The sequence below is a fragment of the Dermochelys coriacea genome, chromosome 8, assembly GCF_009764565.3.
Source record: "Dermochelys coriacea isolate rDerCor1 chromosome 8, rDerCor1.pri.v4, whole genome shotgun sequence".
Classification (NCBI taxonomy): Eukaryota; Metazoa; Chordata; order Testudines; family Dermochelyidae; genus Dermochelys; species Dermochelys coriacea.
In genome coordinates this window covers 95,256,342-95,400,520 of record NC_050075.1, presented here as the reverse complement: position 1 = coordinate 95,400,520, position 144,179 = coordinate 95,256,342, and the positions used below count along the sequence as shown (strand labels likewise).

Genomic DNA, 144,179 nt, shown 5'->3' with positions numbered 1-144,179 from the left:
ATTGGAACACGACAATGTCATATCAGCTCAATTCAGAATAATTCAAGGATCTTTAAGTTTCTGTTCAAGATCTCACACAGATTATGGGCAGACAACTCAATGTGTTGCAATTTGGCCTCCATATAATGCTAGCCAGATTTTTGGGCACAGTCATTCACAGTCATGAAAATGGAGTAATTGTGCACACAAGGTAGCATGAGCCGAAACCCACTGAAAATTTGACCCATATGATGCTAGTTAAGGGCCTGATCAAAAGTCCAGGAAAGTCAATGGGAGCCTTCTACAGCCTTTAGTGGCCTTTACAAAAGGGCCAAAGTGCACAATCCATCCTTTACAACTGACTCAGTTGCTTCTTTCTACTAATTTAGAGCCAGATTTTGCAACCCTGACACCTGCTGAGCAGCACAAACTCCTATACTAATAAAATGGTGATGAATTCCAGAACTAGTCCTTGAGCAAGAGAAACCAAAAAGAATCTGGATGCATTTCAGCAACAAAGAGTTCTTATCTGGCACCCATGGAAATAGATAAGAACTCTCCTCCCTGAACCCCATGTTTCATTACAGTGATAGGAGCTTTCAGGATCACAAAAACATTTAACCCAGGAGTTACAATTATACCAAAGTTCTCTGAATAATAGGAAAGCCAGAAGATCTACAGTCCCTCCCACCAAAGACAATCTCTCCATGTCGGGGCTTGCCTGCCCACTGTGATCACATAGAACAGGCTTTTAGGGATGGGGGTGGGGTCAGTGAAACATCCCCACTGCACCCCAAATATAATGTATACATAGGATGCAGGTGTCTTTGGGTCATCACCATTCTCGTCTGCTATTGAGTACTCTAAAGCCCATTTGTGCTGGGGTCTATGCATAGCAGCCACCATTAAATATGATGTGTCTCAAGGGCTGCTCCTCTGTGCTGTGAGGTAGAGACAGTGGGGAACCCATGACTCATGGAGGAAATCACAGTGACAAACTGTCCACCTCACCTGATAGGTTCATATTTATGCAAAGAAAAAGGTCAGAAACTTATTTTTTTTAAAGAGAGGATGCGAGGTGAGATTGACCATTACCTTCAGAGCACCCCTATGAGCAGCAGGCCATTTACCATCAGGTCCCTGGGCTCTGCAGGTCTTGAATCACTGTTTTCGACTTTTTGGGCCAGTTCTGAGGCCTACTAAGTGAAAGACTCCTACTGACATCAGTGGGCTTTGAATCTGCCCCTCTGTACCCTGCATAAGAATAACGGAGACTTGGTGGGGTAACTCACATGACTGGAGCACTGTCATAGATGGGTATAAACTGTTCAGGAAGGACAGGTGGGGGAGGAAAGGTGGAGGAGTTGCACTGAGAGAGGGGTATGATTGCTCAGAGCTCCAATATGAAATGGGAGAAAAGCCTGTTGAGTGTCTTTGGATTAAGTTTAGAGGTGAGAGCAACAAGGGTGATGTAATGGGGGGTGTCTGCTATAGACCACCAAAACCAGGAGGATGAGGTAGACAAGGCTTTCTTCAGACAACTAGCAGAAGTTTCCAGATTGCATGCCCTGGTTCTCATGGGGGACTTTAATCACCCTGACAACTTCCTGGTACAAGTGCTGGAGGAACCAACTAGGGGCCATGCTCCTCTTGACCTGCTGCTCACAAACAAGGAAGAATTGGTAGGGGAAGTAGAAGTGAGTGGCAACCTGGGCAGCAGTGACTATGAGATGGTCGAGTTCAGGATCCTGAGAAAAGGAAGAAAGGAGAGCAGCAGAATACAGACCCTGGACTTCAGAAAAGCAGACTGAATCCCTCAGGTAACTGATGGGCAGGATCCCCTGGGGCTAATATCAGAGGCAAAAAAGTCCAGGAGAACTGGCTGTATTTTAAAGAAGCCTTATTGAGAATATGCAGAAAGAATAGCAAATATGGCAGGTGACCAGCTTGGTTTAACAGAGAAATCTTCTGTGAGCTTAAACACAAAAAGGAAACTTACAAGAGTGAAAACTTGGACAGATGGCATGGGAGGATATAAATATATTGCTTAAGCATGCAGGGGTGTAATCAGGAAGGCCACTGCACAATTGGAGTTGCAGCGAGCAAAAGATGTGAAGGGTAACAAGAAGGGTTTCTACAGGTATGTTAGCAACAAGAAGAAGGTCAGGGATGTGTACAGATGTGGTCATGAATACTGCATACAGATGTGGTCCCCTCATCTCAAAAAAGATATACTGGCATTAGGAAAGGTTCAGAAAAGGGCAACTAAAATGATTAGTGGTTTGGAATGGGTCGTGTATGAGAAGAGATTAAAGAGGGTAGGAATTTTCAGCTTGGAAAAGAGGAGACTAAAGGGGGATATGATAGAAGTTGTGACAAAGTTCCTCCTCAGCCTTCGTGGGTCCTGCGCTTATTGGCGGATTTTCTCGTCTCAGAGGTTCACGGCAGCCCTCAGTTTGGCCACTTTCATGGCTCAGATCCCCTGTTCACTCAGTTAGCCTCATCACTGGCCAGCATGGGGATAGGAAGAAGAGCAATCTCCGCAGTCTCTGCTGATCTATCTACTGGATCGGGGAACAGGCCAGAGACCTTCCCCTCTGGTGGAACCCACAGTCCAGTTCAACTCCTCCAGTATTATGTAGGGAGTTGGGAGGTTTGGGGGAAACCTGGGCCCGCCCTCTACTCCGGGTTCCAGCCCAGGGCCTTGTGGATTGCAGCTGTCTACAGTGGCTTCTGTAACAGCTGCATGACAGCTACAACTCCCTGGGCTACTTCCCCATGGCCTCCTCCCAACACCTTCTTTATTCTGACCACAGGACCTTCCTCCTGATGTCTGATAATGCTTGTACTTCTCACTCTCAGCTTCTTGTGCCTCTTGCTCCCAGCTCCTCGCACGCACACCCCTAACTGATGGGAGGTCCTTTTTAAACCAGGTGTCCTGATTAGTCTGCCTGCCATAATTGATTCTAGTATGTTCTTAATTGGCTCCAGGTGTCTTAATTGGTTCTAGCAGGTTCTTGATTGCTCTAGTGCAGCTCCTGCTCTGGTCACTCAGGAAACAGAAAACTGTTCATCCAGTGGCCAGTATATTTGCCTTCTACCAGACTCCTGTACCCTGCTAGCCTGGGTCTGTCACAAGATATATAAAATCATGAGTGGTGTGGAGAAAGTGAATAAGGAAAAGTTATTTATTTGTTCCCATAATATAAGAACTAGGGGCCACCAAATGAAATTAATGGGTAGCAGGTTTAAAACAAATAAAAGGAAGTTCTTCTTCACTCCGCGCACAGTCAACCTGTGGAACTCCTTGCCTATGGAGGTTGTGAAGGCTAGGACTATAACAGGGTTTAAAAGAGAACTGGATAAATTTATGGAGGTTAAGTCCATTAATGGCTATTAGCCAGGATGGGTAAGGAATGGTGTCCCTAGCCTCTGTTTGTCAGAGGGTGGAGATGGATGGCAGGAGAGAGATCATTAGATCATTACCTGTTAAGTTCACTCCCTCTGGGGCACCTGGCATTGGCCACTGTCAGCAGACAGGATACTGGGCTGGATGGACCTTTCGTCTGACCCAGTATGACCATTCTTATGTTCTTAAAGTGTGGAACCCTAACTGAATGGGGGAGGCAACCTAGTGACAGATGATTTGGAAAAAGCTGAAGTGCTCAATGGTTTTTTTGCCTCTGTCTTCACAGACAAGGTCAGCTCCCAGACCGCTACATTTGGCAGCACAGCATGGGGAGGAGGTGAGCAGCCCTCAGTGGTGAAAGAACAGGTTAAGGACTATTTAGAAAAGCTGGACATGCACAAATCCATAGGGCCGATGGAATGCATCCGAGGGTGCTGAGGGAGTTGGCTGATGTGATTGCAGAGCCATGGGGCCATTATCTTTGAAAACTCGTGGCGATCAGGGGAGGTCCCAGACGCCTGGAAAAAAAGCAAATATAGCGCCCATCTTTAAAAAAGGGAAGGAGGAGAATCTGGAGAACTACAGATCGGTCAGCCTCACCTCAGCCCCTGGAAAAATCATGGAGCAGGTCCTCAAGGAATCCATTTTGAAACACTTGGAGTAGAGGAAGGTGATCAGGAACAGTTAACATAGATTCACCAAGAACAAGTCATGCCTGACCAACCTAAATGCCTTCTATGATGAGATAACTTTGTGGATATGGGGAAAGCAGTGAAGATGATATACCTTGATTTTAGCAAAGCTTTTGATATGGTCTCCCACAGTATTCTTGCCAGCAAGTTAAAGAAGTATGGACTGGATGAATGGACTATAAGGTGGATAGAAATCTGGCTAGATTGTCTGGCTTAATGGGTAGTGATCAATGGCTGCATTTCTAGTTGGCAGCGGTATCAAGTGGGGTGCCCCAAGAGTCTGTCCTGGGGCTGGTTTTGTTCAACATCTTCATTAATGATCTGGATGGATAGCACTCTCAGCAAGTTCGTGGATGACACTAAGCTAAGGGAAGAGGTAAATATGCTGGAGGGTAAGGATAGGGTCCAGAGTGACCTAGACAAATTGGAGGATTGGGCCAAAAGAAATCTGATGAGGTTCAACAAGGACAAGTGCAGAGTCTTGCACTTAGGACAAAAGAATCCCATGCACTGCTCTAAGCTTCTCCTTTATCTCCTTTGTCTCCTCCAGGCCTTGTGCCTTCTCTTATGCCATCCCTTCTGCTTACAGCAGCATCCTCACTCCTAAACACTGCTCAGCATCCACCGTCCCATGGAGCGCTCAGTCTCTAAACACCACACTCTCCTCTTAGATTGTTGAGGGTGGTTCAGGTTTGAGCTGTATCATTTCCTGCCCGCCAGAACAGGGACTCTCCTATGTGCCAGATTTAACCTAAGAAACAGTACCACATAAATCTATATTATTATATACATTGTCATCATCATCATACTGTAAACTACCATGTCAAGTCTGTGAAATTTGCACTGAGTTAATATAGCCAGATGGCAGGCTCTGCAATGGGATTTTGAGTGCCAGAATGATAAAGCAAGAGCTCAGAAATCAAAGATCCCTTGGCATCCCGCAGCCCTCTGAAGAGGGAAATTATCTTTAATCTGTGTACAAAGCATGGAGTGGGGTGGGATGAACAGTCCTTTATTTGTTGACAAAAGTCAAGGACACTTTGTGGGGCTCAGTTGTTTCTTTGGCAAGGAAGCCACTCAGAGCAGCAGGGGGCTTGTTCTATTTCTGATCGGAAGTGAAGAATACAAATGCGTTTAAAAAAATTAATTACCAGCGCTTTTAATTAATGTTGCTGGGAGAGGTTTGCATTACAGTGCAAAGAGGAAGAAGAATATAACCTTTCTGTGAACTTCTCAGCCCTGCTAAAAGCATAAATTTAAAACCTCTTAGCAAAGACTTTTTTGGCTTGAGCTGAGGTCTACAATCAGGATTCTGTCTGAGGGTATCAATGCGCAAAATCTCTGCCTCGTGGAACTCTGAACCCTGAGAGATTTCTTATGTTTTGCCTTCATTCACTATAGTCTGTGTCAGAAGGTTTCAGTGGTCTGCATCAGCTCTGGCTGCTTTTTGTCCTCTGAGCCTTGTGCACTTCCTGTCTACCCATGGAGAAAAACTTTTGGAAGGGTGACAAAAAGGCCAGGGTAACTGGAGTAGATCAGAAAGCTCTGTACGTGAGTAACATTCTCTAATGATATATCACTTTTGTCTGCTACCAATTGTCACAAATAATTAAGGCAAACAATTTATGGCCCTGTACCTCACACTTACCCTAGTAGAGTTTCATCTCTGACTTATACCTGGTGTGTTCCATCGGTGCTGTCTGCCTTCTAAGGGCAGGGCAAAAAGAACATTCTGAAATACAGCTACTCCCGTGCCTTAAAAAAAAAATTCCAAAAGCGCTGGCTTTTTTGGCTTCCTCTTTATTATGCAAACATATTTTCTGAATGACAGCTGTTTCTGCTCAGGAGTGGGACAGAAAATTTGGCTTCATTTTGCTCTTAGATGTTGATTATGTGGCTTTGAAGAATACCCCCTTCACTTTACCCTTCACTGTCTGTCCATAGCTTTTGGGGCTGGGAAGGAGCTGGAAGAGGAAGAGATTTCAAAGTGATGTTTTGCTGTTAAAGGTTCAATTTTGGTTTCATATGTGATTTTCCTAGATGGCAGTTTTATGGCTAAGACCTCTGTGAAAAACTGGAGCATGCTGGCAACCTCATGAACATGCCACATAGTGTATGATGACCTCTAGTGATGGCAGATTTATAGCTTTTTCTCCTCATAAAAATCAGATATCTTGCCAAAAGCAGTCCAGCTGGAGTTATGAACTCAGTAAACATGAAGAGACCACAATGCAATGGCCTTTTCGGTTATATTAATTTGCAGCATGCTTAGTACATAATCTTAGGTGCCTCAGATGATGCAGCACAAACATGGTATATTTGGAAAGGTGCCATTGTTCATTTAAAGGCATGTAATTTTATAATTTCATTAGCTCCTGATATGCCCCTTTTCAATCAATAAAAAGGTCATCTTGTTGAATCACAGATATGTTCCAGGTACAGCATCCAGTTTTATGTTTATGTATCAGTACTTGTTATTATTGTTCTCATAGTGCAGAGCATCATTAAAGTCATACCACTGTGAACAGTAAATACAACACACGGGAGTCATTGGCCAGCAATCTTCCTCCATGTTTCACAGCCTTGATAAGCATGCCATCCTGCATCCCATCAATCGGCCACATCATCGAACCACACTCACTACGGGTGCCCCCAGGCACCTGGCACCAGTCCCTTCCAAACTTGCTTTGCCGATATTCCTCCACTCATCCCACCCACATGTCCTGCAAACTCAAGCTTTCATAATCTGATCATCTTGATGATATCATGTATCACTTCAGTTATGCTATATATTCGGGCAATTACCTCTTCTTTAGGCATGTGCATGGTACAGCTAGGATGCAGCAATCACATGTAGCATTTCAATTTGAAGGCAGAAGGCCTCGTAATGTCCATGTCTTGCATGCATGTAGCAAGATGCTGAAGACATGAAACCACAGCAATTTCATTGCACCCTTCTGTGACCCTAGGCATCCCTGTATTCACACACTGCTTCAATCATATTTGTACAAAATTTGCCTTCTGAGGTATGATATGAAAGCTAATCACCCACTGGTTATTAGTATAATTGTAAAATGCATGTGCTAACCTTATATGTGAAGTTATGAATTCCCTCTCTATGAAGTTACTAGTATATGCAAGAAAACATAGCCTAGGTAAAGGTGATAACCAGGGCTGTCCTAGACAGTGGAATTTGGTTTTACCTCAATTTACATATTAGTCATAAACAAAGCTATCAGGCTAACCTATCAGGGGTTCTCCTGAGCCTGAACTCAAGTGATTTATTTTATTTAGTGTGTGCATAGTCATCTAGCCAAGCAATGGCATCTTCAGTGGTACGATGCAGTTCTTCTAGGCCACCACCGAACCTAGTCAGTAGGCATTCATTGACAATATGCGTCATTGTCTGTGTTGCGCTGGAGCTGCACAAAGTGCTGTTGCAAAGGCCCCAGCGATACTGGTTGGCTGCACAGGGACCTTGCCTGGTCCGGAACCTGTTCAACAGGGACCACTGGCGACGGGACAGGACAAAACCAGACAGACAAATTGTGGGGTTGGCGACGAGGGACTAGTTGGGGATTATAACAGATATCCATTCCTCTCGCCAGAGCGTTTCAGCCCTAGCATCCTGGTGTGGCGGATGAGATCATAATGGGAGACGTGATGGCAAATGTGCAGCTGGTGGTTTTAAAAGGTCATTGTGCAGCGGCAGGCTTGAGCTGGTGCATACTTTCTCCAGTAACTTGCCAGTGGCAACCTCTCATCTGATACGAAGAGGAGCAATATTGCTCAGAGCTGGAAGCCATGGGAGTGAAGTCGGCGCAGGGTGCCAGAGCCGATACGCATGGCGGCATGTAACTGCATATCTACCAGTTTGGTGTGTGACAATCGACTCCAAACTGGCACGCAGCACTCTGCCTCTGAATACAAGGTAGCAAGAGCTGACATCCACAGATTTAGAGCACGAGCACCCCGGGACGAACCTGCCAGTTTGCTAAGAAGATAATTGTGCATCTTAACTTTAGCTGCTGTTTTCTTCAAGTGGGCATAGTAACTCAGTGTTCAGTCTAAGGTCACACCTAGACAACCGGTTCTACTTCATGCTTTACCTTCTGACCATTCACATAAACATTCAGTACTTGGGTTGCACTGACATGATGAAGATGGAACAAACTGGAGACTGTTTTTATGATGCTTGGCTGGAGGCGCCAAGTCTTACAGTAGTCAGCTAACTTTGTCATGTCCCAGTTTAAGGTGGCATCAAGCTCGCAAAACATCCGGGCCTGGGTACCGCAACAGATTCTGGAGATATGTTGTCATAGCCCACAGCTGTTCCACACTTAATGCTACCCAGTGTCTGTTCCACCTCTGTTACAGTGAATGGTTCTGGGCAGCTTCTGTTCTGGTGTACACATTTAAACATACGCCATTCATTCCTCACTTCTCTTCGTACCTGTTCCTCCAAAGGTGCTCTGGCCACTTTAAGTAAGTGTCCGGCTACCTGCTTGGGTGTCACTGATGGTTGGCGAGTGCAGGTGGCTGCTGTGCTGCTCCAAGGCAACAGAGCAGAGTCCATCATGTGTGGCTGGAGCAGATAAAGCTCATCCTGTTGCTCCTCTCTGTTGTCCCCTCCCATCTGGGTCGGCGAGCAGTGTCCAGTGATTTGGTCAGATGCGTCATACTGCTCGAGCAAGACAGCACTCTCCTTGTCAAGAAAGGGGATGTAGACTGGGCAGCAACTGCGTGGGATGGCTCTGCAGGCTGCTTTGTAGATAGCACCACAGAAGTGATGGTAGGTCTCATTTACCAAGATATGCTGGGCTGGTATTGTTACCACACTCTTCTCCAGCACTTCCCTGTATTTTTCCAGTTGGCCTTTTGGAAGTTCCACCACTTCTTTTTGGAACTCTTGACCACTGGGAGCTGTAGCCCAATATGGATCAGCGACGGTCTGTGTTGGCTGCGTGGAAAGTTATCCAAGACTTGGCATGTTGCTGGCTGAGGATGGCCATGAACTGAACTGACCTAGCACAAGTCAGGAGAGTAGTCACGATCCCATCTAGAAGAATGGAATGTGCCTTGCTGCTTAGCATCATAGATAAGGGTGAGATTGTTTCAAGATACCCAGTCTGCAAGTTGTTCATAGTCGGTGTCAACCTCCTTATACCCCAGTCTGTGTGATGGCTGTTGAATTCTCCGACATAGACTGCTGGGTGTAGTTCCATCTGACACTTGGAGGCTTGTAAACATTTGCCAGCCAGAAACCGCCAACCTGGATGGTGTTACAGAATTCAGTAGACAGCAGCTGAATGGCATCTGCAATATTGGACTGAATATATGTGGCTCAGCTGTGCTTCAGGTGTGCCACATGGCACAACAGGTCGAAGCCGTCCATACTGTAACACCCGGCTTCAGCAGTTGCCACATGTGTCTCTTGCAAACAAATGATGTTGATAGTATGTTGATGAGCAAGAACGCTGAGTAAATCATGCTGGGAAACCGACAAACCCTCCACATTAAGATGTAACACACGTAGAGCTGGACCAATAACATAGAAGTCACTGGGCTGCATACTGGGGTTCTCAGTGATGACAGTGCCAGAATTTGTTGAGCTGGTGCTCGTAGAATTCAGTTCACTGGTTGGATCATTAGCTTTCCTGACTGCTGTCAGGTACTGGTGGGTGGCGCGACGAGGATGCTGATCTATTGCCCATTACTCAAGCAATAGAGAATGAACATGGCTCCTGGTGGACCCCAGAGAGACACAGAAGACTGAATCTCCAAGAGGTCTTCCTGACTTGTAATACAAAGACATCTCTTTGTGAATCTAAGGAACAGAGAGAGACTCCATCTTTATTCTTCACCTTAAGGAGACAAAGAAATGAAGCGATTTGATCTCTGTAATAGGCTTTGGCCAGGTTAGCCAGTAAAAAGCTGGAAAGGAGATTGGGAGTGAGAGAAACATCTTGAACAAAGATTGTATCTTGCTACACTATGTTTTCACTTGGTTTTCACTTGTAACCATCTCTAATTTTATCTGTGTTCCTTGGTATTACTTAGTCCATGCTTCTTTTTATTAATAAACTTGTTTTACTTTTTCTATTAACCAATTCAGTGCTCTATTTGAAGGGAAGAGTGTATTTATCACAGTTAAATTGATAAGCTGTGATGTACTGACTTTAACAGAGCAGCAAACTTAATATTTTCTGAGAATGCATTGTGGTTGGGGCTGTGCATTGCAGAGACGCATCTTTGAGAAGCTCAGGGCCTGGAGTTCACTGATTGTTACCTGTTTGGTGAGGTCGGGGCTGGGGGAGCCTTGATGAGTTTGCTGGTGAGGGAGACCAACTGGTGTGGCAGGGAGCTGACACACAATCAAATTGCCAGCAAAACTCACTCTTGCTGAGGCAGGACTCATTGGGAAATATTACAGTAATCTACAGTTCCTTGGATTGTGAGTTCCTTGGAACAGGGACCGTTCCTTCCTGAATATTTAGAAAGTACCTGCTACATCTTGGGTGTCACCATAAACAAATATTAAACAATAATTTAAAAAACTGAAAATTTTCTAAGCAGCCCCTGGTCTCTCAACTCAAGTCCATTTCATCCTGCTCTCTTAGTTTCATATTGATGGCTATGAGGGCAGGGTAGGAACAAACTTCTCCAGTTTCCTAATATCCTAAAAAATTATCTTTGAAATTGTTTAAAAAACAAATGACCCAAATTGGAATCCCTCAATGCATGAATGCAAAGGATGGTACATACTTAGGCTGTATGTAATAAGATTGTAATTATAGACTGTATATTGTAAGGATTTCAAGGTCATGGGGCCTTCACTTTTCTCAGCAAGGAAACAAAAGTTATGTCTACACTGCAATAAAGCACCTGTGGTTGGCACATAGATGTCAGGGCTAGGGCTGGAGCCCACAAAGGGGGAGGGTCCCAGAGCCTCAGCTCCAGCCCAATCCTGGATGTCTGCACTGCAATTTTACAGCCCTGCAGCCCAAGCCCCATGAGCCTGAGTCAGCTGATATAGACCAGCCAGGTGTGTTTTATTGCAGTCTTGACATACCCAAAAGGAGAACCTGTTAATTGCAGTAGTGCTAGGGTTTATATCTTCATGAGCTTCAGCCACTGGAGGGTAATCTGAAGCACACTTGCTGTTCCACCTGTTAGAGAGGTGGTTTACGTATGCTAGTCAGACTCAGAATCCTTGCAGCTATTTCTTTTATTTTGGTTTTATCTGTGTGATCTTGGTGTGTACTTGTGAAATGTCTGTCCCACCAGTCTAACCTGGGCTACAGAACTTTAATCCAGGGGATAAACTCTCTCTCTGTTGGCCAGCTTCTGAGAAACATTGTTATAACGCCCCTTTGCGAGTGATATAAGAAACTGAAGAAGCAGCAGAGAAGGAATGAGGTCAGGTCCATTATTACCAGATACACAGCCTCTTGCAATCACAAGAAAATTTTCACCAAATGTTATCCTGATCATCTGCTGAATGCTCCAGCAAGGAAAGAAATCTGGTCACTACCTTAACCACATGGTCTTGATTCTGATTCAATTTACTTAACTGTAAATCAGAAGTAACTCCACCAATGTCAACTCCATGGAAGTCAATGGAGTTATTCCAGGGTAAAACAGGTGTGAGATCAGAATCAGGACCAATGTGCCTTTCTTTCTTTCCTTCTTGGAAGGACAATACTGATTGGAAGGCTGGAACTTAAAAGGCATTTATAAAAGCTACATAGTGGTACTGAAACTGACACCATGGCTCTGAGTCAAAGTACTGAAAAAAAGAACAGTGAAGAAATAAACAGCTTGGAACATATGAGATAAAAGGCTAAAGAAACCCAGAACAATTGCTGTGCCTTGCAGGCCTGAAAAGCAGGTCTAGGATCAGTGGTTTTTGTTATGACTTTACCAAAATATTAGAAAAACGGAAAATGAGGATCGTTTTAATTGGCTTTGTTTCTGTGCGAATGCATCACACCTGGCTCTGTGCTATTTGTGCTCAACTATATCAACTTTTTAAAAGGGGGATTTAGGAGCAAGTTCTAAAAAAATAAGCAAGTTTTCAGCTGTGATTCCTGCAGCACTGAGTGAAAGCCTCTGGGGGATTCCATTTAAGATGCACCTACAGAAGTGAGCTGTAGCTCACGAAAGCTTATGCTCTAATAAATTTGTTAGTCTCTAAGGTGCCACAAGTACTCCTTTTCTTTTTGCGAATACAGACTAACACGGCTGCTACTCTGAAAAATGAACATTGTGTGGCTTTCCATTCTCGTTACAATTTTACTTATGCACGTATTTTTATTTTAGAGAATTGAATGCTCTGCCTGGGGCAATGGATTTCTCCACTTATCCATAGTTACTCACACTGACACACTAATGTGCTGTAGCCCTGATGTGGAAAAACCACCTGTAGGTCTGCAAAAATACTTCACTCTCCATTCGTCCATTCAGTCATCGTACTCTCTATGAGACTGCCAATGACTCTGTGATGTGGATAGTTGTCCACTAAGAACAATATTGACACCACTAGCTCATTTCCCATGAGCCATCAAACCCTTGGGGTTCAATTCTCCCTTCTGCTCCAGCCGCTTTATCCCCACTCCATGGTTTCAAGTGTCAGTTAGCGGGTGGAACTGTCCCCTGGAATATTTCCCTAGAATAAGGAATTTCCCAAGCGATGTAGAGCTGGTGGAATGTCCACACTCTAGTGTAGTCCTTTGGATATTCTCCCCTGCAGAATGGTTCCTGTGCAGCAGAAGCAGCCAAGAGAGCCCTGTGGCTGCTCTAACTTCTGCTGTAGATGGGATAGGGCTGTGTCTACACTGGGTGCTGGGGGTGGGATTCCCAGCCTGAGTAGACATACTCATGCTAGATCTCATTGAGCTAGCGCACCAAAAAATATTGTAGCCAGGGTAGTGCAGGCAGTAGCAAGTGGCAGCATGGGTTAGCCACCCCAAGTATGTACACCTGTGGTCCAGGTGGGATTGTCCTTGGGGTGGCTAGCCTGTGCTGCTGGTTATCACCACCTGTGTTCCTGTTGCTACACTTCTATTTTTAAAGTGTTAGCTTGATGAGATCTAGCGCAAGTATGTCAGTACGAGTTGGGAATCACACCCCTAACTCCAAGTGTAGACATAGCCTTAAAGAATAGTGACCACAAAAGACAGTGTTTATAATCATGTGTTGCACAAGATCTAGATACACTCTTTAGAGCTGGTGGAAAAGTAAATATATATATTTATATAATTTATATATTGTGAAAAGTTTCAAAATTTTGAAGTTGTTTCCATTTCACAAAATTTGAAATGGGACCATATTTTGGTTTGTGTTTTTTCAAAAAGTATTGAATTTTCAAAATTTTTGAATTTCTAAATTTCAGAATTTTGTTTTTCCCCTTTCTCCTCTCCTTCCCCTTTTTAAAATAAAAAGAATTATTTCCAGGCTTTGCTTTTCACTTTTTCATTTTTTCTTTTCTTCGATTTTTCTTTTGCTACTTTATAACTTTTCAAAACTTCTTCAACTTTTGAAAAGTCAAAGGGTGACAAATTTACAGAGTTTGTTTTCTGTTTGCTATCCTTTTAACTTTTCCTAACCTGGAGAAGTTTTGAAAAGTTACAAAGTGGTCAAAGAAAAAAAAAAGAAAAGGTAAAAGAGAAAAAAGCAAATAAAATTCTCCAAACTCAGACGTAATTCATTCTAGTGCATTTAGTGGTGAAAAAGGAGAAAAAATGGCAAAAAGAGGGAAAAACACATTCCAAAATAACAAAAATGATAAATAGTGATAATTTTTCATTTTGGAAAGCTACAAAAGAAATGAAAACTTGAATTCTAAACAAAAAATTTAGTTTTGCTTTGAAATCTCCTGTTCAAAAAATAAAAATTCATTGAAAATGACAGTTTCCCATGAAATATTTTATTCTTGATAACACCCTGTTTTTCAGTAGGAAAATTTTTCAGTTGAAACATTTCAAACAGTTCTTGTTATTTTATTTGCTAAGGTTTAAATAATAATAATAAAAAGACTCCGATAAAAGAAATGTAAGTGCCCAGACACTATAAATGTTGCAGCATTATACCTCTAGCAGCATCAAACCACAAACATTTAAACAGGAACTAATTACTCAGTTTGCTCAGCCATCCAGCTAAAACCGCTAAATCAAATAAAAAATCAATCACTCCCCACTTTCCACCCTCTATTGTTCTGGGAATATATGTGCATCCCTCTCTAGACCAATCAAATAAATTGCTTTTGCTGAATACCTTGATGGCCAAAATCTGTCCTATTTTGCACTAAGGAGGGGAACAATAGCAGGAGATAATCAAATTAATTATATATAATGAAATCAGTATCACCTAATCTGCAGAAAGGGCTGGTTAGTGTTTTGAGCAAAAAACTGGAAGGCCAGGCAAGGCTGTTCTGTTTAGTTCTCGGGCCTGCCACAAACTTCATTGTGCGATTTTGGGCCACATAATGACTTGCTTTCCATCTCAGTTACCCATCTATCTCCCTGGCAGACTAACAGAGAAGTGGCTGGTAGCTGGGGACACTTTGGCTGTGAAAAAAAGCTTGGTCCAAACTAGTCATGGATTGTTGATATTCAGAACATGTTATAAGGCCCATCTTCTTTGGCTTCACTGGGATTACTTATGTGCTTAACGGGATTCGTGTACTTAAGTGCTTTGCTGGACCGGCGGGTACATTTGCAAAGACAGTAGTGATCTGTTTGTAGCTTACTGTTATGGGGTTTACAGAGACTAAGGGAGGGAAGGAGATGTAGCGAGCCAAGAGGGCCCTGCCCCTCCGCAGCTGCGGAACATACCCTAAATGGAAGATCTGCTGGAAAGGAGACTCCGACTCCCTCCCCTACTCCCTGCTGAGGGAGTATAAGTGAGCAGTGGGAATACTTATTTGACTGCTCAGATGGATTGGAAATCCCTGCTGGGAGGTAGGAAGCAGCTCAGGGGAGGTTGGTCGGGTGCAAGTGAGACACTCCAGGCCTCTTTCCTCTTGCTTCCTAGGCTGGAACCCGGTAGAGACGGAGGATCTGGGTCCTCCTACCAAATCTCCCTCATCACCCATCCAGCTGGGAGAACTCTGAAGCACTAGGAAACAATATCCCACAGCTAGACTTCTAGGCCCGCTGACTGTCAAGCAAGCCCATCTCAGGACTTTGGGGATGGAAGGACTGTCAAGCCAGGGCCTGCTAGCCTTTGAGTGAAACCCGCTACACTTCCTCTGCATGCCGTTTGGATTGGCTGCAGAAACGATCAGTAAAGAGACCCATTCACAATGCCATGAAAAACATCACTTTAATTTACTGCATTCCTTTCGCATCTTATTCTTTTTGATCCAGATGCTACTTCTGCCACAGCTAGTAGACAGCCTGCTATTTCTAACATGAACTGATCCTTTTGGATGTGAATTTTGGTTCTAGGCAAGTTAGCACGGGGGAGGGGGGGTAAGTACTTGTTTGTTTTGACTTTCTTCCCCCATTAAGTCTGGTTTATTTTAGTAGATGGTCTTTTGATTTCTTTAATTAAATTATGGCTGGACCAGGGATGGGAATGAATGCAGTGTGCTTATGATTCCTTTGAAATAGCCTTTGAATCCTTACCAGCACAAAGAAAGTAGTACGTGATCAAGCATAAGGTGATCGTCATCTCCTGATTCTGCAGTCAGGGGGGGTGGGGTTGGCAGTATTTATCCTCCCTGTTGCCTAATGTAGTTCCCGTTTGATATTCAGTGTCTTTGACAGAGCTGGTCAAAGTTGTTGTTGCTCTGACCCCACAAAAAATAATCATTTGTATGTCGTCCTTTTTTTTTTCTTTTTGATTAGCGAATCAAACCTGATTTTTTTGGTGAATGTAGTTCTGTTTGGCTTTTCAGATCCTGGGTTGTTTGCAGACTAGTTTCTCTGACTTTTTTTGGCTATTCTTTTGTCCCTATTGAGTGGTTGATCTCAGAATGAGTTGTCTTTACTCCAAGTTAGCTCGAATTAGTGCACTTGAGTTAGCCTTGCTTGGGTGAAAGTGACCCCATTATGAAACAACACTTCAGCTACTCAGAGAGACTGGATTAGCAGCTGTTGAGGTCTTGTAACTTGGGTTGTTGTATCTCCCGCTGTACTATTAGCTCCAGCATCAGTAGCACCCAAGCTTCAACCCACCCCACTGATGGACCAGCTAGCTCAAGCTTGAAGCACCACTTGAAGCAAGCAAGTGATTTTTTGCCTGTGGACTGGAGTTGAGTGAAGGGTGAAACTTGAGTTATACCTCAAGCTAACAGTGCAGTGAAGACAAGCCCTTTGTCACATCAATTGTTTCTGCTCCCTGATTGGATGTCAGAAACTTTTAAAAATCAGACATGGCTCAGAATTAAACGCGTGTAAGTGCAATCCTGAATAGGGATGGTCTTAAGCACTTATGTGTACTCTTCTGAACTGGGGCCTTTAAGTGGAAACTATGGCTTAGTGCTTACACGTTATATAGTTCACAGTAGATAGTTCACTGTTAAGGTCTATCACTAAGGAGGAAGGGAACACTATGAGCTAATCCAAATTTGGAAGCAAAGTGACTTTGCAAATCTTTTCACAAGATGAGATAGCTAGCCATGCAGGTTTTTCAAGCATTTCTCCAACTCAGGATTTCCTATGCTTGACCCTACTGGGTGTCATCAAAACAGAGGTGAAATTTGATGCTTTGCTGAGCAATTCACAATGCAATATTTTGTTTGCTACCTCAGTGTGATAATTTATGGTTTGTTAGAAAATTGCATGGAACCCTTATGTAAGTCAGTGGTTTGAAATGTGTCATAAATCGCTTGAAAGTGAGAGGAAGTTGAATTTTTCTTACAGGGAAAAAGAAAAAAGATTGTAATTTACTACTGCAAACAAGAATGAGAAGATAAAAAAAATAATTAAAAAAGAAAATGTCAAACTCTCTTTATTTGCAATCCAAAAGGACTTCAAGCCAATTGTTTCCTCTCTTGGAAGGTCTGGTTTCTATCAACCAAGCAGAAAGCTTTTTGTTTCTCGCATCCAAACCAACAGGCCAGAGCAAGCAGCTTTGAACTGCAATTTGTCTTTATATATTTTTAAAATGTTATTTGTATGTGTTTACATGTTGGCTGGGGAGCTCTCACCAGTGCCAGCTCTTTCTGGGACGATTAATCAAATGATCAAATTGCTGATTAATCAAAGTCCCTCTTGACAGCACGGTCCTTCCTTTCAGTCACCTGCTGAGTCTCTTAAAAACCAAACAAGCAAACGATTAAACATCAAAAAAGCTGCATGTACCACAAATTTGGCCCTTTTCAAGGTACATACCTCAAGTCGAGAGAGCATTTGGGCTACATTTGTGATGCAAACTGGAACCTTTGGCTACCAAATGCAGGATGTGGTGTATCCTGTTCAAAGAAGCGCATACTTCATGTGTTTATCTTGGCTCCTCTCAATCAAAGCATGCTGTGATTCAACTACACATAAAATTAACAATCTATGTTATAGTTGCAGATTACATTACACTCCATATTTTTAAAAATCTTTTCCAGAGAGACATCTTCTAAAGAGAAGAGGAGGAAGGGAACGAAACCCTCACGATGTTTATCATAATAATTATTGAATGGCAATCAAATCGTACAGCATTAAAAGATCAGCTGAAACATCTGTAAATATTTTCTTATCCTGTCAGTGTGGTACCAAAGCCTGATAAAAGGTGTGTGTTTCCATTCCTACATTAAATGGGAGGTGTACTCTTTCATGTCAGTGTCTTCTTGACGACATCCCAAATGGCAAAGATGAAAAAGATGGAAATGGGTTTCATAGGGAGGGATGGAAGAACCCAGAACCATTTGATAAAGCAGGTGGCCCAAAATCAGTTGATTCTATTACAATTTGTGGAATTAAAAATTAAGACGAGAAATCACAGACAACCAATCCCCTTTGGCTAGCTGCATCTCTGGGGCTGGTTGACTCTCAAATTTTCTTTTCCCTTCTCCTTGTCTTTCTCCTTTGGGGATTCCTTTTATCTCCTTACATGCCTTCAGTCTCTGTATTATTATTAATAATAATAATAACTCTTTGCCTTCTCTAGCACCTTGCATCCAAAGAACTCAAAGCCCTTTACAAACTAATTAATAAAGCCTTACAAGAGAGGTAGGTAGGTAATTATCACCACCACCATTTTACGTATGGGTAAACTGAGACAGAGAGACATTAAGTGATTCAACCAGGGTCGCACACTGCGTCTTTGGTAAAGTTGGGAATAGAATCCAGGTGCTTTGCCTCCAACATCACTCACTTCACAACTCTGCTTCTTTCGCTAATGAGCCCATTTTCCTTTCTTCCAGTCAGTCCTACCTGCTTTCCAAAAATGGAGAAAAGGGCTGCAGATATGCACATACAAACCAAAGTATTAAATGAGCTAGCACATGCTGGCCATTTCTACATGCACTGCCATAAGAGTGCAGGTTGACCACCAATCACCCATGTTGTCTCTTTAAATTTCCTGTGTTACTCCATACCCTTGATACGCTAATCCTTCTGTTAGTCACGATCAGCTAGCATGAGCTACTCCACCATCTTGATCCCCTGTTCCACATACATATTCCTAAGCCACCAATCTGCCCCACTCGCTACATTATGATTAGCTGGCTGGAGCTGGTCCTTTCACTCAAACATCTTTCCCTTTCCTAGCCAGCTATTAAGGGACAATAGGTCAGATCCTCAGCTGCTGTAAACTATTGGCCTAATTGAATTGATTTCAGTGAAACTAGGCTGATTTACAGGATCTGGCCCAACATGTCTAATGACTACTTCTAAGTATTTGGTTTTCAGCAGATGTTGCCAGAGAGTGGTCCTCCCTTTCCTAATGGACACCCTTATTTTGGAATATCTGGTTTGTGAAAGCTTCACAAAATGCATAAGCCACGTTCCTTTCCACGTGGCCTTTATAACAATGATTTTACCTGGTTGCCAGTTGCAAAGACAAAAGTTCCATGTCCTTTTTTTCTGCTAAAAGTCAGCCCATTTTGTTTCAGTGCCCTCTTACAGCCATTTCAACCATTTGCCACTCTAGACAGCTGTGAGGACTAAAACAATGGACCAAAAAGAGTTTAAGAGCAATAGTCCTCTGGTGGGAAAAAGCATCAAAGCATCACACCAATATACTTTGGTTGCTCTCGGAAAGGAAACAATCGCATGGATAGCCCAGAGACAAAAAAAAATGGAGCAAAGTGCCTCATACATTTTTGGAGTTATATAGTACATGCCTTAAAATAATAAGTCTCTTCTGAACCTTGGCTATGGATTATACTTCTAAACAGCTGGAGATTTCTAAAAGTTGGAACTATTCATTAAATCAATTGAAACTGTTGTCAGACTTGGAGCTCTGATACTGGACACCTGAATCCATATTTAAGCCCCCAAATAAGTGACCTGATTTTCACAGAGAAGTATCCAATCCCCCATTAACTTAAATTCAGGTGCCTAAGTTTAGATGTGGGTACCTAACTTTTAACTCCCACATTGGGAAATATTGACTTAAGCTATTTTATTCTATATATTTCAAATATTTTAAACAACAGGGAAAAAACCCACTGTACATTCAATACAGCACTTATAAATAATATGACTAATCATCTCTAATCAGACTGAAAGGCCAGAGTAATTTTCAGTTTCTATCTAGCTTCTGGATGTGACTTTGGGGTATATTTTCAGAGATGCACAGAGCTTTTGAAGCTTAACTGCCATTGGCTCTCATATTCCTCTTTCAGAACCTTTAGATTGAAATTCATTCTGAACTGGTAATACTATATGGTATTTCTAAGAATTTGAGTTTAAAAAATACATAATGAAACATAAGTCTTAGATGCAGGCGGCTTCATGATTCAAATGTAACATTTAGTTCTACGAGAGCTGAGCTGTGTTTTTTTCCTCCATGCCTCCATGTTTTTTACTTCATCCTTGGTGAACCATAGACTGCCTCATAAAACAATCACAAACAGTCATGGCAAGCATGGATGGTGAATTGTCTCCTCTCTCATGAGGCTAATTCTTCCAGGTCAGGGTGGAGATGCTTGTATTAGAACAGCACAGAAATCTTTGATTATGACCTACACCTAGATAGGCTTTCCCAGCAGCTGCCTGGGTCATACCTAAGGAGAAACCAATAAGGAAACTATTTCTGATGCCCTCAGTCTCTAGGTGATAGACATTAATTTAAAAAAAAAGACATAAAGAATATCCAAGCCTTTAATGAACTTTCATAAGATTCTCTCTTTATTTAGGGAATGTGCAAGTCAAATGCTCCAAGCAATTCTGTGTTTGTTCTAACATGCCTGTATTCAAACAACTCTAAATGTTTTTAATTTGAAGTACTGGTATTGTTCCATTGTTCTTTATGAGCAGAGTACAAAGTGATGCGTTCCCTTCATTTATTTACAATGTGTCACATATTGTAATATTTTTCAAGATGTAAAATGGACTATTTGCCTGAGCCTCAAGCTTGTGTTTTCAAGTTCAGGCTCATTCAGTCACCAAATTTACCAACCCCTGGTGAATGCACCAAGTACAACCTAATATTCCATATCCTGGATAACTGGAGAAGAGCAGGTATAGGGAAGCAGTGTAAGGGCTGAGACTTACCGTACACTTGTACCCTCTAACCCCTGCTCTGTCTTGGAGAATGAATGCAGAGGAACATCATGTCAGTACTTGAGAACTATTACAGGTTGCAGAATTTGAACCAACTTATGACCATGTGCATCCACTTTTTTGTTAAAATGAATCAATAAAATAGGAATTGGAAAAAACCAGTAGTGCTGTAATATGGAATGGCAGCTAAGTAACAGCTGTACGTTTATTTTTTCTGTGCTGCACCTTTAAATTTGTAATGGGTCTGCTTGTCAGCAGAGAGAGTCTACATTTAGAGGCTGAGTTTATGCAGCATGCTACAGTGGAGACTTGCACTGTGCTGTGCTAGGGAGAGTACACTTTTGCTTTTAACCTTAATCTAAAATAAAAATCACACAGACTACAAGGCTAAGCATGCTCTTTGTGTATGGGAAAACATAATAGCAATCTGTCACCTACAGTGGTCAATCTTGGACAATGCTGAGGCTTCAAATGCTTCAATATTATAGAATGGGAAACGGGATGGGAATTTCGGCCAGACTCAACAGGTGATCAACCTAGCAACATAACTGACAATTCTTATAAATGTATTGTGAAGCATGACTTGAATTTCACAGAAACAAGGGTTCAAATTGAGCCAATAAATAGCAAAATTCTGAAGGCTTTTCAGTATTCATGGACATTTGGGTCCAAATGAGGATGTGATGTCATTTATGGCAGACCGTCAGCTTCACATTATAAGCGGTGTGTATATTGGTGTCAAAAGGATTTACCTTATACCTCCTTGTTAGCTGCTTTTCATTCTGGAGCTGCATCTTTCTGTCCTTTGGGATGTGACACCCCGTTTACATGCAGACCCACTTACTGATGTGTAACTTAAACCACCAGCTCTGCCACCTCTTTAGTTGATCCATTTATATTTAACTTTCACACCAGACAAGAAAAGAGCATGTGTGTGTGCGAGGATTTTGTGAGGTTAGAACAAAAATTAAAACAATGGAACTTTTAAGAGCTGTTTCCTTAGATATAAAATCAAACTAAGTATTTCTTCAAACAGCACAGCAGGTAACCACCTAGCAACCCATCTATCAGGAACCGCATTGGAACACCATGCACTGGGAAGAAATGTTTAATTCCATCCATCACCCACAACTTTCTGCATGGATTCCAAAAATCACACAATCTTGTTGTCCACTCACATCCCTCACGGCAAGATCCTTTTGTTTATTTATTGTGTGCGCATGCGTAGCAGCTGTCTTGGTTGCAGGCTTTGCCACTCAGCCCCTCTGTGGGAATCCCTCTTGGAGGGTGGATGCTGTTATCTAATCTAATATGTCACCTTTTCACTGCTAGTGTTACCTTCTGAGACTGGAAGTAGTAGGAGGTAGCAGACACCTCCTTCCCTCACCCCTGCACTTGCTCCTTCGGGGTCCTAGAATTTGCCTTCTACTGAGTAGGCCGAATTATTTTTTGGAAGTGGGGAGGATAGCCCCAGTAGCTGCTCCCTCATGATCAATTCCAGTAGTGTCCCACCAGTTGATAAGCGCTGATCTAGTCACATCAGGAAGGGGTTTCATTTCATAAAATCACTCAGCTTGGTGGCAGTGCTCACATGCATATTTTCACACTGAGCTGTGCTTGGGGTTAACGACTAATGTAAACATCTGGTTTGGAATAACTTCCATAGTCTCCTTAGAATAACAGGTTCAAATCTCAGTGGGGCACGCTCAGCTTTCTAACCTTTTTTCAGACCTAGGTCTTTGTGTACCATATGGTTTTAATGTGTGGGGTCTTTCAGATTGGACCATAAAAACCAAGGTCCAGTGTGCTGTGTGTGACAATAAAAGACCCCACGGCAGTTTGCAGAAGTTTGTCCTGGCATCTTTGACCATTGTATGCTGTGTGTTGGCTGCTCCCCTCCCCACCAATGGTGGCTGCATTTCAATGGTTGTGTGTGTATGTATTTTGTACAGCATGGGGATGGTGCAGTATATGGGTCTGATCCAACTCTTATTGAAGTAATTGAAAAGACTCTTTAAATGTACACTAAATATAATAATAACTATTGGTAAATTCCTTTGAAATCTCATCTCTTTCTGCTTTCTGGAGCAAAGAGCTTAAATAAAGTCAATGAGTTACATTTAAAGTGATGGAACTTTAAAGGAGCAAGAAAGTGAATGTTGTTTCTTAATTATGTAGTGGACTTTGTGTTTCATGGATCTTTGTCCCACGTTCCCTACATAAAGCATCTGGCATTTAGCACTGGCAAATATACAGTGGAATGTATCTTGTATTTTTTTAGCTAGCCATGCCAGGTGACATATTTGTGTTTATTGCCAAGGCTGGAAGTCGTCTGCCAGTACTAATTAGTGAATATTCCTTCTCCACAATGGAGCCAGTATTTGAACTGCCTTTCACCCCAGACTTCGAGTCACTATCACATTCCCTACCCTTCTCCACAGCTGGAAGTTAGATTGTTTCAGTTGGAATTTTGTGGGCCCAGAGGATGCCACATGCTGCATGTTCCTTAGGACTCCTTGCCTTTACAACACCTGTTGATTTTGGTTCACGCCCCTTCCCAGGATTGCACACCATCCCTCTGTTTCTCTGTCCGGTCTGCAGCCCCTTTCTCACTCCAGGAACCACTGCTGCTTTTTTGTGATTTGGCCCTCGGGCCAGGTTACCAAATAGTTTCCCCTTCCAGGGTTGGAAAACCTTTCCTTGCCAGCAATCCTAGGCAGTCTTCCCATTCAATGCCCCACTGGTGCCACTTCTGTGGCTGGCTGGGGAACCCGGGCTCATCTTCTACTCCAGACTCTGGCTCAGTGACCGTCTAGTAGGCAGCCAAGGTTTGTTTTACCCTGGATCTTGCTGCATTTCCCTGAGCCCTTTCCTAACCTTCACCATTCCCTCCTTCCAGGGAGCAACTGCAGGCGACTTGTCCCTGTGGCCTCCAAACACTCCTACCTTCTCCCAGGAAGTGACTGCAGATTTTCCCAGCAGCTCCTTTGGCTTCCAATTTCCTGTCTTGTTCCTCCTCGGCTGGGCTTCCTCATTCAATCAAGGGATTGCTTGGCCACCTGATTCCCCTCAGCTGTGGCCTATTGGGTTTGTTAGCCCCCTTCTCAGTCTGCTTTAACCCTCTCAAGGCAAGTGAGGGGTGAACACCCCATCACAAGCTGGGTACTAAAGGAACATTGGGCACTTCTTGTAATCATTAGTCTCCCTTGTTTTCTTATGCTGACAAATGCGGATGTGCTGCAGTTGGTGGCTCCAACATGTTGCCTTAGGCCCTCTGATCTTGCAACATACTGAACATGTCCTACAAGGTGTGGAGCACCCTCAACTCCCTTTTGAGTTCACTGGGAAATGCACAACTAGGCCATTATTGAAGATGCAGCTGGCTTTACAAGGCTCATCCTCAGGTTGCCTGCACAACAGATAGCATCACAGGTCACAAAGTCTCAGGAACCACATAGCAATATTAAGGGGGCTGCCTCCACACCTGGGTTCTTTTATTGCTTTCATGGTGGTATTGAATGCAGCATCCCAGGTGACAGCAGGTGGATGTTACAGAACACACAGAGCCGCAAAAATGATAAAATCCAGCATATAGGCTGTGATTTTTCCCTCCTCCTAATTGATGTCAGATTTAATAAAACAAACAGCTTCTTACTCCTTTCTGTTTGCTCTGCTCCCACACAAGAATAATTTGATATACCGTTTTAATTTAAGATTTAGGCTCGCGTAGTAAAATTTTGACTTTTCTCTCAGTCGAAAATACAGCAAAGTAAACTTACTGAAAAGAAAAACATGGCCTGATTGATGTACTATTTTTTTTTTATTTTGCTCTTTCATGATATCCAATAAAATAAAATAATAGAATATAAATCACCAAGAAATAAAGTCTCAGGACTTGATTCGCCAGTCAGCTCATATAATATAAGGAGACAGATTTGAAGAGATTCCCATGGCGTCGCTAAATTTGTCAATTTTTAAGCTTGTCATGTTTATGTGAAACAGCAAGTCTAAGATGTTTTTGACCTGAAACAATAAACTGGCCCATATTTACTTGAAACTTAGCCAAGCCATGCTTGAAACTTGGCCCACTTTTGGGAATGTGACCTGCGTTTGAGCAAGAAGACTATAGTGGAGGCAAACTCACCTAGTTTCAGGAATGGCTGTGAAAGTTTCACACTGCTCTGGTCATAGCCATGAACAAATGATGCATTTCCTTGTGGTTGCATGTGCTATTTTCTTTGTCACGTGGCCTTTTCCATTGCATCCAAGGAAATAGTCTTTGAGGCATGGATCTTCATTTACTGTATATTTGTTCAGTAGCAAAATGGGGCATGACCGGGTTGAGGCCTCTAGGTGCTACCACAATATCAATAATTAAAAAATAATATTAATAAAAATAGTGTTTCTATCTAGGATTTTGGTTTGGGCCCCCTCTCTACTTCTCAGAATGTGTCAGGAGGAACAGACATGTTGCTATTCCTATAGGTTTATATAGTTTGTGCTTTGAGTGCACTGCTTGAGGAAAAATCACACCCTTCACTTGCTTGTTCTATAAGGGACCAGGCATAGGAGATCAGGCCTAGCAGTGACAGCTGGGCTGGTGTCCCAAATCAAGGTCGGCCATGAGGCAGTAGTCAGTGAGCAGGGATCAGAGTAATTGCTAGAGCTGAGATTGATAGGGAAGAGTCAGAGTCAAGGTGGGACTGGAGACCAGAGGTTAGAGGTAGTTACCAGGCTGAAATCAGGAAGCAAGAGTCAGGGTCAGAATCAGGCTAGGGTCAGAGACTGGATATCAGAAGGTTGCCAAGACAACTTCCTGGGTCACTTTCCATGGTTAAATAGTGAGCATAGGCCAATCAGAAAGGCTGCAGGGTTCTGTCACTCTGGACCCTTTGTGTGGTACTTCCTGCATTGCCTAATGTCCACAGTGCTTCTTGAATGTGGCTCCGCATGAGCTCCTGCTGCCAATGTGGAAATGTCAGCTGTTGCAGGCCTGGGTCCAAGTCCCAAGGATCCTTACACTTTCTTGGTCAGTGAAGTCATTTCCAGGCCTTCAGGAATCTTTTATTCAGTTGTTAATATTTTCAATATCAAGCTGGTTGAAATGTTTTGACAAAAAAATTAGTATTTCTGTCGAAAAATGTCATTTTGGCCAACGTTTTCTAATTTTGGGAACAAAAATGAGAAACTGAAGGTATATCTGTAAAAATTCTTGGGTTTTTTGGTTTAAAAATTGAGGGGGTGGGTTTAACATGAAAAACAGAAAAATGTTTAAGGGAAATTTTGAGGCGGATTTTTTCTCCTAATTTAACATGACAAATAATTGGCACATTTTGCACCAACTACAATCACTGTTAAGACAGATTTATGCCCCACTAACATGTGAAACAGAGCTTTAAACCTTAAATGATGTAAACTCTCTCTCTCCCTCTCTCTCTCTCACACACACACACACTTTTTATGTCTATATATACAGTCTTTGCATCTACTATAGAAAATAATAGCTATGTGTTTCTTTAACTCACTTGTACTGAACAAATCTGCAACATACTGAGAGTTGCCTCACACCAAGCCCTTTGATAGAAAGCAACGCTACAAGGGGCTTTGCTTCGTTTGTTACTTACTATGACTGTTTTCCTCCTGTGTTTCATGACACTCAGAAACTTCATTCTGGCATAGACCTTCATGGCCCTGTTAAAGGATGGCAGGATTACAGAATAACATTATTATGCAGGAATTCGAAACATCCTTGCACTGGCATGTAAAAACCCTAAAAATTGTGAATAGAACATGGGCAGAAGTTCTCAATTCCACCTTTCTATCTGATTTGACTAACTGTCAGGTGGGTTCTAGTATTCATATATTTTTTTAAGTAGCTGGGGGTCTCATGTTCACTCTGTTGTCTTCAGTGATGCTGCACCCCCTTACATCAGAACTGAATTGCTGTGTATGGGTGTTTTTATGTAAATGGATATATTTAATGGTATGGGGAGACATCTATAGGGCTGATCAAATGAAATCTAGTAGTCTTGTGTCATTTCAGGTGGAGATAGCTTGAGAAGATGGGATTTCCCCTTACGGAGAAGTCCTATAGAATTTAACAGAGAATTATTTACATCCTAGCAATTCTACAGAACAGCTCAACAATCCTTTATAAATGGGAGCATTCTCTATCAGATTCTATGGACTTGTAGAGTAATTTCTATAGACCCCTATTAGATTTCTAGACAACACTACTGGTGTCATCCCTTGTTCAAAAGGTTCATGTTATTTTGGCCATAAAATGTTCCCTGAGGCTAAACAGCCCATGAAAGATAGAGCATTAAATTCAGCCTAATGAAGTGGCACTTGCCTACACCAGGACTAAATCTGATTTATGCATTTATGATTGGTACACCAGTAGCACCGAGGGGCTCCAGTCACTGAGTTGTGCTGGATGCTGTACAGACATGTAAAGACAGCCCCTGGCTCCAAGAGCATAGGGTCATGGTTAATAACACAAAGCCAGTACTGGGATAATCCTTGCAAAGCCCATGTAGGTGTTTGTCTGGAGCTGGTTAAAGGTGTGATCAAGTCATTTTATCTTATTCTTTTTAGCTTTTCTTGCTGAACTACTCATTCCTTAGTGTCACATTCTTCCAAGTTTTTGTCTCTCACCTCTAACCATAGCCAGTAGCTACTGAGCCACCGAAAGCTTCCTCCCAGTTGATGTCAGTCAGTGCAGCTGCATTTAGTGTGAGGTGCATGGCTGGGCTAGTCACCCTTTCACCTCCTTTGAGTTTTCCCTTGTGCCCATTGAATTGCTCATGCATGTTTTGTAGCCCTGTGGCTGGAGCTCCTCATCCAGCTAGTAGTGCATTTTGGAATTAAATGAGGTTGATTAGCATCATTTGACTATTAGCCCTAACCTGAATTGGTCTGATTCAGGTTACTTCCACACTGTAATCTCCAAAGAGACATATCAGAAATTAAAGCCGAGATGCTAACCCCTACCAGTTCATATATCTTTCCTTGGTCTACAGGATGCTTGCTTGCTGCTGTTCCACATGCAATTGGGTAGGTGGGAAGGATAGCGTTTTATTTTCACCTTACTATGGAACTTCTGATTTATTTTGTTTGACCTAAACCTGCTGAATTCTAACCCTTCTAGTACAGCATAACATGACCTGCAATGTAACCTTACACCTAATTAAGTAATCACACTGTAAGTCTTGGCTTATGCTGGTTTTTCAGTGATTTATTTTTCTTCTTATACGCTTATGAAAGTGGAGACCACTAGCCCATGTTGGGGTCACCCTTAAACCCCTCTTTCTTTAGCTTATGTAAGCAAATGTCCTCTGTGAAACTTCAAAGAGGGGGAGAGCTAAGGGGCACTCTTTTAGCACTGTAATTAATAGTCTGGATCAGCCTTGCACATTGCTGAATGAGAGGGCCACTTGGATATCCTCACATTTAATGTTAGTTCAGAGGGAAAAAATAGGGTATAAATCAGCAAAGCTGCAATGGAGTGATGTTGATTTACGCCACCTAAGGATCTGCTCTTTAATTTATAGTTATTCTGAGACCAAAAAAGTGACAGCTTTTGGAGGCTAAAATGCAATAAATAGTAGCAAGTTCTTTAGCTAGTAACATTTGTCATAGGGCTAGCTGCTTAAGTAGTGTAAGCTCCATTGGTTCTGATGGGGCGATGCCGGTTGCCTTCAGCTGAGGATCTGCCCTCCTGCATAGTTCTTTGCAGCACTGTTAAAAGAAGTATGCACAGATAGGCCTGGCTTAACAGTAGAAACCCACTTTTATAACAGTACAAGTAATTTATTACCAGGATCCTACCCTTATTATTCTATTGCCTTTATTCAACATGCAACATTCTTTTTCATCCCATATTTTCCCATGCCCTTTTTCCATTTACACATTCTGTCTAAACTCGTCACTTAACAGCATTTGTTGACAAGCTTAGAGCATTTTGATAAGTCTTCTGCCAAAGTGTCTCTAATAAAAATAAAAAGAATGACAAGTGGAGCAGAATAAAGAGGATTCCAACAGCAACAACTGAAGGTTAAAGCAGCAGAGAACAGGGGGTGGGAAACGTAATGAGAATACAATGTAAAGATCTCAGTTTGCCTTTCTTAGGACCTTTGAAATGGTTGGTTGGTTGGTTGGTTGGTTGGTTTTTGCACTGGCTCACTAGTTATCTGTGTATCCTGCTCCCATTCAAATTCTCGAGTAAACTGTGACTGTCCATTGATTTCTATGGGAGCAGGGGTAGATCTATCTATTGTACACCTTTTATACTAGGGGCTTCTTTAAAATAGCCCATGGCTTAATCCACTCCTGGTCTTCCATGAACAAGAGCCAGGCAGTATCTCCACAGTCTACAATTCCACTGCAGAGGTTGGTCATTGGCAGCAGATGGCACCTATAATCCTCATTTTGCCAGGGGGCCAGATTCAGGCAGGCACAGAAAATGTGTGGTGAGGAGAGGGTGTGGCCAGATACCTAAAAACTTCACACATTCAGCCCATCTCTTAGGCAGCCTGTGTCAAGGGATCTCCTATAGACACCACACTGTGACTGGAAGTCAAAGCTGCCCATTCTTGGCACATGCCTCAAGGGACAGTGGCAGTGAAAACACCCCAAAAGTGAATTTGCCAAGCCCAGAACAGTGGTGCAGAGGTTACACATTGCATCCACCATCTGTGTCAGTGGGGGCAAATACAACCCTCAATCTTTAAGTGGAAATCCATTTACCTTTTTTTAACCACCTTTGCTCATTATTATTTGAAGATCCTTGAGTTTTCCCAGTTCATCTGCTCTCTCTATAGTTAGGGCCCTACCAAATTTATGGTCCATTTTAGTCAATTTCATGGTCATAGGATTTTAAAAATTGTAAATTTCAAGATTTCAGCAATTTAAATCTGAAATTCCATCGTGTTGTAATTGTAGGGGTCCTGACTCAAAAAGTAGTTGTGTGTGTGTGTGTGTCATGGGGTCACAGTGTTACGGTATTGCTACCCTTACTTCTGCACTATCTTCAGAGCTGGGCAGCTGGACAGTAGTGGCGGCTGCTGGCCAGGAGCCCAGCTCTGATGGCAGAGCTGACGCCAGGAGCAGCGCAGAAGTAAGGATGGCCCGGTATGGTATTGCCACCCTTGCTTCTGCGCTGCTGCCTGCAGAGCTGGGCCCTCAGTCAGCAGACGCCACTCTCCAGCCGCCCAGCTTTAACGGCAGCAGCGCTGAAGTAAGGGTGACATGGTACGGTTTTGCCACCCTTACTTCTGCGCTGCTGCTGGTGGGGTGCTGCCGTCAGAGCTGGGCGCCCAGCCAATAGCCGCCACTCTCCAGCCACCCAGCTCTGAAGGCAGCACAGAAGTAAGGGTGGCAATGCCGCAGCACTCCTAAAATAACCTTGCGACTCCTCTGCAACTCCCTTTTGGGTCAGGACCCCCAATTTGAGAAACACTGGTCTCCTCCATGAAATCTGTATAGCATAGGGTAAAAGCACACAGAAGACCAGATTTCAGGATCCGTGATGTGTTTTTCATGGATGTGAATTTGGTAGGGCCCTATCTATAGTGCAGGCACAATACTGAGTTTATGACATAACATCCATTCTATGGCACCAGACCACGATGTCACAAGCACTGGATTATGATCTCATTTAAGAATCAAGCAGCAGGAGATGGGACTTGAGCCAGCTACATCCCATTGTACATTAGAGTGTTAAAGATTTTATTCTCCAATGGGAAAGTCACTCTTTAAAACAATGCCCCTGCTCACAGAAGTGGAGCTCAGACAATTGGAGTCCTGGAAACTGTAAGCATAAGGAATGTATCATAGGTTTCAGAGTAGCAGCCATGTTAGTCTGTATTTGCAAAAAGGAAAGGAGTACTTGTGGCACCTTAAAGACTAACAAATTTATTTGAGCATAAGCTTTCATGAGCAGTGAGCTGTAGCTCACGAAAGCTTATGCTCAAATAAATTTGTTAGTCTTGAATGTATCATAGTACAGCAACAGCTGTAGCAGAAGTTGGAAGACTCTGACATTGCATCCGTAACATTGCTTTTGTTATCTACAGATCTATATTAATGCCATTATCCAATTCAATTGTAGCAGTTTAAGGGGGAATTAACATTTGAAATTAATGCTATGCTTGTAGGTGGTAGAGGAGGATGTCGGGATTTCTCTTTCCAAACCACAAGAGATGTGTCAGTTCCATTTAAGGCAATAAGAGTTGTGTGTCCTGCTGTTGGAGAATCTGTTCTACTTTGTCCTATTTAGGTTCTTCTTCTGTGCTCATAATTGTGGCATCTTGAATGCGTTCCAATTGTGCAATAAGCTATGGCTCAGATTTTCAAACTGGCCTAAGGGAGTTAGCTACCAAATTCCTATTGAAAGTCAACAGGAGTTGGGTGCCTAAATTCCCTAGACCCCTTTGAATGCTCAACCTAGAAGTGTAGCAGCTGTACCCTGTAGTTCTTTCCTTCCTTTCTTTCTTTGTCTCCCCAGGGGACGGTGGAATTGCATGTGGAATTTTTCTTTTTGGAAGTGCAATGCACTATGTGTTTATGTCAGTGAAGGCCAGGCTGACAAAGTGCGCTTTGCACTTGGAACAAACGCTGCTGATTTTTATGGTGGTTCTTAAATCCCATGAGATTTCTTTCCAGAGCTTTGGGCCTCCCCAGGAAAGGTCTGTCTCCATCAGGCTTTACCTTTGTTCTATCAGGCCAGAGGAATGTCAGCCACTCTTCTTGTTCTGGAGTTTTAGGCAACATTTTAGTGCCCCTCAGAGCAAATGGCGATGTGATCACCCCCAGAAAATTCAGTGCTTGGTTTACCCTGGGTCCAGGACATGCTGGGCTGGTCTTCAGGAGTTTAGTTCCAATTGAGATGATATCCATATTAGTACAGGCAAGTTCCATAAAGCTGACAGTTACTTCAGCAGCTAATCATAGCGCTTTAATTTGGGATGCTTCCAACAGCTTGGGGACACTACAAATCCAAGGACAAAAGGGAAAAAAAAGGAAAAAAAAGCTTTTTTATAATCCCATCTATTCCTCATTTCAGTAGCGACACAGTACAGAGAACGTTTTAAATAATATTATGTAGCAATGACACCCCTTTGCTCTGCGTTACATACTATATTCTCTCTCTCTCTCACACACACATGCTATAGATGAGGTGCTCAGTTCTCCCACCACAGGATACGAAGAAGTCAAAGGGATTTGCACTTATCCTGTGGGGAGAGAATCAAGCCTCGTTCCATTGAAGTCAATGGCAAATCTTTCATTGACTCAGGGAACTCAAAGATTGGCATTATGACTGGTTTATGTGCAAGGGAGGAAAGTTCCTTAAACCTTTTCCCAGCCTTGTGCATCCACGGCAGGGCTAGTATTGGTCTACACCTAAACGTTGAAAGCTGTGTGAAAGACATTACCCCTAGCAGGTCTCTATCCTGCCAACCCCCCTGTTTACACTGAACAATGGGCTCTATATTATCCATCTGTTGATATAGAAAAGAAATATTTTCCCGCTCAGTGATATCTTTAAGACATCCTCTCCCACAAATCTGAAATTCCTAGTGTATAGGATGCCAATAATGGAAAGATATAGCACATCCCAAACCTCTCTAGAGTAACACCCTTGGAAGCTATATGGTCTGGAAGGATTTTACAGCCTAAATATCATAAATGAGATTCTGAAACTAGAGAGTATGTATCCAGCAGCTTGGCAGGTAACAAATTCTCATGCTTCTGCAGAGGATGTCGTCATTGTTTGGCTTTGTGGTACTAACACCTGGCCTTTTGGAGGAGTTTGATGTCTGTCTCTCTTTCTCTGGCTCTCTGGAAAGATTAGATGACTGTTTCAGATCACTCTCCCCTCCCCATCCAGTGGGCTCTGCCTCACTGTTCACCTGCAGAACCATACATTTGTTTTTGCTGTGTCTCAGACCCTTGGAGGTGTGAGCCAGGCAGGACTGTGTGACTGAATCCTATCCCCATTTATTGTCTTATTGCCTCTCTGATTCCACGCTGAAGCAAGACGCATTGCTAGCAGTGGGAGTGGAGATGTCAGACTGCATCAGCTTGCTGGTTGCCTGCTTACCAGCTGGAACAGTATCCCAAAGGAGAAGAAATGGAAAACACACGTGTGAAGCGACCATCCTTGCCAGTCTTAATGACTGGGCAGCATATGGGACAAATCAGCTGTTTATCGAGCCTTTGGAGGCAAATGCAAGGCACCTGATTAATTGGGTAGTTCTTTTTTTTTTCTTGCCACCCTACAGGCCAAGGTAGCACAGTTAGTGAGTGCAATACTTAAGATAAAGTTGTCAGCCTAGTACACGTTCAGTGTACTGTGTACAGATTACTAATTGCTCACAATGTCTGTGTCAGCTGGAGAAATAGAAAGTACCAGTGATTGGCCCTTGTTCAAGTGCAAATTCTAACATACTCAGGCTATAAGCTCCTTGGGGCTTCAAGGTGCTACCACAATACAAATAATAAATATCAGTATCCTTAATTGTCACTTTTGGTTTCCACTAGCCTCTCTTGGAGAATCAGTATCCCCAGGAATCAGTGGCTTAATTGACTCATTGCTTTTTTTCCAAAACCTAGCTGTCAACAGAAATCAGTAGGACTAGCTGAAAATTTTAGCCAGAATTTCCACTCTTTTTGTTTGGGACTTATCTACAAATTGTATTTGATTCTGATTAATTTGTTTGTCACTCGAATTATCTGACATTTGATATTCCCCTAGACTAGAGTGACTAGATAGCAACTGTGAAAAAACGGGACAGTGGGTGGGGGCACCTATATAATATTGGTACCTATATAAGAAAAAGTCCCCAAAAATGGGACTGTCCCTTTAAAAATGGGACATTTGGTCATGCTACTGTAGACTGAGGTTCATTCACATAATCATTTGACTATTTGTTGTTCCTGGTAAGTTTCTGTATCACCTGCCATTCTTTCTGCTCCCAGATTGGGTATTTGAAATTGTAATATGCAGGTGAAAGGAAACCAATGAGATTGCAAGACAGCGATGTGAACTCTTTGGGCATGAAACTTCTTGTGAACAGGGAGTTGCATGACTATGCACAAGACCTTCACTTTTTGCAAATATGCTTGAGAAAATGAAGTGTTCATCAAAGAAGAGTGCACATTCAGAGTGAATTCCTGGTATTTATTCAAACAAATGTTCACAGATACTTTCTTCAGGTATCTACCAATCTGTATTCACAACAGAAAGAGAGTCATATTACGGAAGCATTTTAATGTGCTAGCTGTCCACAGTATATTGCAACATATTACATGTGATGTAATTAGGGCCCTACCAAATTCATGGTCCATTTTGGTCAATTTCATGGTCATAGGACTTTTATAAATGGTAAATTTCATGATTTCAGCTATTTAAATCTGAAATTTCATGGAGTTATAATTGTAGGGGTCCTGACCCAAAAAGGAGTTGTGGGGGGTTGCAAGGTTATTGCAGGGGGAGTTGCGGCATTGCTACCCTTACTTCCGTGCTGCTGCTGGTGGCCGTGCTGCCTTCAGAGCTGGGCTGCTGGAGAACAGGGGCTGTTGGCTGGGAGCCCAGTTGTGAAGGCAGAGCCACCACCACCAGCAGTGCAGAAGTAAGGATGGCCCAGTATGGTATTGCCACCCTTACTTCTGTGCCGCTGCCTGCAGAGCTGGGCCCTCAGTCAGCAGCCGCCGCTCTCTGGCAATACCATGACCCCTCTAAAATAACCTTGTAACCCCCCTGCAACTCCCTTTTGGGTCAGGTCCCCCAATTTGAGAAACGCTGGTCTCCTCTGTGAAATCTGTATAGTATAGGACAGTGGTTCTCAATCTTCAGCAACCTGAGCACCCTCATTTTGATTTAAAACATTTCTGGGACCCCCAAGTCCCCCCGTTCAGCCTCAGGCCCCACCCCCCACTCCAACCCTTCCCCCAAGACCCCACCCCAACCCCACCTCTTCCTGCGTCCTTGCTCGCTGTCACCCTCACTCATTTTCACCAGGTTGGGACAGGGGGTTGGAGTGCAGGAGGGGGTGCAGGCTCTCGGAGGGAGTTTGGGTGCAGGGTGCAGGCTCTGGGCTGGGGTAGGGGTGCGGGAGAGGGTGAGGGTGCGATGCTTACCTTGGGCAGCTTCTGAAAGCAACTGGCACATCTCTCTGGCAGTGGCTCCTAGGCAGGGGGACCAGGGGGTCTCCACGTGCTGCCCCCGCTTGCAAGCACACCCCACAGCTCCCAGCCAATGGGAGCTGCGGAGTCAGAGCTTGGGGTGGGGGCAGAGCGTGGAGACCCCCTGGGTCACCCCCCATTCAGGGGCTGCAGGTAAATGCCGCCGCTTCTGGGAGCGGAGCAGAGCCAGGGCAGGTTTAGCCCTGCTGCGCCTCTGAAGAGGGAGGAGTTGATCAGCGGGGCCCGTGGACCCCCAGAAGTACCCTTGGGGACCCACAGGGGTCCATGGACTCCAGTTTGAGAAATGCTGGTATAGGGTAAAAGCACAGAAAACACCAGATTTCATGGGGGGGGGATCAGCTTTCATGGCCGTGAATTTGGTAGAGCCCTAGATATAATAAGTAAACAATTATAATGGCACTTTTGTCTTTTTGGGAACTCAAACTCACTGGCGTTAATAAGTAAACAGTAGAAACTGGTAATGCTCGTAAACTTCTAGACTGGCCTGGAAGTCAACAGGGCAAGTCACCCGCTTAAGTTAAGCACAGGATTAAGTGTTTTATTGGTTCAGAATCTAACTGAGCACTAAAGCTAAGAGAAGAAATTAAGGAAGAACTTACATTTCTTTAGTGGACAAATAATAGGAGGGGGTGGGGGGAGAAGAAACGTCCTCATGCATTTAACCACAGTGAAATTAATACAAGCTAAAATACATTGAAAGATTTTGTTCCCATTTGCCTGAAAATCTTTTGTCTCTCTTAGTTTCTGGGCTTTGATAAAGTGGAAAAAACAAACACAAAAAATACCCATTTTAATTGCTTGCAATGCTGCGGAACTTTTCTCTGACGTGTCTCAAAAATTCTGCTGCAAAGGAGAATAAGCCAAGAACCTTCAGCTGTTTTCACTTTAAAACAATGTAAGAGACTCAGGGCGAATGCATTTGTTATACATTTGCTAACCCATATCAGACTGAGGCTGTATCTCATACCAACATCTAAATCAGCCCAATTTTGCTCTGAATGTTCTCTTTTACGAAACCAGTAAACTTCCCTCCACAACCAGAATATGAGACTATACACACTTCAAGCTGCTGATTGTCCTTTGCTACCATTCCTTTATGTTTATAAATTTAGCAGGGGGTCCAAAAACTCAAATGAAAAGCACATGGTTTTGTGACTTTAAAACTGAAATAGAAGACATCTAATATGACAGAACATGTTGTTTATGGAGCCATGGATTTCACTGAAGGACATCCTTACTGAATCATAATTAAACTACCATAATGAACTCCAAGTTTCATCTGCTGGGCTCAGAAGGGGGAAAAAAGATACTTTCAGTAGGTTCTGCTGAAGTCGTTTGTCCAGACCCACAGCTGTTTTTAATGTGCTGATGAGTGGGAAAACTGTCAAAATTATGCCCTAGAAATTTCATGCAAATGGCTGTGTAATATCTGATAGAAACAAACTGAAATCTGTCACTTTAGTCAATCTAATAAGCTGTGTTTTGTAATTGAAAAATATAATTGCCCTGCACACACATAATGTGCACACTTCACTTATAAAAGCTGCAGTGCCACCAGTGAAACAAATGAAAACACTTTATAGCCCAGCCTGATTTATTTCACTTTAAACATTTCTTTGGGACAAAACAAGTATTTGGCAAGAGCTCTTCAACAACATTTATATAGGCTATAAAGAGGAAATCTGCATTCCTTGAAATAAAAATAATATTCTTTTGCAAAGAAACATTTTTAAAATGATTTTCTACTTTTTAGAAAATCCTAGATTATTCACCTTTGAAGTTCAAGACACAAAAACGATCAACTTTAAAATTAGCACATAAAATTAATGATTGCTGGAGTTGGCAGGCTCCCTGGAAAACCTGGGTGCTTCTGGCATTTTCATTTGGAAAGGCTTCAAAGCTATTGCCTGTATTAAACATTAGAATGGGGAGCTGGAAAGTAAGAGAGACGAAGGAGAGGAAAATGTCTCCTGAATATCAGGTGAAGAGCAAATTTCAAGGGAGAGCTGGGCCTATGGTTCCAATTCAGTGACGTAACTTCCAAAACCCTTTCCCGAAAGATTTTGCTTATGAGATTCAGTAGTGTTTTCTTTTGTGTTTTTCTTCTTTAACATTACATTGGAAATAAAAGTGTGTGTGTGGAGGGGGAAAATGGAGGGGGAAGGAAGCCGCCCACATGATCATTATATAACTAACCGAGCTGCCAAGCTGAACATAGCAGAAATACAAACACTGATGAATGACCGAACTGTGTTAAGAAGACGCAGTTGCCTTTGGCCAAACTTGACTTAAAAATGGAAAGCTGTTACTTCCTTGAAGAGACACATATTCAGTTTCATACTGTAAGACAAAACCTTAAAGCCTGAGCTTTCCTTGTATTATTTCATCCTGCGCCCTCTTTGAACTGTATGCTCCATATGCTATATTCCTCCATGTGCAAAGGAAACTAAATGACCCAATTTAGGCTCTCAGAAGTGAAAAATTAACTTTTACTCTTGACATTACAAGCACTCTTGACCTGGGGCTCATGTAAAAAATGAGTGATCATGGAATACAGCTGCAAACAAATTTGTGCTTTGCTGAGCAAATTAGATCACAATGTGATGGGGTAGAGGAAGTACAGCTATAATAATACCAGATCCATAGCTCTCAAAGACTTTTAACAAAGGAGGCCAAGTATCATTATTCTCATTTTACAGAGGGAAACTGAGGCACTAGGCAGCAAGTGACTGCCTCAGACGAGTGATAGAGCTAGGAATTGAACCTAGGTTTCCTGAATGCTAGCCTACTGCCCTAGTCACTAGACTATGCTGCTAAGGGAGGCTGTAGAGATACCACCAACCCTCATCACATTGTGGAGGAAGAATGATGTGACATGGAATTTATGGAAGTCCAGTTGAAAATTGTCATTTTGGTGGAGTGGCGAGAAGGAAATTTTGTTTCATTAGCAGTAAAGAAGGAGAAAATTGAGCTGTACAGAGTTAGATTTTTTTCCCCCTCTGATTGAGTTTGTCTTTAAAATAAATTAGCTTCCTGTGACACATTCGATCTGTTGATCCAAGCTACTTCACAACAAGTTTTGGTTCACATTAATTTTGCCACTGCACAAATGGTGATCATTTACACCTGGCATCCTGCTTCTACTCATGGCTCTAGCCTTGTAGATCTAGGCCCAAAGACCGTGGAAAGATGATACCCTTCTCTGAGGTCCTCATGCCACGTGTTTCTGATGTACTTGTGGTAACAACATTTACTGAGGTCTCAGCATCAGGAAAAATGAGAGCTCAGACTTTGCCCTTGGTTGCTGAAAAGCCTCTCCCTTAGCTACAGTTGGGTTGTTTGAGTATTCCTGGGGGAAGGATTTGGCCAAACAAATAGCTATCTCTTTATTTCCTCATCTGCAAAAGACTTCTCCAATTTTCTAGAACCTTCAGGAAAAGGAGCAGGGAATTCAAGCCACCTTAGAATCCCTGTATATGCCAGATTCCCATTAAGAACCACCATGGCTTATTTGTATTGATAGCTATGTGTTGTAGTACCTCAGACATCTGTTCCATCCCAAGCAGAAGAGTGGTTGGATGCTTGCTGTGTGTCATCCCACTAGCCCACAAGGGAGTTAGGGATCTAACATGTGAATAAAGTAGGCCTAGAAGTTTGGCAAATGCTACCATGCCACTAAGAGAATTTCTGTTTGGTTTTAAGAACATAAGCATGGCCATATTGTTTCAGACCAATGGTCCAGTTAGCCCAGAATCCTATCTCTGACAGTGGCCAGTACCAGAACTTCAAGGGGAGTGTACAGAACAGGGCAATTTTGGAAAGATCCATCCCTTCTTCCCTTTTTAATATTTAGTAAGCTAAGGAACCATTTTGACTGGTGTAAACATCCACAGGTTTCTTTTTACCAAATCTGGTGAAAATGCGGTTTTGGACTTATTTATCCAAGTCAACAGCTTTCTTGTGGAAAGACCATTAAAGGAGAGAATGCTAACAAGGAACAGAAGAGTGAGGCATGAGGAAAAAACAAGGATGGCTCATCATAAGTAACCAGAGAGCACTTTGGTGGATGTACATATAAATGGAAGCAGCTTTCATAAAGGCTAACAGGTTTCTCTTCTTCCTTCCCTGACTATGAATACCCAGGTGGGTATTTTAGTCTTGGCCTTTTTAACAGTAAAAAAAAATATGAATAAGTTAAGCTTTGAAATGTCTAGTCAACTCACTGGCTGCAGATGTAGTTTAACTTGACACAACGTTTGCTTTAAATAGCACAGAATATGGCAGTCTGTGGGGGTGACTCATTTACTAGCTAATTAACAAGTATCTAATATAAATTTAACATTCACTTCAAACTTACTTTCCTTCAAACCTAACTTTTTTTTTAATTGGGGTAGTTGCAAATAGAAGCCAAATATTTTAGTTGGTTGGGCTGAATGGAGGGATATGCTATGTGTTTAGATTTCCAATTCCTTTGCATCCTTTAAAGAGCTAAATTTAAGAAACTAACGTTTCTTAATACAAAGTCATTTTTGTGTGAAACAGCCCCTCAAGACTATCTAGTATTTCAAAATCTCAGAATTAAAGTTTTTTCATTTGCTTTTAAAGAATAGCACCTGAGGTTATTTTTTCCCTATCAAACCATCCAATGAATGTAAAAACCCTCGTTTTTTTTAAAAGGCTCCTATGTAGTTCCTGTGTCAGATATCTATCTATTCATTAAAAGGAAAAGGAGTACTTGTGGCACCTTAGAGACTAACACATTTATTTGAGCATAAGCTTTCGTGAGCTACAGCTCACTTCATCGGATGCATTCAAGAACCAAGAATCAAGCCAAGATAATTGCTCCATTGAAGTGCATCAGAAAGCATTTACAGTATCATTGCTTTTCTCATACCATTGTGTTCACATCATTTGTACCACTGGAGCAGGAGGCGCTTGGGAAGAGGAAAGGCAGAGGCATGACAAGGACACTGCACCGCTATGACTGCACGATCCCATCATGGCTGCTGACAGAAGCCTGGTGCGGGAAGGCAAAGGCCATCCAGTGCCAGATAGCAGAAGTGAAAGCCCCAGCATCAGAGGAATAAGGCAAAACATGGTCATTACGTGGTCAACTGAAAGGTTGAGGTACTTTGGCATGCCTAGCACCTGCACCTCTCTGAGTGAAGTACTGTCACCACTCTTCCAGACAGCTCTTTGCGCTTGGTGTCTGGTACCATGTTACTGGAAGAGGGCGAAGTTTGGCCTGACATAAGCAGTATATAGGTTTCCCAATGGTTTAAGTAAGAGGATAAACAACTTAATCCAGCAAACAGACAGCAGGATATTGTAACTGAGCAGGCATATACTCACCAGTGGCTTCATTGCTGGGAATTGCTACGTAAACAACAACAGAGATGAAAGGAAAGAAGCATTCAAATGCTTTAAAGAGGGGGATGAGTTCTGTGACTCACATGACATGACTGAGGAATATTTAGAGCTCAAATGACTTAACTTCTTTCTTCTGTGCATGGTGTTATCAGCAGGGGAGTGTAGCAAATCACAGGGATTTTCACTGTGAGCTCCGCATAGTATCTTTTTTATATACTGGAAACTCGACAGGCCCCCCACTGCTCCCTCCCCCATAGAAGTTTGTGATGGAAATTCAGTACTTTTAAGCTAATGGCATTGTAGAGTGGACCAACAAGCAACACTAATTCATTCCTATCTTAGAGCCATTAAGATGCTGCAGCTCCATTAGTGCCTGAGAAAGGCTGATCTGCACGGGACCGAGCAACTAAAAAGTGTTCAGCTTCACGCTCCCCTCAAAGTGAGCAAACTCAGATTATCACTTCCCTCCTGTCATGGAGTAAAGGGGACGGGGTCCTTCTGAGCTGGCTCCTTCTTACCAGGATGGGGTCTGAAGTCACATGTGTGGGATGCAAACACCTAGAAAATAGAGGGGGGGATTTCCATTAACACAAATAGGCCAACACTAATGAGAGTTGGGGGCCCAATTCCTAACTCTCTGTTGTGCCTTTGATAATCTCCCTTTAGATCTTTAGACTGTATTTGACAGACTTGAGTGAAATTGGTTGGAGTGGGCTCAGATTTCATCTAAACCATTCACCCTTTTCATTGTTGAGGCTGGTTGCTTCTCTAAGTTATTCTCTTGTGTACTGTACAGGGTTGTGATTTTATGGCACTCAAATAATATCTTAAATGAAAAAATAATCTCGTACTATAACTGTCCTTCCACTCTCAAACCAGTTTGCTTTTTGGTAAACTTATGGTTTTTAGGGAAACACTTCTAGACGAAGCTGTGTCTAGACCAGTGATACTCAGACTGAGGTCTGTGAGCCGCAAGCAGCTCTTTAATGTGTCTCCTGTGGCACTTTGCAGCACGTGATATTAAAACACTGGGTGATTTCACTAGTAACCATTCTAACTTGTTAATCAATCAGGATGCTTTTACTATATTATTAATCAATTGTAGTTGATAAAATAATAATGCTTGGTTAGTCATTTTGCTGTGAGAATAATATATATATACATAGTAAATGAAACAATGAATTCACGCTACTGTGACTTTAATATTGATTGCTAATTTGGCTCCTGAACCACTGAGGTCTGAGTATCACTGGTCTAGAGAGTGTGTATGGTCCCATGGTGAGAGCCTGGGGCAGGCTACAATGAAGTTCTCTGTTTGATTGCTGTAAATGCTGCTGATTTGCTTTGTAAGTTTGGGCAAGCGAGTTGTAAGTTTGGGCAATGCCTGCCTCCATTTCCATGTTTGTAGAAGGGGGATGCTAATACTTTAAACCAGGGGTTCTCAAACTTTTTTTTTCTGAGGCCCCCCCCAACATGCCATAAAGACTCCACGGCCCACCTGTGCCATAACAACTGTTTTTCTGCATATAAAACCCAGGGTTGGGGTTAGTGGATAGCAAGTAGGGCAATTGCCTGAGGCCCCACACCACAGGGGGTCCTGCAAAGATAAATTGTTTAGGCTTTGGCTTCAGCCCTGGGTAGCCGGGCTTCAGCTTTCTGCCCTGAGCCCCAGTGAGTCTAATGCTGGTCCTGCTTGGCTGACCCCCTGTAATCTGCTTGTTCTTGGACCCCTGGTTGAGAACTGCTGCTTTAAATCACTTCACAGCTCTTTTGAGGCTTAATTAATGTTGGTAAAGTGCCTGAAGATGCTCCAATGAAAGGCATATGTCATTATTATACCCATTTTAATACAATTGAAATGACCCAGTTGAGAAAGGGGGTTGTGGTTCAAAATGAGAGCGCCATCAAAGAATCGGCACTCTGCACATTTATCAGCACTCTGTACATTTATCTGGTACATTGACACCAATCCAGACATACACAAAGAGATTTACTTTAGAAATCAGGCTAGAAATCTCACTGTAGCAGGCCGGCAAAGGAGATTCCCAGTACTTCCGAGTTACTGCTGAGGCCCCCCGTGAGATCTAGAAACACTGTGAGAACCGAGTTTTTCATGGTGGTTTGCAATCTCCTCCCCCTGTGCCAGTGATACACACACACACTTTACGTTGGGGTTTGTTTTCAGTTCTGGGCAAAGGTCTGGGCCATTCCATCTGCTGTTAGAACTCTGTGGGGTAGAGTCGGGTGCTCACAACCAAATGTTTCATTGCCTCAGAGTGTGGCCACCGACTTTTGCGGACAAAATTTCCTAAAATATGTAATTAACTTTAGGAAAAACAAATAAATATGCACATATACACATCCAAATCATTGTAATTTATTTATGTAGGGTTTGTTTTTTTTGCAGACTTGATAATAAAAATAATGTACAGTTGTATGTTGGTGCTCCTGGCCTCCACTGCCTCCTCCTGGTCCCTCCATTGCCCCCCAGACCCTGCTGCTTCCTCCCTCCCCCATTGCCCTGAGCTCCCTTCCGTGGCCTTGCACTCCAGGCTCACCCCACTCCTTGACTCTTGACCACTGTGGCGGGTAAGGTTGGCACTGCTGAAGTCCTGCCGTCCTGGGCTGAAACCCAGATCCCACGGCTGGAGCCGGGAGGGGGAGCTGAAGCCCGGAGTCCACTGCCAGAGCCCCAAGGCTGAAGGGGGGGGGGGTTTAAGCCTGCCCCCAGAGCCCCTGGACCCTGCAGGGAAAGGCTACTGCTTTGCCCCCTATTCTGCCCAAGATGTCATAGCTGCAGGAAAGCCCCCTAGTGGCTGCATGTGCCCACGGTGGCTGCATTTGAGAAACACTACTCTTCCATGGGTACTCAGGAGGGGCTGGAGCACTGCAAAGAGCCCCTCCCACATTGCACTGTCCACGTGAAGGCAGAGCCCAACAGCAGTTCCTGTCAGCAGGGACCACTCAATCTTTGATCTCTTAAGGGAGCCAGGACACTGGGGCAGGGAGGGGGGAATCGGACACTCTAATGCAGTGGTTCTCAGCCTTTCCAGATGACTGACCCCCTTTCAGAATCTGACTTGTCTTGCATACCCCAAGTTTCACCTCACTTAAAAACTACTTGCTTACAAAATCAGATATGGAAATACGAAAGTATCACTGCACACTAATACTGGAAAACTGCTGACTTTCTCCTTTATACCATATAGTTATAATATACATCAATTGGAATATAAATATTGTACTTACCTTTCAGACTGATATTTGAACCTGTTTTTCACTTGTGAGCCTTGTCTGAAGCCAGGGCCCTGGGCAGTGGGGCTGAAGCCCGAGCCCCACCACCCAGGGCTGAAGCCTGAGCACTGCTGCCAAGGGCTGAAGCATGTTACTTCGTTTTGTGGGGCCCCCTGTGGCACAGTGCCCCAGGCAATTGCCCTGCTTGGCATCCCCTAAGGCCAGCCCTGCACTTGTGCCCCCCTAAACTCGTCTTCTGCCCCCCCCAGGGGTTGCAACCCACAAGTTGAGAAACACTGATCTAGATGAGTTGAGTAACCCTGGAAGACCTCTGCCTATCCCCAGGGGTACATGTACCCCTGCTTGAGAACTGCTGTTCCAATGGATAGCATACAATGTTCACACTGAGCAACCCCAGCAGCGATCAGGCACAATCTCCCTGATGCTCCTATTGGAGTAGTACAGCTCTCCAATGGTGCGTACAGGCTGTCTGTGTGTATGTCATACTATCTAGTCCTTTATGTTATCTGCATTGCTTTGCTTAGCCCTAAAGGAAAGACAAAAGGTGACAGAGCAGTGGATTTCCCTCCAGCCTCATGTTGCCGTCCTATTAGAAATGCACTCCAACCAAAACCCCGAATCCCAAACTTTGGGGGGGGGTCAGGATTTGGCTCTGAATATTGCAGCTCAGCCCCATTTCTAAACCTCATTAGGAATAACAGCAGATGCATCTGTGGGAGCTTTCACTCCTATTAGATGCTGGAGCTGTGAAGCATAAACTGCTGATGACTTTGCCATGAAATACCACTTTATTTTGTTAGACCAAAGTTCCCATGGCCAGCTATCTGTGTGTATTTATATTTGTGCTGTACATATATATCAGATATTTCTGCCACGCTTGTACATTCAGCCAGTTTGGTGAGACTGGGGCTGAACAAACGTGAGTGGAAATTTCTTTGCCGCTTCCAACACTTTAGAAAACCGAGTGCCCTTTTAATATGAACAATTTAGATCAGAGTTGGGAAGGAAGACTGTCTTCTTGACTCTTTCTCTGTCATGGCACTGGGGAACCTATATAAAGAAACTTGGCAGGCTCTTGCAAAGCATAAATTAGAGGAACTCGCTGAGAGGAGGAGGAGATTTTTGAGTCCCATTAGGGCCAGAGCAGAAGGAGTTCAAACGCTTAGCTCTTCAGCTGTTGGAGATAAAAGTTCTAGTACATTCAATTCCTGCTTTCTGCCGCTGCCAATAAGCAGGGGGGCTTCTTCCTTGCCCTCTGACCACTGAAGAAATAACAGAGATAAAGCAAGCAAAATAAATAAATGCTTTGTGGATGGAATAGATAATAATTTCACTGGCTGAATATTAAAATATCAAAGCTCAAGGAAAGGATATATAATTATGGGCTTTTGAAGTTCAATAAAGGCCCATTTCATCAGCATTGGTAGCTAGTATTTCAGTGAAAAGATAGAATGAGAATAGTACGCTGTCATTTCAGATCCATAAAGTATAGTTCAGAAGAAGGAAGTTCTCTAAGGTAGAAATATTTTTAGCATGGCAGGTTAATTACCACAATCCTTAAATACCCTTCCATTTCTTGATTTTTTTTAATAATCACCATTTTATTAATTTTTTTAAAGCAAAGTGTTTATATGTAGCACAATTAAAAACTAGTTATTTAGAAAGATTTTGAAAAAAAGGGATTGAAAATAGGGTCATAGAACTAGATGGGACCTCCTGTGTGATTGAGTCCAGTCCCCTGCACTCAGGATAGGACTACATAATAACTAGACCACCCTTGACAGGTGTTTGTCTAACCTGTTCTTAAAAACATTAAATGACAGAGATTCCACAACCTCCCTAGGCAATTTATTTCAGTGCTTAACCACCCTGCCAGTTAGGAAGTTTTTTCTATTGCTCAGCCTAAACTGCCCTTGCTGCAATTCACGTCCTTTCCTTCTTGTCCTATCCTCAGAGGTTAAGGAGAACAATTTTTCACCCTCCTGCTTGTAGCAACCTTTTATGTACTTGAAAATGGTTACCATGTCTCCCCTCAGTCTTCTCTTCCCCAGACTAAACAAACTGATTTTTTTCACTCTTTCCTCATAGGTCATGTTTTCTAGTCCCTTAATCGTTTTTGTTGCTCTCTCTGGATTTTCTCCAATTTGTCCACATCTGTCCTGAAATGTGGCACCCAGAACTGGACACAGTATTCCAGTTGAGGCCTTATCAGAGCAGAGTGGAATAATTACTTTTCATGTCTTGCTTACAACACTCCTGCTAATACATCCCAGAAAGATGTTCACTTTTTTTTTGCAACAGTGTTACACTGTTGACTCATATTTAGCTTGTGAGATTTAACATGAACAAGATAGATGTAGACCATGCTCAGCAAAAGTAATGGCGTACTTACCATCAGAGTTGATGGAGTTTAGACAAATTTGCATAGGACTTGAATCCAACCTGTTTGCCTAACTTTTGATAAGCAGGAAACATTAAGCCTTCAGATTAGTGCAGTTTTTCATTTTCCTTTTGATCTCAACATAAAGTATTGTCTCAGCACAAAGAATGAGGCTTGAGTAAAGACATAAAATGGGTTCCAGTCACAGGGTGACTAGCCCTTTAAGAGCATATGGGTCCAGCCGCATACCTTCCAGATGCAGAATATAAGCAATATCTCATGACAGGTAGGTCGTGTGGCTAAAATAAGGCCTTCTGGGGTGGAGATAAGAAAGAAGCCTGTGGAGAATCAAAGTGAAGAGAGGGAAAACTCCAGATAGGAAGCCTTGGGAGCTGCTGCTAGACAGAGAGCAGGGAGGGATTCCAAGGCGCAGGAGAGCAGGATAAGCTGCTCTACCTGGAGAGACTCTCCCTAGTGCCTGGGCAGAAGGTGCAAGACAGCAAGGAGCAGCAGTCAGTGAGGAAGGCAAGTCTGCTAGAGGAAAACCTCAGGTGGGACTAGACTAAGATGCCTGCCCTGAGGCTTAGGAGTCAGCTAGGAAGGTGGGCAGGAGTTCTTGTGTATCTTTGAGAATTGTTGTTAATGACCCAAGACCCCAAGAAGGGGTGTGCCAGGACACAGGAAAGCCTATGTTGAAGTTACTGAGGAGTCCCAAGAGTTGGCAGTGGCTAGTTCAAAGCCAGACAGGGTAGGTGGTGCTGTGATAGTTTCCCTTCTCATCTGCTTGCTTCATATTATCTTTATACATTGTTTATTGTATTTTCTTTTACAGTGATAGCATTTGCACGTCTACACCATCTCTCTGTGGTATTTTTTTCTGGGTTACTGTTATGCCTTTGTTTTCTGTGGGCTGCCCCTTGAAATCGCCATTCCTATGTTGAAAAGTAAACATCTCTGTTTACGCTTGCCCCACATGATATAAAATTTAATGAGTGCTACTAGGTATGAAGTAGGGATGAAGGGTAACCCAGTGCCAGGGGTACTGGCCAGGGACATGGGAGCCCTAAATTCAAATCCCTATTGTACCACAGACTTCTTGGGTGATCTTGGGCAAGTTACTAAGGTCCAGATTTAAAAAGGTATTTAGGAGTTGCAGCATTGTGTTAAAATATCTGGCTGATTTAGGAGCCCAAGTCTCATCTTCTAAAGGCATTTAGGCACTTGGAGCCAAAGGCCAATTGAAGGTCAAAGGGATTTAATCTCTTAAGTGCCTAAATCACTTTTGCAAATCACTTGACTCTCTTAAATCAGTTAGGTGGTGCAATGCAGAGCGCCACAATGCTGAAATGCCTTTTAAAGTCTGGGCTTTAGCCTCTCTGTGCCTCAGGGTCCCAGAGAGGAGATGGGCACGGCCAGGATAAAACCTTATCCTGAGATGTCATGAAAATGATACCCCTACAACTGAGTCAGTCTGGGGAGACACACACACACACATATTATGAAGTGCGACCACCAATGATATCATAGGAACTATGCAAAAAAGTGTATTTCTTGTCATTTTTGCAAGCCAAATGGCAAAAAATTAGCTTATAGAGAAAAGTTATAAGATCTTCATCTGTATCTGTTTTGCAAATGGGAGAGCAATGTTAGCCTAGACACAGGCGCTAATCTCTCCCCTTCACACCACAATAGCAAAACACACATTGGTTCATAGAGACTACCTAAGAGCATCTGGAGAGAATTTTACTGCTGAAGCAGGAGATGGGGACTTGTTAAATGATGCAGGAAGAATATACATGAGTGAAAAAGTTGCAAAGGTACAAACATCTTGGAAAAGCAGTTGTCAGTAATGGATCTTCTTCCATCCCTATAATAATACAAAAGCTTTCAGAAGCTTCACACAGTGAAAAATGAAGTTCAGTCCAAATGTGGGTGAAATTCTGACCTTACTTAGAAATTAATGGGAGTTTTGTCACTGACGTCAATGGGACCATGATTTCCCTCTCTGTGTATATGGGCTCAAAGTGGTGCTAAGCTTAAGTGGTACTGAGAACTTTGCAAGAGCCACCTGTGTGGGGTGAACTCACCCTATGAGAACATTTTACTGTTACGTGTATTACAGTAGTACCTTGAAGCCCCAACAGAGGTTGGGGCTCCATTGTTCTAGATGCTATACATACAAATAGTAAAAGAGTCCCTACCCCAAAGCACTTTACATTCCAAATAGGTAAGACAGGCAGAAGGCTGAAGGGAGGAAGAATACAATAACCTGTATTGAAGAGAACAGATGGGAAGCAGGGACCTTGCTGCCTCTCATGGAGAAGGTTTTCTAGCACACTATTCCAGGAATAATTCCCACAGTGTTTTGAATCAATGCCGTTAACTAAAGTGTCAAGCTGAGCTCATATGTTTGCTTTTTGCCGCCTGGATTTCTAGACCAAAGAGGCCTGGATAAATCTGAAACAGCAACTGCCATATTCTGGATGCTCATCTGTACTGCATTGCTGAAGGTTTGCCCAGTGCTAGTCTTGTTCTTTTGGTTAAGATATATTGTCCTGTGAAGGTCAATACAATATTATCATTCATGCCATTCTTATTACTTCACCATGTGTTTCACATTGGCATTTGCCATCAGCATAATTTAAAAATAAATACAGAATTCAAAACATAAATCATTTGAGAACTTCTCTGAACAATGCAGCCAGAGTCTGCCAACCTGCAGCTAATTTAGGGTGGTAAATTTGACATCCAGGCCTTCACCCATGGGGGAGAGAGGCAGTGCCATGTATTTTCAGAATGTAAATCACACTGCCACCACTGCTGATTGACTAGCATTGCACAACCATTCCCAGATGCACATGTGCTGCCCCCCAGAGCTCAGGCATCCAGGAATCCCAAACAGAGGCTGGTATATAAGTGCTCCTTGGTGTTTTTCTTGCTTCTATTGCACAGTAATAGAAAAGGATATCAATCTTTATTTAAAATGTTATGCCTTATGTCCTCCAACTTGACCCTGTTAGCCCCTTCCATCCAAACACCGGAGAACATGTACAAGCTGCTTTATGGGCCTCTTTGCTTTTAAATAAAATAAGAGGCATTACATTAAATAAAATTAGACATTGCTTAAATAAGAAGTAACAATGCTACACTTGCATTCTGACTGGCCTGGGACTGCCCTCACAACCCCTTCCAACCAACTCACCTCCTATCTCACTCATCTCTGCCCCCTATGGGTGCATGTGCAGGCCTCCGAGGAGAGTACCAAGAGAGCAGTGAGACAGCAACAGTGAGTGGTCCTTATGCAGGGAATCCAAGATCCTTGCACTCTGCTCCTCTCCTTCTCCTAACCCAGGGAAGAGCCAGCCACTGTCTGACCGTGACTGTAGATGCACCTAGAGCTTAGGATAGGTGCGTTTATAGAAGGAATGAGTAAAAGTTACATGCAAAACCGAAAAAAACCCAAACAAATCATTCCTCAAGATTTGGATGGAATTGGTTATTGAAATTAAAAAAGAGAATAAAAGCAAGTTTTAAAAGTGATAAAATATATGATAGAGTGCCAGCATGCATTGGCTTTATTGTTCAGCCCTGCATACATTTGGCTTTTTCTTGGCTGGTGTGTGTGTGCGTGGGGTTTTTTTTGTTTTTTTTTTCCCCACTCTGATGCCTCTATTAATCCTCTTTAAATTAAGTGTTGGTCTGACCTGTTTTGTAAGGGACTTGTTTGTGGAAAAGCATCAAAATACCTGCCTTGTCAGTTATGACTATATCCTCACCAGACTTTCAAAGCCCTAAACCTCATGCTGAGGACTTTGAACATCATTTAGGAGCTTAAACCATGTACTTGGAATGAGTTTATGAGAAAAACCCAGAAGGACTCAGCAGTAGGTACTGGCAACTGGATATCTTCTTCTTTTATTCTAGCTGGGTGGAATGAATCCCCTACTGATAGTAACTGGACAGCCTTTTCCAGACACAATGCCATTTATTTCAGAGCAAAGCTCCGAGAATATTAGAAATCCAAATATTATTTCAGGCTTAGATCAAAATAATGAAGAATGTATGGAGGGAGAAAGGGGAGGATGGGAGAGGCACATTGCTTTATGCAAAATAACTCTTGAAAAACAAATTAACTGATTGCCCTGCAAATGATCTAACAGCCGGTCATCTTCTCCTCAGCGAGCTCCGTTCCCTTTCTGACACTGCTGATGAGAGTAACCCATGGAACTCTAGTTTTGAAATGTCAACATTGTTTAGGTTAGGGTGTGTTTATAACAATTATGAATTGAGTTTATGGTTTGTTTGCTTTCCAGAGAAATCTCCAGAAGACAGCAGTTGACATCTGTGGAAATTTCTAATGTAATTTTGTCAGTAAACCCCCCCCCGGTCTAATGACCATGTAGAGACAGCACTGTACTATTAAATTAATAATTATTATAATGATTTATTTACATCTACACTATGCAATACTGTATTAATCCAAGGATCCCAACACATTTCAATTCATTAAGTTTCATGGTGCTTCCATTTTATAATTATACTTGTTTCACAGATGGGTAAACTGAGGCACAGTAAGGATAAGTGACTTGCCCAAAGTCACATAGTTAGTCACTGAAGGTGCTAATTTGCTCCTGTGCAGAGGGCATCACTTAAGCCCATGGCCCTATGCACTCAACTGGAAATAGATTCCTAGTCCCGTGGTTTAACCCCTTAATAATCACACACTGGACTATATATCTGATGTCATTGTGTTAAATGAATTTATGTAAATTCTGCTTTCAAAAACAGCACTTTGGTTATGTTTGGAATAATGTCTGTGATAACTGTAGAATTATGATAATATAAGTAAGTGAAAAAGCAAGCATTTCAATGGCAGTAGCTATTCTGGAATAGCTCCTCGTGTGAATGTTGTATTCCAGAATAAAAATAATTTTATTTCAGAATAATTAGAGTGTTTACATGGGGAGCTATTCCAGAATAGCTACTGTAGAATAGTTTATTCTATAATAGCTATTCCAGTCAATTTCTCAACATAGCCAAGACCTAAGGCAATTCCTCCCTGGACAAATGGTCTCTCATGTCCATCATTTTAGAATATATTTTGCTAAGGAGCTAAAATTGGGCTTCATAAAGTTCTTCCATACTAAATATCTTGTGCTGTAGAATGAAGGTAGTGGATTGCAGATTATCCACATTGTATTTCCGTGCACTACACCAAGATTGTTAATATCTTCCATTTGTTTCTCCAAATCTTACAAGTGTCTGAATTTCCTTCTGATGTAACTTTTTGCTTAGCTGTTGGGAAACAGCAAGAAAGGTATTTCATTTTCACACGTGCTTTGTAACAGATATCACAATTCTACTCAAGCACCACCAAATGACTGCATGTTAAGATGTTAGATGGTATTTTTATCACAGCTTATGGTATTTGCAGTGATACCCGATCATTATTTAAGGTTAGGCCAAAATAGCGGAGAACATCTGGCGATTGTTAACTGAGCCCTTTGAATCCCTTCTTCCCCTCCTCCCTCTCCCATGGTATGAAGATGGGAGGAAATTAGGATTTTAGAATAGTTATTTATTCTTGGTAAACTCCCTTTGCGTGAACAAATGTGCTTTATTACAAAGACAATGAAGTATCTTCCTGCTGCTATCAAAGGGCCAAATTCTGCATTCAGGTGAGTGTATGGGCAAAAGGTAATAAAAGTTCTACACATGCTTCTGATATCACCGTTTCTCCTAAGTATAGGGAACCAGGCCCTCAGCTGGTGTAAAGGGATGGAGATCCATTGACTTCTAGGCAGGTTTACATCAGCCGAGGATCTGGCCCTTAGTATTCATTTATAGCTGTTGTTTAATTTTAATCTCAGTCGTTCATTTGCTTTCTGATTCTAATAGAATCACGATATATTAAACAGGAGCTAATGACAACAGATATAAAAGATTTATGCTGTTAGGAAATGTCAATGGAACAAATACAACAAATGCCTCACTAACACAAGCATTCTTTCCATAAATCCTTCCATCAGCCAAAATGTTGACTTTAACCTTTTCCATTTTCTGCAAGGAAAGCATTGTATTCCCTTGTTACAGAAACGAATACCTCAGAGTGTGGATGATGCTTTGAACGGGGCAAATAATTACAACATTATGTCATGTTATTAATTAAATGGCAGGATCAGCTTTTACAATCGTAAGGCACACCCAGAGATGGAAAATGTAGACACAGCAAATGGAGTAATGTGTTATTGTGGAAATCTCAAATTGTTTAAACCAACAATTTGGATCCATTAAACAAAAGATTAACCCAAAAATGTTTTCTGTGAATAATATTAGTCGTCATGATTATCATGTCTTCTCCCAATTTTCATTGAAATCAGATTAAAATATTGTATATTTTCCTCCTTTTCCACCTTTATTCAGCATCACTAAGGATAACTGAGGATATTTTAATCCAATCAAATAGTTGTATTAAAGAATAATACTGCTGTAGAGTGAAATCTTGGTCCCACAGAAGTCCATGAGAGTTTTGCATTTGACTTCAGTGGGGCCTGAATTTCAGTCATGGAATTTTCACTTATTGTTTGCAGCCATTGAACATTGGGCTTCAGCTCTCATAAGTAAACAGGGTCAGGCCTGTTAAAGATGTGGATGGAAGAGTTCTCAGAAAGTCCCATAGAATGCTGCTGGTGAACAAATAGGCTGCATTTTGTCCTTTGAGTCAGTGCCAAATTAATGCCCAGTCAGGGACTTGGGTGTGTACCTTTCAGATGGGATATAGAATTAAGATCTTGACAACTTGCAGTCATCATCAAATATCCCATGAAGCACCTAATAAGAATAAGGATGTGTTTATTCTGCTCAGTTTCTAATTTATGTGATTTACTTTGCCTACCTAAATCCCAACTGCAGTTTCAATTGGAAACAGTAGTCTCTAACTTCTCTAACTACAGCAGATACTGTAAGTTCTTGTAAAGGAACTTATAAAGCATAAATTAAAGGAGAACATTACAGGAGCTGTGTAATGAATGCCCAGAACTACCCTCTGGGACCTCTCTAAAAAGGTGTGAAGCCGCCGGAAGTGTCAAATCAACAATTCCTCATGCTTTTGGGCAGAGCTTGATGAACTGTTTGTTGTAGATAATGTATTAAATGAATTAGCTAAATAACGTCAATGAGATTGAAGAACATGCTTAAAGTTAAGCGCGTGCCTAAGTGCTGCCATGGATTTGTGGCGTCCATGAACACCTGCAGGCCACAATGGACCAAGAGAGTTCACACCTTTGTGCTATTATTGTTAAACTTTTGTATTGTCTTACATTCAGCTACCTGCAAATTGTTTCACTCAGCTATAAGATCAAGACACCTTTAGATAGCGTTCACATTTCCATTTGTCATTTGGATACATCTCCTTAGAGTAAAATCTAAAACAATTTGAACACTGTGTATAATTGGATAATACTAAGCTGGGCCAAAATAAAATCTATTACCTTTTCAAGTGATCAGAGCCCCAACATACAGGTCAGCCAGCAGCTAGCATTAAATATTTTGAAAGGAGTTTTCATCAAAGCTGTACATCACTTTAATAATCTAGGATTATGGCTGAACCTTAATATGAAATCTGAGATGTGCACTGACATAGTGCTAAGAGACTAGCACTTCTGTAATAATTCTAATTTAAGCACTGCCTGGAAAGATGCAGGAAGAAAAACATCTCCTTTTGACTCAGCAGCAATGGTTCTTAACAAGAACAATGTATACTGCATATAGTGCAATCAGCATAATGTTTTTAAACTCATTTAATTTTACAGTCTGGTACATAGCTTTAAACATTTACTAAGACGAGTATACCAGTGGTATAGAGGGTAGCTAGTATATTACAGCAGTTTATTTGTAAATTTGAGTCCAACATATATATCTTTCATGTTTTACTGTATCTTTAGCACTAATCCATAACAATTGTCTAATAATTGGATCATGAGTAGGGCCCTACCATATTCACAGTCCATTTTGGTGAATTTCACGGTAATATAATTTTAAAAATTGTAAATTTCATGATTTCAGCTATTTAAATCTGAAATTTCATGGAGTTGTAATTGTAGGGGTCCTGACCCAAAAAGGAGCTGGGGAGAGGTGGGGGGTTTCGGAAAGTTATTGTTTGGGGGGGTTGCGGTATTGGTACCTTTACTTCTGCGCTGCTGCTGGTGGCGGCGTTGCCTACAGAGCTGGGCAGCTGGAGAGTGGCAGCTGCTGGTTGGGAGCCCAGCTCCAAAGGCAGCGCAGCAGCCAGCAGCAGGATGGCAGGGTATAGTATTGCCACCCTTACTTCTGCACTGCTGCCTGCAGAGCTGGGCTCTCAGTCAGCAGCTGCCGCTCTCCGGCCGCCCAGCTCTGAAGGCAGCGCAGAAGTAAGGGCGGCAATACCACGGCCCTCCTAAAATAACCTTGAGACTCCCCTCCTCCCTGTAATTCCCCTTTGGGTCAGGACCCCCGATTTGAGAAACACTTATCTCCCCTGTGAAATCTGTATAGTATAGGATAAAGGCACACAAAAGGCCAGATTTTATGGTGGGAGACCAGATTTCACAGTCCGTGATGCATTTTTCATGGCCATGAATTTGGTAGGGCCCTAATCCTGAGAGAACTTACGAAGTTTTTCTCTTTGAATGAACATAATTGTTATAAAAGGAGCTACAATGTAGCCATGTAAACACAGACAGTCCATTCTATTCTATTCTATCTAGGTTGTTATACTGTACTCATCACTGTTAGTATCTGAGTGCCTTGTTGTCATGCATTAAGTGACATGACTGTACATCTGTCACATGTGGTTTGTTCTCCCATCCTCTCCCCAGGGGGAAATGACATGTGAAATGGAGTGGTTTTGTTTTGGTAGGGTTTTTATTATTATCTACACTCTGCTATATATTTATATATCTAAGAAGGCCAGGATGAAGAAGTGCACCTTGACCTGCAGTCGAAGGTGGTGAGGTTTATAGTGGGAATTTTTATAACTTGTGTGAGAAATTAGCCAGGATTCAAATCTGTGATCATTTGCACACAAAGTAGGAGGCCTTCCTCGATACCGTCCTGGTCCTTTACAGTGTCTCTTCTCCTACTGGGGGTTCCCTGCCTTGCAAAGTACATTCCATGGAATAACACTGAGGTCTTCCTTTTAAACAGAGAGAGTGAGACTCTCTTCCTGGAAGAATTTTAAAGGGCCAGGGCTGTATAGGATAGGTGGTGATAATACAAACTTCCCCACATGATTACACTAATGTGCCTCAACGTTAATCAGGGGGCATGATCTCGAAAATGTTCTTGGTCAGAGTTCACTCTCCATGGCCAGTTCAGTCCTGGGGCTCTTGTTTCTGAGATTGCCAACAAGATTGTGCAAATTGGTGCTGATGTTGATATGTGATGCTTTTTGAGATATGGTTACCCTGTCCACTGAGAACTGCAAAATCCAGATGGGAATTCTTAACCTCACAACCCCCTCCCCAAAAATGTTCATGGTGCAGTTTGGAACCTGAAGTGGTTTGTTCCCATCTCTCCTTTGCACTACAATATAACAGGCCAAGGCCTAATTCAGCATCCAGCTGAAATCAATGGCAAAACTCCAGTTGGGCCTCTCACTCTGCCAAGGACCAAATGAGGACACAACGTGTAAGAAGTCCCCCTATAGCTGACACATAAATTATTCATGCCAAAAAACTTAAATCTTATGGCACTCCTTCCTTTATAACGTGAAGGAGAACAATGTGGGTCCTCCCTTTTCAGGGTGGGCAGATAAATATGCGAAAAATGCTGTAGGTCATTTGCGAGATAAAATTCCATCACGTGACGTCCTTCCATCACTTCCCATGGTCAGTCGGCAGAAAATATTTTTTCTCCAAAAACTCACCATGAAAACAGGGCCATGAAACGCCACAAAGGTTGAGCCACAGTGCATTCTGTCATAACTGTTTTACACACCTCTACTGAAACCTCACAGCTCTGTCTTCCGAGGGGGAGAGCTCTGGAGTGAAGTCTGTCTAGCCAAAATGTGAATAGAGAGTCACTGAGAAATTCAGAATCCCTGTTGAAATCTGAAACCTCGGAGGATTTAATCACATGCAAACCCAGAACCAAAGGATTAGCCCATAAAGCCAGATATTTGATTTATTTGAATGCTGTACTTACAGGGCATTGCATCTTTAAGAAACTGTGACAGTTTGTTATTTTGACTGAATTTTCTTTTGATCATGTGTAGCCTGTGGCTCTTGGGGTTAAATCGTTTCATACTAAAAGGTGCTTCTAATCGTGTTAATTACCAGAGAGAAACCAGAATCAGCTACTCCTCTTATTTTCTGTTTGACTAATCTGGCATCGATATCACCATTGAATTGTTTTGATTGAAATGTTTTTAAAGTTGAGGTCACTGCAGGCCTTGCTTTAAATATCCCCCTCAGCTGCACTCCCTGTAACGTGATTATTTCTAAGGTATCTCGAGGGCAGTTTGGCTTTTCCCAGACAAAAAAGGAAAAGGCCCCAGCTGAGCTTGGAAACAGCCTTGCTACTTGGAGCTTGGTTAAGAACAGGTTATTTATTGTTGTTCTTGGCCCGGGAGGCCATTCGGGGCAGGCACTTCAGTTTGGCTGCACTGCAACACAGAAACAGCTGAGGATCCTGCCTTTGCAGCATGGGGTGCCTGACAGGCCATGCAACTTATAGACCTCCCTTGCTGGGACAAGCAGATCCCTCTAAGCTGATTTCTGGTTAAATCAACAACAGGCTGAGGAACTGAGAGCCACTTGGCCAGACTTGATAAATAATTTAGTTGTTGCTGTTAATTAAGAAACCACCCAGATATATGCCTCTCATAATAGAATAATAAGGATCTGTTGTTCCTTATTCAGGCAAAACTCCAATTGATTTCAATGGCAATGGTGCCTAAGTAAGGATGAAGGACCTGTTTCGGCTCTTCTTGAAGTCAATGACTCTAACAGGAACAGGATCAAGCCTTAAGGAATGTAGGATTTGTCCCCAGATGGCTTAACCCTGAGGGACTTGGTCCAGTGTATAGGGCTCAAGTGTGGGTATCAGGAGATACCAGCTGTTTGACCTTGGGCAGCGCTCTGTGCCTCAGTTTACCCACATGTAAAATGGGGATACCCCTTTTATAAAGCACTTTCAGATCTATGGATACAAATTATAAGTATTTTTATTATTATCATTATGCTACAAACTCTTATGCAAACAGTCTCACTAACTGCAAGGAGTACAGTACATACATGAGTATAGGCATGTTGGACAAGACCACTTGTCATCCTCAAAGTGCTTTACAGACATTATTTAACTGACAGAACTGCCCTAGAAACTTGTATTAAAACTGTGGGCAAAATACTGCCTTTATTTCTTTCCTTCTAGTCAGTACATTTCATTTTCATCTTCATTTTAGATGGATTACTCTAGTTTATATAAAACGCCTTACAGCATCATGCCTCTATGAAATAGTTCATTGTGTGCCATAACATGCATATTACAAGAGTTTTGTCTTCATTTTAAGTTTTAACCTCAAAGTTTTCAGCTGTCTTGTAGACTTCGCTTGGCACTCACCATAGGACAATCAGTCAGTGCCCCGGTAAAACTGTAGACAAAGGTTTCATTACAACAAACAGTCTCTGAATTCTAGCTAACATTATAAAGTTAGACCTGACCTAGGGACATGGTGGATTCACTTGCAGCTTTTAGGTCAAGACTGGGTGTCTTTTGAAAAGAGATGCCCTAGCTTGGACAAAAGTTATGGGCTTGATGCAGAAATCATCAGGTGAGGTTCTTTGGCCCATGTGATGCAGGAGGTCAGACTAAGTGATCAAAATGGTCTCTTATGGCCTTAAAAATCTATAAATCTACAAATGTACATTTTAGGGTGAACATCTACAGTACTTGTAAGGAAAGACTCCCATTGACTTCAGTTGACTTTGAACCAGGCCCCAAATAAATCTTATTCACAGACATCCAAAGGAAGAGGCTTTCGGTTCCATAATTAATTTTACTTTCTGCCATTTGGTTTGCTCATGCTTTGGAGAACCCTGGATGAGTACTTATAGAAGAAGAATGTGTGAATCCCTTGCCATTAAAACATGTGCTCACAGCCTTAAGTGGCATAATGATTCATATCCTCTTTTAATCACCATTGATTCTATGTGGAAAACTTGGAGAAATCTTCTGAGAGGCTTTAAATCCAACGTATATTTAGGTTCCAAGATGACCATATGGGTTGTGACTCATTTCTTAAGATAAGTATATAAAAATCAATTATATGGTCATTCGGGTTACCAGAAGGAATCTGTTCCATTGGTCATTTGTTTCCTAATATCTTGTCTTATTACTTTTTTTAAAAAAATCATAAAACACTTACAAATTATATACTATTTCTGGCAGCAGATCCCTTCCATTGAGACAGATGCATGACCGTTTATTTAAAACTAGGCTGGGATAATATCCTAGCACAGTCTGAAACCTCTGAGTTCAAAGATATGCTAAAAACACCTGGCAGAGAAAAGGGAAGGGTAAAACATCTGCAGGGGAAAGAAGAGTGTGGTCTAATAGTTAGAGAAGGGGGGCTGTTAGTCAGGACTTTTGGCCTCAGTTTCTTGCTCCATCTCTTGACTTTGTGTTCCTTGCATACATCACATAAACCAACATTTTCAAACTTGGATGTCTAAAATTAGGAACTTAAATCAATACCAGGCACCTAAATAAACAGCTAGATTTTCAGAGGTGCTGAGCATCCAGAGCTTCATTGATTTCTCATTTAAACATTTTTGGCCTTAACTCCTCTATTCTTTAGTTTGCAAAATCTGTGCAATAAATCACAGTGATTATTTGCTTTGTATTTTCTGTGCACTGGTCAATATAAGTGTTATTACCTACAGCATAAAGATTTAGGGTCTTATTCATGTTGAGTAGCACCTTCCACCAGGTGGTATGGTCCTGTTGATTTCAACTTGACTACCCATGGAATAAGTTACTACTATTTAATATGAATAAAGCCAGTGTTCTATGACAGAATATAGGAAAGTGTCTGAACTTGCTACTGAAGGCCTCTTACACAAAAAAACACAATATGTTGTAGCCATTTAGGACTTTTCTACTTCCATGATTAGTATTCTGTGAATTATAATGTGATTCAAGGAAAACATCCAGAAATGGTATTAATCTCAAATACTTCTCCTCTCTCTTCTTGTGTTGATAAGGGCAAGGGTCTCAGACTGCCCAGGGAGACTGGGTATTATTACATGCTCACAATACTACAATTCAGCCACAAGATATGGGCTCAATGCAGAAATCAATGGGAGAAATTCTAAGGCCTGCATTATGCATGGAGGTTAGTTAGACTAGATGATCATAATAAACTCTTCCATGGGCATTTGCCAGTGTGTGTTTGTGATAATATAGTAGCTCCTATTCTAAGTACAGAAAGATGCCATAGCTTCTGCAGGGCATCAAGGTTGAGGTCCAATGGTGCCCACTTTACTGCATCCTCAGCTAGCCTGTGAGGAACCTGAATCTTTTCTCTCTCTAAGGGTCTGATCCTGCAAGGCGTTGAGCATCATCTACTCCTATAGGAATCAGTGGCAGGTGAGAATGCCTCTTGCAGCAGGACAGACTTGATTCACTGCAAGATCAGACTCCAGAATTGCACTCCAAAAAATCAAATCTCCTCTCTGATTTGCACACTTCCCATCTCTCTGGTCTCTTCTGCTTTCACCTTAGGTGGCTCTCTTATCTGCAGTGTGCATCTCCATTGCATTTCCTGTGCCCGTTTCCAGGAGCAGAACCTCCATTGGTCGAGAATTTTGCCCTCAGTAATCACCTGTCTATATTGATTTTATCCATTTTCTTAAGCATTTGACATAACTGGCTTGTTGGCCAAGCTCAGCCCTTTGAAATATTGCTCTGCTGCTCCCTGATCTTATCATATAAAAATATGTATCCACATTCGCGCTTCATCAAAAGTGATTTAAATTGCGTATGTCTGAGTGAGATGGTGCCTTTCTGATACAGCCCTGAGTTACGGGGTTGTGAGGAGGCCACATTGCCCTAGATTCCCCATGAAGAATTCCTGTTGACTCAGCCACAATTCCACCAGGAGCTCCCAGGAAGGACAGATTGCTGCAGTCTCTTTGCCACCCTCTGGAAAAGGGCAGCACGTGTTCCCTCTGTGAAAAGACTGCTCTGCTGGCTGGTGAAGAGATGAGGAACTAATCCCACCCCTTCGTGCCTGTTTAGAGGAGGCTGCAGCACATATGGAGCAGAGGATCCATTGACAAGCCACACTGTCCCTAGCACATATACAGGGAGCTGAAAGGGAAGAAAGGTGTCTTGAACCTTCCCTCCCTTACACATAGGGCCAGTCATAGTCTGGTCCTATGTGTCTCAGACTCTTTATATTACTTGCAAAATGGTGATTTTGCAGCATTTCTGGCACAAAATACCTGTAGTAACAAAAAATATAATTTGAAATATTCCATTGCAATATTATTTTTATGCTATAGCTCAAACAGAAGTTAGGGCCTTGATGCTGAGTTTGTATGGCCTGAGTTATGCAGGAGGTCAGACTGAAGGTTCACGATACTTCCTTCTGGCCTTAAAATCTATGCATCTATTATTTATTTATGTATTCATTGTTGTTAGCAGAAAGCACTGGATGACATATTAAGTGAATCACCTCTTAGATGAAAGATATTCACTCTTTGTACACTGGTGAATGAGAACGGACTGTCAGTCAAACACCATATGGGATTTTTTAGTTAGTAGTTAAGGGTTCTTCACATTTAACTCTTTGACTGTTGAAGGTCCTGCTTAGACATCAGCACTGGTATTCTAATAAAATCATTTAGAATTAGCTGCACTATGTTATGATTAGGTCACTTCCAAATCCATGAAAAATGCATCACAGACTGTGAAATCTATTCTCCCACCACGAAATCTGGTCTTTTGTGTGCTTTTACCCTATACTATACAGATTTTATGAAGAAGACCAGTGTTTCTCAAACTGGGGGCTCTGACCAAAAAGTGAGTTGTGGAGGGGGGGTGTCATAAGGTTATTTTTTGGGGGGGGCTGCGATATTGCCACCCTTACTTCTGCGATGCCTTCAGAGCTGGGTGGCCAGAGAGCGGCAGCTGCTGACTGAGAGTCCAGCTCTGCAGGCAGCAGCACAGAAGTAAGGGTGGCAATACCATACTGGGCCATCCTTACTTCTGCACTGCTGGTGGTGGTGGCTCTGCCTTCAGAACTGGGCTCCCAGCCAACAGCTGCCATTCTCCAGCTGCGCAGCTCTGAAGGCAACGCCACCACCAGCAACAGTGCAGAGGTAAGGGTAGCAGTACCACAACTCCCCCTACAATAACTGTTGTGGTCCCTCCACAACTTCTTTTTGGGTCAGGACTACTACAATGACAACACCGTGAAATTTCAGATTTAAATAGCTGAAATCATGACATTTACAATTTTTAAAATCCTGTGACCGTGAAATTGACCAAAATGGACCGTGAATTCGGTAGGGCCCTAGTTATGATTTACTCCGTGCCACACTTTTAAAATTCTGATACATAAAAGGAGCAGAAGGGGAAAGGAGTGGGAGCAAAATGGATTCCATTGATGGTAAAAGCAGCTCGAAGTGAGGCCAGTGATTGGTGGTACTACTTTAATAGAAATCAACAAAATTCAAATATGACCTGATCCAAAGCCCATTGGACTCAACCGGAGTCTTTTCATTGACTTAGATGAGGTTTGCATCAGGCCCTTCACCATGATCCCTGCGAGGCAAACTGTGCATCTAATGCACTTTTAATGAAAATGTTATCCTCTGAAATGCTGCCAAGTGTGACAGGCACAGAGGCAAAGACCGAGGAGGGCAATCATGGGGAAAGATCTTACAGCTCTTTCATAAGCCTTCATATTGTAAAAGTCTGAGGAAGCCAGCCCACATCAACAGCAGAATGAGCCGACTTCTACAGGGACACGTCATGTGATCACAGTTTAATAAAGCTCCTGTATCATGCTTTGTTAATGAAATTTTTGGATAGAAGTTAACAAAGAGGTCACTGTGGTGGAAAAGAATGCAGCCTTTGATTTTCTTTATTTTTTTTTTTTTTTAGGGTTCATGATGTGTCATTTTCAGTGAGTTGCTGGCTGAATGAAATGCTCTCCCAATGCCAACTGTTACCTCATAAATGTTTCTTATGAAAAATAATTCATATTCTGGAGGTGATCAGCAGCATTCTCAGCTGAGCCCCTGTTAAAAACATGGATTCTTCTTTTCTGTAAGAAATCTCCTATTACCCATCCCTTCAATAAGTGCTGAAGGATGAGTTCAGGGCTGCATGGCAAAGTGGGGTATTTTACTCAGAGAGTTTGCCTCTGGGACTCAGTTGAAGCCTTGCCCAGCATGTGCTAAGGGAAGAATCAGTTTGTCACAATGATTCCATAAGTTCCTATACAAGTTCCAATAGCTTCAATCTTGTTTACAGTACCCGGGAGGGCAATCCACAAAATGAATGATCATGCATTTGAAGTAAATATGCAGACAATGAAATATGTAAAAAGAAAAGGAATACTTGTGGCACCTTAGAGACTAACAAATTTATTAGAGCATAAGCTTTTGTGAGCTACAGCTCACTATGCATCCGATGAAGTGAGCTGTAGCTCACGAAAGCTTATGCTTTAATAAATTTGTTAGTTTCTAAGGTGCCACAAGTACTCCTTTTCTTTTTGCGAATACAGACTAACACGGCTGCTACTCTGAAACCTGTCATAATGAAATATGTGTCAAGTTTGAACTTTTGAAGCATAGCCACTATCTGTAAACTAGGAGATACTGTGTGTTTGTGTGAAGGGGATGAAATGGAAAATCCAAAACCCATGGAAGAGGGTCAACAGGGAGGAAAAAGGTGTGTTTATAGTATATTCTGCCTGCTCGCATTGCTGCTTCACTCTCTCACCGCAGCTGTGATGGAGCTTTCAGAGGCGGGGATAGAACCAGAGGAGGAGTCAGAAGAACGGCTTCTCTATGTATCACGATTTGTTTGCAGACAGTTGATGTTTACGATTCATTTAAGAATGCAGATTTATGTTTCTGAAAGCAGCCATATCTCTACCACTGTGTTTTTTCTACACCATGAAGGTGCAAAGGGCCTAGGTATGTCTGGAGTCGATGCAGTGGAATTGGGGAAGGAGCTGAGAGAAGTGAGGAGATGCTGGGTCCATTATGCAGAAGCCCAGAAGACTTTTGACCTGCAGATCCCAGCATTCATTACTTTGTCTGGAACTCACCCTCTCAGTGTTACCCCACCACAGGGCCTACATCTCAGAGGCAACGCCACACAAAGGAGGAGGCAAAAGGGGCAGTTTGCCCCAGGCCTCCCCTGTTTGGGAGGGCCCAAACCCATGGAATTTGAATGAATTGCACTGCAATTTGGCAAATGGGGTTGTCACTCAAATTTGGCTTGGCTGCACCCCCGTCATGAGAGAGGAGTGGCCAGATCAAATCTGAGTGGTGCTGCGACCCTGAATGCCTGGGTAGCTGTGCCCAGACCCGTCTAACAGGAGTTGCTCCTGCGGGGTGGGGGTGGGATGGGCACACTCTCCTTTCCATTATTCTGGAGCATCAGTTTCCAGATGGGAAGAGTTGGAGCCCTTAGCTTCAGATTTTGCCACTGGCTTTCCAAAACCCTGTGTGCCCTGCTCAGAGAGGATGGCGCAGTGGGGAGTCCAGGAAGAGGGGATTTGACCCTCAATCAATTGCTTATCTGATCATTAAAAGTGCTTAGGCAATTTTACTCCAAAAAAGTGTAGATGAAAAATGGAAACATTTAGTTTTTGGCCACAATTTTTGTGGAAACCTCCCCCCCACCACGCCCCTGCATATTTTCAACCAACTCACCTACTAATTCTCAGTTAAGTACCTCAGAGGACCAATTACTTGTTTGTAAAGTGCTTTGAAGATCCAAACTGTGGCTTGATAGTAGCTTGATACTGTGATAACTTAGGGAGGTGTAGATGTTAAACCGGTAAAAGTTAGCTGAACACACTTTATCATAGTCTGACCTTTTACAGTGCGTATGTGGTAAGTGGAATGACAACAAGCTCAGATTTTGGGTTTTTTTACTTTTATTTTGTCCACCACTGGGTCTTTTACAACAAAACCAAACCAATGTAAACCCCCACACCCCTTGAAAGGGACAGCGTGGGATCTAGTTGTCTGGAAAGTAAATGAATCTTGTTCTTTCCCTTTAAGAAAAAAAACAACTGACAATAAAACAGTAAAATGGCCATTTTTCTGCAGCACCCGTAGTCTGGGGGCTCCCTTGGCTTTGAACTCTTCTCGATGGTGTACTTTATCATCTGTAATAATAAACGCAGAGCTGATGGAACTAAAATAGTCAGACTTCCAGGGCCGGTGCCTTGGTATTTTCTTTTTTTTGTTTTGTTTTGTTAGCAAACTTCTCCTATTGTTATCTCCCCACTCCAAAAACAAGAATGGTTAAAAAGTCATTGGTGCATGCCAGGCAAAGAATGCTCTCAACTTCTCACTGAAGTTTTTAAAGCAAAAAATGGCAAATACAGCCAAATTACTCCTGGTGTTGGTGGTTACTGTTACAAAATGTGGGCTGTAAGAATACTGATACTCTGGGGCCTTCCAGCTGTTTAGAAGGAGAGACAGAGAGAATGGTAGTGCGTAATTTATTATTTTCTGGACATAATAACTTACAACTCCAACGGCATTATGTATATGTTGTACAGATCATCAAATAGCACATAATCTAATAATGAGAAACGGACAAACACCAGATGCCTGGTATTTGGCAGAATCGCCAATATTGCGAGGTGTCAGATAACAGAATTTATATTCTGTGTTTACCAGCCACCAATAAAATCTATTATATTGTAGAGCCCTCCCCTCCATCTTTCAGTATCCTCGTTTCTAACTATTGCTTCACTTGTTATCTTTGGCCACCTGGAGGCAGGCTATTATATTCTTGGCCACTTTGTATCCTAATAAAATGTTGCTCAAACAAAATTGGCAATGAAGGTTGGGTTGAGAAACTAGTTTGGCAAATAAAAAGAATTAGCAGCAGGGTGGTAACCTATCAATGGCTGCAGTCAGCTAGTTTTACAAATACTGTGGCTTTAAGATGGCTACTTAAAGGTGTTGGCATAAACACTGACTGCTACTCCTCATCATTGTTCCCCTTGCACTTGGAATTTCCCTGCTTTCTCAGGTACCAAATGACCTCCCACACCTCATTCAAATTCCATTTGTCTTCTGTGAAGCTTTTTCAAAATTGCCCTCTGAAAGACTTGGACAGCTCCCTAAGCATCATGGCCTACATTTACACTGGTGACTAGTGATCTGGGGTGGCTCATTTTTGGGGTGCCCAACCTTAGATGCCTCGTAAAAGAGCCTTGATTTTCTGAGGGAGAATGCTCGGTAGTTTCTGAAAGGTCCTATAAAGGAGTACTGGCTTTTTAAGTCCAGAAGAAGTAGTTTGAGAGGCCAGTTTCTTCATTCCAGGTGTCTGGAATAACCCAGCTGGATGTAGGGTGAAAGGAAAATGGTCCTGGGTATTAATTAGTGTCTGGGATGAGGAGGGTATAGGAAAAAACAGGACTATTTTTCCTTTAAGGGCTCGAGACAGTGGGCAGTGCAAGGCTCTCTTTTTGTTCATCCAGGTGTCTGGGGTTATTAGACCCACCTAGGAAGGATTAAGGGAGTGATCAGATGCCTGGGTGGGTGAATAAAAAAGGATGCTCCAAACACAGCCAGAGAGAGCTCATTGAGAGAAGGGCTATGGAAACCCTGATCTAAAGGGGAAAGTTTGCAGGCTTGAGAGACCAGGATTTGAACCACTCAATCCCAGGAAGAAGGGCTGTGGAAACCGTAGACCTTGAGGTGGGCACACTAGGGGCTCTCTGAAAGTTGGACAGTGTTGAATAAATTAGACCCCAAGAGAAGGTGACAATTGTTTTAAAGACTTTTGGCTGTGAGTGAGTTATTCCCAGGAATTTGAAGGGGAACTGAGGCAGGCGACTGTAGTGTCAAGCCACGCTGCAAGGGGGTGCACTTGGAGACCGCAGCCCACCTGTAGGCCCTTTCAAGATGCCTCAGGCTCTACTGCCAAAATTAATACATCCAAAATCACTACTCACTTGTGAAGGCCCTTAAGTGTCCCTTGGCAAGCTAAGTGTGGGCCTGAATTTCTGAATGACTGAACATCACCAACTCCCGTTGGAGTCCAACGGAAATGCATGTGATCAGGAGCTGAGCAGCATGTATGAAAAGCAAGTACCATATGTGTCTGATCTGTCGGTTCCAGGTTGTAAGTACCTTGGGGCCCGGCTTGTGTCTCAACCTATTTTGAAAGGCTGAGGACACTGTTGGCTCAATTAAAAAGAATAATAATCTGCATGTATAGTGTGAATGCCCTAAGATAACAGTTTTCTGGAGGAAAATAAATGGAATTTTCAAGATAACTGTAGTTAGGCTGCTCATAGATCCCATAATAGGTCTATGAGGTTACAGTGCAAAGGAGGTTATTGTCTCGGGGAAGGACTCATTGATAACACAATTGCTAGTAGCAGCCAGATGTAATATGTGACAAGTTGTTTTTAGAAAAGGAGTATCAGGCAACATTAATGACGTAGAGAAATGAGAAAGTTTCAATGGAAAAAAAAATGACAGACATCCTTATATTAGGAATGAGTAGATTTTATAAGATAGGGTTACCATTTGGGAAATTTGAACAAAATAAATACACAGTTAATAAGAGGTTGACCAAGCACAAATGGGTCTTTTAAAGGTACTAAATACAGGTTATGAATAAGATATATTAATGCTTGTATGTAAAGTTCATATATGCTATTAATGACAACATAAAAAGTAAAAAACAAATAAAAAAGAATAACAACACACAAAACTGTGGGAACATCCAATGTCTTTCCCCATCAGTATTACAGTTATCAGTTAAGGAAGAAAGAAAAGGAGTACTTGTGGCACCTTAGAGACTAACAAATTTATTGGAGCATAAGCTTTCGTGAGCTGCATCCAATGAAGTGAGATGTAGCTCATGAAAGCTTATACTCCAATAAATTTGTTAGTCTCTAAGGTGCCACGAGTCCTCCTTTTCTTTTTGCGGATACAAACTAACATGGTTGCTACTCTGAAACCAGTTAAGGAAGAGGTTCCCTATGACCTGAACACAACTTGCCTCTTCACATTATGAAATGTTTTCTTCCAAATGGATTCCATTTCTCGTTCAAAATGTTCAACAAGATTTAAAGTAGCTTGACATCTTTATTCCAGTGTGGTTTGTTACATTCTGCCATTGCTTCAAATGGGAAAGGGATGTGTTGAGCCTCTTCCCAGAGATTGCTGTGTAGCTTTGCAGGTGCCGAATAGTTCCATTCCACCCAGAGCTTGTCTTTATTTTAGTGGTGGGCGGATCTATACATACACAGCAGTACACCTCAAATTTTCAAAGGGGGTAGGAGAAGGAGGCCAGGCTTATGCACATTCCCCTTCCCCATCCCTGCCAAACAGCCGTGAATCTTCTGAAAAAAGCCTGAGTCTGTGCTAACTTACCAGGAAAGCCCATGTGCCCCAGTGGGCTTGATCCAATGCATGTACATCCATTGGCTTCAGTGGGTTTTTGATCAGGCTTTGAGGGAGCTCTCTTTGGAAAGGAGGCATGCCGAGGACAGCTGTATATATCAGGAGTCTCTGACAAGCAACCCATGGAAGCTCTGTTAACAGGTACCCAGTTGGAAACAGGGAATTCCAGAGCCTGCATGGAAGCACAGACCTTCTGGAGGGATGTCCTTGGCACTACAGCAGATCTCTGCAGAGATGTCAAGGACCCATGATTTCTAGGTTCTGAACTCCCACTTTTCCTATAGGTGGGAGGAGACTGAATTCCTCCTTCTACAGACTGTTGTCCAGTAATCTCTTAGAATTTCTTTTCCCCTGGTTTCCTCTATGGATAAAGCAGCTCTGGCCCAGTATTAGTGAGAAGTTGTGTTTGCATAATGCCACATACATTGCCCTTGCAGACCAAGCAGAGGACTAATGCAGGCTGTAAGTGCTCATTGCTTAGCAGGTGGGAAAAAATGTAGAAAGCATGCTGAGATTCTGGAGGCTGAGGCCAGCTCTAGGCCTATGTATCAACTGAGAGTCTGTCAGGTTTCATGCTGATGGAACATTATTCAAAGTCAGTTGTTAAAATTGCACTAAAGTATGTAGAGTTTGGACTTCCATAAATGCTAGTGATTGGAGGACTGTAATACTCATATGCTAAGCCCTGTATTTCTCATGTTAAGAGTAATAGCTGTACATGTGTGTTACATAGCTCTCACATGGCTGGGACAGACTCCATGATAACTCAAGCTATTAATCATTGCTGAGTTTTGCCCATAGAAATGATTACACCCCTTAGGGGAGAGAGTGGTCAGTGGATAACCATTAAAAAGCAAAGTTTCAGAGTGGTAGCCATGTTAGTCTATATCAGCAAAAAGAACGAGGAGTACTTGTGGTACCTTAGAGACTAACAAATTTATTTGAGCATAAGCTTTTGTGGGCTAAAACCCACTTCATCGGATGCATGCAGTGGAAAATACAGTAGAAATATATATATTTCTATATATATATACACACACACACACACACACACACAGAGAACATGAAAAAATGGGTATTGCCATACTCACTATAATGAGAGTGATCAGTTAAGGTGAGCTATTATGAGCAGGAGAAAAAAAAAACCTTTTGTAGTGATAATCAGGATGGTCCATTTCCAACAGTTGACAAATTAATTCCAATTCAGCAGTTTCTCATTGGAGACTGTTTTTGAAGTTTTTTTGAACACCATTAAATTAGGCTTGAATAAAGGCTGGGAGTGGATGTGTCATTACACAAGGTAAAACTATTTCCCCATGTTTATTTTTCCCCCTACTGTTACTCATACCTTCTTGTTAACTGTTGGAAATGAGCCATCCTAATTATCACTACAAAAGGTTTTTTTCTTCTGCTGATAATAGCTCATCTTAAGTGATCACTCTTGTTATAGTGGGTATGGCAACACCCATTGTTTCATGTTCTCTGTGTATATATATATATCTTCCTACTGTATTTTCCACTGCATGCATCCGATGAAGTGGATTTTAGCCCATGAAAGCTTATGCTCAAATAAATTTGTTAGTCTCTAGGTGCCACAAGTACTCCTCGTTCTTTTCATTAAAAAGCAAAGCGTCCAAAGAAAACGCCTAGATTCTCAATACAGTGGTAGAAACCAGTTTATATGACAATGAAGAAGGGAAACTCTCAAACAGGGATGCGTCACACTGGGCGACTTCGTGGAAGAATTACCTCATGGACTTCCCCCTTCACCTTTTGCATCTGTGAGCCCCGGGAGTCAGAATAGTCACCTGGCAGGCTTTTCAGATAAAAGCTGCCTAGTGGAAGGAAACAGGGGTCTTTTTACCAGAGTGTATCCTCAGAGGTAAGAACTTTGTCTGTGAGGTAAAGCACCACTAGCTGACACAGAAGCAGAAGCTAAACCTATAGGACTTTGTTAATATGAACAGAAGTTTTATAAGATGATAACCTAGGCTTGTCTTTGTCTTTCTGTGTCTTTAGAATTCTTAGCATTGTGCAGATCTCTCTTGCTTCATTTTCATTTAATTTGTAAAGCCGAAATAAGTTTTTACAGGATCAGACTGAGCATTGGTTTATTGGGTAAAGGAGGGAGATCTACTGAGGAACTGACTTGTGGTATGTGTCTGGTCCTTTGGGAACCGAGAAACTTGGGTTTTAGTATTACAGTGAATATCACAGGAGTCCGCTTACTTGAGGTCAAGAGGGACTGGGATTTCCAAGGGGACTTTTTAAATTCTATATTAAGGCTGGCAAATGCCAAGGGAGTTAATAAACAGTGTGGTTAGCTGGTGTGTCTAAGGAGGTAGAGTCACAACAGTCAGTGGGTTAACTTCCCTGTTAATAAGCAGTCCGCCCTGAAGTGCAATTCAGGGTCTTGAGATCCAAGGGGCATGAAACATGCCAATCCCAAAACAAGGAAGGGTTGTTTTTTCATTTATTGTGGAAATCATCAAAGATAGGGAAACACAGAGGCAGTTCTGGAGAAGCCCAGAGGACAGCTTCACACCATAGGAAATGTTAGGCAAATAAAAGTAGAGGATGTTTATGGTGTGAAATCAGGAAGTGCTTTCAGGAAATTGGTAGGAAAATTCAGATGAGGCAGACGAAGGGAAAACAGAATATACACACTCACAGCCATTTGGATTATGTTGTTCAGTAGTATTTTTAGAAAATTGGACCATCATCAAATCTTAAGTTTGATCATGAACTTCCATTGGTCCTTCCTTGCCGCCTCCAGTTCAGATTCAGGAAATAGATATTTTTGTCTCGTGTATAGTACTGTTTGTGAGTCTATTTTGAGAAGCGTCCCTAAACCCAGTTCATCCCTAATATCACCTCTATACTTTAATGCAGTGAATGTGGCTCATAGAATTAACATATATAGAACACAACTTAAACAAGCACAAACAAAGTACCTTTGAAGGTTAAAGATGAAATCAGTTTCCTAAGTAGACTCTCTCTCCCCTTATCTTGAATGGCTTGTTATTGTACAAGTATTAAATGCTGGGCCCCTGGCACAAGTATCTTATATCATTATTTCAATTACAGAAAAGCTTCAAACTTGGCTTTAAATAAATCAGTCATGATCAGAAATTGTTCTGTGCAGGATGGTATCCTAAATGAGGAACAAAGAGGGACTGGGAGCACTGTGACGAGAGCAGAGGGTATAATTTGAAACCAAACTAAGGTCCCAATCCTGCAAACACTCCCAAGCATAGTGCTTAGGGCTGTGATTAGTCCCAAAAGAACCTAGTTTGCTTTTTCTTTATGATTCACCCAAACGCTGAGATGTGACATGGATTATTGAAAACTGACCTCTCTCTCTCTCTCTCTCTCTCTCTCTCTCTCTCTCTCTCTCTTCTTTTTGTTTTGTTTTGTTACCATGTCCTGTAATATGAGAACTAGATGATTTTAATGACAGGTTTCAGAGTAGCAGCCGTGTTAGTCTGTATTCGCAAAAAGAAAGGTGCCACAAGTACTACTTTTCTTTTTTTAGATGATTTTAAATAGCTACAAATGATTGAATAGTAAGAACAAATAAAAGGAAATGATCCTTCATGCAGCCTATGATCAGTCTATGGAATTCACTGCTGCAAGAGATCGTCCAGTTAAATACCATCAATTTAACCATCAATAATAGCACGCATAGGTTTGCTAGGCTTACAATATCCTTGCAATGACAGTAACTTCATTTACCCTTCAAGACATAGCATAATTGCTTGTGGGAGTTTTGGGAAAGAATGATTCCTCGTTTATAGTGCTGTAGGGGGCATTATTAAGGGGAAAAGGAATCACCTTCTTTAAAAGCATCACATATTGGCCACTAATGGAGCAAGGATGCTGGACGAGATAGGGTTTGCCATGCAGGATCATAAGCTTATGTATCAGCATAACTGATTTAACTTTTAATCAAAGCAAATTGTTTTTAACATGCTGATAACACTGTAGTGGCTCCAAAAATAAAACACTAGCATGCAATCTATCAGGCATGTCTGTCAGAGAAACAGATGCCACCCCATAAACCTGCCAAAACAACTCTTTTCTTGAAACAATAAAAACTGGAAAGAATCAAAACTCTCAACCTTAAAAATCACTTTCTTTGTATGCCCTTTAAAAGAAATCCTAGCTTTAAATCGCTGTAATTTGGACTAGGTGAATGTAAAAATGAAAACCATTCAATAAATCTTTTTGCTGGAGATCAAAAGCAATGAGTTTAGGAAACTGGAAAATTGATTATATTGCATTTTACCTCACTCTGTAACATTCATATTTTTCAGGAAACTGTCAACCATGATTGCTAGAATATTTTATCTGATGTTTTTATTTAAACTACTAATCTGGTCACCGATCTCTTCAGAAAAAAACAATGGGAAGTTAAAGGTAATGTTCTGTGTTGAGCTTAATCCCTTGCATGTGGTAGAGTCCTCATTCCAGAAAGCATTTAAGCACATGCTTAACTTGAAGCAGGTGCTTAACTTGTCAACCTCACTGGGACTTAACCATGTGCTTCAAGTTAAGCATGTGCTTATGCGTTGTCCTGAATGTACTTTCTTGAACTGTCTTGAACTTTTTTCAGTTGTCTTCATAGTTAGCAGTGCTGAGGTTACCTTTATCTGGGAGCACCCTCAAAACACTTTTTGTTCCTAATAAAGTTTTGTTTTCTGTTACAAAATCCTATCTGAACTCAGCTTCTGTTCAAACAGGCGTTCATAACAGAAAACCAGTCTTAAAAGCAATACATGAGAGTATATTTCATCAGGGCTTTGTCATATCAGTTGTATGCCAACAAATTCCATTCTTAGTCACAGCTGTCTTGTCAAGGTATATGTTGCTCTCATTCTGTTTTTCTGTACCTTTAAATTCAAGGATGTTTTCAAGGGAGCAAAGTCATGTAAGGATTTCAGAAGTCAGTATGCAGATAGGATAGAGAACCATATCCTGGAGATACTGATTTATACTAGCGAAGGATCTGGCCCTCTGTTTTCATCTCATGAAGATTTTATATTTGTTCTTTCTTTCTTTGCTGCTTTTCTTTATCTAGAATGCAAATAAGTTAGACTAAAAGGACATGTCTAAAATGCACAACATAACTCTGAGTAGGTGCCAGATGTTGATTGACTAAGGCCAGTTTTGATAGCATTCCTCAGTCTTCTGCTCACAAAGTGTTCTATGTTCCATGTACTACTGGCATCCTTTCACTTTCACTGTTGAAAATCAATGACATCAGAAAAAAAGGAATGATGAAACTGAGGTTGTGGAAAGAACTTCTTGCACCGAAAGAAAGGAATTCCACAGCATTTTAAGCTTTCGACATGCATAATAAATTGTAAGCCCATACATTGTAGCCAATATTTGAGCACTACCAGGATGTTAATATAGTACAGGAGTAGATTTGGGCAGGAATTGGATTTTTTGTTTTGTGGAAAATTCTATGTTTTTTTAACCTTCTGAAATGGAACGAAAACCACAAATTTTGAAATTTCCTGTGAAACAATATTCTGGAAAAAAAATTGTTTCAGGGTGATTGAAACATTTTATTTCAATAAAACCAAAGCATTTCACTCTTATTTTGGCCTTTTTTAACTTTTAAAAACGTGTTTTACATAAAAACAAGAAATACCATTTCAAAACAAAAAAGCAAAACTTTTCATTTTGAAAATGTCAAAACAAAACACGTTGTTTTGTTTTTTTCTCAGTGTAATTTAATCAGAATTGACATGTTTTTCAAAATGTGTCAATTTCAATGAAAATGGCATTTTTTATGGAAAAACTGTTTTGACAAAATATTTCAGACGATCTCTATACAGGAGCCCCATACCCAGTTTGATGGTAATATGATACCTACTCCCTATTGCTGCTTCCTTTGGGTGGATTCATGCAGTTAAATTTAACAGCTGGGAATGGTGTGTGGAACGGGGCTGAAAGTATATTTATTTTACTTCCATTTTATTTTCTCTCTTCTTTGATGGTGCAGTGCTGTATGTACCCCAGTTATAGCCCCACAATGGGCAGTACCCACTGAAAGATATGTCAGCATTTTTCATTGCCATTACTTCTACTATTCATTAATCCTTTTAATTTTAACCTCTTTGAAGCCTAGAGTTTGGATGCTATTAAGAACGCACAGGAATCAGACATGAAAACCCTTCAACCAATGCAAAAGTTTAAAACCCTTATTCATATTTAGTGGAAAAGCTCTCAATACACTCACAATGACTGACTTTCTGATGTTTATCTTTTGGCAAAATCTCACTTTACGTTTGATATAGTGTCTTGCATTTTCCTGGTTCTAGATTCCATTTCCAACCTTAATAAATGAAACTGTCGATCACACTTCTTTGCCCCACTGTGGCATGCTTTGTGCAACATATGATTTCAATGGTAATGATGCAGAAGAGTAAAATAAACATGAAACAGAACAATACTCATATACACAAATGTGACAAAAATTCTGGTCCTTCGTCTAAATTAGACCAGAAAATTGGCATCAGATTTTATTATTCAGGCTGACTTCAAGAACACAAACAGCATTTTTTTTGAAGAAAAAAAAATAGGGTCTGTCAAAATATGGAGAATAATATCTGCTGTTAACTTTCACCGCTGCTTAACATTCCAGGTATTATGGGGGGAAGAAGACCTTTAGCTTAACACACCGAACTAAAAAAATAGGGCCCTTTATATCCCTGGTGTGATTCCATTTATATCCATAGTGTATTCAGTTACACTGGGATGAATTTGGACCATCCATTTCCATAGAATATTAGAACATCAAGCCTGTTGCCACAGCAGAGATGTTGCACTAGAGAACTAGCAGTGAAGCAGATAAGCATGTTATGTTAGTATGCTTCTGTAAACTTTGCTTGGTTTTGGTTCATCAGGCACAAATTTTTATAGACCAAATAAAAAGAAAAATATTACGTATCTTGCATGTAACTGGAGGTCCCACAAAAGTGGACTTTGAGGGAAACACTAGTATCTTTGCTGAGTTAGTAAAATCCATACAGGACAGATACTGTGTTCTAGTGTGTGATTATTAATTACTAGAATTTTATTTATTATTTCTATAGTACCAGCAGCATTTTAGGTGATTTGCAGATTTAGTTTAGTTTTCTATCACCTGTTTTATTAACACGTCTCCTACAAGTAAGCTAGTGTGTATTCTCATAGACCTTCTGCGAAAAAGGAGAGACTTCAGTATTGCCAACGAGTCAGGCCCTGTCACAGGGTAGTTGGCCCCTGAGGGCAATCAGACACTCAGCCTACCTGTGACAGGCTCTGCTAAAGAGAATAAGCCAGCCCTGATCCATCTGGGAGAACTGATTGACGATGTAGTTGGGCAGTAATTAATTAGTTAAGGAACATCTGAGCCTTATAAAGGGTTACGTGAGCTCAGGCAGGTGAGAACCCAGGAAGGAAGCACTTGGGGGAAAGAACTCCTCAGAGGAGCTGGCTATGAAGCTACTCATGGGGGTGCTCTCCCAAGAGTACAGAGGCTCCTGGGGACAGGAACAATTCCTAGAATGCAGAAGGAGAATGCTCCCAAGGGGTAGCTTTCTCTGGGAGAACAGGTGAGGGAGCTTACAAGGAAAGGAAATCAAGGAAGAATGCTCCTTGATGGGAGAGACTCAGGAAGGGAGGAGCTATAAATGTCAAGTGAGAGCAAAACCTGGTCCCAATGGAAGGACTTCACCAGGTAGCAGCAGGAGACCCAGATCAAAGGAATTATATGTTGTTCTGAGGAAGGGTTATCATAGTTTGACCTGTGTGGGGCACTTCCCCTGCTGATGAGAAAAGGCCCTAACTCCAGAAGAGGGTTCCCGGTCAAGAGGCCTCATTGGTGAGGGACATGGACAAAGACCTTTCTCTTTCCAGCTAGGATGTGGGGCTGGAGGCCTGTTTGTATAATGGTCTTCCTTTGGATTAAATGCACCAGACCCCTGAAGGGGCACTGTTCAAAATACATGGGCCTCACTGGACTTATTGAAAGCCCACTGGAGGAGGCAGAGATTTAATTGCAGCATTCTACTGAGCTGCCAAGAGGCACCCCAGGGGTGAGGGTGTGTAACACAGAGATCCCTTGGCATAAGGTCCTCTGTTCATTGCAAACAGCTCTCACCTCAGACCCGACAAACTCACTGCACAAAATACATGTTACAGGATATTTATCCATAATGAGTAACATGCAAAGTATCTACAGAAAGCTTGTAACTTGTCAAGATTCACATTCTTGGTGAGAGGTATGTATGGATAAATGGATATTTAAGGAATAAAATGTTTATATTGAAAGTATGCTTTTTGGATTTGCTGGGGATAATATATCTCAGTGATGCCCCATTCAGGCAGGAGGGAATTGTCACTCCGATCTGGTTAGCCCGTGATGCAATGCAAGGCTCAGTTGTGTAGCCTGGCTCAATCCCCAAGATTTTCAATGGAGAACCATGAGAGGCAACTGAAAATGACTGACCCCACTTGAAGTTGAAAAAGAGCAAGACAGGGGGTCGGTCACTCTGTCTGTGAATAGAAACAAAAGACTGTTTCAAATAACACGGGGGGAGAAAGAGAGAGAGATCCTCTGGACCCTTTCATTGAGGAGACGTCGTGAGGCGTGAGGTGCTCTCACGAAAAATTGAATCCTGGTCTCTGTGAAGTCAGCCAGCTCTGCAACAGACTCAACTTTGGGAGAGAGGAGGGGAAACCTACTTTATTAGATAGGAAAGGTAACTATTAATAAGTGTAGACCTACGTTTGTCTTGTATGATTTTGTGTGATATTGTAACCATTTGTTTCCATTGCTCTCTCGTTTCCAGCTAAATCTTTAGTCTTTCTTAAAGAAACCTATTTTTGGTATAAGTGCTCACAAGTCCTGTGTATAATATAGAAGCAGTGGTTTCAGATAATCTAGTTAACTGGGGCACACTACTCCTTTGGGATTTCTGTGAGCAGCCAGTGTCTGGGGCTGGATATCACAGGGGAACGATTCAAAGAGTTGTAGGGTCTGGGGTGCATCTATTGTTAACCTGCAAAGCAAAGACAGGGCTGGCAGAGCCTGGAGGAGAGTGCTGAGTGGCTGACAGGCTGGTGGTGGTAAGGAGCTGACACCCAGCCAGTCACAGGCAAGGCTCCCTCATGCTGGAGGTGGTACCTGGGTACCCCAAAAACCATTTCAGGGACATTATTACATGCCCCCTAAATCACAAAGTTGGCTTTACAAAATTGAGATATATTACATTTTGGGTTGTGTTTATTTGCCTTCTGGTGCCTATGTTATTTCAGATAGAAAGGGCATACAGCATCCTCAGAGCAGCCAGCTGGAGATGATCTAGAAGGAAAGCAGCTGGCACTATCCACAGACAAGAGGTGATACTTCCACAGTGAGCTATTCCTCACCAGTCCAGGTCAGCTGAGGTCCTGCATTGGAGCATCTTGTAGGGCAGGCTGAATTGGACCCATATTAACAAGAACAAAATTACATCACGTGAACGTTTGGGGATACAAGAACACATTCCAGTGTTCTGTTTGCTCAAAGATTATATACTTGCAGTCGCAATGCACAAAACTCACCACTGTGGTAGGAATCTCAATCAGGCCTTGAGAGAAGCTAAGGACACTCAGAGCTGGAGTACATTGACAAAACTGTGGGTGTGGGGATAGGACTGGGATGGGAGGAGCTGCAGCAGGTCAGGACCAAGGAGCATTGCCACAGCTGTGTGAAGCAGCACAACTGGAAGAGCAATGGGTGCTGCAGATTAATACCAACGTAAATTGCCAGGCAGGTGGGTGGAACCAGGACTGAACTAAGAGGGTGCGTGATAGGCTGAGACTTGGGTGCAACTGCAGAACTGGGATATAAAGCCCTTGGCTTGTAGGGTGCAGTTTTAGGAAGTGTTAGCATTCCCTTACTTCTAATGTGCCTTTCAGTAAAACAGTCCATTGCTTGGTCTATCTTCGCTGCTGCTCTTCCCATTCTAGTGGTAGCAAAACTATTTCCTTATGTATATAAACTTCACATGAAAGCCAAGATCATACTCAGATGTGTAACTGCTTCTGATTAGAACAATCAAGATGCAAAGTGTCATAAAATATGGTCTAAGGGTTGAAGGTGAGAGGACAAAGCACATACCAAAAGGGGAGCTTCATGCTTGCTCGCTTCTAAGAATGACTACCCCTTTAGGTTACTTTTGCAATACGTTCAGGTAGCTCCAACGGTTAAAGTAAGAGGGAGTGGGGGGGATGCAGCTCCTTTTCCTTCTTAAAATCAGAGGAGCATTCCCCTCCTTTCCCTGTCTTAGGGAAGTAGTGTTTCCCAGTTCTTTGCCCCCCACCTGCCCCTCTGCTGCTGCACTGACAGCTCCTCATCCTGTTTCAATCTCCTTTAACCACTAGGTACCTCAGGACATCATTAAGATAGAGGCAAAAGCTTTGATGGCTGTCACAAAGTGGTCATCCTAGGGTTAATTGGCTTACCTAGAGGATTATGGGATGGAGCCAAGCTTCATCTTTCCCTTCTTACTTCCTTTTTTAGTCACTGGGAGTCTCCCCCCACTATGTTGTGATGCAGTTAAATAAAGCAGCATGTTCCCAGCCTACAGTCCTGAAAGTAGACTTTTGTTGCTGTTGTTGTTGTTGCTGTACTGAGCCGACGCTTTACTAAAATTTTGGTTTATTTTTATTTTTAAAACTGGAGTTTTCTACTTAAACTCTGGGGTGACCAAAAATAAATGCAGCCAGCATTTTAAAATCAGAAAATAACTGAGCTTCACAATTAAACTGAGAGATTTAAAGCTATCAGCATAAGCCCCACTGCGTGCTTACCTAGGAGATGAAATATGACATGACAAGGCCAATTAGAATAGTGACAAGGCTGTGAATCGGTCATGCAGCTTTGACCATCATGTTTTGCCTTGACTTGCAAGGACACACAAAATCAACAGCTCTCAAGATGGTTTCCTAAACTCATTGTGGAGAGAGTGATATATGCCTCTGACTACAGTATCCTCAGACATGGGTTAAATTCTTCATTCACACACAAGAACTGATTATGTGCCTAGACTTCCAACTATATGAACTTCATTTGGATACCAGATGGTTAGAGGTGGCTAGTGATGATATTCAGCCTCAGTCTGCAACTCTATTGCCAGATTATAGGCAACTAAATCATGTAGAAACAGTAGGTAAAAATTGAAAACATGTATGGCAATACAAGACACAGGTCTGTTTACTCAAGGAAATAGGATCTAATGGAGGAAGAGAGGAAGCTGGCCCAAGGCATTAGCCTCAGACTTGGTGGACCTGGGTTCAGTTCTCTGCTCCACCAGAGACTTCTTGTGTGACTATAAGCAAGACGCTTTACTGTCTGTGCCTCAGTTTCCCCTCTGTAGAGTGGGGATAACAGCATCTCCCTACCTCAGAGGAGTGTGTTGAAAATAAATACAGGATTGTGGGGTGCTCTGACACCCAAGTATCAGGGGCCTCTGAAGTACCTAAGATAGCATGGTTAGAGCACGAGCTAGCTTTCAGGAGTTCTCATTTCTAGTCCCACTTCTGACCTGCTGTGTGACCTCAAGTTCTTTACGCTGTGCTTCATTTGACTGTGAAATTATAGTACTTCCCTAATTCGAAGAGAGGTTGCGAGGCTTAGTTAATGTTTGTAAAGTGCTTGGCTATCATGTGATGGAAGATCCAACAGAAGTGCCCCTAGTATTAGCATGATCACACATTGATGGGTAGAATAATAGGGGAGCATGACCCACCCAGTTAGCAGCAGCAGAATAGATGCTCTTTTGCTCTTGGGTCAATTTTTTTTAAAGTGTGTGTCTGTGTATCAAATTTATGCTTTCTGGATATCAGGCTGTTGAAACTATATAAAGGCTATGTGGCCAGCACCACGGAAATCGTACTATGGATCAAAAGGATATAAAATATGGTGTTTTCCTGGAAAATGCAATAAGTCTCAGAGTCAAATGGGTTGCAGTATCTTAAGTTTTAGGAAAAAAACATGTTTTGTTTGATGTTTTCTCTAAAACCAAATCAAATCTAACATATACAACCTCCTCCCCCCAAAAGAAGCCAGTATTACCTTGCTTCTATTTACTTCTGAAAAGCAAACAGCAAGATCACTTGAAGAAAATCTACTAAGCTTTATGCAGCTGTTTACAGGATGGACTGAAAGGGCCCAATTCTCCTCTCACATGTTTTACACAGTGAAATGTCATTTACTTCAGTGGAGTCACTCCTGATTTACACCAGTGTAAGAAAAAAGAGAATCAGGCCCAGACTTTAAAATAAATGGTTGATCAATCTCTGCTCAGCCTTTCATGTTCTTTCATGTTCATGTTTCATGTTCTCTGTGTGTGTATATAAATCTCCTCACTGTATATTCCACCAAATGCATCCGATGAAGTGAGCTGTAGCTCACGAAAGCTTATGCTCAAATAAATTTGTTAGTCTCTAAGGTGCCACAAGTACTCCTTTTCTTTTTGCGAATACAGACTAACATGGCTGCTACTCTGAAACCTGCTCAGCCTTTGAATCCAAAAGGCTTTACCTAAGAAATAGATGGGTTCAGTGCAAAAGAAATCTGTTTTGTATGTTGTTTGATTTGTCTTTGAATACAGAAAAGGGTTATCCATGGAATAGGAGAAATGCAGAGAATAGTTTCAAATGCAAACTAGGGAGATTTCGGGGTTTTTTTGGATGCTGAGTGACTTGGTTGGCTTGTCATATTTTCCTTGCGAAATTATGCAGTACACAGGAACTGTGAGGGGTACGCAGTAAGCAGATGACTGGAAACTGGTTTTTATTTTTCCAGGGACTAAAGGGAGCAAGCCAAGATCAGTGATCATCATCAGTAAGGATTCCCACCTGGGGAGATTGTACATACCAACCCGGAAGGCTGCAAGTCTGAGATTTGAAAGCCCTTTTTTAAAAATGGCATTGCACTTTTAGCTGAACTAAATGAAGCTTAGTGCAGTGGGGAATTCAGCAAGCAAATATATAAAAATCTTTTAAGTTTGGATATTTTAACTCCAGCAAATAATCAAGTCCCAAGAATAATATAGATGAGTGATATATAAAAAACAGGTTCATTCTGCTCCAAGAAAAATGTTGGAGGATCCATAGCGGTCATTGTTATGCACTGCAGGTTTAACTATATAAATTTTTACAGCTTCAAATGGACGGCTACATAGTGACTTCCATTGAAGCTTTTGTTGTGATAAAACATACAAGGTGAAATTCATCATGGGCAGAAGGGCACATGAGGCCAAGGAACCAAGTGAGTTTCCATTAAGGGGATGATCTTAGGCAACTTGAGCACTAGATATTGGCATGAACAGTATAAAATCTGTAATTTAAAAAAAAATCTGTTCCAAAATGGGCTGAAAACAAAAATTTGAAATTTCCCCTGAAATGAAGTTCTGGGGAGAGGGAAGACGGGGAGAATTTAGATGAATCAAAACATTTGGTTTTGATAAAATGGAAACATCTTCTTGTAATTTAAACTTTATTTTATGTTTGGATATTTTTTGAAAAAATGAAATGAAAAGTCATTTTGAAATGGGAAATCATAACGTTATGTTCCACAAACAATCATAATGGAATATTTTGACTTTAATAAAATACTTTTAAAAAAATTTTCTTCTGAAGCAAAATGTTGTTGAAATTCACGTTTTGCTTTTGACAAATTGTCATTTTCTGTTCTGATGGAAAATTTACAGCCAACTCTATCGTAGACCCAAACTTCTGTGGAACTTAATGGGAGCTGCTGGGTCTAAAAGAATTTAGAATCAGTTCATAAACACTTTAAACTTTACCAGAGGATTCAGTTTTTCCTAGGTCAATACAGGAGACACCATAGCAAAGTCAAATAGTACAGAGTATTACATTTTAAGACCCGTACTCAAGTTTGGCTAGTTCTGGGGATAGAATACCAGACATCATGAAACGAAGGTCTGATCTGATATTACAAATCCTCTGCTTCTAGGACCATGTGTATGTCCCAACTAAGGGAATGGTCCCACTGAAGTCAAATTTCAGTCTCTAAACTCATCCTTTGGCATGGTGGTTGACTTGTGTTGGCATCTGTAGATGCTCAGGACCCTTCACAATCAGGCCCGAAGAGGGAATGTGGTTTAGCTCATTGAGCAGAGGGCTAGGAGTTAGCCACCCCAGATTCTCATTGTGGTTCTACCACTAACTTGCTTTAGTTGCTTCTTGGGTAGGTCACTTACACCATGATGTTCAAAAGTGGCCTCTGATTTTAGGTACCTCAGTTGTTGGGTGCCCACCTTTAGAGACCTTTGGCCTGATTTTCCAAGGTGCTCATCACCAAGAGCTTCCACTGACTTCAGCAGCAGTTGTGGGTATTTCCATTTGAGAACCCCACTTCACTGGTCATGTTTTAAATTGTTGACTTGAATCTTTCCATGGTTCAACTGCTTCAACTACCCGTATAATAGGACCAGTAATGTCTACCTACCTGCTGTGCAGAGGTGTGGTGAGAATTCATTAAAGTTTGTACAGAACTAAGTATTATTGTTAGATTGAAGACAGCTGATGCCTTAGAGACAATAGAGTTTCCTATCTCAGGAGGAATTGTTACATGTATACTTTCATACAAAAAGGTGAGAAATTCAGACCTTAGAAAAGTGACAATTTCTAACTGTTAGAATTGTACAGAGTTGAACTTTCCTGTCGTTTGCATTGATGTGGTTTTAATTATTTTTTAATCAAATCTGAGAGCAAGGAGGTTTTGAGATACTGCTGCTATGTAGCTGGCAGCCGCACAATTGGACTTGGTTGTTTATATTTTCATGCCAGACGGAATATCCATGGAATCAATATTTCATCCGCAATGGGACCGAGAAAAAGTAACAGCAAATATGCCCATGTGCTATAAACTGTAAACAGGACACACAGAGCAACATATACAGCAGAGTTCAGCAACATAACAGAGGGAGTCAAGCCAAAAAATACTGTCAAATAACTCAATTCTTTTTACCTTTTCTAAAGTAACAATAAATGTGAAATCAATGTGGGGAATGGAGCAGCAAGTAGTTTATGCTTAAAAAGTGATGGCTTGCTATGGCCCAATATTAGTAAAAGTCTCTTCTTCTGCTATTTAAATTGAAACTCTTCTGTAATGCCACTACCAGTGAAAGTTTGTTTGGCAGAAGATATTTCCTCCCTCCCATATCTCCTGGGTATTTTGCACAAATATACAAAGCGGCGGCCTCTGAAACATAGCTTGCAATCATGCTCAGTAATGAAATAACTCTGATTTAGTAGGACGATATTGTGGATCATTTCAATCTTATAGGTTTGGCATATTATGAAGGCTATATAGTTTACTGGGTAGTGCAGAAGTTCCTGAGTTGGAACCCAGCTGTAGCACTGAACTGATCTTAGTTTCCCTATCTGTAAAATGAGGTTAGTGATTTCCACCTACAGGTGCTTGGAGGGTTAATTATTTAATATATTTACCATGATTTGAAACTGTAAAGTTTGCTCCCAAATAGAGCTAGACAGGAAAAAAAAATCTCCCACAAAAAATCTCCTGTTGACTTTTTGCAGAAAAACAAAAATGTTTGTTTTTAGCAATCAATAGCTGAAAATGTTCAGCTGAAAACTGCCAAAATATGAAAAAAAATTCTTTGTGATAAAAAAAAATCTACATTTTTGGAGGGAAGCACACACTTTTCAGGAAAGGATTTTTTTTTATTTTTGTTTTAATTTCAGTGCATAAAAGTTCAACCCTAATACTAAACAGCAATATTATGAACTTCACAGAGCTCCAGTTCTACCTGTTACAAGCAACAAGACCTGATCCTTTATATTAAAATAAAAAACAAAAACAAAAAAAGCAAAAACCTTATGAAACAGTTGGTTGCAATTGGTTCACCATTTGAGATTCTCGGAAATCATCCAGGAACTATTTGTTCTTTAACCTATTACATTTATCCGTTGTTGGCATTAAATTTGTAAACAAAACAAACTAGCTGACAGCTTGTGAGGTGTACTGCAAGACACACACAAAATCCATCACACCCAGCCATTCCCAACGGTCTCTCCAATTCCAATCACTGAGCAGGCAATTTTAACTATTTATTTACTCAGATTTCCTTCCAGCTTGCACTGTGCACCGAGAAAGGAACCGACCTGATAAATAGCCTCTGACCTTTCAACTCTGAATGGCCACCAGCCAGACTTCCACTTGGGTGTCTTCAGTGCACTGAGATACAAATCTCCCATCTGGCAAAACTCCAGCCTATTTCTATTCCATACCATAGCAGGAAACATTACACTTCTCTGAACAAATGACCTAAAAGTCACAGGTGAGTTAAATAGAAACATAAGTTATACGAACTGGCGGCAATGAAGCCATTCTCCAGGATGAAAGGGTAAATAAACAAATAATTTTTTTTTTGAAATGTGCTCTTTGGTAAATGATGTATGAAGCCTCACCCTTAGCTCTCATCAAGCAGACTCCAGGAATGTCATAAGCAAGAGTCCTTTCAAGGCTTCTATCCAGCTGGTCCTCTGTAGGGCAGTGCTGGCATGGCTAATCATTAGGGCAAAGTTCAAATTGAGGGGTCTTTTGCCATTGACTTCAACAGAAGCAGGATCTAACCCTTATTGCAGAGATGGGATCACATCCAAAGGAGCTACTTTAATTCACACCAGCTGAGAGTCTGGCCCATGGGGGTGTGAAAATATGTTGTTGTAAGTCATGCAGAGTTCAGAGGCCAGTGGATAACTGTACATATGGAAATTGGTCAATATGTGAGTGTTTAGGATGGATAAGGAAGAGCAAATTTCTGAACATGTAATAAAAATGGAAAGGAATGTGTCTGGGGATTATATTTTTTCCCTTTGAGGACCTAATCCCAAGCCCATGTAAGTAAATGGGAGTCTTTCCGTTGACCTCAATGGGCTTTGTATCAGACCCTGCTGGCATAGGTTATCACTGGCAAGAAATAGAATATTCACCATTGAAAGTTGAAAGCTAATAATCAATTGTGCCAGGCTTCTTCTTCTGCAAGTTAATATCTACAAGCTGGACAAATAATAACATTAGGTCCCAATTCAGTAATGCGTCAGATTTCATTATATCTGTACGCATTAGCAATTTTTTTTACCAAAATAGAAAATATCAGTGTTCAAGTTGCAAACAAAGGGCAAAACTTCCTTCTCCAGTGTGACGGTCCAAACTGCAGATCAGAGAAATCTTGCCAATAATGAATGTAGAAAGCAAAAGCAAATGGTGCATCTTGCCCTGGAACCAAATGACTGAATCACATGGGCTTCTACATACTCATTGTCCATTTTCTTTGTCACTGACAGATCAAAACTTCCTAATTTTTTAATAGAAAGTTATCTTAATGCTTTCACTGTGACGGACAGAACAGCTTTCCCTTATGGGAGTACTTCTGTGTATTTCTGTTGGTTAACAAATGTGATTATGCCCACTCTCACAAAGAAAAATGAAGATGGGAGAGAAAGTTACTAAGTAAAGCACATTGAGAAATGATAACTGTGCAATAGATAGATGCCCAAATCAGAGTAATGGATCAGAATCCTGGCAGCCTTTAGGGAGTAAAGATCTGGATCTGCATCCAAACTTCTTGGCTTACAACATTTCTGTAAACTGGAGCTGAATCTCCTAACACTTTGTGGAAGTTCAGATCCAGGTCTGGATTCAAACTGCCACTGCTGCTAGGACTAGGAGGCTGGGTCACAGTGTTCTACTCCTGATTCTGCCACTGATTGACTGTGTGGCTGTGGTCAGATCACATAGCCTTCCATGGCCTCTGTAAAATAGATGCAAATTATCCTCAGCTGGGATGACATGCTCAACCTAAGAGTGTCATACAAGTGGCCTGATTATAAGTGGTACAGAGAGCTCTCAAGTCTCATTGAATCAACCCACTTATAACAGGGATTTAGATGCCTAAATTTGGAGCCTCGAATCTGAAAATGTTATGACACTGAATTAATATTGGTAAAGCACATAAGAGAAAATGGTATTAATAACAGGTACATAACTCTATTATAACAGGTTTCAGAGTAGCAGCCGTGTTAGTCTGTATTCGGAAAAAAGAAAAGGAGCTGTAGCTCATGAAAGCTTATGCTCAAATAAATTTGTTAGTCTGTAAAGATGCCACACGACACTCCTTTTCTTTTTTATAACTCTATTATGTTTACTGTGATTTCAGGATACAGAGTTCTTTTGCAAGCAATAGTAGATCTCTAAGGTGCCACAAGTACGCCTTTTCTTTTTGCGGATATAGACTAACACAGCTGCTACTCTGAACCTAACATTAGATATGATGTACACAACTTTTTTCAGGATTCATGTTGTTGTGTATTTGTTAATCAAGCTCTCCCAAAAAAGACTAGATGCTAGAAATCAAATTCCTGACATTCCTTGTATTGTCCAGCTGAGACTTGTGGTACAAAGAGCATTTTTGAGTGGCTATTGAATGACTCTATTTTTAAAAACGGGCTGTGTTTGTTATTGAATCCTTTCTCTCTCTGTTGTTTGTTTGTTCTTTCCCCTTTCACCATGATCTTTATTTATGAGGATGAAACTGATGCCTCGGTGAGGAGACCGACCCCCATGCATGCAATCATGGGTCTCAGTGGGCTGCTCTTTTCTGAATAAATACTTTAAAGTAAACAAATGTGCTACCACAATTTCATAACTTGCCCATTTGAGGATTAAAATAAGTTAGGCAGAAGAAAACAACACAACAATTCAGTTTATTTTAGCAGACACTAGTTGCCTCTACCAAGCTATACTGAAGGAACCCCCCAGAATCTCGTTTTCTAATTTAAATCACTACAGTTTATTATTAGCTTTGTGGTGAGTGTGATGTGTGCTTGGTTAAAGCAGGGACATGGAGGTCAAGATTCTTGGGTTCTCTGTCACTGACTCGCTGTGTGCTCTTGTGAAGTGACTCCACTTCTCTTGCCGGGGCTATATCCAATTCTTCTTAGTCTCAAGAACTCTCTTTGACTCCAGCAACACAACTCATGTGAGCAGGCCACGTGTGACAGCTTTGTTAATACCTAGTTCAAAGAGTTGTTTCATAGATTCATAGATACTAAGGTCAAAAGGGACCATTATGATCACCTCCTGCACAACGCAGGCCACAGAATCTCACCCACCCACTCCTGCGAAAAACATCTCACCTATGTCTGAGCTATTGAAGTCCTCAAATCGTGGTTTAAAGACTTCAAGGAGCAGAGAATCCTCCAGCAAGTGACCCATGCCCCATGCTACAGAGGAAGACGAAAAACCTCCAGGGCCTCTTCAATCTGCCCTGGAGGAAAATTCCTTCCCAACCCCAAATATGGCGATCAGCTAAACCCTGAGAATATGGGCAAGATTCACCAGCCAGATACCCAGGAAAGAATTCTCTGTAGTAACTCAGATCCCACCCCATCTAACATCCCATCACAGGCCATTAGGCCTATTTACCATGAATATTTAAAGATCAATTAAGTACCAAAATCATGTTATCCCATCATACCATCTCCTCCATAAACTTATTGAGTTTAATCTTAAAGCCAGATAGATCTTTTGCCCCCCCTGCTTCCCTTGGAAGGCTATTCCAAAATTTCACTCCTCTGATGGTTAGAAACCTTTGTCTAACTTCAAGTCTAAACTTCCCAATGACCAGTTTATATCCATTTGTTCTTGTGTCCACATTGGTACTGAGCTTAAATAATTTCTCTCCCTCTCCGGTATTTATCCCTCTGATATATTTATAGAGAGCAATCATATCTCCCCTCAACCTTCTTTTAGTTAGGCTAAACAAGCCAAGATCCTTGAGTCTCCTTTCATAAGACAAGTTTTCCATTCCTCGGATCATCCTAGTAGCCCTTCTCTGTACCTGCTCCAGTTTGAATTCATCCTTTTTAAACATGGGAGACCAGAACTGCACACAGTATTCTAGGTGAAGTCACACCAGTGCCTTGTATAACGGTACTAAAACCTCCTTATCTCTACTGGAAATACCTCTCCTTATGCATCCCAAGACCGCATTTGCTTTTTTCATGGTCATATCACATTGGCGGCTCATAGTCATTCTATGATCAACCAATAGTCCAAGGTCCTTCTCCTCCTCCATTATTTCTAATTGATGCGTTCCCAGCTTATAACTAAAATTCTTGTTATTAATCCCTAAATGCATAACCTTACACTTCTCACTATTAAATTTCATCCTATTACTATTACTCCAGTTTACAAGGTCATCCAGATCCTCCTGTATGATATCCTGGTCCTTCTCTAAATTGGCAATACCTCCCAGCTTTGTATCATCCACAAACTTTATTAGCACACTCCCACTTTTTGTGCCGAGGTCAGTAATAAAAAGATTAAATAAGACTGGGTCCCAAAACTGATCCCTGAGGAACTCCACTGGTAACCTCCCTCCAGCCTGACAGTTCACCATTCAGTAGGGCCCGCTGTAGTCTCCCTGTTGTTGAAACGGACTGAACCAGAACCCTGGATCCAAATACCCTCTAATCAAATCCAGGGCCGAAAAAGGAAGGCAAGATTTGGCCCTTGTTATGTGAAGGACTGTTTGTTTCCACTAATGTCAATGGTGGAATTCGTATGGACTTCCATGGGATCAGATCCAGGTCCTAAGTCTGCAAACCAGAGTAACACACAAAGCAATGCAGTTGCAATATTGAAAGTATTGGTTTGGATTGTAAAGGAACATTTCATTCAAAGACTATGTGTTTTCATACTTGCACAAAAGCAGGGCTCCTGCTTACTTGACCTAACCTCGGACAACATTTCTGAAACTTGAGGATATGCTAAAACATTTTCCCCAGGAACTGAAATAAGAGGGGGTGTTTGAATTTAACTAGTTGGCCAATGGGGGAGGGGAGGTGTTTCTGAAGGAAATCCAATCCAAAGTAAAAGGGCATTAGAGATAGTCTGTACCCAAACCCCAGATCCTAATTCTGACCAATTATAGTGTAACTTGAACAGAAGCCCAAAATGTATGTCTTATTTCTTTAAAATGAGGAGGACAATTTCTTCATAGTCCTGTTCCCAAAGCAGAACTGTTTCCAATGGACAGAAACAAGCACTTTGATTTGCAAAAACAGCAATGATCTAAAAAGTTAATAATAAATAAAATAATAATATATAACTTAAGGTTAATTTCTCTTTTACAGAAAGTGTCTAAAATCAGCCCTCCCAGAAATATGTTTTTCATTAAGAAACATTTGACTTTACAAAAGCAAAGTCAAAGTTCTCAGATTCATTTAATATGTGCACAGTTTCTCATTAGCCTGTATTTAATTTTGGAGTAAAATTCTGATGATTACAGTAAATTTGTTCACTTATGAAATAAAAAGGAAATGTGATACTGAGAAGAGATTAGGGACAAGAAAAACAAATCGTTCTATCAAAACAGTTCAAAACCCCTCAGCCCCGGTGCAGAAAGAGCCGCTACCAGTTTCCTTTAGAACAATCTCATTTGAAGGACACATAACATCAGATATATAAATGTTTCAAGGTGGGAAGACAGAGTTGAAGACCATTCTGTGCAAGAGCCAATTTCATTTACAGTTAGAAGAGTAAAATCCAACTTCCTGCCCTTTTAAAATGGCTGAAGTGGGAAAATAAACCAAAAATAAAAGTTTCCAGGGTCTGGAATAAACCGTGCATTACTGCTTCCACTTCTTCGCTCTGCTGTGCTAGCAGGTTCGGTGTTCAGCTCAATAGTGCTGTCCTCTGGTGAGTCTGTCTATCATCCTACTGTGTGTATCCTTCTGCACAGTGAGATATATACATCATCAGCCACTCAGCAAAGAGCATTGCATTGTTCTGGTTTATTTTCTGCTTTTTCTTGTATTGATTTAGAATTCCACCCTGTAAGCACAAGGCACATCAGACTTGTTGTTTGGGACTGGATTTGGTGACTTTTGTCCGTCCGTTGTCAAGCTGTGCCATTGGGGAAAGGGGAGGGAAAGAAGAAAAGAGTCCCTCTCATCTATGCACAGCCTATGTGCAGTGGCCAGGCGGGAATGTCAACCCAAGCGCTCATGGGACCATAGAGGCTGCTACTGGGATGTACTCCCTGGCAAAACATGATGCCCCAAAGAATGGAGTGAAGGCTGGCAAGTGGGCAGAGCCAAAGTATAAGGAGGAGGAGAACAGAGGTGGTGCTACGCCTATGTGTCCCCGTGTGCTGGCTGTAGTCCTCGTTTTGTAAAGGGGCTGTCTGTTCCCAAGAAACGGACTCAGAAACATTTGTAATGAAGTTCTTGGTGCTGTTGGTACATAATGTATCCTAGGCCCTAATGAGACTTTTTTCTTAAATGAATAGGATTACATTGATGACATGGCATTTTTTGGTATCATCACCTCATTAACCTTTTCCTCCTTGTATTTAAAGATACTGAGGTCCCTCAGCTAATCCTTTTCCTGCTGCAGGATTGGGCTTACACTTTCTCTTGCAGTGCTGAGGTTATACAGGGGTTGGCACAGACTGTTGATTTCTGCCTTCCGCATGTGCTGTGTGACACCTTGGCCCAAGAGTGATTTGAGGAATGGGGGAATCCGCATCAACCTAGAACTTCTTTGGTTTGTGAATTGAAGGGAGAGCATTGGCCTGGTTTTTTAAGCAGGGCTTGTTGTGCACGGGCGTTTGATGTCACGGTGATGGGAAAAGTTGCTCCCTTTAGCTACATTTAGAAAGCAATTGTTTCTCCTGAGTTCTGATAAGCTGCATGGTGGCTTTGAAGCCCGAAAGGGTGAGTCGCAGGGAATTCCTCTGCCGTTTGGGAAGGGTACACCCCTGACGGATGAGAGCCCTGTCAAAGATCTCAGAATGGTCTCCCTTTGGGTTATCTAAATAGCATATAAATCATTGTCAGAGCTGCCCTTTCCTCCAAAGAGGACCCATGCGAGTGATTAATAATATGCAAACAGTGGTACTGTGTGGAACTGCAGAACATTTTATTATAACTTCCTTCCGTTTGATAAGCACTTCCATGGAGATAGACTGACATCATGTCAAAAGTGCCAGCACTCCAGTCTCCTCATATCAGCTGTCCACAGAGCCCAGGGGTTTGTGAGGGGTTTAATGCTCCAGCCTTTGAGTGACCAGCTGCAACTCATCCACATGAGGGTTTTGTTGTGTGTGACTGGACAGAGCTTTGTATAACCAAGAGATTGACATAGCATTGTTTCTTGGACACCTGCTGTTCTAAAAGTCTTGTAAAGTGGCAAACAATGTGTACGTGAAATACTTCAGCATAGCTACCCAGCTTCAGAAAGTTATGTGCCAGTTTGATGAGATGAATGTGCCAGGACAGGGCTACTGGACAAAGAAACAATTGTTTACAAGTAAAATGGAGCAATAACAAATGTTAGAATGTAGGGTTTTTTTTAAAAAAAAGATTACTAACAATAATTGTGATTAATAACCCCCATGGTTATTTTGCCCTTATTTTATTTATAGTTTTTAAATACTTACATTTTTTTAAAAAAAGAAGTAGTATTGGTAGCTTTTTACATTATGGGCCAGGTGGTCAGTTAATCATTAGTTCTATGTGAGAGGCCAGAGGAGAGTCCAAGGAGCAGAGCATAGACTCAGAGTCACAGGCTGCTCCCTGCAAAAAAAATCAGACACACACCCAGACAGAGTAGACATGTGAACCTGGGTCTCCCACTGGGTATGTCTCTGCTGCAATTGAAGGTGCGACTGTAGCACATGTAAATGTACCTGAGCTGGCTTTGATCTCACCCAGGGGGTCTCAAACTTCATTGCACTGTGACCCCCTTCTGACAATAAAAATTACTACACGACCCCAGGACGGGGGACTGAAGCCTGACCCCCCCAGCCCTGCCGCTCCAAGTGGGGGGGGGGGCAAAGCTGAAGCCTGAGCCCCACTGTCTTGGGCAGGGGGGGCTAAAGCTGAAGCCTAAGGGCTGCAGCCTCAGGCGGGGGACTTCTAACCTGAGCCCCGCCACCCAGGAATGAAGCCGAAGCCCTTGTCCTGCCGCCCAGGGCGGTGGGGCTCGGGCTTCTTCCCTGGGCCCCAGCAAGTCTAATGCCAGCCCTGGCAACCCCGTTAAAACATGGTCACGACCCACTTTGGGGTCCCGACCCACAGTTTGAGAACCACCGAATTATAACCAGTGACCAAGTCCTAAGAAAAAAGAAATGCTGGAACACACTTTTGGAACTCTCATTCAGAAACAATCGTACCAGCTGTACCTGAAGTACTGGAATGCCAACATAAAAAAAATTAAAATGATGGAACAGAGCTCTGGCATGAGTCAAGTCCTGGATCTAACTAGCTTGAACAACAACAGCAGTGAAACTGAACCAGCATGGACCAGCAGCTCTGGTCCCAGGTGGGGTTGTTCGACAGGGGCTGCTGCCCGTGTCACTGCAACTTTGCTACTGTTGTTGCTTGCACTAGCTAGATCAAAGCTGGCTCGAGTATGTCTGTGCATGCTGCAGTCACTTCTCTGATTGCAGTGTAGATATACCCATGTCCTGCTTTTACTGTGGCTGTACTTCATTGAGTCCAGTGGAAATACTCCAGGTTTCCATCCATGTAACTGAGAAAAGAATCTGCCACCCTGAGAGGCGGATAAATATTATATTGCCAGCTCCATTTGACCAGCGAGGAAGTTGAGAGAAACCCAGGCAGATTCTCAACTGCTATGAATTTTCATAGCTCTATTGAAGTCACCAGCAGAGGACCTGCCCCAGAGAGAGAATGGTCCAGATCCTGCTTACGCTGGGATTAATGGCAAAGCTTGCCTGGATTTTGATTAGAGTAGGGTCAGGTTCCTGAGTTAACCAAGGTAACACAATGCATAAGGGCTACGGAAGAGAAAAGAACCCTGGTGTCCTACTCCCTGATACTCTAACCATCACCTGTTTTTAGTATCACTAAAACTGTACACTGAGGCTGCAGGATGCTTAGTCCCTAGTTCTGCTTACAGGGGATGTATTATTGATATCTAGGCCAGTACAGGAGAGAGGGCTGGTAGAGGTACAATATCCAACCTTGTCCATGTGCTGTATGAATGTGTGGTCCAAAGATGGATATTCTTTGGCTACACTAAAGTCAGTTTCTTGCTTTAGTGGGTACAGTTGGCTGCTCTTTTTTGGCAAGGCACCATCCTGAGGCACAGAAATATGTTTTCTATATTAAAGGAAACAGCTATGCAAAAATAAAGCTTTGGGCCATGTCAGTTTGTAATAGTTACCATACTACAGGCAAAGGCTTTAAATTAAAGCTTGTTGGAGCATTGCACCGAGCCAGTTCAACTACATGGGTTTCCTTATTTTTCTTTCATTGTAGGCATCTACTGTATGTTGGATTTCAGTCCAAGAGCCAAATACTCCCACGACTGGCTGCTGAGCAATGGATTCCAAGACTTTCATTCTGTGTACACTTACTATCCTTTTCTTTGAACATCCTAGAAAAATAAAGAGTAAACTAACTAGCTATATTGTACTCCATAGCTAAGCCAAACTTGTATATTTCAGTGGTTCTCAAACTGTGGGTTGTGACCCTGTTTAAATGGGGTCACCAGGGCCAGTGTTAGACTTGTTGGGACACGGGGCCAAAGTCTGAGCCCCACGGCCCTGGGCAGCAGGGCTCGGGCCTCGGCTTCACCCCTGGTGGTGGGGCTCAGGCTTTGGCTTCAGCCCTGGGTGGTGGGGCTCAGGTTACAAACACCCCGCTTGAGGCTGAAGCCATTAGGCTTCAGCTTTAGCGCCCCACCCCAGCCCAGGGCAGCGGGGCTCGGGTTTCAGCTTTACCCCCCCCAGGAGCAATTGGGCTCAGGGGTGGGGGGAGGTTCTGGCTTCGGTCCCCCATCCTGGGGTCGTGTAGTAATTTTTGTAATCAGAAGGGTGTTGTAATGCAATTAAGTTTGAGAACCCCTGGTGTATATGATATAGCCCAGTAATGTGAACTTAGCTTTAATTTGATTTAGATTCCAGTGAGACCTTGTGGTAAGGAACTGGATTGTTTGTATCATATACCACTGCTCTCTGCTGGATGAAGTGAGAACTTCACTGTGTGTCCTAAGCCCTATATTGCTAACAGTTAAAGTGCTATTAGCCCTTTTTGGGGGGAAGAACTAGGATCTGCTTCCTGTCCCTGCCATTGCCAGAATATTCCAAGTGGACTTGTGTAGAAAAATGACAACTCTGAAGTTCTAAATAGCAGTAGACTTGTTACAATATTAACTATTAGATTTAGTCATGAGAGGAAGGCATTTCAGAGCATTTCAAAACACTGTAACTGACATTTTCCAGTCAGAACTGCATAGATATGTTGCTAAGAATGGAAAGACAAAGCCTGGAATCAAGACTCTCCACTCCCATTTCAAGTAATATTTTGACTGAAGAGACTGGGCTGAATAGTAGAGAAGGAGGATGGGGAGAAAATAAAACGTAATTCTTGGCCCTACACTATTTAATATTTTTATCAATGACCTGGAAGAAGAAAACATTAAAATCATCACTAATAAAGTGTGCGAATGGCACAAAACTTCCAGCCATGGTAAATAATAAAGAGGACAGGTCAGTGACTCACAGCAATCTGTATCGCTTGGTGAACTGGGTAAAAGTAAATAATGTGCATTTTAATACAGCTAAATGTCTACATCTAGGAACAAAGAATGCAGGCCATACTTACAGGATGGGGAACTCTATCCTGGGAAGCAGTGACTCTGAAAAAGATTTGGGGGGTCATGATGGAGATTCAGCTGAACATGAGCTCCCCTCTCAGTGCAATGCTGTGGCCAAAAGAGCCAACATGATCCTGGGATGCATAAACAGGGGAATCTTGAGTAGAAGTAGAGAAATTATTTTACCTCTGTGGTTGGTACTGGTGTGACTGTTGCTGGAATCCTGTGTCCAGTTCTGGTGCCCACAAGTCAAAAAGGATGCTGATAAATTGGAGAGGGTTCAGAAAAGAGCCACGAGAATGATTAAAGGATTGGAAAACATGCCTGAGAATGATAGTCTCAAGCAGCTCAATTTGATTAGTCTATTAGTACCTAAATGGAGAACGAATATTTAATAATGGGCTCTTCAATCTAGTAGAGAAAGGTATAACACAAAGCAATGGAAGTTGAAGCTAGACAAGTTCAAACTGGAAATAAGCCATACATTTTTAACGGTGAGAAATTAACCAGTGGAACAATTTACCAAGCGTCGTGGAGGATTCTCCATCACTGGCAATTTTTAAATCAAGATTGGATGCTTTTCTAACAGATCTGCTACAGGAATTATTTTGGGGAAGTCCTATGTCCTGTGTAATACAGGAGGTCAGACTAGGTGATCACAATGGTTCCTTCTGGCTTTACAATCTATGTATCTATGTGGAATTTGTGACCTTTCAAAACACTCAGGAAAATATATACACTCAACTTTGGGGGTTAAAATGAACTTAGTAACATTTTGGTCATTATTATGGGCTTTCTTTAAATACTATTTTATATTGCTTTTCATCATTTATATCAAAATCAGGACAGAAGACATTCCTTTCAGCCCTTTTTATGACTACTTGTGAATTTCAAAGCATAGGTGCTGGAACTAGTCATGCTGGAGGTGCTGCAACACCCCCTCACTTGAAGTGGTTTTCATTACAAACCGGGTTTACAGTTTGCTTCACTGGCGCTCAGTATCCCCCCCATAGAAATAGTTCCAGCACCTGTGTTTCAAAACACTTCTTGATTGTTTATGAAAAAGCATATTTCAGGCCTTCACCTGATATGGATTGATCTCTGTCACCAACACATTGTAAACAATTATAAACAGTTACATAATTTCAAGAAAGGCAAGTTTACTTGATACGTCAACTTTGAACAATACTGCCCATAATTGCCTTCTGGAAACTCTGCCAGTGGAGTGTAGTTTGTGTGGATAAAATAAATGCCCAAGATATATCACAATTAGTGAATTTCTCAGAAATCTCATATACACACTTCATTAAACTAATTAATCATCCTCCAGCAAATTACTCATACGTCAAACTGTCTTCCTGTATCACATGTTAAGTCATTCCATGGGATATTATGAAAAATGATGTCTGTTTATTTACAAGAGAATACAATGCCTATTTGGGCTTGGTATAAGAACTCCAAATATCCTAAAAATTCATGAATGTGTCTTCAGGAGATAAAAATGGGTTTTCAAAAGCACCGAAGTGACTTAAGTGAAAGTTAATGAGACTTAGGCTCTGACGTCACCTAGCTTCTTGTCAAAATTGCACTACCTAAGGCGACAATGTAAGGTGACATCTTACTGTTGTCTCTGCTTCCAATTACACAGTGCTCTGTTTAACAATAGGGGGTTTCTTAAGAAAAATATACTATTCCTCATATTATAGACATGGATAGACAAGTCGCATTTTCAAGCCAACCCGTTCCCGATTTCAATATCTGCACATCTGCAATTCTTAGCAGTGTCACTCATTTTTTAAAAAGTTGCAGTTTAGTTGGTCTAGAGAAAAATTCTCTCCTCTGGTTTGCACCATGGATATCAGCACTGCGCTGTGGATCTCCTCTATCCAGCTGAACTCATTCCTTAGGCAGATTATTCATTAGAGACGCTGACTGCATGGATTAGAGAGCAGATCTTTGCCCTTAGAAATGCAAACTGCCATTTAGCACAGACTTTCAGAGTGAAATCCTGGCTCTGCAGAAGTCAATGGAAGCTTTGCTGTTGACTTACTGAGCCCAGGATTTCACCCCAGTCCTCAGTTCACTTATCCTTACATTAGCAGTACTATATGGAGCATCCGCTACAGTGGTCACTGGGTTCAGTAGGATTACTCAGAAGGGAAGTGTTGTTGGGGTTGCAGAATGGAGTCCTTTGTGACTTTGGTTTCCTGGTTCAATGCACTTCTGCACTAGGGCTGCTGGTAGCTGTCATATCCTGCAAAGGGGATTGTTTTGCATGTGTGTCCAGTGCTCTAGGTGTTGGCTGATCATTGCCTCTTGTTAAGACGCTTGAGTCACTTCTGGGTTTTGTAGCTGCTGTCAAACAGCGGGTAGAGAGGAATGACCAGACTGTTCACCTTGTCTTTTGCTATGCTTTTTGGATGGAACCCTTTTCCACTATAAGGTCTGTGGCAAATTGCCAGTACTATTATGATGGGTCCCACACTTCCTCTTCTTGGGGGGAGGGGGTTCAGGGTGCAGTTTCCTGCCCCATAACTAAGGCATCTCTTATCTCACTAGTAACCCAGAGAAGGGTAGTGGAGCGCGAGGGACCCAGGCCTGCCCTCTAGTCCAGGTCCCAGACCAGGGGCCCTAGAGATAATAGTAAACCACTTGAACTAGTGCTTCCTTCCCATGGCCTACTTCCCTCTCCTGCTCTTCAGCTTATGGGTCTTCCTGCCCCCCCCCCGCACAAGCCAGGTGTCTCTTTACCTAGCGTCTTGGTCTTCTAGCCAGCCATAGCACATCTCCAAACTCTGCTCTGCTCTGCTCTGCTCTAACTCCTTCAAACTGCTCTCTGCTCCAACTCCTCCTTGTCTGATTGAAGCAGGGTTTTGGTTTTGGTTTTGTTTTTTTAAATTGTGTGACTGGCTTCAGGTGCTCTAATTGGCTTCAGGTGCTTTAATTAGTCTATAACAAACTTTCTTCCCTCTACAGGGAACAAGGCTCCCTTCTAGTACTCTCCTGCTGCCCTCTGGCCATGCTGTATCACAGGTCATAAAAGGGTGAAAAAAGGGCTGTTGCTACATTTGGGAGGAGCATGATCCTGAAATTCCCGTGCCTCCCCTTTGATGTAGAGCAGCTAGAAACACAGGGAGAACACCAACTCTTTTTCCAGCTAAAAAGAGGGATGTAATAGCTGCCTTCTCTTCTGTTAAAGGGTACAGTTACCCCCTCTTGTTTTCAGAGTAGGTTCTGTCTGGGTGCTTTGATTCTGTGAGGCAGAAGGGGTGGGGGTAATAGGAGAAATATCCCTAATGAAAGAATAAGGAAGAAACCTTTGGATCCTCTGCCTGATGATGTGTTGGTTGAAAAGGAAAGTGTGTGCAGGCATATGTATATAGAGTAAGGGAAAAAACCTCCAAACTTTAATCTGTAGCAAAACCCCCATAAAATGGAGGGGGGAAATGAACATATTTCAATGCATTTGAGCATATCCACTTACATCCATTTATCCTTTGTTATAAAGTATGCTGTCCTACCCTGCAGTTCCGATGCTCATCTATTTTGACTTCCTTTGGCGTTAATCTGAGTTTGAATCAAGTCTTGTCAGTGTTATCCTTCTATTGGAATACACTAAAATATCAAAAGCTAAGGGGCTTGAAAAAGCAAGAGAGAGACTAACCATAAAACAAATAGTTAGAGATTTAAACCATAGGCCATCTCCTCAGCTGGTGTTAATCAGTGGTATTCCATCAAAATCAGTGGAGTTATGCCGATTTGCAGCAGCTGAGGAGCTAGGCCACTAATCTTATACTCCACCTGAACTGAACTGTCCTTTTGCTACAGCGATGACATTTGCCACCCTGTAATGAACCGCTGTCACTCCACATGTCAGCCACCAATTAGTAAATGTTAGTCATGGCAGATTTGGAAAAGGGTCTCTGTGTTATGAGTTTAGAGACTTTGGAGTGCCATTATTAGCTTTTCATTCTGCTGGGCATTAACAATACTTTGCAAATTTTCACCCTATATTGTTCACGTATTCTTTGCAATGCATGGAAAATCTAGTTGGACTTATTATCAGCTACTGCTATGGGCAGTTTCAAAGGGTGTTTTTCAGATGCCAGCAGTAACCATCTTACAGATGAGATTCAGGTGCCAGGGATGAACAATGGTTTTGAAACACTCTTAAGGTAGGGTTGTTTGGATAGCCGGGTGGCATGGATAGCTAAACAATATCCATATGCAATGATTTTTTTGATTCACAATGTTGAAACTAAAACCTTCTTGGCTTTAAACTTTAAGCCTCTGCATACATTCCCCCGAGAATGTGATTTTCTGGCAAACTATAAGTTCTTAAATATCACTTCTCCAATTACATTCTCACAGGTTAGTATTTATGCAGGCCCGGCTTTTCAAATCCTTGTAGCTGGTACTGGGCTGAGACTTAATGCATTGCAGGTGGCTTTTGGTGCTTTGGGCTCTCTGACCAAACTGATTCCAGATGGCCACACAGTATGAGTAATAACATCAGCTCATTAAGTTGCAAAGTTTCAACTACAATCACAGCATTATCGATGAAAGAAAAGCTAATGGAATATCAGTGGCACCCTAAGCCATAAATAGGATTTAAAAAAAAAAAAACTTTGAACCCAGGGTCTTCTCATCGTTTCAATGTTGGGCCCTCGCAAAATGGGAGTATCCAGTGGAAAAAATGATTAAATGAGCTCCCAAAGGCTACTATATTATGGTCCCCCGAACTTCTGATTTTGAAAGCACTGTTGAGCTGGGTCAATGATATCATCTGTGCTGGTTTAGAAAAGATCTTGGGCAGGCAAAAAGAAATACATCCTGTAGCCTTTGTCATTTTGATCCATGTTTCTGTGGCAAATATTCTATGAAATGATTTTGTGGGCATATTGTGTCACCAAAAGGTTTTGTAATCTCTTTGTTCCACTGTGGATGCACACCCTATGTCCAGGAGGATGCCGCCTCTAATGCCATGTGCAGGCAGGTCTTTCTGCTTTGCAGCATGGTTAGAATATATTTCATTGGGCTTGTTGTTAGTGGACTTAACCTCCATGAATTTAAAAAGAGAACTAGATAAATTCATGGAGATTAAGTCCATTAATGGCTATTAGCCAGGATGGGAAAGGAATGGTGTCCCTAGCCTCTGTTTGTCAGAGGGTGGAGATGGATGGCAGGAAAGTTCACGTGATCATTACCCGTTAGGTTCACTCCCTCTGGGGCACCTGGCATTGGCCACTGTCCGCAGACAGGATACTGGGCTGGATGGACCTTTGGTCTGACCCAGTACAGCCGTTCTTATGTTCTTATGTGTTGTTCAGGATCAGTGCATAGGAAACTCCTCTCCAAGATCCCCAGATAGTCTGGGAGTTTAAAACCACTTGACCTTGGATACCAAGGTGATAAGTTGAGTATAAAGAACCTAAATACAATCTCTAAATTGAGAAATAGTTTTTTGAGTTTATAATGACACTTAGCCAGGAAGTAAGTGTTAGATCACAAGTCTGGCATGTACTGAATAGTAGTGGGATATAGATCCTACATAAATCTATTTTAAAAAAATAAACTCCATAAATGTTATTCTCCTCTTGTTATTAGCCTTCACTGTGAAGCCTTTCTTTCAATCACTTGATAAACTGCTATTGGTCATTACTGAGGCCTCAGTCCTGTTAACACTCATACAGTTGACTTTAAGCATGTGACTGATCCCATTGACCTCAGTTGGATTCCTCTTGTACATAAAGTTCAAAACATGTGCAAGTGTTTGCAGGATCTATGCCTAATGCTGGTGGTTTGTCATGGTGAAAACCTTGCTTTGTCATAAGCAGAAATTGCAAGTGTCACAACTTCATGGAAAGACAATGTATAAAGCCATAGGGTTGCATTATTTAAAGCAAGATATCCATTATTCTGCAATATAAACCACAAAATAATAAGTAACTAGTGTTTTTGAACCATCTAAAAACCCAGGTCAAGTTACCCACCTATAGTTTACTATACTGGAGATACAGAAAGCCACATTTGTTATATCTATGGAGGAGTTTTGTTCAGCAGGTTACGAACGTAACTTGTTAGGTAAAAGACCACTAACGATGAGATGGGAATTGGACGTCCAATTCTCTTAGGCTTTTGAAAATCTCAGCCTAAATGTCATGGTTTTTGTCACAGAGGTCATGGCTCGGTTAAACATATAGCCTAATGCCGATTCTGATGCCCTTACTCATGCTGATAGTCAATGGGGATCATTTGTGAAGTAAAGTGCTACTCAGCATGAATAAAAGGACCAAATTTGGCCCTTAGTAATTACAGATGTTTTCTTAGCTTTAAATTCATTTTATTCCCTAACCCTCAACACCTGCATGTTTGTTACATGTAAACAGAAAAAAATAAAGAACCAGGATTGTCTATGGCAATATAGTAGCGTATAAGTTATGTGATAGAACAAGCACTACAGTGTAAGGAAAAGTATGTACATCTCACATTATGTTATTTGAAGTTTAATTATCAACATCAGTACTCTTGTAGGTTGTTCTTTAGCCATTCGTTCTGAAGGTCTCGCAGATGTGCAGTATCACTGCTTCCAGATGTTGCAGGCCTTTTCTGAGTGCTGGGCTCTCACCCAAAGAGGGATTTTGTGCTGGAGACTACTGGCACTGACAACAACTGCAGTGATGTGTGCACTGAGAAAATTATTGTGTGTGAGTATAACGAGCAGACACAAGTGGAGACTGACCTTGTTCGAAAGTCAGGACCATGGGCAATGTAACTTAGTGATCTTGTGGGATTTTTCATCTCAGGCTGCTGTGATCCTTTGAGCTTTTTGACTTAATGCCTCCCATACCACCCCACCATAAAGGATGCGTTTGAGTGAAATATTTGGCATTAATGTAGGCATTACAGCTTTTGCCCTTCTTTACCCTAGAATTTTCATTGATATATTTTATGGCCCTATTGGTGTCTGCAGTTTTCTAGTAATTTGTAACACACATGTAAGTAGGTTAAGGCTTAGCATTTAATAGCAATTACAAAGTAAAAACTTTTTTACATGGGGATCATCCATCCTACCTCATGCTGTTACCTATTTATCTTTATAGCCAGTAAGGATAGAGACCTACGGCCAGATTCTTTCTCTGGGTTCTGCTTCAGGTAGAGCAAAGGTACCAGAACCTGGATGCCATTGCCTCACTGAAAATACTCTCAGTGGGTGAAAACTCAGCTAGTTTCAAGGACATTGTGGGGAAGGAAGAGGGGTGATGGGGGCAGAGAGGAGGAGTGGCAGAGGCCAGCTCAGCTCTTCAAATTCTCAGCTGGAATATGGTCCCTTGGTGATCACAGCCAGCTATCATAAGTTAGAGCAGCCCCTAAGCTGTTTTAAGTTACTAGAGAGACAGAGCTACAGCAGCTATGGCTTGAGAATTCAGGATACATAACTAGCTCGCTCGCAGTCCCTCACCCTATCTGATGTGCTAACCAGAACTGGACAAAGGTGAGAATCTGAATCCTGGTCTTTCACAGATTCTTTTACTTACTGGGAGGAGATGAATTGTTCAGTGGCTAGGGCACTAGTTTGGGACTTGGGGGGAACCTGCATTCAATTCCCTTCTCTGCCACAGACTCCTGGTGTGACCTTGGGCACGTTACTTAGTCGTCCTGTGCCTCCGTTCCCCATGTTTAAAAAAAAAAGATTGGGATGATGGTGCTGCCTTACCTTTGAAAGGTGTTGTGTGGCTCAGTGCATTAGTCTCGTTGCCTTTCAATGAGACTCAGGCTCCAAAGTGCCCTAAGTCACTTCTGAAAATGGCTCCCTGAGGTGCTTTTGAAAATTTTACCCTGGTTAAGTAATATCTATGAAATCATGACTATATTTAAACATATTTTTCCAAATATTTTTCCATAAACCTAGAGGTAGGTTTAACATTTGACACATACATTCCCCAATAATTTATTTCATGTATTTCATGATAATATTTCAATATATATATAATTTTGCATGTTTTTTTTAAAATTTTTCCATCGTGATGAGACCGCGGAGCAGAACTGTGTAAAACAACAACTGTTATTTTATAAGGATGCAAGATTTATCTATCACCACTCCATCTCAGTTTCCTTTGCGAGGATTTTATTGGTACATGGAGAGATTTATAAGGCATTCCTTTAACTGCGGAACCCTATAATGTTTTGCCATACAAACATGGAGAGCCATGAGCCCTAACTGAGAGGATACACAAAACAACTGCTTGGAAGAAAATACAGCGGGCTGTGAAGGCCAGTGCTATGTACTGTAAAGAACTGGTGGCAATAAAATACACTAATAAAAATGATGTGTACATACTTAGCATGGTCTATGATGAGAGAACAATTGCAAATGCTATTTAAGGGCAAACAAGCAGAAAAACAACCCTACATGTGTAGCTGATTATAGCAAACTCAAGGGAGAGGTGACCCGAACAGATCAAAAGCTAATATCTTATGTATAAACCCAAGAGTTCACATAATTCACTGGTAGCCATGTTCAAGGACTTTGTCATATACCAAAAAAACAGCAATCGGAAAGGTTTATATAATTTCTAGGCTTATTGGTAGTGCACAGCTGATTAAAGCTGAGGAAAGACGAGTCGAGTCTAACTCAGGAGATCTGGGTTCAAGTGCTGACTCTGCTGCAGGCTTCCCTTGTGACCCTGGATAAATCATTTAATCTCTCTGCCTCTTCATTCCTCATCTGTAAAACGGGCATGATGACAATACTTTCCTTCCACGCAGGGGTGTTGAGACAACACATTCATCAATGAGGTGCTTAGACATTATAGTCATGGGAGCTTCTAAATATTTCAGAAAAGATATTTCACCCCTGCTCAAAGAAGAGTGACTGAAAATATATTCTCTAACCAGGGGATAGAATTCATATACAGTAGTCCATCTGACAAGGTGTGAACTTTCCTTCACCTTACAATTGCATTGAATTGAGTTGCTCCAACTCCACCACTCCATTGTTAGCAGGTTGCCTAGGTATAGGGTAAAGTCACTGGCGTAGAGACCTTGTCTACATACAGTATCTCTCCATAAAGCACTTACTATGCTCTTGGTGCTATACAAATATTAACAAGAATAAGAGAAGTGTATTACAGAAAGAGAGAAGCAGCCTGTGGGTTTGAAAAGTTTAGTTAGCTCACTTTAAAAATTACCTCCTTGTGCCTGTCCATGTTCTGCCTCCATCCAGGGCTGGAAGCGCTCCAGCTCATGTAGGAACAGGACATACAGTAAAGCTCAGAAGCAAACTTCTCCTCTGCACATATCCAGCCCAATTTTACAGACTCACAAAGGTCAGAGTCAGTTCAGCCAAGCACCCGCAGTATTGGCTGCTGATCTGGACCGAACCAAACCTCCCAAGTGTTTGAGGGGCACTCACTGCTTTTAGGAAGGCACTGCACAGTGAATGGAAAGCACACATTCAGCAAGCTGATTCAGGTAATTTTCTTCTGGAAGTTTTTGGGTAGTGAACTTTTGTGTTATGTGTCACATTGGTCAGGCCCACCCATGCACCCTGTATCCAAACCCCACTGAGTGTAATGGTGTTTGAAATCAAGCTGAGATCCAGATCCCCATTTTGCATATGGCCCCTGTCATGGTTACACAGCTGCACCTCTAGCCCCTTCCTGATCTCTTTGGGTGCACCCCCTCAGGTGTCAAGCTTTTTGCCTGGGGTGGCATCGCATGATTTCCCCACTCCTAGACTAGGTTCTGGGCTACAGTACCTTGTGTATCCACTGTGTTTACCCAGCAGGTCCGACCAGTGGTTCTTCCCATAAGAAGTTTGTGGCCAAAGATGAAAAGTGGCTAAATAGTCTGTTTAAACTAAAGTATTGTTTAATCTTAACAGTAGGAATAAAACACTTAGAGAGAAGGATTTTAACAGTACAGTCTATACATGCCTATCTTACCTAAAGCCTTACCCACACAAGCCTAGCTTCTTCAGACACTCCAGTGGGTCCTGAGTACCACCCTGAACAGTCCCCAACAGTAACTGCCTCGTCCCTAGAGAGAAAGCCCCTTTACTCCAGCCTGACTTCCTTGGTTCTTTCAGTTCCCAGGCGTTTTTACCCTGCCATCCAAAAGCAGTCTGGTGGGACTAGCGGGAGGTCAAATCAGTCTCCTCAGGACTAATGACTCCCCCATCGTCCTGTAAAGACCCTCAAGTGTTTGCTGAGAGGTAACTTATGTTGGGCCATTTTTTTGCTTTCCTGCTCGTTTCCTAACAACTCTGTTGATTTAACTCACTGTATTCCTACAATAAACACCCCAATAACTAGGGCTCTACCAAATTCACGGCCCATTTTGGTGAATTTCATGGTCATAGGATTTTTAAAAAATCATAAATTTCATGATTTCAGTTATTTAAAACTCAAATTTCACGGTGTTGTAATTGTAGGGGTCTTGACCCAAAAAGGAGTTGTGTGCGTGTGGAGGGAGGGAGGTCGCAAGGTTATTGTAGAGGGGGTTGCAATACTGCCCCCCTACTTCTTCGCTGCTGCTGGTGTCGGCGCTACCTTCAGAGCTGGGCAACTAGAGAGCAGCAGCTGCTGGCAGGGAGCCCATCTCTGAAGGCAGAGTTGCCACCAGCAGCAGTGTAGAAGTAAGGATAGCATGATATGGTATTCAGAGTAGCAGCCATGTTAGTCTGTATTCGCAAAAAGAAAAGGAGTACTTGTGGCACCTTAGAGACTAACAAATTTATTAGAGCATAAGCTTTCGTGCATCCGATGAAGTGAGCTGTAGCTCACAAAAGCTTATGCTCTAATAAATTTGTTAGTCTCTAAGGTGCCACAAGTACTCCTTTTCTTTTTATGATATGGTATTGCCACTCTTACTTCTGAGCTGCTGCCTAAAGAGCTGGGCCCTCACTCAGCAACCGCCACTCTCTGGCCGCCCATCTCTGAAGGCAGCAGTGCAGAAGTAAGGGTGGCAGTGTATGGTATTGCTACTCTTATTTCTGCACTGCTGCTGGCAGGGCGCTGCCTTCAGAGCTGGGTGCCTGGCCAACAACCGCCGCTCTCCGGCCACCCAGCTCTGAAGGCAGTGCAAAAGTAAGGGTGGCAATACCGCAACCCCCCTAAAAATAACCTTGTAACCCCCCTCCCCCTTGCAACTCCCTTTTGGGTCAGGACCCCCAGTTTGAGGAATGCTGGTCTCCTCTGTGAAATCTGTATAGTGTAGGGTAAAAGCACACAAAAGACCAGCTTTCACGGGGGGGAGACCAGGTTTCACGGTCTGTGATACATTTTTCATGGCTGTGAATTTGATAGGACTCTACCAATAACCAGATCACTGTACAATATTCCTAAATTATTACAAAGTTTGAAAACAATTGACATTTTCTAATCATCCCTAGCATCACATGAAATTTTTTTTTCACACACAGGCTGATTAGGTATATATATGTATTTATATACACTGTCCCGCTCTCGCTCTGCAGTGTTTCTTTATAAAACTGTCTAAAACACCTTGTCTTATGCTTAGATTGTAAGTCCTTTGGGGCAGGGACTGTCTTTTTGTTTTGTGTTTGTACAATGCCTAGCACAACAGGTTCTGGTCCATGACTGGAGTCCTAGGTGCTATTGCAATACAAGTAATTGATGATGATAAAAATAATCTTCAATCAGAGGACCCCCTGCCTCATTCAGAGAATGGGAACTTATTTCATATGTCCTTTTTCTCCTCCACATTCAAGGCCCCAAGGCACATTAATGCCCACCATCCATATCATCTGGTTTGAACCTTTACCAATCCCTCATATTAATCCCTAAACTTTTTGCCATGTGTCGAGCACTTCAGATAAAGATCCCTTCCCCCAAATTTTATTGAAAGTCTTCTTTTTATTTTCTGTAAAAATGTCATGAAGTAACCAGCAGCAGTTTCACAGCTCTGAATAGCACCATCATTGTGTAGGGTTGCATTGTGTTATTGCAGCTGTATGGCTGATGGCAGGTTCAGAGTAAGGAAATATGTTCTTCTCGATCCCTTTGCTCTGCCATTGAAAGCAGAAGCTGCTCCTGGCTTCCACAGCACTTGGTGCAGTCTTGCCAATATAAAGAGGAACTTGTTCAGCTGTTGCTTTCATCTTTATGCATTTATCAGCGCCATTAAAATAAGGAAAGGACTTTCATTGGACAGTGCGACAAAAATATAAAACCCTACAACAACAGCCAACCCTTAAATCTAAGGCCCTAAAAGCCCCAGGGTATCCATCACTGTCGTGCATAATCACAGCCAGAAATACAAATGAAGTCTGCAGCCTGTCAGCTCTGCAAACATATTTGGTGGTGACATGAGCAGAACCAACATTTAGAAATGACTGATTTCTCACTATAAAGATACACGATCCTTCTCCTCATTCCAAAAACCTAAGCTTTGCTTCCAGTTGAGAGCCAAGCCATTTATTTTATAGTTCCTATTGTATGCTGCACTGGGAATTGTTCCCTTGGATAAGGATTTCTAGCATTCTTCCCCCATTTGCTTTGTTCCACATGCACTGTGCTCTTTGCACACGCTGAGGGCTTTTGCATGAATTACACTTTGCCTAATTTGGTTGGATGTGCTTCCTGCTTTTGTGTCCTACAAACTGGCAATGTGTTGTATTTACTTTGGTAATCAACCAGTTCTTTGTAAATCTGCAAGTTTTATCCTCCAAGAGAGATAAATAAACGGGTTGGAGTCTCTTTTTCTAATGGTGGAAATAAATACCTTCATTTTCATATCTTTAGGACATATCTTCTTTGAGCCATCAGATTTTGGAAACTTCCCATCTGAAATTGGGACAAAAAGTGAAAATTTCAAAAATATTTGTGAGCTGAAAAATGTTTTGGTTCAGGTCAAGCCAGGCATTTAGTTGTGATCGCTCCAAAAAGCTTTATTTTGCTTTCAACCATTTTTTAAAATTTAAAACAAAATTGTATTATGATTTGCTTAAATTTCAAAATGATACATTATTTCAGTTTAGAAGACCGAATTTTTTGTCTTCCAAATATTTTCAAATTGGGAAATTTGTCGCAGTCAACCCTTTCCCATGGAAAGTTTAGATTTCAATGAATCAGTGTTTTCTGACAAAAATAAGTTTGTCAAAAAATTCCTAATCAACTCCATTATGAGCCTTCTCTAAGCTGCCTCCCCACACTCTCCGCCTGTATTCTGGGCTGTAGCAATCCTGCACAATCTAGTCATTATTTTTGTAGGATGTTAATTAGAGTTAAACTCCTCTGTAATCTGTCTGGGTACTACTATGACCCCACCACATACATTTCTTAAATACAACCAGAAATCCAGCATTATTCCTTGATAATTTAAAAAAACCCAACAGAATAAGAGAGGCCATTGTGGAAATATTGGCCTTTTACATTTTTGGCAAAACTAGTAGACAGCTACCTGCCTATGAGTTGTCTGCGAATATGAATAAATGATGCCTTTAGTCTATTAAATATCTTCCATGCCAGTTAATGTACTGTTATTGACAGTAGCCTCATAAGAATCTCCATGTGTCTCTGTCCTCTTTTTCTTCCCCCTCTACCCCGCTGGAAGCACAATTTCACAATTTGGGAGAGGGTGGGGAAGAGGGCAGTCCTGGGCCATGGCCATGTGGAACCAACACTTGCTGCAGAGAAAAATGTACAGTACTTGATCACTATTTTGCAGAGTTCCCCACTCTCTCTCACAGACAACCCCATCTGTTATTCTAATACAGCTTTCAGCGCGTTAGTCTCTAAGGTGCCACAAGTACTCCTTTTCTTTTTTCTAATACAGCTGTAAGTTTGGAGTTCAACCCTGCAAACTCATGCTAGTAGTGCTAATTCACATGAGTAGTTCAATTGACATTAGGAGTACAGCTCACATGAATAAAGGCCTGGAGGAGTTGGCCTTTAGAGCTCTAGCCAAAGCCAATGGTAGTCAATGAGAGACTTTCAGTAGGCTTTGGATCAGGTCTGAAGTACCTAACCTTATCAAGCACTTAGTGCCTGCACCTCCCATTTACTTCACTGGGAGTTGAAACGTCACGAAGGATTGGGCCCAAAGGACGATCTCAAGTTTCGTTACACTAGGGTGACCAGATGTCCCATTTTTAAAGGGGCAGTCCCGTATTTAAGCCCTCCTGCAGGTGTCTCGACTTTTTCTTAAAAATGGGCAAATTGTCCCATATTTTCTGTCTCCCCCACATCAGTACTGGTGGGTCCTGCTGCTGGCCAGATCCCTGCTCACTAGCTGCCCAGCCACCAATGGTGAGTTGGGTGGGGGTCCAGTGGCCAACGATAGGGGTGGATGTGCAAGGCTGGTGGCGGGGCACCGCTGCAGCGCACGGGGCTGGCTGCTACCCCTGCTGGTCTGTAAGTGCAGACCCTGCTGCCTGCCAGTTCTTGGCCAGCAGGGCCCTGCCCTCCTGTTCTGTTTCCGGCCAGCACTGGCTGCGTGTTGCAAGCTGTGGTGGCTGCTGAGTGTGGACAGGCCCCAGGTGGTGGCTGGTTACGTCTGCTACCCACCCATTGGCCCTTTACATTCTCCCCCTCGCCGTCCTCTCCCTGCTTCGCCCCTTCACCCCCCGAACCCCGCTGCTCCTTCATATCCCCCCGATGGGGGGCATCCCTTTCCCAGCATTGTGTAGAGAACCAGCCCCTGGTCGGAGCGTTCAGCTCACCAACAGCCTGGCTGGCAGGCTCCTTCCTTCCCCCGCTGCCTCTGTCTGGGCTGGCGCCCCAGGAAAGCCCAAGACCCTCCAGCCTGGGGTGCTGGCCAAAAGGAGCCAAGCCCTGTGTGTGCCAAAGCCCCGCACAGTGATGGCACGGGGAAGCTTCTCTGCCCCTCAGCTAAGCTCTGGAGTGGGAAGGGAATGCAATTTCCAGCCTGTTCACGCCCTGACCCTGCAGGCTCCACAGCATGCCCCGAGGCAGGGGCTTAGCACCCCCTTCACCCACCCCTATCCCCACCCTGGGTCCTGCCCCCAGGGGGCACAGGGCTGCTCCATCCTCTAGACACTGTCCGTTTTGAGCCACCTCTCTGGCTGGGTTGGCTGAAGCCCCTGCAGTCAGGTTCCCTGGGCCCTTGTGCACAATGCATCCTTAGGGCTTAACCCCTTCCTGCCCGTGCTGTAGCCGGGGGACAGGAGGTGGCTGGGTTATGTCGGTGGCCAGCAGCCTTTTGACACTGTGCAGGCAGGAAGAGACAGGAGCTGCTTCCACCCACAGGAGACCAGGAGGTGTGGAGGGGAAAGAGATTAACTCTGAAAAGACATGGGCCAGGTCATCCCTTCCCCGCCTTCTCCTTCCCTACTGCTGGAAGCAGCTCCCATCCTTTCCCTCCTGCAAAGTGTTGAAAGGCTGCTGCTGGCCACATTCTGGTGTGAACCCGGCAGAAATTGGGGAAGGGGGGGCATGTGACCCTGTGTGTCCCCCTTGTGTTGCCTTGGGAAGATGCGGCACCATGTACCAGGAAAGGCAGGTCTATCCCGGGGGCCCAGCCAGGCATGGAGGGCAGAGAGCACCAGGCAGGGATGGTCGGGTCGGTCACTCCCCCTGTGTGAGAGTAGTGTATGGGAGTGTGTATGTGTTACCCCTCCCTGTGTGAACCCTAAAGCCTTAAAGACAAGAAGGTAAATAAAAAGAATCCAACAACGCAGTATTTCTTTTTAACAGGGGTTCGGTCAACTTGATGTTAATTTGAACATTTGTACTGCATAGCTCTGACTGATTGCCATTGAACTTGCTTGAAAATGAGTAATTTTACCGGGTGTCCCATATTCAGCACAGGGAAATATGGTCACCCTACATCAGATCCCTCCTAGGTTTGAGCTATTGCCACCGCCCATTTGACAATAACAACTTGTTTTGTTTTCCTTTGTGAGGAAAGTCCACTCCCTGCATTACATTAAAATAATGGCAACCCTTTCTTAGTGTCCCCTATAAAATGGATAAGACCTGTTTTTTCTAAAATCTATTTCTACTTATTTTTAGTTAAGTCCTGTAAGACCACTGAGGGTGGGAATGGGGAGAGGGGTGAGGAAAACAAAAGATTAACAAGCGATCCTGTTTCCACAGACAAAGGTTTCCTCTTGCAGTAAGAGAAGCTTCTCTTTGTTATATTGGCCTTTAAAGTGAAAACCAGCATGCTAGCTATAAATCTTCAGCACTACACATTCCTATAAAATTCTGTCAGTGGTATCAAATTGTTTTACAGCCCTGTGCCAAATTAATGGCCAGTTTCATCTGGCATCAACCCACACTTGAAAAATATATATCAGGATTAAGATGATGGCATTTAGGCTGCTCTGTTTAACAGCCAAAGTTGCGTTACTGACACCAGGGATGGGTGAATTGGATAATACAGTCGCTGACGAGTCTGAACCAGTGCCCCTTTTTCAGTGAGCCAAACCTGCTGAATCTCAAATGGAAAATATTTGAGTACTGATTACTTTGACAACAAAAAAGGGCAGGTATTTCACCCAGTTGGTGTTTGTTTAGACTCATTGTGGCATGACTGGACTCACTCGTGACAAATGTGTGTCATCCCTTTTGCACAAATTCCTCGCATCGCTTCCTTGCCATCGGTGCTAAGGTGGGATGATGACCTCCTGAGAAAGGAGGAATAAGCGACTTTACCACTCTTGGAGATTAGGGGGACCCTGATAGGGGGCTGCATGCATAGGTTTGGGTGCTGGATGGAATATGTTGGTTGCTCTTGCTGCTGGAAGAGTGGAGGAATGTTATGACTATTTATTTTATGGTGATGCCTGAAATGTGCTGGTCTCTGCAGACACACGTAGGAAGACAAGATCCCGGATGAGCTTATACTCTAAACTGGAAGGGAGGCATCTCATCGTTCCTCTGCCAACATTTTAAAATAAAGCGGGATGTTCTATAATTTGATGATCACAACTTTGTTATTTTGTGGTGTGGGTGGCACAGCTGGAGAAGAATCAGTAAGGGAAGTAGAAACAGGCTTCCTGGCTGTTGCAATGTTCCTATGGGCAATTCCTATGTAGAATAGAAGGGCCCAAAGTGCCTGAACTGGTCCAGTTCTCTTGAACAAGGAGGCAGGGATCTGCACCATCTATCCCTCATGGAGAGATCTATACCATCTATCCTCTGTGGAGTTTTGCTTAGCAGGGATTTATCCTTGGCAGCACGGAGGGGTGGTTTGGGACAGAGGTCTGGTTGTAGATTTGCAGCTATATGGATCCACCAGCCAGGCAAGTCTACACTTTCAGCTGGGAGTGTAATTCCCAGCTCGAGATGACATCCCTGTGCGAAGTCTGATCAAGCTAGTACACTAAAAATAGTGTAGCTGTGGCAATGTGAGTGATGGGAGGGGCTAGCCACCCAGCCGGGGGTGGGGTGGAGAACTGCGAGCCCAGCCCATTGCTCGGTTACACTCAATTTTTAGTTTGCCAGCAGTGATTGAGCTCCTGAGGAGGAAGGAATAAGGGGGAATACTGCCCTAGTGCAGGAATTATATCCCCTGGCTTGAAGCATAAATGTACCCTATGTGAATGGAGTATTCTGTCCCTTATCCAAGCATCAACTCTGTTGACTTTGGCTTGGCCCAGGGTTGAGAATTTGGTCATCAGTGCACGGAGGAAGTGCATTAATAAAGGACAGGCCGGTGCGTTCCACCCAACAGCACACATCAGATACGCAGGGCATTCTGAGTCAGCGCTCAGCCTCTGCACTGCTGCCAGAGCTGGAACTTGCCGCTACCTCGCTCACTTCCCTGCACCTCCCATCTCAGCCCTATTCTTTCCATTATAAGTTCCCCCAAAGAATCAAAATGTTCCTGCTCGTGTTTCAAATCTGAATCTCCCTCTATCTGCCCATCCCTAGCACACACAGCATCCGTCACTGCTTGCCACATTTGCACCATATTTTTATGCAACGTGGGTATTGTAACACACACATTCTGACCAAGTGGTTGGGGAGCTATGGTATATGTACAATACACATCATTCAGCCTCACTGCAGTTTATGGTACAGTCAACCCCAAGGTGCTCCTGGCCTGCCGGCATGAGATAACTAGAGCAGGCAGGGCAGCCCTATAGACATTCTTCTCCAACAGGTTCCAGGCAGCAGGAATGGGTAGAGCCCTCAGCTGTGCAGTGCCTCCTTGTGCCTGTTGCCCCACCCCTTCAGCACCGACACAAAATTATTTGAAGCCAAATGTGGGATCAATCCAGCTCATGCAGAACACAACCACTTCCCTGCTCAGTTGGGAGGCCGTGAGTTCCATCACTCCTGTGCTCCATTTCCTCTAATGGCTCCCAGTTGAAGATCTTGATACCCATCCTCAAAATTCTCAAGGTGTTCTGGACCTGAGTACACCAGTGATCCTGTTGTGGCTGTGATTCACCAAGACAATTGTGCTCCTCTTGGAAAATGCAGCTCACAAAGCCAGAAACAACATTCTTGGTTGTGGGGATTCATCAGTGGAATTTTCAGACAAGATGAGGCTAATCTGGAGTCGGACCACCTTTTGAGCACCTTGTTGATGAAGCCCTACCATCCATAACCAGAAGGAGTTAGACATACACACACGCCAATTAAACAAGCAAAGTGTCTATATCCCCCTGCCCCCAACACAGTCTTCTGTAGCCAAGAAAGGGGGAACAGTAGAATTCTCTATGAGATCCACAAGAGCCCCTGCATGAGGAATGAATGCATCTGGGAAGCACTTACATACTACATAGATAGGCATGATAGACACTTCCTAGACTGGTGCTGCAGCTGTAATTTATGGACGTCTGAAAACAGTGGATGTTTTTACTTTACACAGAGAAACAGTTCTGATGCATGGCCCCAGGACCAACATCTCCGCGCCCTCCCGCTCCCCCCAAAAAATGCTGTCCACTACATAAAGAACTTATTTAGGCCCTGCTAACATTGAAACTTAACCTATCTGCTTAGAACTACTGTATCTCCCTACATTGGGGTTTATTTTGTCATCAAGCCAAATATAGTCATGTAGTTCTGAGCCTTTGGCACCTGCCTGCATGTTAGCATCTGGGAGGAAAATATTTTTGTCTTCTCTGTATATAACATATTTATTTTATAGAGCAAAAGCTACCCCTACGGCTCAGTTCTCAAACTCACTCCCAGAACAAATTGATTTCCAAGCCTTGAAGTGTTTGGGGGTGGAGGAAAGAGAATTTTGATCATGCATTTTGGTTGATACCACACACAATATAGAGCCACAAGATAGTGAAAAAATATTTCATAAGAAACCTTGATTGCTTTACAATAGGGGAAGAAATGTAACCCATGATTTGGGGACCTCTGTTGAAGGGGTTATTTTTTATAGATGATTTAAGACATTTTTAACTCACACTTTTTAAAATATAAAATTCTGTTTTATCACCCCATTTGTCTGAAAACTTTGAGGTGTGTGCATTTTATGCATATGACAATTCTGTATAGTTAGTTTCAGATTTATTGAATGCACCTGCCAAAATTCTTTAGGAGTAAAGCTCGCTTATGTGCAAAGGGCTAGCTTCAGGTCTATGTACCAATGAAATACTGCTTAAATCTAATTTAAGCCCTAAAAATAGAGCTTAAGTGGTGCATAAGGGTGATTTATATATAAGGGTGCACATGTAAAAATTATTATTTATTATTAACACCTAGCTCTGCTATACAGTTTTTCATCTGTAATTCTCAAAGCACTTTGCAAAGAAAGTCAGTATCACACAATTTAAAAATAAAATACACACCAGGCTTAATAATGGGGACTCTAATTAGATTCTTATCATCCACTGTCAACTCTCTTGCTTTGATTATTTTCCTACAGATGAACTGTCTGAAAATATACAGATGTAAATGAGAGAAACATCTGCTTCCAATTGGCCCTGGCAGTGCAAGGGTGGACTTAAAGAGTGAGCTTTGCTGAAAATAATATCATGGGATTCCATCTTTATGGGGCCAAAGCCTAAGCTGGAGGAAATCAGTGTAGTTCCATTTATTTGGCATCATCTGAGGATGTGGCCTATATTCTCTGTAATGTCATCTGTATCACATTGGCTCAGTTTACAAGGTCAGCGAGGATCTGCCAAACTGTCATCCTACTGGGAAGTGAAATCAAGCTTTTGTACACTCTCTGCCTCTTACATCATCATTGGTAATAAAAAAGAATTCGTCGTCAGAACTTGGCCAACATTTTTGTTGATGAGGCAGGCACAATGGAATGCAGCTCACTTTCTTTGAATTGTGTTTGTTTTCTGAGAAACGTAACTCGGTGACACACAAGGAGGCAACTCACATAGTCCAGGGAGGAGTGAACGTGTGTCAGGATTCCTGCAACACAAGTCCATTTTGGAATGGTGCGCTGCCTTATTTAATATTCATGAAAAGACTGTCAGGTCACAAATAAACAAGACAAAAAGCCAACGAAGATAAAGAGCCCTTCTCTCAAGGAGGTCTTTGATAAAGTATGATATCTGTAGTGTGGTCATACTGGAAACACTCGATCAGGTTACACTATGCAACAGGGACGGGTGATTATTTTAGTAATCAATTAACAGAAGCAATGCCATACAATCTCTGTATTTAATCTAAGGGAAAAATGGCCAATGTTATGTGGGCAGTTGAACTAGATGATAATAGTCTCTTAAAGAGTCTGTGAATGAATTGCTGAAGATTGCTTCTTGCTATATGTAACTGCATCTGGTGAAACCCAGCATGAGTGGGAAGAACAGCTGGGCTGCTACTCTCTCTCACAGAGATAAACAGGCCAACATGGGGAGTGGCACAGCCTTGGCTTTGCCCTGCACTGTGTCATCCAGCACAGCCAAGCACGGACTAGGTTTGGATAACGTCCCCCCTGGAGAAAGAGGGGAACTAGACCGAGAATCGTGACTCTCCAAGCAGATTGCAATGCGACAGTCTAGGCCAGAGGTGGGCAAACTTTTTGGCCCGAGGGTCACATCTGGGTATGGAAATTGTATGGTGGGCCATGAATGCTCATGAAATTGGGGGTTGGGGTGTGGGAGGGGGTGAGGGCTCTGGCTGGGGATGTGGGCTCTGGGGTGGGGCCAGAAATAGGAGTTCAGGGTGTGAGAGAGGGAGGGGGCTCTAGGCTGGGGCAGGGGGTTAGTGCACAGGAGGGCTCCAGCTGGGGGTGTGGGCTCTGTGGTGGGGCTGTAGATGAGGGGTTGGGGGTGCAGGAGGATGCTCCGGGCTGGGACCAAGGGGGCTTCGGAGGGCAGAACGGGGATCAGGGCTGGGGCAGGGGCACAGGAGGGGGGCAGGGGTGCAGGCTCTGGATGGCGCTTACCTCAAGCTGCTCCTGCAAGCAGCAGCATGTCCCCTCTCTGGCTCCTATGTGGAGGCATGGCCAGACGGCTCTGTGTGCTGCCCCTTCAGCAAGCACCACCACTGCAGCTCCCATTGGCCATGGTTCCCAGCCAATGGGAGCGGTGGAGACAGAGTTTGTGGCAGGGGCAGCATGCAGCACCCCCTGGCTGCCCCTACATGTAGGAGCCATAGGGGGGACATGCCGCTGCTTCCAGGAGCTGCGTGGAGTCATGGCACGGATGGAATGGGGCAACGCCACTCCACATCTGGAGCTTGAGGGCTGGAATAAAATGTCTGAAGGGCTGGATGTGGCCCCTGGGCCGTAATCTGCCCACCCCTGGTCTAGGCCAAAGTGACTTGAATTTTGAATGTTGACTGCCTGACATGAAATGCTTGTGAACAAACAATGGACTAATGACTGTGAATGGAAATTATTGGGAAAGTCTTTTGAATGGTGAATAAACTAGAGAAAACGTTGCCTGCTTTGTGGAGAATTTGTGAATGAAATAAAGCAAAAATGTTTGAAATCAATAATTCATTCCTCATTATTCGTCCAGCTGTATGGCTTTCCCCCCGGCTACTCTGATCTACTAGCTCTTGCGTGTTTGCGGTTCAAAGTCTGATAAAGCCATACTTGCCAATCTGATTTTTTTCCTCCCAAATTTCTAATGACAATAAACACTTTAAAGATAGAGAGAAGTTGGATGCCAACTTTTAGCCCAGAGCTCAGTTTTATGGCTCTGTAATAAACCCCTTTTAAAAAATGTTTATAATGGCCATGACCACAGGTACTTAACCATAGCAGTGCTTTCTTTCGCCCCTATAATTTTAAGTGCCAATAAATCAACAGAATTGTCATTATATCCTGTGGCTATTTGCAAAGGCTTTACAGAGTTGTTGTTTTTCTATTTAGTCAACAAAGGTGTTTTTGTTGTGGTGGTTTTTTTGTTTTTTTTTTAAGGCATGATAGTGGATAAAATGCCATCCGCCGTGCAAGCGAAACTCTAGTTTCCAAAGGTAGTTTGAATTATATAATGCTACTGTTTTTGGAAATATTGCACATATCCCATTCAGAGCCAAGTCTGATCAGTGGCTACTTAACGATCACGAGTAATGTACATTTTCTAACCCAAAGGCAGTCTGATGAGTCTGGCAATTAGAGCAGAGTTTACAGAATGGAATGATTTGTTTGGGGGGGGAAACTCGACCCTGTGTTGAAATACAAACCATTAAACAAAAGTTTCTCCTCTGATCTTAGACAGAACCATGAAGCCTCCACAGTGGTTGTTAGTGGTAAATGATTGTGACCTAGCTTGTTTGAAATGAAAATGATCTTCTCCAGATGTCTTTAAACCTATTTCACCTTTGAAACTCATTAGGAAGTGATGCATCTGATGCAGTGTTTCATTTAATATTTCTTGAAAAACAATTATTATTCTCAGAACTGGTCATAACAAGGAGGGAATCACAATAAAATTGTACCAAAAATGGAAACACTCATTGCGTGACACTACAGTTGATAGGGAAACAGAAGAAATATTTTGTGAAAATTTAAATAAAACGTTTCCTGATTTAGAATGTCATAGTTCTGCACGCAGACAAGGGCTACAGGAGGGCAGGTCTGGCTCCACAATTCAAAACCATCTGCCCCTAGATCACAGGGACAACCTTTGTCCAGCACAACCTCGCTTTAAGCATGCCTGCTTCTCTTCATCTTTGGGAAGGGGTGGCAGTTGTCACAAGAGGTGGCAGAGGTGTTGCTGCCAGCTTTTCAAAGGCAGCAAGATCCCTTCTGCAGGGACAATTCTACATCAGAATCTCCAGCTAATTTAAGGCCACTCTGCACTGCATACATAGTTAAACCATGCTGAGCACCAGTTCAGTTACAGCAGTTGCTAATATTCATTGTCTGCAAGGCTTCTGAGTTACCGTGTGTCAGGCTCTCTGGAGCGGCTCACGGCCATGAGTGCCAACCCCAGGGCAGACTGTCAAGAAGCAGGGCAGAGACCCAAACTGGTGGTGTGTTCTATATTTAGATTTCACCCACCCAGTAACAAATGTGAACTCCTGAAGCATGAAGTCTTACCATGGAGTCCCATTTGGGCATTCCAGTCTATGTTGCCATCCAGGCAAGCTGGATTTAGTGAAAAATGGTCACTGTACACCAAAAATCACAACAATAGTCAGGTTCCTCCCAGTCCCAAAGAACCAGTCACTTACCCCAGGTCAATTTGCGCCTTAGATCTCATACCAAAGACAACACCTGTAACCAATCCTATAGTAAACTATCTAAGGATTTATAAACTAAGAAAAGAAATTAGAGTTGTTACAAGGTTAAAGCAGGCAAGTATACACACACAAATGAATTACAGTCTATGGCTCCAAAAAGTGACATAGTTGTAGCTCTGTTAGCTTTGAATGTCTTCTAGGGCTAACCCAGGTTTACTCTGTAGATCTCTGCTTCTGTTTCACAACTCTGACTCCGTGAGAGGTCAAACAGCAAAAGAGATGAAAACATTTCTTTTTAGATATTTTTATTTCCTTCTTCCAGAATTCCAGAATTGGGGGGAGGGATAGCTCAGTGGTTTGAGCATTAGCTTGCTAAACCCAGGGTTGTGAGTTCAATCCCTGAGGGGGCCATTTGGGGCAAAAATTGGGGATTGGTCCTGCTTTGAGCAGGGGGTTGGACTAGATGATCTCCTGAGGTCCCTTCCAACCCTGATATTCTATGATTCTATGAATTCAAAGCTGATGTAATGAGTCCTTTTGCATATAGCCTCTTCATGAATGAACATAAGAACGGCCAGACTGGATCAGACCAAAGATCCATCTAACCCAGTGTCCTGTCTTCCAACAGTGATCAATGCCAGGTGCCCCAGAGGGAATGAACAGAACAGGTAATCACCAAGTGGTCCAGCCCTTGTTGCCCATTCCCAGTTTCTGGCAAACAGAGGCTAGGGACACCATCCCTGCCCAAGAGCAAGAGTAAAGAGTAAAGGGAGCAATTAACAAAGCCTTTGTATTGTGATGTCCCACCATGGCCCATTTAGTTCTGATGGGCAGGAGACGATGCCTCTTGACTGTGTTCACAGTTTGAGAGCAAACATTTTTACACTTACAAAACAAATATGTAAATATTACCTTAGGGCAGGTGATAAAGAAACTATAAGTTAGATGAATGCATGCAGTAACCTACAAGCATCTCATAAAGTCTAAACACTAAACACATTGTTATAGGTCCAATACCCAGCTTAACCATACTAACACACAGGGGACACAGTCTGGTTTCCACCAACGAATTCGCCAGTGCTTGACTGAGGCCAAAAGCCTTGGCAAGAGCTGGCACCAGGTTTGCCGGCATCACACCATGTAACCTTATTCATATGACTGTGACCTTCATCCCTCACCCTCCCTTCACTACTGTTGCTCCACCTTCCTTGCGTCACCTCCAAAATTAATTTGTAAACTCCTTGAAGCAAGGAAATTCTATTCAACCTGTTCTGGGTGGTACCTCGCACATTTTGGGGCACTGATAAAATGCATTGTGCTTGGCACTGTGCAAGCAAAGGAAGACAGAATCCCTGCCTCAAGGAGCCTAAAGCTCATGTGCATTAGGAAATTTTGCCTCAGTGTTGCTACAACACTGCAACCCACAATGCAGATGCTTCACACTAGGGAAGTGCATCTCCACTGCGGGAGGGGCTTGGCTGTACTCACTGCAGCCCCAGACTCCCTAATGTAGACAACCCTAATTCACAGAATTAAAATTGGCTCAGGTAAGAACATTGTTACTCAGCTGAAAATGGCTGAAGGGTCATAAGAAGGTTCAATGATATGTACTACAGGGATTTGAGTCAGGCTTACTCTGATTTGCCATTTTCATTAACATTCTGAAAGAGGATTTCATTCACAGGTGATACTAAATTAGGAGCTGTTACAAGCACCCATGAGGCCAGGGGAACAACCCAAAGGGAAATAAAGGACAAGTTATGAAATGTGCATGCAGAGCTAAGCAACTGGGCAGCAAGATGGTGGACAAAGTTAATTTAATTTGTTGGCAAATTCAGGGCAATGCACACAGGAAGGCATAGTCTGAACTACTCTTACATACGTCTGGGTTCTACATCAGCTGTAGCCACTCTGGGAAAAGAGCTAGGCAGCACTGTGGACGATTTAATTAAGACCTCTGCTCTGAGCCCAGCCGCTGTCAACGAAGCAAACAAAACGTTAGCGAATTCCATGCCACGTTGATATTGAAACTATAACAGCAACCTCCTGTGGAATTCTGAACAGGCTCAGGATCTATAAAAACTGAGGGCTGAATGCTCAGCTGAGAAAAATTGATGTAGCTTCATTGAAGTCAATGGAACGATGCCAATTTGCACCGGTTCTGGAGCTGGCCCAAAATATAGCCTGGCCACCTGATGATTAATGGAAATAAAATAACTCTACGTATTTTATCCTGATTTAAATTAGTTGGCTGGGGGTAAAATTTTCAAAAGAGCCCGAATCCCTGCGTCTTAATTTCCATTTTCAAAGGTGACAGGCATTAGGAAGCCTAAGTCCCCTTTCAACAGATTTTAGGTCCAGATCCTCAAGGATTATTTAATGTCTAACTTGCATTGATTTCAGTGGATATCCTTGAGCATCAGGGTCTTAGAAGCTTACATCCTGTCGAAAGTCAATGGGACTGCTGAAAATGTTACCTGTAGGATTTAAAAGAGAATGGCCATTGTTTCTGATTAACACTTGCTTTCTAAGCCTAGCAGCACAAAACCTGGAACTGTTTCTAAGCCAGGCTGTACTGGATGATGAAAGCCCAACAGACCGGGAGAAGCCGGCTTAGAGCTTACTGTACATAAGTTGACACCGTCTCAGTTTGAAAGTAATGTATGAAAAATAAACTACTTTTTTTAAAAAAAGTAAACATGGTGAGTTTTCCAACTGTGTCAATAACCCAGGGGCCAAATGGATCATATAGAAAAACAAGGTTTAACTGTTCATAATTAAAAGTCAATATTAGAAGCCAAAACAGCCTTGGAAGTCACCTGTCTCCTCTTAGAACATGGTTTGAAGACCCTTACCACATACTGCACTAAGAGCTGCTGCCTGAGAGGAAATCACCTGGTTGGAATTTTTCACGGAGCTTGAATTTATTGGAAAACAGCCCCAGTCAAGCAGAACTGCACAGATTCAATTGGATTTACATTACAAAATAGGTACCAAGCACAGACATCTAGGAAACGGCTGAGATAAAAAATTGAGAGGGGTGGAGGTGAGGGGGAAGGCCGTTCTATGTAAACAACATAAAAAAAAAGTCTGTTTGACTAAAAGAGCAATCAAATTAAAATTCCCACTTCACCTGCCTTGGGGGTAGCAAAATGAGACACTGAGTAAGACTTAGATGTCAGAGGAAATAAACAGATTTCAGTATACAATAAAAATGAGGCTGTAATATTATTATAGGATAAAGTGTTCCGAGACACAGCAACCTGACTCCAGAATATGCCCCCTTCATGAAGGAAAATGAGGACCTGAGCTAAACCCCAGACTTTCTGTTGGCTTCAGTGAGATCTGGATCAGTCCCTGACTGCATAGGAAAGATTAAAAGATCAATTTTTTAGGAATATGTGAGTCTGCTTTGTCTTGCTATTATCTTATCGAAATATGGTTTCTACATCTGTAGTACGTAGGTATGTATCCGAATCTGTAAATACTGAATTGCTTCCACATGCTAGATATTTCATTTGAAAGAGTGCCTCTACTTGGGAATGCCATTACTGTCCAACATAATCTTCTATGAGTCATAATGTAAACTCAAATCTTATTCAATTTATTAGCAATCGTGATGCGCCAAGAAATAGAATCCAGGATTTAAGACAGAGCAACTACAATTCTAAAATGAGCATGGTTGTCCCCCTATCTGAGTTGTGCTAATGTAGAGTCTCAGAATCAAAAGAACCATTTCCTTTTGTGCCCACATAATATGGTGCATTATGTTGGACTAACAGAGTTACGGTGGGTGAGGTAGTATCTTTCATTGGACCAGCTTATGACTGCAGAGATATTAACAGGCCACTCTACCTTGAATGGTCCCTACTTATGCAAAACAATCTGTTCCACCTTGCATTTAGCTGTGCTACACAGAGTACCTTTCCCAGACTTGACGAAGAGGTTTGTATGGCTCAAAAGCTTGTCTCACTCACCCACAGGAGTTGGTCCAGTAAAAGATACTACCTCACCCACCTTGTCTCTCTAATATCCTGGCACCAACATGGCTACGATAACTACAAACAATAACAGAGTCAAAGGTGTTTTCCTTTTGCGTGCAAATGCTGAATTTTAGTTACCGGTAATATGTGGAAGGGAATCAGTTTTCTTGTTTGTTATTTAAAGTGGATTCCTAATGTAAATATAAGTGATTCATGACCCTCAAAAAAAGCATAGGTCAAACTCTGATCCTACTGAGATCCATGGATTACACCACGGTTGCTAAAGCGAGGCACACAGGAGATCTAATATGCTCAAGCAGCTAGAATCCGCATTACTTTTGCAGAATCTTCTGCTGACCATACAGTGTATTGGCATCTCTTTGAGAACAGACAAGCTCCTTGTGAGATAACGTACTACCACAGTGGTCAAGCAGAGTGGGGGAGAGATGTGTACGGAACATGGAGTGAAAAGAATGAAAAGCAAGTCATGAAGTAAGTATTAAAATGTATCATTTCTTGCTAGAATATTTCATCTTAAGGGTAATGATAGCTCTTGCACCCTACTCGTTTCACTTGGGATTTGGAGTAATGAGAAATGGCACATTGTATTGGTAACACTTTGAATCTTTTAATCAGAGTGGGCTTGTTGGTCAGAATTTCCTCTAGCTAGATGCTGATGCATTATATGTGAGTCTGCTCACAGAATAATCACTTGTATGCTCCACACCTGTTGATATGCCATGCTGGACACAGTGATATTTGATGTAAAATTTCAGACACAGGAACACTAACTAGGATAAAAGATCTGGGTCACTTTCTCAGACAGAGTGCAGAGGAATTCAGCTTCAAGTGGATAAGCCATTGGGTAGCAATACTCCTTCTACATTCAGTAAAGACATTGTAAGGATTATTTCTTTGGAACTGACAGTGGTGGTCAGGGCTATTACCAACGTGTGAGCATGTTGTTGAGTTTCTCACCAGGCTCCAATATTAATGTATTAAGTACAAGTCCCAGTTAGTAATGAGAGAACCTCAAAAGGTTCAAAACTTGGGTACCAGCACAAAGGAAGACAGTCTGAAGGTAGCCTTATTTCTGACAATAGCTGGTTCTGAAACACTTGATGTGTTTGAAAGTTTTCAGTTAGAACTCAGTCGCTGAATGAAGCAGACCTCTGTCAGACTCACTGGCTTGGAGTGATCACTGAACAACACAGTTAGCAGAAGATTCTCTGAACCATCCAGGTGTCTAATCTTAGGATGGCAGTAGAGGTGCTGGAACAATTTTTATAGTGGGGGTGTTGAGAGTCATTGAACCAAACTGTAAACCCTGTATATGATGGAAATCACTTCAAGCCAGGGGGTGCTGCAGCATCCCCCACACACCTCATTCCAGCACCTATGGATGGCAGTATCAGCATAAACTGAGAAGGAAAGATGAGTGTACAGGGCTTTGGGGAGAAAGAGAATGCTAGAGTGTGTGATGTGGCTGGTTATTTTTCTGTGGTGCCATAAATAGTCTGAAAAACACAGGGGGGAAATGGTAACTGAAAGCATTTTACTAAACTAGTCACCATAATAACCCTGGCTGCTGACCATGGGAACAGCTTGTTAACTTTATTTTCTTCATTGAATATTTGGTTTCTGTATAACAAAAAAGGGAGAAAATTCACGCTTGCCAAGCCGACTCCGTGGTGTAGGAGGCTTTATCCATGACCAAGTGGCATTCATCTTCAATTAGTTCCAGACCTGAGTGTTCGTATTGGGGTATCTATGTTTTCTGCCCATAAAACTTGTGCCCTCTGAGACTAACACAACAAATGGAAAGTGACCTCCAAAGATTTTCCTGTTGAATGGGGCCCATTGTTTGTAAGAGAACTTGAAGTAATGTCACCCAAGACGTGATGCCCTGCAGGGAGATTAATAGCGGGATTTCAATTTGCTAATAATTAAAGGCTTCCTTGATTAATCTGGTGGAAAAGCACCTCAACAGAACACCCAGAATTCAATGAGAGAGTGGGCTAAATTCTGTTGTCAGTTACATGCATACAACCCCATGGCTATGTGTGTGTGACCTAGAACTTGGTCCCATATCTCCTTCATAAGAATGTGGGAAAACATTAGGCTAAATCTTCAGTGCTGCTGGAGCAGAGCTCAGTGCAGGTGAGGTGAGGAGGGAAAGGCAGCTTTAAACCACCTTTCCACTCACTGCCCAATACTGGGGCAGGCCTTATGCCGAACTAACTCCTAGTGTATGTTACATTTTGGCTGCTCTAATTCGCCTCAGCTCATAGTGATCTCCAAGGGGCCATTTTGTCAGTGAGAACTGGTGGAACACAGACCATTCTAGACCACCCCCTTTCATTCCTAGGCCACAGTTCTAATTTATGGGGCTTCTTACCTCCCAATCCAAGATCTTTGCATTTCTCTTTTCCAATGTTCTCCTGCTCCAAGAAGTGACACCCCATGGAAATAAAACGTATTTGCCCAGACCACAGTAGCATCTATGTGATGAGCCACTTCCAACAGGCAAAACACTGGCTTACGAAACCACCTCAAGGAATCCCCAAACACAAAATGGAAACTTTGATGTTTAGTTCAGACCCACCTCAAGTTGGCAGCACATTTTTGCTGATTGCTTAGACAGGAACCACTGCTTAGTAGAGCTGATGAAATTATTCCCTGCAAATAATATTTGCTGGGACTTTAGCCCTTTTTTCTGACCCTCATGCCCCAGAGAGCTAGGAGAATAAACAATAGAGAAAAAGGAATGACAGTTGTCTCCATTTCACAGATAGTGAGTTAAGGCAAAAAGATTAATGGCTAGCTTCTCAATGGGAGCAAAGTTCTGACTCAGGTGGCCTGCCCAAGGTCCCACAGGATGTTTCTGATAGAACTGAGAATTCAGCCCACATCCTCCTCACGTTTCAGTCCACACAAGGCAATCCTACCTCTAAGGAAGAGTTCCCCCAACTTTCATTGATACGACATCAACCCAAGCAGTCAAACCTATGGTTTGCACACATTCAATAGTGTTCAGAGTGTTAGTGCATCTGAGTGGTTAATCAACGTTTCATAGCTAGAGCATGTGTTCTCCCCCTTACAAGAAATATCAAGTCATGCAATTTATGCTTACTCTTTGCAGAATGTTTTCTCTTCCATCAGTCTAAACATCGAGTAGTATTTTAAACAGATGTAGGCCATCAGTTTTTATAAACATTGTGATTGTTTGGCATGGGTATTGTTTACATTTAAAGATGTAATTTGCAAGCATACACACAGACACCAGGCACACACATTCTGCTATACACAGAAACACAATTTATGTTCCTAACTTTCCTTCCGTAAAACTTTTTTTGCTGCAGGCCTGGCACCAAATGATAATTATTATCCTCGGAGCTTTGTATAGCTTTGTATCCTCGGAGCTTCGTGTTGCATGCTGGGCCCTTTTAGAATAGTTGGGCTGCTGGGTGTGGTAGGAGGGTGTGGCCTAGATTTTAACCCAATAGCATCTTTTCCCTTATTAGCCAGCTGCAAAATAGCACTGCCGAAATCCCAAATTGTTCATGCTGGTTCAAATTAAAATATTGCACTTATAATTAGCCTCAAAAGGTTTGGCTAAGTATCCAAAATGTCAGCTGCTTATTGAAAACTTTGCTTGAGCTTAGCCAATCCTCTTTCGGCAACAAATGATCCTGAAAACAGAATTTTCATGTTCGGCACCTACAACGTGTTTGAGGTTTGCTCTTCACTGTTATCAGTCTCTGTCTCAAAAGAAGAAGAGACATTCATAAAAATGATTAATTGGGCACATGGAGGGAAAAGATTAAAAGTCATGCTTATAAATTTAGTGTGCTGATTAACATAGTCTTTAAAAATATGCATGGTATCAACACAAATTAAAATCCATCAGTCCAGCAATGAAGCACTGGTCTATGTTAATAATAAAACAGACTGGAAGCAACTAGGGACACAGAGAGTAGGCCAAGGATTTAATATATTTATTTATTATTATTAATTATTATTATTATTATTATTTTATTAATTGTAGCACTGAAAAGCCCAAACAAAATTGAACCCTATTTTGTTGGCATTGTACAAATACATAGTAAAAGACACTCCCTACCTGAAAGATCTAAATACACATGATTGCTATGGTGTCTCATGGGAATTGTTGTTTGGGTGCTTTATTCTCCCATTCTCTTCTACGGGCTAGAGTCTTTGACCAGACTATATCTTCCATGATGCACCATGATCTCCATTCTCGGCAAGTCACACGGTGCACGATGGGAGATGACGTTCAGCTGTGGAAGCTAGCCCTAAAAGAAGAATGGGGATATAAGGCACCGGAACCATAATGCCCATAAAGCACCATGGCAGCATCTCCAAATAGAAATATCTTGTTTTTTAATGAACACTGAAAACTTTTTTTAAAAAAAACCTGAAGCAGCATTAGGAAAAAAGCAATATTATCCCCATTTTGCAGATGGGGAACTGAGGCACAGAAAGACTAGCTGACTTGCCACACAAGAGGGCTGTGGCAGGGCAGCAGCTGAAGCCCGCTCTCCCTGAATCTCAATCCAAGGCCATAACCAGAAGAGTATCCTTCCTCTCCAGATGACACCTGTGTAAATCCAGACTAACGTTGATTTCAGTGGAATTGCACAAGATGTAAATTAGCACTAGGATTTGGCCCTTCGCCTGCATTTCATCAGTAAAGCACTCTGGTGTTGTATTAAATAATAACAGCAACAATAAAAGGAACCATTTGTCAGAGTATATATTAAGTTTGCAATGTGCCTTTTTTTCAGTTGCATCATCTGCATAGTGCATTTTCTTGTGGTGAAAATGGATCATGAAAACTTCACAATAACGGATCAGAATAGCCTCCGGACATTGCATCACTTTTGTCTCAGTGCAACAAACAGGGAAAGCTGCTCAGAAAGCCGCAAAAATACCAAGCTCAGCAGGCCTTGGTCAAGTTAGTGTCCAATATTCATTCTTGGTTGGGTTGCCATCAAGGGAAAAAGTTTTGTCCAGGTATCAAAGTAAGTGCTTCCCATGACAATGAAAAATTAATGGGTCAAAACCTGAGTCCACAGAAGTCAGTGACTTCACCCTAAATACTTTAAATCGGGGTTCCCTGAAAAATAGAGTGGCCCCTCAGAGAACACAATGGGGCTTAAAGGCTTCTCATGAAGTTTAACAGAAAGAGTGCTCTGGGATCCAATGAGAGTCTGAAGGCTCTGTGCCACAAGAAGCTAGGGTTAACTGCAGTGCTTAGTGGTTGTGTTGTGGTCTGAGCAGTCTGTTCTCCCATCTGCACACAGGGGCCTTATTCTAGGAATTTTTATACACACCAGTGGGAATCAGACCCATAACACCATGCCCCACCCCCAATGTGGAAAATGCAGATGGCCCGGGAGGGGTCAAAAGATCACAGAACTTGGACTCAGAAAGTCCCTTTTATTCTTCTTACAAGAGCTGAGTCTGATGTCAGGCTTTCCCCAAGAGCCATGCCCTTGGATGGAAAGGAGCCTGAAACAATCATCACCTTTATACTGATTGGACTGTCTGTCCAAAGAGAACGCTGCTTATGACTGGCTCTCCTTGGCAAGCTAGCTGACAGTGAGGGTCGGTCCTTGGAAAACACACCACCTCCCACAAATGATTATTCTCCAGGGAAAACACATGTTTACTTACTCAGGTCTGTGCCAACAGCTGTTTCCAAGTTTTTGCTCCTCAGGGTTAAAGGTGGTGTCTAGTCTGTCCTCTTCTCTGCATCTGTCTGGAGGCCAGAAGATCTGCATTTAATACTCTTATCTTTGTCAATCCCTGTGCACATAAGCAAAGGTGTTTCTAATATGCTGATGAGCATCTCATACCCTGCTATCAATGTCCTGTTACATGACTGGTTTTGATGCCTTTATGGAGCGGATCAGTGCAGAATGTCTGTCTTGAGTTCATACACTTTTACTTTGACCTAAATGAGTTTCTGTTATTTGCTTAACTTTTGCTTTTGGGTAAAAAATATTTGAAACTCAAATGGCAAGAAGAAAGCATTTTTCTTCCCACAGCATTTTACAACACTGATTAAACCCAAACTGTGTCTGATCTCCTCTTTATGTGTAAAGCATTCCTATCTCTTCTGCTCATCACCCTTGGGGCTGCTAGCTGCTTTGTGAACAAGACCTCACCAGGTACTGGCACCACGGTCTAAGGGTCTACAGACCTATACATTGGCTTGCATAATTCTATGGCCTGATCCTGCAACCCTTTAATTACCGGAATAGTTGTTAGTTGTGCAAGTGTTCCATCTAGGTCAATGGGGCTTTTCATGTGACTAGTCACATGAGTAAAGCTGTGCAGGATTGGGCTTTTAAATGGCAGTGATGGGTAAATCCCAGAAGTTTTAATGGTTCAATTCAGACAAACACCCCAGCGAGCAGATGCTTACCAGGAGCTGATCCAAATTTATGGGTTAGCTAATCTGGGCTAGAAATCTCAATGGGACAGGCTTCCAGTGGGCCAGTGAATTTGTCAGAGTCAGGACATCTCCTGGCATTTCAGAACCGCCACTTTTTACCCTGTCCAGAACCCAAAAGTGGAAAAATGACATAAACATTTCAAAAGAAAGAAAAAACTAGTAAATTAATTCAACTCCTTTGATCCCTACAACAGGTTTTGAAGAACATTAGGGTTGGTTCTTATCTGAACTGATTCACCTAGTCTTCCTACTAATGTCCGCCCATCAGAAATAGCAACAGTTGAGCCCAGATCCCAACATCCTCAAACCCTGAGGAGGTTCAGCACTAGATTCGAACCTCATGACTGGCCCAGCCCTGTAATAGGCAAAACAGGATCCTGACAGCCACAGTGAATTTTAACAAAGGCCTAATCTTAGCTATAGTCTGGCAATGTCTCCATCATGCCTTACATAGATACAATGCAAGGTTACTTTAGAAAATACATTGTGGTAGGGAAGGACCAAAGGTTTCATGCAGCATTCAAGCCCATATACTCCCCCTGTTCCTCCCTTGGCCAGCTCCTGACAGATTCTTAAATACTCCCCGTGCAGCTGCACACAGGGAACCCTGCAGAGGTGGTCTCCAGGCCTTATAAGGGCTGGTTACAAATCCTGTCTCCGCCAATTCACACTCCAAAGACTCCTCCATCCACGGGGGGAGAGGGCAGGACTTACCCCTGGAGACTGGCCTCACTCTGGGTTGTTTGGACTTCTCAACTAGCATTTTTGCTAAGTAATAATAACAACTAGAAGTAGCTATTTGGGGATTGCAAAGGCGCTCTTGTGACGGCAGCCGGAGCTGTGCCCTTAGGGGAAGAACTCCTTCTTTGCAACCCCTGGAGTTTCATTATGAATGTTCAGTGAAGTGGCAAACACCTCACAATTTAATACCGACACTGGATACATTCTATTGTTGCCATTCTCAGTAACCTGAGTCCCAACTCATGGTTCTGTTACATCATTTGGGAGTGAATAAGGGCAAGGCAGTGCGACAATCTCGCCCTTCTTGTGCAGGGAGTGGGGTGGTTTTTTAGAAGCCTGGGCACCATTGGGCATCTTGAATCTGTGGGAAAGTCACTGAACAGTGAAGTTAATTATTTTTAATGAACTGGGCCAAAACTGATTATGGTTTTTGCAGCATATTAGTTTGGAAAGCCGTGAAAATATTTGGCATCCCTCCCTGGCCTTCACAGGGACCCCTTTGTCCTTTCTTTCCCCCATCCCCCATTCCCTCCCATGTGTATAGTCGGCTCCCACGTCTCCACTCACTGACGCTGATTGATTACATTAATATCACTGTACATATTACATAATCTCAGCTTACAATGCTCATGCAAGGAACTGATGAGATTTATTTTGCCAAAATGCTATGGCTGGAAAATAATTTTTAAAAAAACCCTGCTTTCTTCCCCACCATTCTTCTTGACACATATAATTATCGTTGGCTCCCTTTGCATTCAGGCTGGAGGCCTGAAAGGGTCTGTTTCTGTCTTCCCTGGGTGTCACCTGTAACAGGATGGCTTAACCCACAGTCTGGAGAGCCTAGGGTAAGTGAACCCTGATTACAACATGAGACACCCCCAGAGAGGAAGTCACAGTGAAGGGGAGAAACTCAGGAAGCTGGTGTAAAGTCTGCAGAGAGTGAGAAAAGGTCTCCAGCTAGGGAGGCCTGGGACCCAGGGAAGACCCTGTCTAAGCAGGGGAGACACTGCAAAGCCCTCTGGGAGGAGGAAGAGAAACCTTGGGCGGTACGGACTTATGAATGGACTTTGTTTTGAGTTGTGAGTTCTATTTGCCATATATTTTATATTAATAAACCCAGTCCCCAAGGAGGGGAATTTTTTGACCAAGAAAAAGCTTGAAGTGTAGTTTATTTGAACAGTCCAGGAGGGGAAACTGAGGCAGGGTGCCTGTAGGGTGATCCTAGGCCTGGTTACATCACCTAGAGTTAATCATGGGGAGGTGGGAAGTGGAAGTCACCAGTATGGACACAACTATGCTCAGTCCCTGGGTAGATGTGTAGTGATGGGGGAGGATGCAAGGAGCTCTTCCCCCTAGGGCCCCTCCTGCAAGAAACAGGCTCAGCTGCAAACCACCTCCGCCCTCTCATGGGTCCAAACAACCCCAGAAAGGAATGGAAGGTGCAGGGAAAAGGTGGGGCTATGGCTCACCAGCACCCTGCACCAACTGGAGTATGTGCTCCAGCATAACCCAAGCTGGCTGCTTTGTCCCCCACTAGTGGCTACACCACATAGGAAAGTTGATGAGGCTCTGTCTGTCTTTGTTAGTGGACCTGGTTCTTCAACTCAAGCAGTGCTCGCTTTCAGATCCAGAGGCCCTGGGTTCAGTCCCTGAAGATGAGTTGATTCTTTCAGGGTCTTTACACAGGCATATTGTGAATCATGATGCAATGTGTGCCCTCCCCGATGCACTACATTTCACTTGAGTCACAATCTAAATTGCAAGCTTCCATTTACATGCTTTCTGTTTCTTCTCTTTGTCACCCCGTTGGCAGCACCTGTGTATCAGGTTGTCGGTCTGAAGCAGTCGCATTGTTATAAGGCCTCATAAAAAATGCATTCATCATCTGAGCTTTATGTGAGCCAGTATATAGTAGATAAAATTATCTTGAAAATCTGAACATAGATTCTAATCTAAGGTATACAGGCATCTGTTTCCCGTTACAGTTTATTGCTTGCAACATTTGAATGGTATTTCGACTATGGTAAGAGATTTCCAAAAATGGAGATCTGTGCTTCACAGAACTGCACATAACAATGCTGATTGTTGTTGGCCCTTTGGGGGTTATTTGCATGTGCATGGCTGATAGCGTGCAGGATAGGGGAAGTGCATGTTCTGTTTGAATAAATGGGAATTTATTCTGGACTTGATTCAGATTAAAGTGACACCGTCTCCCATTGGAATAGCCAAGGTTGTGGGGCCACTGGTAGAGGAATGTCCGCACAGCGGGTTTGTAGCAGTAGAAGATGCCTATAATTCTATTCACAGCCTCCAAACTGGGCATCACTGGCTGGAGAGAGACAGCTAGAGGTTGGTTTCACAGAAGTTTGGCCACCACTTAAGGTTACTCTTCCCTAACTGGAGCATTCCCCAACATGATGGCAGTCAACACCAGCTGGGAATTTTTCATTGGAAAATGCTGATTCATCAAAACTGGACTTTTTCACAGGGAAGGGTCTGTTTCAATGAATTTTTCAACGTGAACAAATTTTGTAAATAATTTTGAAATGGTCAAAGCTTTACATTTTCTAAACAAAAAATTCCACATTTCCAGATCAAAACAACTTTTTGTTTCACCATTAAGCTAATGATAGCTTGCCATTATTTTTTAAATGGTTGAAATCTAAATGAAATGTTTCAAAATTATGAAACTGAAATGTTTTGATTGACCCAGATATTTTTTCCAGACTTTTCATCCCATTTGGGGATGGGAAAAATGTTTTGATGGCTTGACAATTTTTGTGGGATGGGAAAATGATTTCCCACTCAACTCTAGCACCAGCACTGGCCTTTGCTGAGAGTGAGCTCCTCCCAGGGTGCAAGAGACCCCCACTTTGTGCAGAGGCAACCTGTGGCAACCCCACGCCAGCATTACTGATTCAAGCCCAATATCTCTTTTCCCATCTTCCAGGCAAATCTTCCAGCTCTGTAAAAAGCCCAAGTACATGGGCATGGTGTATAGTGCCTTTAGATGAGGCCAAAAATAGAGAAACGTACTGCCACCATGCCTCAGTTGTTCGCAACTGAGATGACCAAATTCAGGACAAACTGCTGAGAAATAGGGCAGACATACCCCAAAACTGGTATATCTTCCATGAGATATACCAAACCAGCAACAAAAGTGAACTTCTATCTCACCACACTGGCTAACAAGAAGTCAGAAATGCAGCCTCCTGAGGTATTCCATTCCTGGATTCAACACCCAGACTCTAGACTTAATGATGAGTGGTCATTTAAAACCAGTTTAATCAAACATACAGGTTCTTCTGATCCCAAAGGACCAGCCACATACCCAGGTCAATATACAACTCAGATCTTACCCAATAATCACGCTGTTGCCAATACTTTAGTATCTAATATCTAAAGGTTTATAAAAAAGAAGAAAAATGTGAGCGTTAAAACTGGTTAAAGGAATCAAATATATACAATAATTGCAAAGTTCTTGGATCAGGCTTGTAGCAGTGATGGAATAAACTGCTGGCTTGTTAAGTCTCTGGTTGCCTCCAAATCATTGGAAGGTCCTCAGTCTCTTGATTAGAATGCTCCCATTAGTATAAATTCATAGTCCAGAGATTTGAGCAGGAAAGAGGCAAAACTGAGATGTTTCCAGGGCCTTTTATAATTTCTGTGAAGTGAAAAGAAACCCATTGTTCTCGCTGTGGAAAATTACAGGGAACAAGATGGTGTTTGGAGTCACATGGGCAAGTCACATGTCTATGCCTTATTCGCTTAGTCATAGTAAAGGCCACCCCTCATACTTCAGTTAGAACATCCACAAGAAAGTCCATTAAGTGTAGATAGGCATCTTCCATTGAGAGTCAAGTGTTCTTTGATGAGCCATTCAACTTGAATAGTTCCTTCACAATGTGCTGGCTAAACACCTTGTTGGTGTTTCCACCTGAGCAAACATTTGAAATCGAGGTAGAGAGTCAATACTTATAACTTCAAATACAAAAATGATACATGCATACAAATAGCAGAATCATATTCAGCAAATCATAACCTTTCCATAGGCACCTTACTTGACATACTTTGTTGCAATTATAGAACAGTGGTAGCAACAATGATCTGCTTGGTCATATTTTAATCAAATAATGTCACATGTACATGTGTGCACACCTTAGACTTGCTTAGTGTAGTCTAGATACTGAAGATGTTAACTGTGAAGCTAAATTAAGTAGCCTTTCTATGCAGGCTTAACTGTCAGCCTGCAGGACCTGGACATATCAGAAAGGAGTTGGCTAAAATATCATTACCAGTTTTAATCTTGGGCTCCAACAACTATACAATGAAACACTGTAGGACTTTTTCCAGTCCAGTGCACATGATCATTTGAACTGTATGCAAATGGTAAAGTTGATCCATAAGCGTCTATCAGTTATTTTGCACACTGAACAGAAACATTTGTTCCTCCAGTTTTTGTAGGTAAGGATTTAGGAAAATAATCTCAATGGGCAATATGTTGTGAAAAGTGATTTCACCCTCAAATCTTCACCAGCAGCTGAACCTTATAAGGTTTGTATCATAATGTCGCACTGGTATATAAATTTACCTGGGTGTCCATGTGAAAACTTAAAATAAGAAAACATTTTGAGGGCAACTTGAGTATTAATGATAGTTTTCTTGCTTTTGTTGTTGTCTGTGTGCAAAAATATTTGAATTGTATTGTAGAAATGTACACTAGGCTTAAATATGCAACAGGCTTTTGTGACTCTGTTAAACGCATCAGAATTTGTCCAACCCAGCATTGTCTCCAGCTACAATGCTGCCTGCCCTTCCTCAGGGTGAATGCCTAAAGCATGAGGACCAGGTTAAGATGTGGCTTGATCACAAACTACAAGTCCTTACATGGAGAAGAGATTTCTGATAGTAAATGGTTCTTTCATCTAGCTGAAAAATGTGAAATGAAACCCAATGGTTGGAAGTTGGATTTCAGTGTAGCGATAGGGTAAAAATGTTTAACAGTGAGGGTAATTAACCATTGGAACTTACCTAGGCACCTAGTGGTGGTTACTCCATCACCTGCAGTTTTTAAGTCAAGATTGGATGTCTCTCAAACATATGCTATAGCGCAAACAGAATTTATGGGTTTAATGCAAAAATTATTGGCTGTAGCTCTTTGGCCTCTGCTAAGCAGGAGGTCAGACTAGATCAAGGGTGGGCAAACTACAGCCCAGGGGCCACATCTGGCCCTTCAAATATTGTAATGCAGCCCTCAAGCTCCTGCTGGGGAGCGGGGTCCAGGGCTTGCCCCGCTCTGCGTGTGCCATGGCTCCACGCAGCTCCCGGAAGCAGCGACATGTTCACCCTCCGGCTCCTCTGTGTAGAGGCAGCTGGGGGCTCTGTACACTGCCCCCGCCCAAGCGCCAGCTCTGCAGCTCCCGTTGGCCAGGAACCACAGCGAATGGGAGCTGCAGGGATGGTGCCTGCAAACGGGGCAGCATGCAGACCCGCCTGGCTGCGCCTTTGCATAGGAGCCAGAGGGGGACATGCCGCTGCTTCTGGGAGCTATTTGAGGTAAGCGTTGCTCGGAGCCTGCACCTCTGACCCTCTCCTGCACCCCAACCCCCTGTCCAAGCCTTGATCCCCCTCCTGCCCTCTAAGCCCCTCAGTCCCAGCCCAGGGCACCGTCCTGCCCCCCCAACTCCTCATCCCCAGCCCCACTCCAGAGCCCACAGCCCCAGCTGGAGCCCTCACCCCACCCCACATCCGAACCCCCTGCCCCAGTCTGGAGTCCCCTCCCACACCCTGAACTCATTTCTGGCCCCATCCCAGAGCCCTCACCCCCTCCTGCACCCCAGCCCCCAATTTTGTGAGCATTCATGGCCCACCATACAATTTCCATACCCAGATGTAGCTCTTGGACCAAAATGGTTGCCCACCTCTGGGCTAGATGATCATAATGATCCTTGTTAGCTTTAAAATCTGTGAATCTATGACTCAGGGAACTGTGATTGATTACATATCTCTGCACCATAATTTATTAATTTAACCCAGATGTGCCAAGAGAAGTGAGAACTGCCCCAATTCAATTCAATGGAGTGTTAACTCCAAAGTGTAATGATGCCAATTTATATTTCAAAATGATAGCTACTTCAGTGCCAATCATTTTAGCAGAAACATCCAGCTCTTCTAGGATTGGGGGAGCAGTTTGAATAGAGTCCCACCGCTTCTACTTCTCCTTCCTCAACAACTTACCTCTTGCCTCAAGGCAAGCATGTATAAATGTCCTGCATAAACAGGCCAATTTTCTGTACATAAAACAGCTTCTATATAACAATTCAAATAACTCAACCGATCCAGAGAAAATGAGGTTTCCAGTGTTTACACAGATCAGATTTTGATGGATATGATCCTAGAAAAAGGCATTGCTTAAATCCAAAGAATGGACTAGCATTTGTTTCCCAAGGTGCATGCACACCAGTTTGCATTTTTGTTGTGCTATTACTGAAGATAGTAAACTGTGCCAGTTCTTTTAATTTTATAAACATCATGCTTCACTTTCTGAACTGGCTGCTCTCAGCAGATACTGGCCACAGTGGAAAATATGGCCCAAAAGCTTAACAACTGTAAACATGTTAATAGATTGCAACAGGGACCATCTGTTTGTTTGTATAGTGCCTACCACAGTGGGACCTGGATCTGTAGTCATTACTGCAATATAAATAATAATAATATGCTCAGAGGGTCAATTCCTGCCCTTGCTTATACCAAGGTTAATACAGGGTAGCTCCATTGAAGTCAATAGTGTCTCTACCCCAGCATAAGCATGGGCAGGATTTGGTCCAACTCCACTGATGTAGATCTACCCTTGTTAAGGAGTTAGAGTCCTTTAAGGGTGACCTACATTGACTTGCATGAGAATCGGCTTGGTTCTTTTTACAAGTGCTTTAACAGCTGGTGGCCTAAGACCCGTTTTGATTAAATAAATCACCTAACTGGAAAAGTCTGAAAAGCTACAGACTGTGGAAACCTAACCACGCCTTTTTGGTCATTTTTAGGGATTGTCTGAAGAATGAGACAATTGTTTTCCTATTACAGTCAACATTTTGCCTATAAAAACATAATATCCCTGAAGTTACCCTGCCTTGAAAGGTTTGTGGCAGAGGAGAGCTCAAAACCCTATTGTATGTTTCTTTGTCACTTTGGATCACATAAGGAAGCTGTTGCTCTCATAAAAGATTTTAGTATGTGCAATTTTTGGATTGACTGCTGCAAAAGCTACTTGATCTGACAGAGAGTCTCAGTGAGCTGTAGCTCATGAAAGCTTATGCTCTAATAAATTTGTTAGTCTCTAAGGTGCCACAAGTACTCCTTTTCTTTTTGCGAATACAGACTAACACGGCTGCTACTCTGAAACCTGTCAGTAAAGGTACAGGCTTAAATTTTCCAAGGACTCCTGGTGCAACAGCACCCACCATTTTTGCACCTCTCATGAATTACAGGTGCAAGAATTAGCACTTGCCCTTCATGGCAGGTGCAAAAATAAAATAAAAATCAGCAGCTGGCTCACCCCAAAAGGAGAGGGCTAGGCTAGGCTTCAAATGAAAATGTAGTTGCAAGGTATTGGCTCACATTCTATATGCAGTATTAGTTTACACTTCTCCAGTATCTTGGCCTATACACAGCACCAGAGAGACAAACCCAGCGTTTACACCCAGTGACAGGATTTCAGGTCAGATCTCCTACATGCCAGAAACAGCATCCCCTTCAAATATAACAGATGGGGGGGCCCATTGAACTCTTTCAGTCTTGGAGCAGTTCAAGCTATGCTACTAAAGAGACATGAGAGAGCTAAAGGGTTAATCTGCTTGTTTCCCCACACCTTGCAATATATTGTGAAATGCAGCTTTGGGAAGGTAAATCTGGCATAGTTTGCTTATCAGTGAAAACAACCCTCCTCTCCACTAGTTTCTCCCCGTAGTAAAATACGGGCCTTTTATTTCCAGGGGAGCCCTGACAAAGCAGGCAGAACCCTGCAAGCTCAGGTGAAACTCACTTCCCCATTAGAATTTCACTACAGGATGCAGCATACGCATACCCGAAGAGCCTGCTGCAGCCTAGGGAGAAAATTGCTGACTCAGAGGTGTGATGGTAGATTCCCATTCCCATTCCCATTCCCCCCTGTTATTGGGAGTGTGGAGAGACTGGTTCTATTTGAATATTGAAAAGGAACAGGCTTCTTTTTAAAGCAGAACTGGAGGAAGGGCTCCTTTATTGCTTGTGCTGCCTCTGTTGCAAAGCACTGTGGGAGCCTGAGAGGGTATAAAGCCCTGCTTTAAGTAGTAGCTGAGGCAATACCTTCACTGGGGCTGGTCCCTGTCCTAGTCTGTCTGTGTTCCAAACAAGAGCTGGTTTATGGGGGTTTTCTTATACTTGTATATAAACCTTGGGATCAAACCTCATGAGCCCTGAACTTGAGGGGTGTTTTTCTCTCCATTTGAAAACTTAGGTTTTATCATGCTCAGATTCCCTTTTTGCTGCCTTTGAATCTATATGAGTCATGTGAGGAAAAATGAGCCATGTTCCAGCGATCAGACTAAAACATAGATAGCTCAGTAAAGACAGCAACAAAGCAGGTGATATGAATAGGAGATGAAACTCTGCCTCTTTTCATTCCTGACTGAAACTCTTTTTCCTGACTGGGATTAGAATAAGATTAAATAAAAAGCATGAAGGAGAAATAAAAAAAATCTGAATTCAATGGAGTAACTACAGTCAAGTTCACTTGCAGGGAAAGAGCTTTTCTTTCTGTTCTTAGGAAGTTTGTGCAATTCAGCTTGCAGGTCATGAGGGTCTTCAAAAGACTGAATTGAGAAGAAGCAAAGACGGTAGTTTAAACTTCCCAAGGAAATCTATTTGCAACTGGATATTGAGGTGCTATTAAATGAACTAAGGAAATATAAGACAGTAAATGATCTTATCACAATATACTCATTGTTTGAGTATAATTGGATGCATAACTATTTGTGAGGCAATTAACCCTTTCTTGGGTGTCCTATATATCACAAACAAAAAAAGGGAAACAGGATAGTCTAAAAAGGGCTGGGAAAATTGAATGTGAGGGAGCTACCAGTTTCTGTGTAATAAGTCCCGCCTTCTTAAATTGCTGTAACTATGAGTAAATGGTACTCTGCATAAACTACTCCCCTGCAAAGAGATAATAGCCTGTTCTTCTTATGGTACTTTTCAGCTGTAGATCTCAAAGCATTTTACAAAGAAGGTCAATGTAATTTATACCCATTTTACAGGTGGGGAAACTGAGGCACAGAGACTTACCCAAAGTCACTCAGCAGGCCAGTGGTTGAGCTGAGATTAGATTCTAGATCTTCAGAATCCTAACTGAGCATTCTATTCACAAAACCATGCTGGGATGGAAAAGGAGAGCCTTGAGTGGGTTGACACAGTTCACCTTTTATATGTAGAACCCCAATAGGGTTTAGCTACTCTGCATTTAAATATAAACTTTCTGGTGGTTTTCCCTGAATATATGCTCCCTGATAGAAGAATTCATCACATTCATACAAGATTTAACACAATTCTGAAGATGTTTTTATTTTATTTTATTTTGGTCTCCTGTGTGTGGCTCTGCCACTTGATGATTTTTCTTAGAGTCTAGATAGCTCTTATATTTGGTGAAAAACTTATATTGATGTTCATCTTTATAAATCAACAGAATACTACATCTGTCTATGTATTTTCAATGGATTGATATGGTAATTGCTTCAGTGTCTTCTATAGTAAATGTAATTACAAAGTAATGGAACAACACAACATTAAAATGAAACACTTATGTATTCACCATTGGATTGTAAGCTCGTTGGGGCAGGGACTGTCTTTTTGTTCTGTTTATACAGCCCCTAACACAATGGGGTCCTCGTCCCAGTGTAGGCACTGTGCTTACACAAATCATAAATCGTATTAATAGCAACCATCAACTTGCTCCAGTGCCCACTGACATTAACGGAAGTTGATTGGACACTAATTGCAGTTCCAAAATATTTGTAAGCTGCCAAACACAGTGCCATCCTCATTTCCTTTGTTGTGCGAAAGAAGAAAAAAAGGGCATGCCAGAAATGAAGCTGCATTGCGGAAACCATCCACAAAAATTCTTAGTCATCAGATCATAAGAATTTACAAAGCAGAAATAGATCAGGCCCAATATGTATAGTAACTGAGTAAGTTACAGGAGAAAAGATTTCAGTATTGTCTGTACCAAACAAAAATCTAAATCTGATCACAAGCTAACTATAATTTAATAGGTGACTGAAATAAATATTGTACCTTAAAAAAAACCAAACCCTATCAAAAGGAATATTTTAAAAAACTATCAAGTAAAGCTGCTTTGACCCTGACTAGCAGCCAAAATAATCAACAAACCAATTACAAAAAAATTACGTGTGCAGAAATCGGTAAAACGAATCATAATTTCTTAGCTCTTTTCATCTTCAAGTCCTTTACAAACATGAACTAATGAATCCCCACAACATCCCTGTGAGGTAGGTGCACTGGGCACCATTAAAAAGCAAGCAATGACCGAGGCACAGCACAAATACCATAGTGTGGGGGATATGCTCAGTATAGGAAATTCCATGCAAAAGTCAATAGCCTGGAATGTAATTTGTTTATATTTGAAGGGCAACCTCTGTAAGTGCCTGCCGTAGTGCCCCATTTTATAGATGAGGAAACTGAGGCACGGGTGATTTTTGCCAAGGCTGCAGAAGAAGTCAGTGTTGTAGCCAGCAAGATTTTAACTCAAGGATTCCTAGAGGCTGCTAGTACGGTCACTAGACTTAACTCTGTTGAAGCCATTACAATATGTCGTACTTATATAGCATTTTTCCATAGTCGAAGCGTAGGGACTTTAATAAGTAAAATGGAGGGTTGAGCAATGCTGCTTCTCTTGCCAGCTCACGCTGGGTTTTTGAAGGCTGAAGCTGTGTACAGGGTAGATTGTGGGCAATGACTTTTTTTTAATTCTGTGAATGGTCTTGTGGTTGTGGCACTGGCCTTGGACTCAGAAGAGCGGGGTTCAGTTCCAGGTTCTCTCACAGATTTCCTGTGTGACCTTAAATGCAAGTCACTTGGGGGCTGGGGCCTAACTGTTCATTGCCCTGCTCCTTGGGTAGTCATTAACAGTACTAAGGGGGTGTAAAATGCTATTCTGATTTGGTAGCACTTTGCACTTTTGTTCAAGCAACTGAACGTGCATGGCAGCAGAGTCAGACCCTTAATGTCTTTGCATCTAAGTTCTTGATCCATCAAGTAGAGACAAAATTTCCTTTGGCTTATCTATTAGCCTGCAAGCTCTTCTTACTATGTCTTCTGAAAATGCCTATCACAATGCTGCCCAAATCGCAACAGAGGCCTTTATGTGCCATTGTAATACAAATAAATATAATAATAATCACTGCTGGGAAAAGCCCAAAAGGGTGGTTCTTTCAGTCTATGATCCTTGGAAAATTTGGGAGCCAGTGTGCTGGATCTCCTTGTACACAGTTTTGGACCACCCATTCCTTGCTGAATCAATGGAGACATGACCAGCAGCATTACCTCTGAAGAAGAGAATGTCTTCTGAGCAGGTCCACTAGCATACGCCCTTCAGAGCTCCTGTAATATGGAAAGTTCTGAGATGGGTCAATGGCTGATGAGGGGTGGAGATGTGACTGAGTCTGATTTGGCACTTCCCACTTAACCCATGTGGAACAGCCAGTGTCTCAACAACAGCCTGTGGAGTTAGAGAGATGAAATAGCAGGCAAGTGGAAGGAGGGTGATGGGAGAAGCACAGGGAGCAAACCGAGAAGGGCAAAAAGGAAAAATCCACAGGAACATGGGTAGAATTGACAAGGTGCGAATGCTGTGGTTTTGGTGCCTGACCTTGTTATGAGCCCATTTTAAGCACTTTGCCTCTGCCAAACAGAAGATAAATGGCCCACTGCTGCGATCCTTGTTTTCATGGTTCCATGTGATGACTGTAACAGGAGGGGGGGGAAAGTGTGTGTGTGTGTGTGTGTGTGTGTGTGTAGGAAATATAAATAAAAGAAGTACGAGGCACATCAGAATCAAGCAACACATGGGAGAAATTAGAAGTAAGAATTTAACAACACCCACCCAAGCATGAAAATCATACATTAGCATCAGGCTATACCATAAACACTCCCAAACCTGAGCTCAGGGATTGCCAGAAAAAACAGAACATCTCAAAGGATCATACCACACCAGAGAGCCCAATCCAACTCCTATTAATTTCAGGGGAGTTAGATTCGCCTACAATCCCAGAATGGCTAGCTGCATTCAGACAGCTGGCTTCCAAGAGCAGTATATCGTGACAGCTCATCATATCGAACATTTGTACAGGATGCCCAAAAATAAAGCCCAACACAAACAAGGGGGAGGTACAAATGGAAAATAGAGCTGAGAGAAGAGGGCAATACTAGATGGAACATTTTTGAACAGAGCAGGAAACACCCCTCCAAAATAAAGTGTTATGTTAAAGATCAGGTAACAAAGCACCATAGAAAGAGTCCAATTCTACTTGGGGTGTGAGAGAGAAATTGAACAAAAAGAGAAAGTTGGATACAAATAGCCTTCAACTTTCCATCATATTCAATTTTTTGTAGTTCACTGTATCACAGTTAAGGGCAATACACCTCCATGGTCCACCAAGGGCACCTACTCTTAGGTTTCAGGTTCCCTGGTCATCACCTCTCTTGGGTGGTACATGCATCTCTCTCCCTCCTGACGGGGGTATTTCCAGGCTACACAGTTCCCTGCCTACATTGTGAATTCCCTAGCAAGTCAAACTGCTTCTTCAGGCCTGCTTTGCCTTTTCCTCAGAGGCCATAACTGTGGACAATGACTCTGTTGCCACACAGCTCTTTCTAAGCAAGCACATTTATTCTTAAGGTAACAGCTTTACAGAGAGAACATATTAAAGCAATAGAAGAACCCCCACATGTAGTAAGAAGCTTGAACGGTACTTCAAACTCCAGGCAGGGGCTTTTCTGTGGTTACACATTTATAACACCTTTTATTCTGAATAAGAGCAACCAGGAATAGTTAGTCCCATCCTTTATACCAGTTTTCATAAACATACAGCTAAGGGTAGCCTAGAATTCCTCCTTACCTGTAAAGGGTTAAGAAGCTCAAATAGCCTGGTTGTTACCTGACGAACAGGACCAATGGGGAAAGAAGATATTTTCAAATCTTGGGAGGGGGAAGGTTTTGTTTGTGCTCTTTGTTTTTTTTATGGAGGTTCTCTCTTGGGACTGAGAGGGGCCAGACAGAAATCCATCTTCTCCAACCTATCCCAGTTCCAGTCTCCAATATTGCAACCAGTATAGGTAAGCCAGGCAAGGCAGATTAGTTTCTTTAATTTTTCTTGTGAATTTTCCCTGTGTTAAGAGGGAGGTTTATTCCAATTTTCTGTAACTTTATGGTTTTGCCTTAATCCTCTGTGTTTTGAATATGAATACCCTGTAAAGTATTTTCCACCCTGATTTTACCAAGATGATTTCTTTCTTTCTTTCTCTTTAAAAAAATCCTTCTTTTAAGAACCTGACTGATTTTTCCATTGTTCCAAGACCCAGGGGGTTGGGTCTTTGATCATTTTGTAACCGATTGGCTAGGATATTATTCTCAAGCCTTCCCAGGAAAGGGGGTTTAAGGGCTTGGGGAGGTTGCTGGGGGAAGAGGAACTCCCAGTGGTCCTTTTTCCTGGTTCTTTGTTAAATCACTTGGTGGTGGCGGCATTACTTAAACCCAAGGTACAAGGGAGAATTTGTGCCTGAGAAGTTTTTAACCTAAGCTGGTAGAAAGAAACTTAGGGGGTCTTTCATGCAGGTCCCCATATCTGTATCCTAGAGTTCAGAGTGGGGAGGGAACACTGACACCAGTGTTTCTCAACGACCAGTCCGTGGACCAGCACTAGTCCCTGAGATCTCCCTGACCCAGTTTAGGAAGACAGCAAGCCAGTTCCTGGTAACAAATAGGCTGAGAAACACTGCTTTATAAACCTGGGTCTTTGATCTGGCAATAGGTAATTCTTAAACAATGGACCCCTCCACAGGCCATAACTTCAAAACTGCGGGTCTGGAGGTAGAAATTTGCATCCCCCTCTTTCTGAGTATTTCCTGAGGAACCTACTCAAACAAAAGCTCTTTTTTGCCTGGCTCATTGTTTGTTTAAAAAAGTCTTTGATGCTCAAAACACTTCCCAGGGTTTACATTAGTCATGTCTCCCCCCAAAAGAAGTTACAAATAATCCCACAGAAATGCAGAAACTTTTGCCTTTTTAACACAGTGAACTCATAAAATATTTCAGTTTAATTCAGTAAGGTTTAAGTTAAATTAACAGGATTTGTCCAGGATGTGACGTTTCACTCCATATTCTTTATGAAAATATGCTTATGATTTGAATGACATAACTGAGATACACTTTATGTAAGGAAAAAAAAACAAGGAGTACTTGTGGCACCTTAGAGACTAACAAATGTATTTGGGCATAAGCTTTCGTGGGCTAAAACCCACCTCATTGGATGCATGCAGTGGAAAATACAGTAGGAAGACACACACACACACACACACACACACACACAGAACATGAAAAAATGGGTGTTGCCATGCAAACTGTAATGAGACCAATCAATTAAGGTGGGCTATTACCAGCAGGGGCAAAAAAAACCTTTTGTAGTGATAATCAGGATGGCCCATTTCAAACAGTTGACAAGAAGATGTGAGTAACAGTAGTTAATAGCCCACCTTAATTGACTGGTCTCATTACAGTGGGTATGGCAACACCCATTTTTTCATGTTCTCTGTGTATATATATCTTCCTACTGTATTTTCCGCTGCATGCATCCAATGAAGTGGGTTTTAGCCCATAAAAGCTTATGCCCAAAAGATTTGTTAGTCTCTAAGGTGCCACAAGTACTCCTTGTTCTTTTTGCTGATACAGACTAACATGGCTGCCACTCTGAAACGTCACTTTATGTAAGATGGCTTATGTGAGATATCATTGGAAAGGTTATGATT

General features: G+C 42.3%; 1 non-coding gene across 1 annotated transcript; it reads right to left on the bottom strand.

Moving 5' to 3' along the window:
• Positions 1-39,808: 39,808 nt before the first annotated feature.
• Positions 39,809-39,872, bottom strand: LOC119860866. The gene has a single exon (XR_005294681.1). It is a non-coding gene; the product is annotated as a small nucleolar RNA Z39 (small nucleolar RNA).
• Positions 39,873-144,179: the final 104,307 nt, after the last annotated feature.